At 53.1% G+C, this 123,649-nt stretch overlaps 1 protein-coding gene and 1 long non-coding RNA gene across 10 annotated transcripts; one reads left to right on the top strand and one right to left on the bottom strand.

Moving 5' to 3' along the window:
* Nucleotides 1-28,414: 28,414 nt before the first annotated feature.
* PFAS (phosphoribosylformylglycinamidine synthase) lies at nt 28,415-120,525 on the top strand. 9 transcript variants are annotated; one of them, XM_058828529.1, is made up of 32 exons: nt 33,506-33,564; nt 35,972-36,143; nt 39,301-39,442; nt 41,240-41,345; nt 48,181-48,367; nt 50,592-50,697; nt 51,999-52,139; nt 53,445-53,569; nt 55,945-56,073; nt 61,113-61,244; nt 64,526-64,654; nt 66,387-66,460; nt 73,966-74,076; nt 74,161-74,206; nt 75,481-75,542; nt 77,234-77,395; nt 81,672-81,785; nt 82,686-82,817; nt 85,184-85,414; nt 88,231-88,411; nt 88,983-89,066; nt 92,955-93,019; nt 95,501-95,591; nt 99,733-99,858; nt 102,433-102,578; nt 103,919-103,945; nt 104,335-104,518; nt 105,814-105,905; nt 109,750-109,864; nt 114,580-114,717; nt 116,392-116,499; nt 118,071-118,098. In XM_058828529.1, exons 2-31 carry the CDS (start codon nt 35,972-35,974, stop codon nt 116,490-116,492), a joined length of 3,651 nt encoding a protein of 1,216 aa, XP_058684512.1. In that variant the 5' UTR covers nt 33,506-33,564; the 3' UTR covers nt 116,493-116,499; nt 118,071-118,098. The 9 variants fall into 9 exon arrangements, with proteins under 9 accessions (XP_058684508.1, XP_058684510.1, XP_058684512.1 ...); XM_058828525.1 differs by lacking the exons at nt 33,506-33,564; nt 74,161-74,206 and adding an exon at nt 28,415-28,474 and having other exon boundaries at nt 73,966-74,122; XM_058828527.1 differs by lacking the exons at nt 33,506-33,564; nt 74,161-74,206 and adding an exon at nt 29,724-29,808 and having other exon boundaries at nt 73,966-74,122.
* On the bottom strand, nt 85,457-86,012 carry LOC131574137 (uncharacterized). Its single transcript, XR_009276386.1, has 3 exons — nt 85,859-86,012; nt 85,639-85,821; nt 85,457-85,602 (listed from the first exon to the last, which is right to left on the bottom strand). It is a non-coding gene; the product is annotated as an uncharacterized LOC131574137 (long non-coding RNA).
* Nucleotides 120,526-123,649: the final 3,124 nt, after the last annotated feature.

Raw genomic sequence — 123,649 nt, 5'->3', positions numbered from 1 at the left:
TTATTAACCGTTACTGGTCTGTACTGGGAGCTGTTACTGGTCTGTACTGGGAGCTGTTACTGGGATTTATTAACCGTTACTGGTCTGTACTGGGAGCTGTTACTGGTCTATACTGGGAGCTGTTACTGGGATTTATTAACCATTGCTGGTCTGTACTGGTCTGTACTGGGAGCTGTTACTGGTCTGTACTGGGAGCTGTTACTGGTCTTTACTGGGAGCTGTTACTGGGATTTATTAACCATTACTGGTCTGTACTGGGAGCCGTTACTGGTCTGTACTGGGAGCTGTTACTGGTCTGTACTGGGAGCTGTTACTGGTCTGTACTGGTCTGTACTGGGAGCTGTTACTGGTCTGTACTGGGAGCTGTTACTGGGATTTATTAACCGTTACTGGTCTGTACTGGGAGCTGTTACTGGTCTGTACTGGGAGCTGTTACTGGGATTTATTAACCGTTACTGGTCTGTACTGGGAGCTGTTACTGGTCTGTACTGGGAGCTGGTACTGGCCTGTACTGGTCTGTACTGGGAGCTGTTACTGGTCTGTACTGGGAGCTGTTACTGGGATTTATTAACCATTACTGGTCTGTACTGGGAGCTGTTACTGGTCTGTACTGGGAGCTGTTACTGGGATTTATTAACCGTTACTGGTCTGTACTGGGAGCTGTTACTGGTCTGTACTGGGAGCTGTTACTGGGATTTATTAACCATTACTGGTCTGTACTGGGAGCTGTTACTGGTCTGTACTGGGAGCTGTTACTGGTCTGTACTGGGAGCCGTTACTGGGATTTATTAACCATTACTGGTCTGTACTGGGAGCTGTTACTGGTCTGTACTGGGAGCTGTTACTGGGATTTATTAACCATTACTGGTCTGTACTGGTCTGTACTGGGAGCTGTTACTGGTCTGTACTGGGAGCTGTTACTGGGATTTATTAACCATTACTGGTCTGTACTGGGAGCTGTTACTGGTCTGTACTGGGAGCCGTTACTGGGATTTATTAACCATTACTGGTCTGTACTGGTCTGTACTGGGAGCTGTTACTGGTCTGTACTGGTCTATACTGGTGTCAATAAAGGTGTCAATGGAGCAGTGGCTGTGTGGGGGAAGGGGACTGGGACATACTGGTCATACTGGGACATACTGGGGCATACTGGGGCATACTGGGGCATACTGGGCGTACTGGGCTGAGGTGGGGCACTCCCAGTGAAGGAACTGGGATGAACTGGGATAGAGCCCAGCCCCAGTGGCCAAACTGGGATGAAACTGGGGCAGGGCCCAGACACGGTGGCGCAACTGGGATGAACTGGGATTAACTGGGAGGGAACTGGGGTTAACTGGGAGGGGACTGGAATGCAACTGGGGTTAACTGGGAGGGAACTGGGATGGACTGGAATGGAACTGGGACAAAGGCCAACCCCAGTGTCGGAACTGGGATGAACTGGGATGAACTGGGATGGACTGGGATGGAACTGGGGTTAACTGGGATGAACTGGGATAGAGCCCAGCCCCAGTGGGTGAACTGGGATGAAACTGGGATGAACTGGGATTAACTGGGATGGAACTGGGATGAACTGGGATAGAGCCCAGCCCCAGTGTCGGAACTGGGATGAAACTGGGGCAGGGCCCAGACACGGTGGCGCAACTGGGATGAACTGGGATTAACTGGGAGGGAACTGGAATGCAACTGGGGTTAACTGGGAGGGAACTGGGAGGGGACTGGAATGGAACTGGGACAAAGGCCAACCCCAGTGTTGGAACTGGGATGAAACTGGGGTTAACTGGGATGGAACTGGGATAGAACCCAGCCCCAGTGGCCAAACTGGGATAAACTGGGAAGGAACTGGGAGGGAACTGGAATGCAACTGGGATTAACTGGGAGGGGACTGGGAGGGAACTGGGGCAAAGGCCAACCCCAGTGTCGGAACTGGGATGAACTGGGATGAACTGGGATGGACTGGGATGGAACTGGGGTAGAGCCCACCCTCACTGGGTTAACTGGGATGAACTGGGATGAAACTGGGATGGAACTGGGGTTAACTGGGATGAACTGGGGTTAACTGGGATGACCTGGGACAGAGCCCAGCCTCAGTGGCCAAACTGGGGCGGAACTGGGGCGGAACTGGTGTAACTGGTGTGGGGGCGGCTGAGGCCGACAGGGCTGGAACTGGTCTGACTGGTCCCAGTCTGGGATGGAACTGGGAGGAACTGGGAGGGAACTGGGAGGGAACTGGGAGGAACTGGGATGGAACTAGGGCAGAACTGGGAGGGACTGGGAGGGAACTGGGAGGGACTGGGATGGAACTGGGAGGAACTGGGAGGGAACTGGGAGGGACTGGGATGGAACTGGGGCAGAAGTGGGAGGGAAGTGGGTGGAACTGGGCAGGACTGGGAGCACTGGGAGCACTGGGAGCACTGGGAGCACTGGGAGCACTGGGAGCACTGGGAGCGCCGCAGCAGCACCGAGAGACCCCCGAGGACCCCGCGGGACCCCCCAGGACTGGGAGAACCCCCGGGACCCCCCCAGGGACCCCCCCAGGGACCCCCAAGGACCCCCCTGGGACCCCCAAATCCCCCCAGGACCCCCCAAAAACCCCCGGGACCCCCCCGGGACCCCCAATAACCTCCCCGGGACCCCCAAACCCCCCAGGGACCCCCCCGGGACCCCCCGGACCCTCCCAAGGACCCCCCAAGAGACCCCAAGGCCACCAAAGCCCCCCTCGAACCCCTGCAAGACCCCAGGGACCCCTGAGTGACCCCTGAGTGACCTTTGACCCCTGAGTGACCCCTGAGTGACCCCTGAGTGACCCCTGAGTGACCCCTGGGTGACCTTTGACCCCTGAGTGACCCCTGAGTGACCCCTGAGTGACCCCTGGGTGACCCCTGAGTGACCCCTGGGTGACCCCTGGGTGACCCCTGAGTGACCCCTGGTTGACCTTTGACCCCTGGGTGACCCCTGGGTGACCCCTGGGTGACCCCTGAGTGGCCCCTGAGTGACCCCTGAGTGACCCCTGAGTGACCCCTGGGTGACCTTTGACCCCTGAGTGACCCCTGGGTGACCTTTGACCCCCAGCTGACCTCAGTGACCCCTGGTTGACCTTTGACCTCCGGGTGACCCCGTGATGCCGGTGGGGGGAGGGGCTCGGTACCTCCTGGGGGTCCGGACGGGGCCGCAGTGGGGGGGGGGCACCCTGGGCAGGGTCACCCTGAGCCTGGAGGGGACCGAGGGGACAGCGGGGACAGCGGTGACCCCTGACCTCTGCTCCGGACAGCGGCTGAAACCAGGCAATGTGAGCATTGAACTGGGAACACTGGGAGGGACTGGGAGCACTGGGATGGACTGGGATGGACTGGGATGGACTGGGATGGACTGGGAACTGGGAGCACTGGGTGTTACTGGGTGTTACTGGGTGTTACTGGGGACCGAGGGGACAGCGGGGACAGCGGTGACCCCTGACCTCTGCTCCGGACAGCGGCTGAAACCCGGCAGGGTGAGAACTGGGGGAACTGGGAACACTGGGATGGACTGGGAGGGACTGGCAACACTGGGATGGACTGGGTGTTACTGGGAGCACTGGGTGTTACTGGGTGTTACTGGGGACCGAGGGGACAGCGGGGACAGCGGTGACCCCTGACCTCTGCTCCGGACAGCGGCTGGGGCCCGGCAGGGTGAGAACTGGGGGAACTGGGATGGACTGGGATGGACTGGGATGGACTGGGATGGACTGGGATGGACTGGGATGGACTGGGAACACTGGGTGTTACTGGGTGTTACTGGGAGCACTGGGGACAGCGGTGACCCCTGACCTCTGCTCCGGACAGCGCCTGAGACCCGGCAGGGTGAGCACTGGGGGAACTGGGAACGCTGGGATGGACTGGGATGGACTGGGATGGACTGGGAGCACTGGGAACTGGGAGCACTGGGTGTTACTGGGAGCACTGGGTGTTACTGGGTGTTACTGGGTGTTACTGGGAGCACTGGGGACAGCGGTGACCCCTGACCTCTGCTCCGGACAGCGCCTCAGACCCGGCAGGGTGAGCACTGGGGGAACTGGGATGGACTGGGAGGGACTGGGAGGGACTGGGAGGGACTGGGAGGGACTGGGAACAGCACACAGGTGACACAGGTGACACTCAGGTGACACAGGTGTCCCTGTCTCAGACTCTGTGGCTGGAGGTGACACAGGTGACACAGGGAGGTGACACAGGGAGGTGACACACAGGTGACACAGGTGACACAGGTGACACAGGTGACACAGGTGACACTCGGGTGACACTCAGGTGACACTGCTGTCCCTGTCTCAGACTCTGTGGCTGGAGGTGACACAGGTGACACAGGTGACACAGGGAGGTGACACAGGTGACACTGCTGTCCCTGTCTCAGACTCTCTGGCTGGAGGTGACACAGGTGACACAGGTGACACAGGTGACACAGGGAGGTGACACGGGGAGGTGACACAGGTGTCCCTGTCTCAGACTCTGTGGCTGGAGGTGACGTCCCCCCGGCCCCTGGGGACGCTGCTGCGCCTGCGGCTGCGCACGGAGCCGCTGCTGTCCCTTGTCCCCGACCGATGGTTCTGCGCCGATGTCACCGTCACCGGGCCACACCCTGGGGACACCGTCACCGTCACCGGGCCACACCCAGGGGACACCGAGACACACCCTGGGGACACCGTCACCCGGACACAGTCTGACGTCACCGAGACACAGCCTGGGGACACCGGGACACACCCTGGGGACACCGAGACACAGCCTGGGGACACCGGCACCGGGACACAGTCTGACGTCACCGAGACACAGTCTGATGTCACCGTCACCGAGACACACCCTGACGTCACCGAGACCCAGTCTGATGTCACCGTCACCGGGACACACCCTGACGTCACCGGGCCACACCCCGATGTCACCCCAGGGGCCGTGCCCGTGGCCACCTTCCCGTGTCACCGCTGGCTGGACACTGGAGAGGTGCTGCTGCGGGAGGGGACAGGTACGGGGACACTGGGGACATCAGGGGGAACATTGGGGGGACATCGGGGACATCACTGGGGACACTGGGGACACTGGGGACATCAGTGGGGACATCACTGGGGACATTGGGGGGACATTGGGGACACTGGGGGGATTGGGGACATCGGGGACATTGGGGACATTGGGGACATTGAAGACATTGGGGACATTGGGGACATCACCGGGGACATTGGGGACGTCACTGGGGGGATTGGGGACATTTGGGACATTGGGGGATTGGGGACATTAAGGACATTTGGGGACATTGGGGACATTGAGAGGACACTGAGGGGACATTGGGGACATTGGGGACATCAGGGAGACATTGAAGGGACGTTGGGGACATTGGGGACATTGGGGACATTGGGGACATCAGGGACACGTTGGGGACATTGGGAGGGAACCAGAGGCACTCGGGGACTGTCCCCAATGTCCCCAATGTCCCCAATGTCCCCCCAATGTCCCCAATGTCCCCCCAATGTCCCCACTGTCCCCAATGTCCTCAATGTCCCCCCAATGTCCCCAATGTCCCCAGTGTCCCCAATGTCCCCCCTGATGTCCCCACTGTCCCCTGTCCCCAGCTCGTTCTCTCGCTGACGCCGCTCGGGAGCCGCAGTTGCTGCAGCAGCGCCAGGAGGAGCGGAGAGAGCGACGGGAGAGATTCCAGTATGGACTGGGATGGACTGGGATGGACTGGGAGGGACTGGGATGGACTGGGATGGGACTGGGATGGACTGGGGGGAACTGGGAGGGACTGGGATGGACTGGGATGGACTGGGAGGGACTGGGATGGACTGGGGTTAACTGGGATGGACTGGGATGGACTGGGAGGGACTGGGAGGGACTGGGATGGACTGGGGTTAACTGGGATGGACTGGGAGGGACTGGGAGGGGACTGGGAGGGACTGGGATGGACTGGGATGGACTGGGATGGACTGGGAGGGACTGGGAGGGACTGGGATGGACTGAGATAGACTGGGATGGACTGGGAGGGACTGGGATGGACTGGGGTTAACTGGGATGGACTGGGATGGACTGGGAGGGACTGGGATGGACTGGGATGGACTGGGATGGACTGGGATGGACTGGGAGGGACTGGGATGGACTGGGAGGGACTGGGATGTCAGCAGTGTGTCACTGGTGGTTACTGGTGTTACTGGGATGTCACTGGTGGTTACTGGGATGTTACTGGGATGTTACTGGGATGTAACCGGGATGTAACTGGGATGTAACTGGGATGTTGCTGGTGTTACTGGGATGTAACTGGGATGTAACTGGGATGTAACTGGGATGTAACTGGGATGTCACTGGGATGTCACTGGTGTCTAACTGGTCTCTAACTGGTCTCTAACTGGTCTCTAACTGGTGTTACTGGTGTGTCCCCTCCCCAGGTGGGCTCCCTACGCCCCGGGCTGGCCCTGGTGTAACTGGGATGTAACTGGGATGTAACTGGGATGTAACTGGGATGTAACTGGTGTAACTGGGATGTAACTGGGATGTAACTGGTGTAACTGGGATGTAACTGGTGTGTTACTGGTGTAACTGGGATGTAGCTGGGATGTAACTGGGATGTCACTGGGATGTAACTGGGATGTTACTGGGATGTTACTGGTGTGTCACTGGTGTGTCACTGGTCTCTAACTGGTCTCTAACTGGTATTTACTGGTGTGTCCCCTCCCCAGGTGGGCTCCCTACGCCCCGGGCTGGCCCTGGTGTAACTGGGATGTAACTGGGATGTAACTGGGATGTAACTGGGATGTAACTGGGATGTCACTGGGATGTAACTGGGATGTAACTGGTGTAACTGGGATGTAACTGGTGTGTTACTGGTGTAACTGGGATGTAGCTGGGATGTAACTGGGATGTCACTGGTCTCTAACTGGTGTGTTACTGGTCTCTAACTGGTGTCACTGGTGTGTCCTCTCCCCAGGTGGGCTCCCTACGCCCCGGGCTGGCCCTGGTGCCTCCGGGCCCTGCCCCCCACCCTGTGCCCGTGGCCACGCCCACCCGTGACGTCACTGACCGTGACGTCATCCCCGGCGACGTCACCGCCACCGTCCCCGGCCGTGACGTCACCGGAACCGATGACGTCAGAGGAGATGATGACGTCAGAGGGCTCGATGACGTCAGAGAAGATGATGACGTCAGAGGAGTCGATGACGTCACAGGCCCCGCCCCCCCGGCTGTCGCCCACCCTCAGCTTCCCCCTGGCCCATCGAGCCCAACTGGCCACACGAGCTGGAGCCGCGTCAGTGACACCTGGGGGGACATTGGGGACACCTGGGGGGACACCTGGGGGGACATGGGGACACCTGGGGGGACATTGGGGACACCTGGGGGGACACCTGGGGGGACATGGGGACACCTGGGGGGACATTGGGGACACCTGGGGGGACATGGGGGGACATGGGGACACCTGGGGGGACACCTGGGGGGACACTGGGGACACTCAGGGGTCATTGGGGTCACCCAGGGGTCCCGGCCACCCCCACCCATCTCTTTGTCCTTGGGTGTCCCCATGGCCCCTCCCTTCTTGTCCCCAAATTGTCCCCAAATCTCCCCAAATGTCCCCAAATGTCCTCAAAGTGTCCCCAAATGTCCCCAAATGTCCCCGATGTCCCCAATGTCCCCATTGATGTCCCCTCAATGTCCCCAGTGTCCCCATTGATGTCCCCAGTGTCCCCAATGTCCCCAATGTCCCCAATGTCCCCAATGTCCCCAATGTCCCCATTGATGTCCCCATTGATGTCCCCTCAATGTCCCCACTGTCCCCAGGCAGATCCGGCTGCGGCTCCGGGGGCTCCGTTCCCGGGGGTCCTGGAGCAGCCTCGGGGACGTTCGGGCGGCGCTGGGGGGGCCCGGGACCCCCATCAGTGGTGGGTGCCCCTCCCCTCCCCCAGCCGGGGCTCCGGGGGGGTCTCGGGGGGTCCTGAGGGGTCCTGGGGGGCCTTGGGGGGTCCTGGGGGGTCTTTGGGGCAGTCTGGGGGGTCCTGGGGGTCATTGGGGGGGTTCTGGGGAGTCCTGAGGGGTCCTGGGGGGTCCTGGGGGAGATTCTGGGGAGTTCTGAGGGGTCCTGGGGGGTCCTGGGGGGTCCCTGGGGGGTCCTGGGTGATTCTGGGGGTCTTTGGGGGAGTCTGGGGGGTCCTGGGGGGTCTGGGGGGAGTCCTGGGGGTTCCTGTGGGGTTCTGGGGGGTCTTTGGGAAGCTCCTGGGGGCGTCCTGGGGGTCCTTGGGTGGTTCTGGGAGGTCCTGGGGGGTCCGAGGGGGTTCTGGAGGGTCCCAGGGGGTCCCAAGGGGTCCCAAGGGGTCTTTTGGGGGGTTCTGGGGGGTTCTGGAGTGTCCCCAGCTGTCCCCAGGTGTCCCCAGGTGTCCCCATGTCCCCCCAGCTGTCCCCAGGTGTCCCCAGCTGTCCCCAGGTGTCCCCATGTCCCCCAGGTGTCCCCAGGTGTCCCCATGTCCCCCCAGGTGTCCCCAGGTGTCCCCAGGTGTGTCCGCAGGTCCCCCCATGTCCCCCCAGGTGTCCCCAGATGTCCCCATGTCCCCCCAGGTGTCCCCAGGTGTCCCCAATGTCCCCATGTCCCCCCATGCAGAGTACGTGCTGCAGCACTGGCAGGAGGACGCGTTTTTCGGGGAGCAGTTCCTGAGCGGGGTGAACCCCGTCCTGCTGCGCCGCTGCCCCCGCCTGCCCCCCAACTTCCCCGTCACCAACCCCATGGTGGCCCCCAGCCTGGGCCCCCACACCTGCCTGCAGCGAGAGATGGAGGTGAGGGACACCTGGAACACCCCAAAACACGAGAAAACACAAAAAAACAACACAAAACCACCCCAAAACCACACAAAAACACATAAAAACACCCCAGAAAGACACAAAAACACCTCAAACACACCCCAAAACCTCCAAAACACCCTCAAAACACCCCAAAGCTACAAAAACACCCCAAAACCACCCAAAACCACCCCAAAACACCCCAAAAACACCCCAAAAACCCCTCAAAACCACCCCAAAACCACCAAAAACACCCCCAAAACACCCTGAAATACCCCCAAACCCCGAAATACCCAAAACCATCCCCCAAAACCAACCAAAACATCCCCAAAATACTCCAAAACACCAAAATAACCCAAAACCACCCCAAAACCACCCCAAAAACACCCCAAAATACCCCAAAACCAACCAAAAATATCCCCAAATATCCCAAAACCAACCAAAACCAACCCAAAATTACCCCCAAGACACCCCAAAACTCCCCCAAACACCCAAAAACCACAAAAGCAACACAAAAACCTCAGAAAACATCCCAAAGACACCCCCAAAACCCCCCAAAAACACCTCAAAAACACCCAAAACCACCCAAAATATCCCCAAAAAACCCCCAAAACACCCAAAATGTCCCCAAAAAACCCCCAAAACCCCCAAAATATCCCCAAAAAACCCCCAAAAACACCCAAAATATCCCCAAAAAAACCCCAAAACCACCCAAAATATCCCCAAAAAACCCCAAAACCACCCAAAATATCCCCAAAAAACCCCAAACCACCCAAAATATCCCCAAAAAACCCCAAAAACACCCAAAATATCCCCAAAAAACCCCAAAATCTCCAAACCCAAAATGGAAGTTCCCAAATTTGGGGTCCCGGGGGGGGGGGTCCCGTTTTTGGGGGTGATCCCCAATTTTGGGGATGTTCCAAATTTCAGGGTTACGATTTTTGGGGTTCCCATTTCGGGGTTCCCATTTTCGGGGTTCCCATTTTCGGGGTTCCCATGTTTTGGGGGGATGTTCCCAGGTTTTGGGGCTGTTCCCAATTTGGGGTTCCCATTTTCGGGGTTCCCAGGTTTTGGGGGGATGTTCCCAGGTTTCGGGGTTCCCATTTTGTGGTTCCCATTTTCGGGGTTCCCGTTTTTGGGGTTCCCATTTTCGGGGCTGTTCCCATTTTTGTGGTTCCCAATTTCGGGGTTCCCATTTTCGGGGTTCCCGTGTTTTTGGGGGGATGTTCCCAGGTTTTGGGGCTGTTCCCAATTTCGGGGTTCCCATTTTCGGGGCTGTTCCCATTTCGGGGTTCCCGTTTTTGGGGTTCCCATTTTATGGTTCCCGTTTTTGGGGTTCCCATTTCGGGGTTCCCATTTTCGGGGTTCCCAATTTCGGGGTTCCCATTTTTGGGTTCCCAATTTCAGGGTTCCCATTTTCGGGGTTCCCATTTCCGGGGTTCCCATTTTGGGGTTCCCATTTTGTGGTTCCCACTTTGGGGTTCCCATTTTCGGGGTTCCCATGTTTTTGGGGATATTCCCAATTTCGGGGTTCCCATTTTTGGGGATGTTCCCAATTTGGGGTTCCTGTTTTTGGGATGTCCCCAATTTCGGGGTTCCCATTTTCAGAGTGATTCCCAATTTTGGGATTCCCGTTTTTGGGGCTGTTTCCGTTTTTGGGGTTCCCAATTTGGGGTTCCCATTTTGTGGTTCCCATTTCCGGGGTTCCCATTTTCGGGCTTCCCGTGTTTTGGGGGGATGTTCCCAGGTTTTGGGGCTGTTCCCATTTTCGGGGTTCCCATTTTGGGGTTCCCGTTTTTGGGGTTCCCAATTTCGGGGCTGTTCCCATTTCAGGGTTCCCAATTTGGGGTTCCCATTTCAGGGTTCCCAATTTGGGGTTCCCAATTTCGGGGTTCCTGTTTTTGGGGTTCCCATTTTTGTGGTTCCCATTTTTGGGGTTCCCAATTTCGGGGTTCCCGTGTTTTGGGGAAATGTTCCCAGGTTTTGGGGCTGTTCCCAATTTCGGGGTTCCCATTTTCGGGGCTGTTCCCAATTTGGGGTTCCCAATTTGTGGTTCCCAGTTCGGGGTTCCCATTTTCAGGGTTCCCAATTTCGGGGCTGTTCCCGTTTTTGGGGTTCCCATTTTGGGGTTCCCATTGTCGGGGTTCCCATTTTTGGGGGGTTCCCATTTTTGGGGTTCCCGTTTTTGGGGATGTTCCCAGGTTTTGGGGCTGTTCCCGTTTTTGGGGTTCCCATTTTTGGGGTTCCCATTTCGGGGTTCCCATTTTCGGGGTTCCCATTTTTGGGGCTGTTCCCAATTTGTGGTTCCCATTTTCGTGGTTCCCGTGTTTTGGGGGGATGTTCCCAGGTTTCGGGGCTGTTCCCATTTTGGGGGTTCCCGTTTTCGGGGTTCCCATTTTCGGGGTTCCCATTTTCGGGGTTCCCGTGTTTTTGGGGGGCTGTTCCCAGGTTTCGGGGCTGTTCCCATTTTTGGGGTTCCTTTTTCGGGGCTGTTCCCATTTTGTGGTTCCCGTTTTTGGGGTTCCCAATTTGTGGTTCTCGTTTTTGGGGTTCCCATTTTCGGGGTTCCCATTTTGGGGTTCCCATTTTCGGGGTTCTCATGTTTTGGGGGATGTTCCCAGGTTTTGGGGCTGTTCTCATTTTCGGGGTTCCAATTTTCGGGGTTCCCATTTTTGGGGTTCTCATTTTCGGGGCTGTTCCCATTTTTGTGGTTCCCAATTTCGGGGTTCCCATTTTCGGGGTTCCCGTGTTTTTGGGGGGATGTTCCCAGGTTTTGGGGCTGTTCCCAATTTCAGGGTTCCCATTTTCGGGGCTGTTCCCATTTCGGGGTTCCCGTTTTTGGGGTTCCCATTTTATGGTTCCCGTTTTTGGGGTTCCCATTTCGGGGTTCCCATTTTCGGGGTTCCCAATTTCGGGGTTCCCATTTTTGGGTTCCCAATTTCAGGGTTCCCATTTTCGGGGTTCCCATTTCGGGGTTCCCATTTTTGGGGTTCCCATTTTATGGTTCCCGTTTTTGGGGTTCCCATTTCGGGGTTCCCATTTTCGGGGTTCCCAATTTTGGGGTTCCCAATTTCAGGGTTCCCATTTTCAGGGTTCCCATTTCCGGGGTTCCCATTTTGGGGTTCCCACTTTGGGGTTCCTATTTTCGGGGTTCCCATGTTTTTGGGGATATTCCCAATTTCGGCGTTCCCATTTTTGGGGATGTTCCCAATTTGGGGTTCCTGTTTTTGGGATGTCCCCAATTTCGGGGTTCCCATTTTCAGAGTGATTCCCAATTTTGGGATTCCCGTTTTTGGGGCTGTTTCCGTTTTTGGGGTTCCCAATTTGGGGTTCCCATTTTGTGGTTCCCATTTCCGGGGTTCCCATTTTCGGGCTTCCCGTGTTTTTGGGGGGATGTTCCCAGGTTTTGGGGCTGTTCCCAATTTCGGGGTTCCCAATTTCGGGGTTCCCATTTTCGGGGCTGTTCCCATTTCGGGGTTCCCGTTTTTGGGGTTCCCATTTTATGGTTCCCGTTTTTGGGGTTCCCATTTCGGGGTTCCCATTTTCGGGGTTCCCAATTTCGGGGTTCCCATTTTTGGGTTCCCAATTTCAGGGTTCCCATTTTCGGGGTTCCCATTTTATGGTTCCCGTTTTTGGGGTTCCCATTTCGGGGTTCCCATTTTCGGGGTTCCCAATTTCAGGGTTCCCATTTTCGGGGTTCCCATTTTCGGGGTTCCCAATTTTGGGGTTCCCAATTTCAGGGTTCCCATTTTCGGGGTTCCCATTTCCGGGGTTCCCATTTTGGGGTTCCCATTTTGTGGTTCCCGTTTTGTGGTTCCCATTTTCGGGGTTCCCATGTTTTTGGGGATATTCCCAATTTCGGGGTTCCCATTTTTGGGGATGTTCCCAATTTGGGGTTCCTGTTTTTGGGATGTCCCCAATTTCGGGGTTCCCATTTTCAGAGTGATTCCCAATTTTGGGATTCCCATTTTTGGGGCTGCTCCCGTTTTTGGGGTTCCCATTTCGGGGTTCCCATTTTTGGGGTTCCCATTTTCAGGGTTCCCAATTTGTGGTTCCCATTTTTGTGGTTCCCATTTTTGGGGTTCCCATTTTTGGGGTTCCCGTTTTCGGGGCTGTTCCCATTTTGGGGTTCCCAATTTGGGGTTCCCGTTTTCGGGGTTCCCAATTTGTGGTTCCCGTTTTTGGGTTCCCATTTTCGGGGTTCCCGTTTTTGGGGATGTTCCCAGGTTTTGGGGCTGTTCCCAATTTGGGGTTCCAAATTTGGGGTTCCCATTTTTGGGGTTCCAAATTTCGGGGCTGTTCCCAATTTGGGGTTCCCATTTTTTGGGGTTCCCATTTTGTGGTTCCCATTTCCGGGGTTCCCATTTTCGGGCTTCCCGTGTTTTGGGGGGATGTTCCCAGGTTTTGGGGCTGTTCCCATTTTCGGGGTTCCCATTTTGGGGTTCCCGTTTTTGGGGTTCCCAATTTCGGGGCTGTTCCCATTTTGGGGTTCCCAATTTGGGGTTCCCATTTCAGGGTTCCCAATTTGGGGTTCCCAATTTCGGGGTTCCTGTTTTTGGGGTTCCCATTTTTGTGGTTCCCATTTTTGGGGTTCCCAATTTCGGGGTTCCCGTGTTTTGGGGAAATGTTCCCAGGTTTTGGGGCTGTTCCCAATTTCGGGGTTCCCATTTTCGGGGCTGTTCCCAATTTGGGGTTCCCAATTTGTGGTTCCCAGTTCGGGGTTCCCATTTTCAGGGTTCCCAATTTCGGGGCTGTTCCCGTTTTTGGGGTTCCCATTTTGGGGTTCCCATTGTCGGGGTTCCCATTTTTGGGGGGTTCCCATTTTTGGGGTTCCCGTTTTTGGGGATGTTCCCAGGTTTTGATTCCCGTTTTTGGGGTTCCCATTTTTGGGGTTCCCATTTCGGGGTTCCCATTTTCGGGGTTCCCATTTTTGGGGCTGTTCCCAATTTGTGGTTCCCATTTTCGTGGTTCCCGTGTTTTGGGGGGATGTTCCCAGGTTTCGGGGCTGTTCCCATTTTGGGGGTTCCTTTTTCGGGGCTGTTCCCATTTTGTGGTTCCCATTTTCGGGGTTCCCGTGTTTTTGGGGGGCTGTTCCCAGGTTTCGGGGCTGTTCCCATTTTTGGGGTTCCTTTTTCGGGGCTGTTCCCATTTTGTGGTTCCCGTTTTTGGGGTTCCCAATTTGTGGTTCTCGTTTTTGGGGTTCCCATTTTGGGGTTCCCATTTTTATGGTTCCCGTTTTTGGGGTCCCCAGGCCGGCCGTGTGTTCCTGGCTGATTTCGGGATCCTGGAGGGGCTCCCCACGGGGACCATCCGGGGTCACCCCCAGTTCGTGGCCGCCCCCCTCTGCCTGCTCTGGCTCAACCCCCAGGGGCGGCTCCTGCCCGTGGCCATCCAGGTACGGACACAGCTGGCACAGGTGTGTCACAGGTGTGTCCCCAAAGTGTCCCCAGGTGTGTCACAGGTGTGTCCCCAAAGTGTCCCCAGGTGTCCCCAGGTGTCCCCAGGTGTGTCCCAGGTGTGTCCCAGGTGTCCCCAGGTGTGTCCCAGGTGTCCCCAGGTGTCCCCAAAGTGTCCCCAGGTGTCCCCAATTGTCCCCAGGTGTGCCCAGGTGTGTCACAGGTGTCCCCAGGTGTCCCCAGGTGTGCCCAGGTGTGTCCCCAGTGTCCCCAGGTGTCCCAGGTGTGTCCAGGTGTGTCCCCAAAGTGTCCCCAGGTGTCCCCAGGTGTCCCCAGGCGTCCCCAAAGTGTCCCCAGGTGTCCCCAAAGTGTCCCCAGGTGTCCCCAGGTGTCCCCAGGTGTCCCCAAAGTGTCCCCAGGTGTCCCCAAAGTGTCCCCAAAGTGTCCCCAGGTGTCCCCAGGTGTGTCCAGCTGTCCCCAGGTGTCCCCAGGTGTCCCCAGGTGTCCCCTCAATGTCTCTCCACCTCCCCACCCCCTGCTGTCCCCTTTTGTGTCCCTCCTTGTCCCCCCATCCCCCACTGTCCCTGGCCCCTGCCCCCCATGACCTTTGACCCCTGTGATCTTTGACCCCCCCATGACCTTTGCCCCCTTTACCTTTGACCCCTGCCCCCTTGACCCCCATGACCTTCTACCCCATGACCTTTGACCTTTGACCCCTTTGACCTCCCCCCCAGCTCTCCCAGCACCCCAGGCTGGGGTCTTTGACCACATGACCTTTGACCCCCGTGACCTTTGGCCCCTGAGACCTTTGACCCCCGTGACCTTTGGCTTTTGACCTTTCCCCCGCAGCTCTCCCAGCGCCCCGGGTCGGGGTCTTTGACCCCTGTGACCTTTGACCTTTGACCTTTGCCCTTTCAGCTCTCCCAGCACCCCGGGCCGGGGTCTCTGACCTTTGACCTTTGACCTTTGACCTTTGACCTTTGACCTTTGACCTTTGACCTTTGACCTTTGCCCTTTCAGCTCTCCCAGCGCCCCGGGCCGGGGTCTCTGACCTTTGACCTTTGACCTTTGACCTTTGCCCCCTCAGCTGTCCCAGCGCCCCGGGCCGGGGTCTCTGACCCTTGACCTTTGACCTTTGCCCCCTCAGCTGTCCCAGCGCCCTGGGCCGGGGTCTCTGACCCCATGACCTTTGACCTTTGACCTTTGCCCTTTCAGCTCTCCCAGCGCCCCGGGCCGGGGTCTCTGACCCCATGACCTTTGACCTTTGACCTTTGACCTTTGCCCCCTCAGCTCTCCCAGCGCCCCGGGCCGGGGTCTCTGACCCCATGACCTTTGACCTTTGACCTTTGACCTTCCAGCTCTCCCAGCGCCCCGGGCCGGGGTCTCTGACCCCATGACCTTTGACCTTTGACCTTCCAGCTCTCCCAGCGCCCCGGGCCGGGGTCTTTGACCTTTGAACTTTGCCCTTTGACCTTTCAGCTCTCCCAGCGCCCCGGGCCGGGGTCTTTGACCTTTGACCTTTGACCTTTGACCTTCCAGCTCTCCCAGCGCCCCGGGCCGGGGTCTCTGATCCCATGACCTTTGACCTTTGACCTTTGCCCTTTGACCTTTCAGCTCTCCCAGCGCCCTGGGCCAGGGTCTCTGACCCCATGACCTTTGACCTTTGACCTTTGACCTTCCAGCTCTCCCAGCGCCCCGGGCCGGGGTCTCTGATCCCATGACCTTTGACCTTTGACCTTTGCCCTTTGCCCTTTCAGCTCTCCCAGTGCCCCGGGCCGGGGTCTCTGACCCCATGACCTTTGACCTTTGACCTTTGACCTTTGACCTTTCAGCTCTCCCAGTGCCCCGGGCCGGGGTCTCTGACCCCATGACCTTTGACCTTTGACCTTTGACCTTTGACCTTTCAGCTCTCCCAGCGCCCCGGGCCGGGGTCTCCGATCTTCGTTCCCGGGGGTGGGGGCTGGGCACTGGCCAAGCTGTGGGTGAGGGGCGCCCACTTCGTCCAGCACGAGATGGTCACTCACCTCCTGCACGGCCACTTCCTGGCCGAGGCCTTCGCCGTGGCCACCCACCGCCTGCCGGCCGTGCACCCCGTGCACCAGGTACACCCCAAAAAACAACCTGACACCCTGAAAAACAACCTGACACCCCGAAAAACAACCTGACAGCCCAAAAACACCCCAAAAACACCCTGAACCCCCCAAAACACCCAAAAACACCTCGAAAACAAACACCCTGAACCCCAAAAAACAAGCTGAACCCCCAAAAACACCCAAAAACACCCCCAAAAAACACCCTGAACCCCAAAAAACACCCTGAACCCCCAAAAACACCCCGAAAACACCCCAAAAACACCCTGACAGCCCAAAAACACCCCAAAAACACCCCGAAAACACCCTGACAGCCAAAAAACACCCCAAAAACAAACACCCTGAACCCCAAAAAACAACCTGAACCCCAAAAAACACCCTGAATCCCCAAAAACACCCTAAATCCCCCAAAACACCCCCAAAACCCCCCAAAAACACCCCAAAAACACCCCAAAACACCCCAAAAACCAACCTGAACCCCCCAAAACACCCCAAAAACACCCCAAAAACACACCAGAAACACCCTAAACCCCCAAAACCACCCTGATCTCAAAAATCCCCCCCCCCAAACCCCGATCCTGACCCCAAAAAATGCTGATCCTGGCCCCAAAAATCCTGATTTTTGCCCTAAAAATCCTGATCCCAGAAATCCTGATCACAAAAATCCTGACCCCAAAACAAATCCTGATCCTGACCCCAAAACTCCTGATCCTGATCCCAAAAATCCTGATCCCAAAAATCCTAATCCCAAAAATCCTGACCCGGAAAATCCTGACCCCGAAAATCCTGATCCCAAAAATCCTGATCCCAAAATCCCCAACCCAAAAATCCCGATCCTGACCCTAAAAATGCTGACCCTGACCCTGAAAATCCTGACCCCAAAAATCCTCATCCCCAAAAAAATCCCAATCCCAAAAAAAATCCTGATCCCAAAAATCCCGATCCTGACCCTAAAAATCCTCATCCCAAAAAATAATCCCGATCCCAAAAATTCCGATCCTGACCCCAAAAATCCGGATCCAAAAAAATCCTGAACCCCAAAAAATCCCGATCCCAAAATCCCAAACCTGAGTCCCAAAAACGGGACCCTGAAACCCAAAATCCCAACAGTGATCTGATGTCCCCAATGTCCCCAATGTCCCCAATCCCCCCCAATGTCCCCCAATGTCCCCAATGTCCCCAATGTCCCCAATGATGTCCCCAAATGTCCCCAATGTCCCCAATGTCCCCACTGTCCCCAATGTCCCCAATCCCCCCAATGTCCCCAATCCCCCCAATGTCCCCAATGTCCTCAATGTCCCCAATGTCCCCAATGTCCCCAATGTCCCCAATGTCCCCTCCCTGTCCCCAGCTCCTGCTCCCTCACCTGCGTTTCACCTTCCACATCAACATCCTGGCCCGGGAGACGCTGCTGAACCCCGGGGGCATCATCGACCAGGTGACACCTGGGGACACCTGGGGACAGCTGGGGACACCTGGGAACACACCTGGGGACAGCTGGGGACACACCTGGGGACACCTGGGGACACCTGGGGACACCTGGGGACACACCTGGGGACAGCTGGGGACACCTGGGGACACCTGGGGACACACCTGGGGGCAGCTGGGGACACCTGGGGACACCTGGGGAACAGCTGGGGACACCTGGGGACAGCTGGGGACACACCTGGGGACACCTGGGGACACCTGGGGACACCTGGGGACAGCTGGGGACAGCTGGGGACACCTGGGGACACTTTGGGGACACCTGGGGACACCTGGGGACACCTGGGGACACACCTGGGGACACCTGGGGACACACCTGGGGACACCTGGGGACACCTGGGGACAGCTGGGGACAGCTGGGGACACCTGGGGACACCTGGGGACAGCTGGGGACAGCTGGGGACAGCTGGGGACAGCTGGGGACACACCTGGGGGGACATGGGGACACACCTGGGGACAGCTGGGGACACACCTGGGGACACCTGGGGACACCTGGGGACAGCTGGGGACACACCTGGGGACACACCTGGGGACACACCTGGAGACACCTGGGGACACCTGGGGACACCTGGGGACACCTGGGGACACACCTGGGGAACACTGAGGTGACACTGATCTGTGTCCCCACCCCAGTCCACCTCGGTGGGTAGGGAGGGGACACAGGTGACACTGAGGTGACCCAGGTGACACAGGTGACACAGGTGACACAGGTGACCCAGGTGACACAGGTGACCCTGATCTGTGTCCCCAGGCCACCTCGGTGGGCCGTGAGGGGACACTGGTGCTGGTGGCCCGTGGCCTGGCCACCCTGACCTACGGCGAGCTCTGTGTCCCCAACACTGAGGGGACACTGAGGTGACACTGAGGTGACACAGGTGACACTGTGACACTGGTGACACTGATCTGTGTCCCCAGGCCACCTCGGTGGGCCGTGAGGGGACGCTGGTGCTGGTGGCCCGTGGCCTGGCCACCCTGACCTACGGCGAGCTCTGTGTCCCCGAGGACGTGGCCGAGCGCGGGGTCGGGGACATCCCCGGGTACCACTACAGGGACGACGCGCTGGACATCTGGGGGGCCATCCAGAGGTGACACTTGGGGACATTGGGGACATCTGGGGGGCCATCCAGAGGTGACATGGGGACACTGGGGACATCTGGGGACATCATTGGGGACATCTGGGGGGCCATCCAGAGGTGACATGGGGACATTGGGGACATTGGGGACAATGGGGACAATGGGGACATTGGGGACATTGGGGACAATGGGGACATTGGGGACAATGGGGACATTGGGGACATTGGGGACATTTGGGGACATCTGGGGACATTGGGGACATCTGGGGGGCCATCCAGAGGTGACATTGGGGACATTGGGGACATTGGGGACAATGGGGACATTGGGGACATTGGGGACAGGGGGGACATTGGGGGGATTGGGGACATTGGGGACATCTGGGGACATTGGGGACATTGGGGACATTGGGGACAATGGGGACATTGGGGACATTGGGGACATTGGGGACATCTGGGGACATTGGGGACATTGGGGACATTGGGGACATCTGGGGACAATGGGGACATTGGGGACATTGGGGACATTGGGGACAATGGCACAAGGCCAGCAGGGCCATGGGGACAATGCCGGTGGTGACCCAGGGGACACTGAGGGGACACTGAGGGGTGGCACCGTCCCCATGGATGGGACCCTGGGGATGGGGACACCGGGGATGGACACGAGCACCATGGGGAGGTGACACTGGGACCGTGGGGAGGTGACACTGGGATGGACACGAGGGACCACGGGGAGGTGACACTGGGGATGGACACGAGCACCACGAGGAGGTGACACCGGGACCGTGGGGAGGTGACACTGGGGATGGACACGAGCACCATGGGGAGGTGACACCAGGACCACGGGGAGGTGACACCGGCGATGGTGGCGGTGGCACTGGGATGGGGACTCTGGGGACAATGGGGAGGTGACACTGGGGATGGACACGAGGGACCACGGGGAGGTGACACCGGGACCACAGGGAGGTGACACTGGGGATGGACACGAGGGACCACGGGGAGGTGACAATGGGACCATGGGGGTGGTGACAATGGGATGGGGACTCTGGGGACAGTGGGGTGGTGACACCGGGGATGGTGGTGGTGACAATGGGAAGGTGACACCGGGGATGGACACGAGCACCACGGGGAGGTGACACCGGTGATGGCAGTGGTGACAATGGGATGGTGACACCAGGGATGGACATGAGGACCATGGGGTGGTGACACCGGGGATGGCAGTGGTGACAATGAGATGGTGACACCGGGGATGGACACGAGGGACCATGGGGAGGTGACAATGAGACCATGGTGACAATGGGAAGGTGACACCGGGGATGGAAAGGAGCACCATGGGGAGGTGACACCAGTGATGGCAGTGGTGACAACGGGGTGGTGACACCGGGGATGGCAGTGGTGACAATGGGATGGGGACTCTGGGGACAGTGGGATGGGGACACTGAGGATGGACACGAGGGACCCTGGGGTGGTGACAATGGGACCATGGGGAGGTGACACCGGGGATGGACACGAGCACCACAGGGTGGTGACACCAGTGATGGCAGTGGTGACAATGGGATGGGGACACCAGGGATGGACACGAGGGACCATGGGGAGGTGACACTGAGACCATGGTGACAATGGGAAGGTGACACCAGGGATGGACACGAGCACCATGGGGGTGATGACACCAGTGGTGGTGGCGGTGACAATGGGAAGGTGACACTGGGGATGGACACGAGCACCACGGGGGTGGTGACACCAGTGATGGCAGTGGTGACAATGGGATGGGGACTCTGGGGACAATGGGGTGGAGACACCAGTGGTGGTGGTGGTGGGGACACGCATGTCACCGGTGTCCCCATGGTGTCCCCAGCTACGTCCAGGGCATCGTGGAGCTCTTCTACCCCGGGGACAATGGGGAGGTGACAATGGGACCATGGGGATGGTGACACCAGGGATGGTGGCGATGGGGACACACGTGTCCCCATGGTGTCACCGGTGTCCCCGTGGTGTCCCCGTGGTGTCCCCGTGGTGTCCCCGTGGTGTCACTGGTGTCCCCACGGTGTCACCGGTGTCCCCATGGTGTCCCCGTGGTGTCCCCAGCTATGTCCAGGGCATCGTGGAGCTCTTCTACCCCGGGGACCGGGAGGTGGCCGAGGATGAGGAGCTGCAGGACTGGGTGGGGGAGATCTTCACCTACGGCGTCCTGGGCAACCGCGACAGCGGTACGGGGACACCGGGGACATTGGGGACATTGGGGACACCGGGGACACCGGGGACATCGGGGACAATGGGGACATTGGGGACATTGGGGACACCGGGGACACCAGGGACATCGGGGACATTGGGGACAATGGGGACATCATTGGGGACATCATTGGGGACATTGGGGACATTGGGGACAATGGGGACACCGGGGACATCATTGGGGACATTGGGGACATTGGGGACATTGGGGACACCGGGGACAATGGGGACAACGGGGACATCGGGGACACCGGGGACACCGGGGACACTGGGGACATCGGGGACAACGGGGACACCGGGGACATTGGGGACATTGGGGACAATGGGGACATCATTGGGGACATTGGGGATATCATTGGGGACATCATTGGGGACAACGGGGACACCGGGGACAATGGGGACATCATTGGGGACATGAGGGACATTGGGGACATCATTGGGGACATCGGGGACATCATTGGGGACATTGGGGACAACAGGGACAGTGGGGGGTTGGGGACATTGGGGACATTGGGGGATTGGGGACATTGGGGGACATTGGGGGGTGGGAACACTGCAGGGACGGGCGGTGACCGCAGCCAGGTGGAGATGTGGGATGGGGGAGGTGTCACCCCGATGTCCCCAATGTCCCCAGTGTCCCCACTGTCCCAAATGATATCCCCAATGTCCCCAATGTCCCCAATGTCCCCAATGTCCCCAATGTCCCCAATGTCCCCAGTGTCCCCAATGTCCCCAATGTCCCCAATGTCCCCAGTGTCCCCAATGTCCCCAATGTCCCCAATGTCCCCAGTGATGTCCCCAATGTCCCCAATGATGTCCCCAATGTCCCCGATGTCCCCCAGGTTTCCCGTCCAGGCTCTGTGCTCGCCCTGAGCTGGTGAAGTTCCTGACCATGATCATCTTCTGCTGCTCCGCCCGGCATGCGGCCGTCAACAGCGGCCAGGTGACACCTGGGGACACCTGGGGACACCTGGGGGGACATGGGGACACCTGGGGACACCTGAGACACCTGGGGACAGCTGGGGGGACATGGGGACACCCTGGGGACACCCTGGGGACACCTGGGGACACCTGGGGACACCTGAGACACCTGGGGGGACATGGGGACAGCTGGGGACACCTGGGGGGACATGGGAACACCTGGGGACACCTGGGGACACCTGAGACACCTGGGGACACGTGGGGGGACATGGGGGGACATGGGGACACCTGGGGACAGCTGGGGACAGCTGGGGACACCTGAGACACCTGGGGACACCAGGGGGAAATGGGGACAGCTGGGGACACCTGAGGACACACCCGAGTGTCCATCAGGCTCAGCCATGGCCAGGAGCTCCACCTTGCTGGCCACGGTGGACATTGGGGTGTGAGAAGCCCTGGGTGACCCCCGAGTGACCCCTGAGTGACCTCTGAGTGACCCCTGAGTGACCCCTGGGTGACCCTGAGTGACCCCTGAGTGACCCCTGAGTGACCTTTGACCCCTGAGTGACCCCTGAGTGACCCCTGGGTGACCCCTGGGTGACCCCTGAGTGACCCCTGAGTGACCCCTGAGTGACCCTGAGTGACCCTGAGTGACTCTTGAGTGGCCCCTGAGTGACCCTGAGTGACCCCTGAGTGACCTTTGACCCCTGGGTGACCCCTGGGTGACCCCTGAGTGACCCCTGGGTGACCCCTGAGTGACCCCTGGGTGACCCTGAGTGACCCCTGGGTGACCCCTGGCTGACCCCTGGGTGACCCCTGGGTGACCCCTGCCCCTCCCCCAGTACGATTACGGTGCCTGGATGCCGAACGCGCCGGGGACGCTGCAGCTGCCACCTCCGACCAGCGCGGCCACCGAGGAGCCGCTGGTGGCCACCGTGCCTGACCCCGAGGTGACCACCGAGGTGACCACCCAGCCTGACCCCGAGGTGACCACCGAGGTGACCACCCAGCCTGACCCCAAGGTGACCACCCTGCCCGACCCCGTGGCTACCAAGGAGCCGCTGGTGGCCACCCTGCCCGACCCTGTGGCCACCGAGGTGACCACCATTTCTGACCCCAAGGTGGCCACCCCACCTGACCCCGTGGCCACCAAGGTGACCACCCCGCCCTCCCCTGAGGCGACCACCCCGCCCGACCCCAAGGTGGCCACCGTGCCTGACCCTTTGGCCACCAAGGTGACCACCCCCCCCCGACCCCAAGGTGACCACCCCACCTGACCCCAAGGTGACCATCGTGTCCAACCCTGAGGTGGCCACCCCGCCTGACCCCGTGGCCACCAAGATGACCACCGTGTCCAACCCCAAGGTGGCCACCCCACCTGACCCCATGGCCACCCCGCCCAACCCCAAGGTGACCATCCCACCCAATCCCGAGGTGGCCACCCCACCTGACCCCGTGGCCACCAAGGTGACCACCCAGCCCGACCCTGCGGCCACTGAGGTGACCACTGTGTCTGACCCCAAGGTGGCCACCCCACCTGACCCCAAGGTGGCCACCCCGCCTGACCCCGTGGCCACCAAGGTGACCACCCCGCCCAACCCTGAGGTGACCACCCTACCCGACCCCAAGGTGACCACCGTGTCCGACCCCAAGGTGACCACCGTGCCTGACCCCGTGGCCACCAAGGTGACCACCGTGTCTGACCCCAAGGTGACCACCCTGCCTGACCCCAAGGTGACCACCGTGTCCGACCCCGTGGCCAGCGAGGAGCTGTTTGTGGCCACCCTGCCGGACCCTGAGGCCACCGCGGCGCTGCTGGGACTGTTCAGCGTGGTCAGCTACGAGAGCGGAGAGCCGGTGAGGGACAGAGGGGACAGGGGGACACTGAGGGGACACTGGGGACAGCGAGGGGGACATTGGGGGGACATTGGGGACATTGGGGGGATTGGGGACATTGGGGACATTGGGGACATTGGGGACATTGGGGACATTGGGGACATTGGGGGGACATTGGGGGGACATTGGGGGACATTTGGGGACATCGGGGGGACGTTGGGGACCGTGGGGATATCCGGGACATGGGGACATTTGAGGGGACATTTGGGGACATTGGGATGGGGACAGGGACACTGAGGGGCTGTGACCCCCATGGTGACCTTGGGTTTTGGGGTCACCCCAATGTCCCCAATGTCCCCTCAATGTCCCCAATGTCCCCAATCCCCCCAATCCCCCCAATCCCCCCATTGTCCCCATTGTCCCCTGATGTCCCCAATGTCCCCAGTGTCCCCATTGTCCCCAATGTCCCCCCCCGTGTCCCCTGCTGTCCCCTGCCATCCCCTGCTGTCCCCTGCTGTCCCCACTGTCCCTGGTGTCCCCGCTGATGTCCCCATGGTCCCCGGTGTCCCCAGCGTCCACTGCTGTCCCCTGCTGTCCCCAATGTTCCCCGATGTCCCCTGATGTCCCCCTGTGTCCCCCTGCTGTCCCCACTGTCCCCACTGATGTCCCCATTGTCCCCTGGTGTCCCCACTGATGTCCCCACTGTCCCCACTGATGTCCCCATTGTCCCCCACTGTCCCCACTGATGTCCCCACTGATGTCCCCACTGATGTCCCCACTGTCCCCACTGATGTCCCCATTGTCCCCTGGTGTCCCCACTGATGTCCCCTGCTGTCCCCACTGTCCCCCGTGTCCCCACTGTCCCCTCTGCTGTCCCCACTGATGTCCCCACTGTCCCCACTGTCCCCACTGTCCCCACTGATGTCCCCACTGTCCTCACTGTCCCCACTGATGTCCCCACTGTCCCCACTGTCCCCACTGTCCCCACTGATGTCCCCACTGTCCCCACTGTCCCCACTGATGTCCCCACTGTCCTCACTGTCCCCACTGATGTCCCCACTGATGTCCCCCGGTGTCCCCAGCGTCCCCTGGGTTCCCGTCACCAGGACCTGCTGACCGCTCCGGCCGCTGGCCGTGTCCTGGCCGCGTTCCGGACGCGCCTGGCCGGGATCTCCCGACGGATCCGGGCCCGGAACGCGCGGCTCCACCTGCCCTACCCTTACCTGGATCCAGAGTGTGTACAGGAGAGCATCTCCATCTGAGGTGACATTGTCACCTGTGTCACCTGTGTGTCACCTGTGTCACCTGTGTGTCACCTGTGTCACCTGTGTCACCTGACCCCGGCTGGAGCTGCCCTACCCTTACCTGGACCCCAGGTGTGTCCAGGAGAGCATCTCCATCTGACCTGAGTGTCACCTGTGTCACCTGAGTGTCACCTGTGTCACCTGAGTGTCACCTGATCTCACCTGACCCCGGCTGGAGCTGCCCTACCCTTACCTGGATCCAGAGTGTGTACAGGAGAGCATCTCCATCTGACCTGAGTGTCACCTGTGTCACCTGTGTGTCACCTGTGTGTCACCTCACCTCACCTGACCTCACCTGACCCCGGCTGGAGCTGCCCTACCCTTACCTGGACCCGGAGTGTGTACAGGAGAGCATCTCCATCTGAGGTGACACCTGTCCTGTGTGTCACCTGTGTCACCTGAGTGTCACCTGAGTGTCACCTGAGTGTCACCTGTGTCACCTGTGTCACCTGTGTCACCTGTGTCACCTGAGTGTCACCTGAGTGTCATCTGTGTCACCTGACCTCACCTGACCCCGGCTGGAGCTGCCCTACCCTTACCTGGACCCCAGGTGTGTCCAGGAGAGCATCTCCATCTGACCTGAGTGTCACCTGTGTCACCTGTGTCACCTGAGTGTCACCTGAGTGTCACCTGTGTGTCACCTGTGTCACCTGTGTCACCTGTGTGTCACCTGTGTCACCTGTGTCACCTGTGTGTCACCTGTGTCACCTGAGTGTCACCTGAGTGTCACCTGAGTGTCACCAGTGTCCCCAAATGTTACCTGAGTGTCACCTGAGTGTCACCTGTGTCACCTGTGTCACCTGTGTCACCTGAGTGTCACCTGAGTGTCACCTGTGTCCCCAAATGTTACCTGAGTGTCACCTGAGTGTCACCAAATGTCACCTGAGTGTCACCAGTGTCACCTGAGTGTCACCTGACCTCACCTGACCCCATGTGTGTCCAGGAGAGCGTCTCCATCCGACCTGGCATTGTCCCCACCTGTCCCCACCTGTCCCCAGCTGTCCCCACCTGTCCCCACCTGTCCCCACCTGTCCCCAGCTGTCCCCACCTGTCCCCAGCTGTCCCCACCTGTCCCCACCTGTCCCCAGCTGTCCCCAGCTGTCCCCAGCTGTCACCAGGGTGTCCCCGATGGCCCCTGGGGTGTCCCCAGCCCCTCCAGGGTGTCCCCAACCCCCTTGGACTGACCCCAGAATGTCCCTGACCCCCCCAAGATGTCCCCAAGGTGTCCCCAAGCCCCCTGAGATGTCCCCAAACCCCCCAGGATGTCCCCAGAGATGTCCCCAAACCCCCCCAAGATGTCCCCAAGGTGTCCCCAACCCCCCCAAGGTGTCCCCAAGATGTCCCCAAGCCCCCTGAGATGTCCTCAAACCCCCCAGGATGTCCATGAGATGTCCCCAACCCCCCTCGAGATGCCCCCAAAGTGTCCCCAAGGTGTCCCCAAGATGTCCCCAAGGTGTCCCCAAGGTGTCCCCAAGATGTCCCCAACCCCCCCAGAATGTCCCCAAACCCCCCAGGATGTCCCCAACCCCCTGAGATGTCCCCAACCCCCCCAAGATGTCCCCAACTCCCCCAGGATGTCCCCAAGATGTCCCCAAGGTGTCCCCAAACCCCCCAAGGTGTCCCCAAGGTGTCCCCAAGGTGTCCCCAAGATGTCCCCAAGGTGTCCCCAAACCCTCCCAAGATGTCCCCAAGGTGTCCCCAACCCCCTGAGATGTCCCCGAGATGTCCCCAAGGTGTCCACAACCCCCTGACATGTCCCCAAGCTCCCTAAGATGTCCCCAACCACCCTGAGATGTCCCCAAGGTGTCCCCAACCCCCTGAGATGTCCCCAAGCTCCCTGAGATGTCCCTAAGATGTCCCCAAACCCCCCTCCAAATTGTCCCCAAACCCCCTCGAGATGTCCCCAAGATGTCCCTAAACCCCCTTGAGGTGTCCCTGAGATGTCCCAACCCCCCCAAGATGTCCCCAAACCCCCCAAGGTGTCCCCAACTCCCGTGAGATGTCCCCAAGGTGTCCCCAACTCCCCCTGAATGTCCCCAAGGTGTCCCCAAACCCCCCAGGATGTCCCCAACCCTCTTGAGATGTCCCCAAGATGTCGCCAAAGCCCCTGAGATGTCCCCAAGGTGTCCCCAGGATGTCCCCAGGATGTCCCCAAACCCCCCAAGGTGTCCCCAAGGTGTCCCCAAGGTGTCCCCAAGGTGTCCCCAAGGTGTCCCCAAGGTGTCCCCAAGGTCCCATCTTGGACCCCCCTCCCCAAACCGAGGAGAAATCCCCAAAAAAATCCCCAAAAATCCCAAAATTCTGGGGCAGTTCCTGACCGGGGAGTTAATTAATGCTAATTAATGCTAATTAACGCTAATTAATGGTAATTAACCAGAACAGGAAAGGAAAAACCATCACAATTAAGGAAATATTAATGATATATTAAATATTAATAAAATATTAACCAATAAAATCAATTTTTTGGCTCCAAATCCCAATTTTCCTGTTCCTGATCCCAAATTTTTTCCGTTTCCAACCCCAAATTTTGGCTTTAATTGAAATTTTCCATTTCCCAACCCCAAATTTTCAATCCCAGATCCCAAAATTCCCATTTTGTTTTTGCTTTAATCCCAATTTTCCCTTTCCCAACCCCAAATTCCCATTCCCAGATCCCAAAATTCCCATTTTTATTGGTTTCAATCCCGATTTTCCCTTTCCCAGATCCCAAAATTTTCCTTTTTTTTTGTTTTAATCCCAGTTTTCCCTTTTCCAACCCCAAATTTCCAATCCCAGATCCCAAAATTCCCATTTTTTTGGGTTTTAATCCCAGTTTTCCCTTTTCCAACCCCAAATTTCCATTCCCAAATCCCAAAATTCCCATTTTTTTTTGTTTTAATCCCGATTTTCCCTTTTCCAACCCCAAATTTTGGATTTCCCATCCCAATTTTCCCTTTTCTAACCTCAAATTTCCATTCCCAGATCCAAAAATTTGGGTTTTTTTTTGTTTTAATCCCAATTTTCCATTTTCCAACCCCAAATTTTGGTTTCAATCCCGATTTTCCATTTCCCAACCCCAAAATTCCCATTTTTTTGGGTTTTAATCCCAATTTTCCCTTTTCCAGATCCCAAAATTCCCATTTTTTTTTGGTTTCAATCCCGATTTTCCCTTTTCCAACCCCAAATTCTCATTCCCAGACCCCAAAATTCCCATTTTTATTGGTTTTAATCCCGATTTTCCCTTTCCCAGATCCCAAAATTTGGATTTTTTTTTGTTTCAATCCCGATTTTCCACCCCCCAGGGGTCACCGGGGTCATCCAAACATTCCCGGCCGGACTTTGGAATTCCGGGAATTTCCGGGAATTCGGGAATTCCGGGAGCCCAAATTCCTCCAGGTGACTCCGAGGGGGGAAAATTCCCAATTTCGGGACATTTTGGGGACATTTGGGGACATTTTGGGGACATTTGGGGACATTTTGGGACATTTGGGGACATTTTGGGGACATTTGGGGACATTTAGTGGAATTTTAGGCACATTTTGGGACAATCTGGGGCCATTTCGGGACATTTTAGGGACATTTGGGGACGTTTGGGGACATTTGGGGACAATTGGGAACATCTGGGGACATTTGGGGACGATTTGGGGACACTTGGGGACATTTTAGGAACATTTGTGGGACATTTTGGGGATATCTGGGGACATTTGGGGACATTTTGGGACATTTGGGGACATTTCGGGTCATTTTAGGGACATTGTGGGATAATTTTGGGGTCCTCTGGGACATTTAGAGCCAATTTGGGGACATCTGGGGACATTTTGGGGACATTTTGGGGACATTTGAGGACATTTGGGGACATTTTGGGACATTTTGGGGCCATTTGGGGCCATTTGGGGCCATTTGGGGCCATTTGGGGCCATTTGGGGCCATTTGGGGACATTGGGGGGATTTTGGGGACATCTGGGGACATTTTGGGGACACTTGGGGATATTTTGGGGACGTTTGGGGACATTTGGGGACATTTGGGGCTATTTCGGGCCATTTCGGGCAACTTCGGGACATTTTGGGGACATTTTGGGGCAATTTCGGGATATTTTGGGTCCCATTTGGGTCCATTTCGGGTCATTTCGGACCATTTCAGGACCATTTCGGGCCATTTCGTGACATTTTGAGGCCATTTCGGGACAATTTCGGGCCATTTCGGGATATTTTGGGCCATTTCGGGTTATTTTGGGCCATTTCGGGACATTTCGGGACATCTTGGGTCCATTTCGGAACATTTTGGGGCCATTTCGGAACATTTCGGGTCATTTCGGGACATTTCGGAACATTTCGGGACCATTTCGGGACATTTCGGGACATTTTGGGGCCATTTCTGGACATTTTGGGGACATTTCGGGCCATTTCGGGTCCATTTTGGGTCCATTTTGGGGCATTTCGGGACATTTCGGGTCCATTTTGGGCCCCATTTCGGGACATTTCGGGTCCATTTCGAGGCCATTCCGCCACCGTCCACACTGCGCATGCGCGGTGCCGGCGGGCTCCGCCAGGGGGCGCTGTCACCCCGGGGCTCATTTGCATAACCCCGCCCACCGGGGCGCTGTGTCCTCGGGGCTCATTTGCATAACCCCGCCCACCAGGGGCGTTGTGACCACGGGGCTCATTTGCATAACCCCGCCCACCAGGGGGCGGGGCCAAACCCAACGCGCGGGAACTGCCGGAACCCCCAGGTGGGGGAGGGGCGGGATCTGGGGGTCCCTGAGGGGATTTTGGGGGTCCCGGGGTGGATTTGGGGGTCCCGGGTGGATTTTGGGGGTCCCTGAGGGGATTTTGGGGGTCCCTGAGAGATTTTGGGGGTCCCGGGTGGATTTTGGGGGTTCCTGAGGGGATTTTGGGGATCCCGGGGGGGATTTGGGGGTCCCGGGTGGATTTTGGGGGGTCCTGGGGGGATTTTGGGGGTCCCTGAGGGGATTTTGGGGGTCCCGGGGGAATTTTGGGGGTCCCGGGAGGATTTGGGGGTCCCGGGGTGGATTTTGGGGGTCCCGAGTGGATTTGGGGGTCCCGGGGTGGATTTTGGGGGTCCCGGATCCCCCCGAGGGGTCTTTGGGAAGATCCGGGGGGTCCCTGAGGGGATTTGGGGGTCCCTGAGGAATTTTGGGGGTCCCGGGCTGGATTTTGGGGTCCCTAAGTGGATTTTGGGGTCCCGGGTGGATTTTGGGGGTCCCGGGGGGGATTTTGGGGGGTCCCTGAGGGGATTTGGGGGTCCCTGAGGAATTTTGGGGGTCCCTGAGGGATTTTGGGGGTCTCGGGAGGGTTTTGGGGGTCCCTGAGGGATTTTGGGGGTCCCTGAGTGGATTTTGGGGTCCCGGGGTGGATTTTGGGGGTCCCGGGTGGATTTTGGGGGTCCCGGGAGGGATTTTGGGGGTCCCTGAGTGGATTTGGGGGTCCCGGGAGGATTTTGGGGGTCCCTCAGTGGATTTTGGGGGTCCCTCAGTGGATTTTGGGGGTCCCGGGGGAGAATTTGGGGGGGGAGGGGTCCCAAGGCCACTCGGGGATGGCGACATCGATGACGTCACCCCCAGTGACGTCACCCGCGACCTTCCCGCCCCTCCCCCGCCCCCCCCGGGGTCACGTGGGCGGGTTCGGCCTTGGAGGGGGGGAGGGGCGGGGGGAGGGGCGGGGGGAGGAGCGCCCCTCCCCCATCCCCACCCCCTCCCCCACCCCGGGACCCCCCGAAATTCCCCAAAAATCCCAAAATTCCCCCAAATTTTCCCAAAAATCCCCAAAATTCCCCCAAATTTGGGGCCTTTGACCCCCCGGGACCCCCAAAACCCGCAAAATTCTCCCAAATTTTCCCAAAAACCCCGAAATTCCCCCAAATTTGGGGTCTTTGACCCCCGAAATTCCCCAAAATCCCCCAAATTCCCCCAAATTTTCCCTAAAAAACCCAAAACCCCCCCAAAAAACCCCAAATTTGGGGTCTCTGACCCCCGGGACCCCCAAAATTCCCCCAAATTTGGGGTCTGGGACCCCCGGGACCCCCCCAAATCCCCAAATTTCTCCCAAATTTTCTCTAAAAACCCCAAAATCCTCGCAAAAAAACCCCAAATTTGGGGTCTTAGACCCTCAGGGCCCCCCAAAAGTCCCCAAATTCCCCCAAATTTTTCCGAAAAACCCCAAAATTCCCCCAAAATTTCCCCAAGTTTGGGGTCTTTGACCCTCAGGACCCCCCAAAACCCCAAAATTCCCCCAAATTTTTCCTAAAAATCCCCAAAAATCCCCCAAATTCCCCCAAATTTTCCTTAAAAACCCCAAAATCCCCCCCAAAAAACACCAAATTTGGGGTCTTTGACCCCCGGGACCCCCCAAAAACCCCAAAATTCCCCCAAATTTTCCCAAAAAACCCAAAAATCGCCACCAAAAAAACCCAAATTTGGGGTCTCTGACCCCCGGGACCCCCAAAATCCCCCAATTTCCCCCAAATTTTCCATAAAAAGCCCCAAAATCCCAAAAATTGCCCCAAATTTGGGGTATTTGACCCCCGGGAGCCCCAAAATCCCCCAAATTTTCCCTAAAAACCCCCAAAATCCCCAAAATTCCCCCAAATTTGGGGTTTGTGACCCCCAGGACCCCCCCAAAAGTCCCCAAATTCCCCAAATTTTTCCGAAAAACCCAAAAATCCCCAAAATTCCCTCAAATTGTCCCTAAAAACCCCCAAGATCCTCCCCAGAAAACCCAAATTTGGGGTCTGGGACCCCCAAAATCCCCAAAATTGCCCCAAATTTGGGGTCTCTGACTCCCGGGACCCCCAAAATTGCCCCGAATTTTCCCTAAAATCCCCAAAATTCCCCCAAATTTGGGGTCTCTGACTCCCGGGACCCCCCAAAAACTCCAAAATTCCCCCAAATTTTCCCTAAAATCCCCAAAATTCCCCCAAATTTGGGGTCTCCTATGCCCGGGACCCCCCAAAATCCCCCAAATTCCCCCAAATTTTCCCTAAAAACCCCAAATTTGGGGTCTGGGACCCCCAGGACCCCTCCCCAATTTTTTTCTGGGGAATTTTGGGGGTCCCAGGGGCAAAACCCCCAAATTTTGGGTGAATTTGGGACATTTTGGGTGAATTTGGGACATTTTGGGTGAATTTGGGGCATTTTGGGACCCCAAGGGTCACAAAAATCCCAATTTTGGGAGAATTTTGGGTGATTTTGGGGCTTTTTGGGGGGTCCCAGGGTCACAAAAATCCCAATTTTGGTTGAACTTGGGGCATTTTGGGTGAATTTTGGCTTTTTTTGCGTATCCCAGAGTCACAAAAATTTCAATTTTGGGTGAATTTGGGGCAAATTTGGGACATTTTTGGTGAATTTTGGTTGAATTTTGGGTGAATTTGGGGCATTTTTAGTGAATTTTGGCTTTTGGGGGGTCCCAGGGTCACAAAAATCCCAATTTTGGGTGAATTTGGGACATTTTGGGTAAATTTCAGTTGAATTGGGGACATTTTGGGTGAATTTGGGGCATTTTGGGTGAATTTTGGGTGAATTTTGTTTGAATTTGGGCCATTTGGGGTGAATTTTGGGTGAATTTGGGGCATTTTAGGTGAATTTTGGGTGAATTTGGGGCATTTTGGGTGAATTTTGGGTGAATTTGGGGCATTTTAGGTGAATTTTGGGTGAATTTGGGGCATTTTGGGTGAATTTTGGCCATTTTGGGTGAATTTTGGCCATTTTGGGTGAATTTTGGGTGAATTTTGGGTGAATTTGGGCCATTTTGGGTGAATTTTGGGCCAATTTTGGCCATTTTGGGTTTATTTGGGGTGAATTTTGGCCATTTTGGGTGGATTTTGGGTGAATTTGGGGCATTTTGGGTGAATTTTGGGTGAATTTTGGCCATTTTGGGTGAATTTTGGGTGATTTTTGGGTGAATTTGGGGCATTTTAGGTGAATTTTGTGTGAATTTGGTCCATTTTGGGTGAATTTTGGACGAATTTGGGACATTTTGGGTCAATTTTGGACATTTTGGGTGAATTTTGGGTGAATTTGGTCCATTTTGGGTGAATTTTGGGTGAATTTGGGGCGAATTTGGGCCATTTTGGGTGAATTTTGGGTGAATTTTGGGTGAATTTTGGCCATTTTGGGTGAATTTTGGGTGAATTTGGGACATTTTGGGTCAATTTTGGCCATTTTGGGTGAGTTTTGGGCGAATTTTGGCCATTTTGGGTGGATTTTGGGTGAATTTTGGCCATTTTGGGTGAATTTTGGGTGAATTTTGGACATTTTGGGTGAATTTGGGCCATTTTGGGTGAATTTTGGGCCAATTTTGGCCATTTTGGGGGGGTGTCCGGGGGTGGGGGAGGGGCGGGGTAAAGGGGGCGTGGCCTCGCGCTCCAGCCCCTCCCCCACCCCTCCCCCCGCCCCTCCCCCCGCCCCTCCCCCCCTTTTTGGGGCCCCCCCGGCCCCGTTTTGGGGCAGAATCGGCGAAACCCGCGGGAGGTACCGGGGTGGGGGAGGGGAGGGGGAGTTTTGGGGACCCCAAAAATTGGGGGGGGACCCCCCGGGAGGGGGAGGGGAGAGGGGGGAGGGGGGAGGGGCCGCGCGTGGGGCGCACGTGGCGGAATTTGGGGGTTTGGGGGTCACCGAGGGGTCGGGGGGTCCCAAATTTGGGGGAATTTGGGGAATTTTGGGAATTTTTTGGGATTTTTTTGGGATTATTTTGGGAATTTTTTGGGAATTTTGGGGGGTCCCGGGCATGGGAGACCCCAAATTTGGGGGAATTTTGGGTTTTTAGGGGAATTTCTGGGGGGTCCCGGGGAATTTTGGGGGGTCCTGAAGGTCGGAGACCCCAAGTTTGGGGAATTTGGGGGAATTTTGGGGGGTCTTGGTGCCTGGAGACCCCAAATTTGGGGGAATTTTGGGGGTCCTGAGGAATTTTGGGGGTCCCCAGTGTGGAAGACCCCAAATTTGGGGGGAATTTTGGCTTTTTAGGGGGTTTTGGGGGGTCCTGGTGGCCGGAGACCCCAAATTTGGGGGAATTTTGGGTTTTTAGGTGAATTTTTGGGGGGTCCCAGGGAATTTTGGGGGTCCCAGAGGTGGAAGACCCCAAATTTGGGGGGAATTTGGGGGAATTTGGGGGGGCCCTGGTGGTCAGAGATCCCAAATTTGGGGGAATTTGGAGTTTTTAGGGGAATTTTTGGTTTTTAGGGGAATTTTGGGGGTCCCAGAGGTAGAAGACCCCAAATTTGGGGTGAATTGAGGGAATTTGGGGAACTTTTGGGGGGTCCTGGTGGTCAGAGACCCCAAATTTGGGGGATTTTTGGGAATTTTGGGGGTCCCAGAGGTTGGAGACCCCAAATTTGGGGGGAATTTTGGCTTTTTAGGGGTTTTTTGAGGGGTCCTGGTGGCCGGAGACCCCAAATTTGGGGGAATTTTGGGTTTTTAGGTGAATTTTTGGGGGGTCCTGGGGAATTTTGAGGGTCCCAGAGGTGGAAGACCCCAAATTTGGGGGGAATTGAGGGAATTTGGGGGAATTTTGGGGGGCCCTGGTGGTCAGAGACCCCAAATTTGGGGGATTTTGGGGAATTTTGGGGGTCCCAGAGGTTGGAGACCCCAAATTTGGGGGGAATTGAGGGGATTTGGGGGAATTTTGGGGGGTCCTGGTGGCCGGAGACCCCAAAATTGGGGGAATTTGGGGTTTTTAGGGGAATTTTTGGTTTTTTAGTGGAATTTTGGGGGTCCCAGAGGTAGAAGACCCCAAATTTGGGGTGAATTGAGGGAATTTGGGGAACTTTTGGGGGGTCCTGATGGTCATAGACCCCAAATTTGGGGGATTTGGGGGAATTTTGGGGGTCCCAGAAGTGGGGGACCCCAAAATTGGGGGAATTTTGGGTTTTTTAGGGGGGTCCCGAGGAATTTTAGGGGTCCCAGAGGTTGGAGACCCCAAATTTGGGGGAAATTGAGGCAATTTGGGGGAATTTTGGGGGAATTTGGGGCAAAATTCCCCCAATTTTTGAGTTGATTCCCCCAAATTTTGGGATTTCCTTGGGAAAAATCCCCCAAATTTTGGGGAATTTTCTCTGGGATCTCCCGAATTTTGGGGTCACCCCAAATCTTTTTGGGGTCCCTTTGTTTTCTCCCCATTTTTGGGCTCACCTGGAGCAGAATCCCCCCAAATTTTGGGGCAATTCCCCCATTTTTTTTACCATTTCCCTTCCCAAACCCCCCCAAAATTCGGGATTTTTCCCCCAAATCCCAAAATTTCCCCCGGATTTCCCCCCCAGATTTTGGGGTCACCCCAAATCCCTTCAAACTCGTGGAGAATTTGGAGGAATTTTGGGGGAATTTGGGGCAAAATCCCCCCAATTTTTGGGGCAATTCCCCCATTTTTTTTACCATTTCCCTTCCCAAACCCCCCCAAAATTCGGGATTTTTCCCCCAAATTTTGGGAATTTCCCCCAAATTTCCCCCCCAAATTTTGGGGTCACCCCAAATCCCCTCAAACTCGGGGAGAATTTGGAGGAATTTTGAGGAATTTGGGGAATTTTGGGCAGAATTTCTCCAAATTTTGAGTTAATTCCCCCAAATTTTGGGATTTTCGTGGGAAAAATCCCCCAAATTTTAGGAATTTTCTCTGGGATCTCCCAAATTTTGGGGTCACCCCAAATCTTTTTGGTTTCTCCCCATTTTTGGGCTCACCTGGAGCAGAATCCCCCCAAATTTTGGGGCAATTCCCCCATTTTTTACCATTTCCCTTCCCAAACCCCCCCAAAATTCAGGATTTTTCCCCCAAAATTCAGGATTTTTCCCCCAAATTTTGGGAATTTCCCCCAAATTTCCCCCCCAGATTTTGGGGTCCCTCTGGGGGGGGTTTTTGGGGTTCCCCTGACTCCCCTCCCCCCCTCAGATGCAGCTGCTCCGGTTCTTCGTCCTCCCCCAGAGCCTGGGGGGGTCCCAGGGGGGCGACCCCGACCTCGGGGTCCCCTCGGGTTTGGGGTCCCCCCTGAAGGCGGCTCAGGGGGTGGAGCCGGCGGTGACGGCCGTGACCTGCGAGCTCTGCTACTACCTGGGCTGGGAAGGTGAGTTTGGGGTGAAATCCGGGGATTTTGGGACATTTCGGGATTTTTTGGGGATATTTTTTTTTTTTTTTTTTTTTATTTTTTTGGGATATTTTTTGGATTTTTTTGGGATTTTTTAATACAATTTTTGGGGTTTTTTTGGGGATTTTGGGGTCACCTGTGAGCTCTGCTCTTGCCTGGGCTGGGCAGGTGAGATTTGGGGTGAATTCCGGGCATTTTGGGACAATTCAGGATTTTTGGGGATTTTTTGGGATTTTTTGGGAATTTTTTTGGATTTTTTTTTTATTTTTTTGGATTTTTTTTGGATTTTTTAATGCAATTTTTGGGGTTTTTTGGGGGTTTTTGGGGTCACCTGTGAGCTCTGCTGCTCTCTGGTTTGGGCAGGTGAGATTTGGGGTGAAATCCGGGGATTTTGGGGCAATTCAGGATTTTTTTTGGATTTTTTCGATTTTTTTTTTAAATTTTGATTTTTAATGCAATTTTTGGGGTTTTTTGGGGTTTTTTTGGGATTTTGGGGTCACCTGCGAGCTCTGCTCCTACCTGGGCTGGGAAGGTGAGATTTGGGGTGAAATCCGGGGATTTTGGGACTTTTTGGGATTTTTTGGGATTTCTTGGGATTTTTTGGGATTTGTTTTTTTTTTTTTCCATTTTTTAATGCGATTTTTGGGTTGTTTTGGGGGGATTTTGGGGTCACCTGTGAGCTCTGTGACTCCCTGGGCTGGGAAGGTGAGTTTGGGGTGAAATCCGGGGATTTTGGGACTTTTTGGGATTTTCGGGGATTTTTTGGGATTTTTTGGGATTGTTTTTGGATTTTTTTTGCATTTTTTTTAGGGGTTTTTTGGGGAATTTTTGGGGTTTTTTTGGGGGTTTTTGGGGTCACCTGTGAGCTCTGTGATTCCCTGGGATGGGCAGATGAGGGTTTGGGGTGAATTCCGGGGATTTTGGGACTTTTTGGGATTTTTGGGGATTTTTTGGGATTTTTTTTTGGATTTTTGGGGGATTTTTTTTTAATTTTTTTTTTATTTTTTAACGCGATTTTTGGGTTTTTTTGGGGATTTTGGGGTCACCTGTGAGCTCTGTGACTCCCTGGGGTGGGCAGATGAGTGTTTGGGGCAAATTCCTGGGATTTTGGGACAATTTGGGATTTTTTTTGATTTTTTGGGATTTTTTTGGGAATTTTTTTTTATTTTTTAATACAATTTTTGGGTTTTTTTGGGGTTTTTGGGGTCACCTGTGAGCTCTGTTACTCCCTGGGCTGGGCAGGTGAGTTTGGGATGAATTCCAGGGATTTTGGGACAATTCGGGATTTTTGGGGATTTTTTTCGATTTTCTTTGGATTTTTTTTGGATTTTTTTTTTATTTTTTAATGTGAATTTTTGGGGTTTTTTGGAGTTTTTTTGGGGTTTTTTTGGGGTTTTTTTGGGATTTCTTTGGGGTTTTTGGGATTTTTTTGGGGTTTTTTGTTATTTTTATGGTTTTTGGGGTTATTTTGGGTATTTTGGGGTGAATTTAATGATTCTCATGGGGGTTTTGGGTTTTTTTGTGGTTTTTTGGGGGGTTTTTTGGGGGTGTTTTTGGGGTTTTTTTGAGGGTTTTTTTGGGGTTTTTTTTAGGGTTTTTTAGGTTTTTTTGGGTTTTTTGGAGAGTTTTTTGGGGTTTTTTGGGGTTTTTTTGGGTGTTTTTTGAGTTTTTTGGAGGTTTTGGTTTTTTTTTATTTTTGGGGTGTTTTTTTTGGTTTTTTGGGGTTTTTTTTGGGTTTTTTGGGGGAGTTTTTTGCGTTTTTTGAGTTTTTGGGGGTTTTTTTGTGTTTTTTTTGAGTTTTTGAATTTTTTGGGGGAGTTTTTTTAGGTTGTTTTGGTTTTTTGGGTTTTTTTTTGGAGTTTTTGGGGGTTTCTTTCAGTTTTTGGGTTTTTTTGGGTTTTTTTGGGATGTCTTTGGGTGTTTTGGGATTTTTTGGGGTTTTTTTGTTCTTTTTGGGGATTTTGGGGTTATTTTGGGTATTTTTGGGTGAATTTTATGATTCCTGTGTTTATTTTGGTTTATTTTTGGTTTATTTTTGTGTTCCCAGGCTCTGCCCCCCTGAGCCAGGAGGAGTTTGGGGTCCTGGGCTGGATTTTGGGATTCCCATGGAATTTGGGGACTTTTTAATGTTTTTGGGGATTTTTTAATGGGGTTTTTTGGGGTTTTTTTGGTGATTTTTTGGGGTTTTTTTGATGATTTTTTGGGGTTTTTTGGGGGGTTTTTTGATTTTTTTTTTGGTTTTTTTTAGATTTTTTTTTTAGGTTTTTTTAGATTTTTTGGGGTTTTTTGGGGTTCATTTGGAGTTTTTGGGTGTTCATTTGGAGTTTTTTTGGGGTGTTTGGGTTTTTTGAGTTTTTGGGTTTTTTGGGTTTTTTTTTTGGGTTTTTTTTTGTTTTTTGGGGGGGTTTTTTGAGTTTTTGGGGCTTTTTTGGTTTTTTCGGTTTTTGGGGGGTTTTATTGTGGTTTTTTGGAGTTTTTGGGTTTTTTGAGGGAGTTTTTTTAGGTTTTTTTGGGTGAATTTTATAATTCTCATGTTTATTTTTGCTTTCCCAGGCTCTGCCCCCCTGAGCCAGGAGGAGTTTGGGGTCCTGGGCTGGATTTTGGGATTCCCACGTTTTTTTTGGGATTTTTTAATGTTTTTGGGGATTTTTAAATGGTTTTTGGGGTTTTTTTTTGGGTTGTTTTGGGGGTTTTTGGGGGTTTTTTTTGAGTTTTTTTGGGGGGGTTTTTTGAGGTTTTTTTTTTGGTTTTTTGGGGTTTTTTTTTTTGGAGTTTTTGGTGGTTTCTTTCAGTTTTTGGGTTTTTTTGGTTTTTTGGGATTTCTTTGGGTTTTTGGGATTTTTTAATGTTTTTGGGGATTTTTAAATGGTTTTTGGGGTTTTTTTTGAGTTTTTTTGGGGGGGTTTTTTGAGGATTTTTTGAGGTTTTTTTTGGTTTTTTGGGGTTTTTTTTTTTGGAGTTTTTGGTGGTTTCTTTCAGTTTTTGGGTTTTTTTGGGTTTTTTGGGATTTCTTTGGGTTTTTGGGATTTTTTTGGGGTTTTTTGTTATTTTTGTGGTTTTTGGGGTTATTTTGGGTATTTTTGGGTGAATTTAATGATTCTCATGGGGTTTTTTTGGGGTTTTTTTGTGTTTCCAGGCTCTGCCCCCCCAAGCCAGGAGGAGTTTGGGGTCCTGCGCTGGATTTTGGGGTCCCCCCTGGCCGAGGGGGGGGACGTGGCCCCCCAGAGCTTCCTGAGCCCCCCAAAGGGACCCCACGTCCTGCTGGAGATCGGGCCCAGGTGCGGATTCGGGGAATTTCTGGGATTTCTTGGGATTGGGGGATTTTGGGGGGATTTGGGGGATTTTTTGGGATTTTTTGGGGATTTTTTGGGATTTTTTGGGATTTTTTGGGGGATTTTTTTGGGACTTTTTGGGATTTTTTGGGGATTTTTTGGGGATTTTTTGGGGATTTTTTGGGTTTTTTTGAGGATTATTTGGGGATTTTTTTGAGATTTTTTTGGGATTTTTTTGGGATTTTTTGGGATTTTTTGGGGAATTTTTTGGGATTTTTTTGGGATTTTTTGGGGATTTTTTTGGGGATTTTTTGGGATTTTTTGGGGATTTTTGGGGGGATTTTTGGGGATTTTTTTGGGATTTTTTGAGATTTTTGGGGATTTTTTGGGGATTTTTTGGGGATTTTTTGGGGATTTTTTGGGATTTTTTGGGGGATTTTTTGGGATTTTTTGGGGGATTTTTTTTTTATTTTTTGGGATTTTTTTGGGGATCTTTTGGGATTTTTGGGGGATTTTTTGGGGATTTTTTTGGGATTTTTTTGAATTTTTTTGGATTTTTTTGGAATTTTTTTGGCTTTTTTTTTTATATTTTGGGGATTTTTTGGGATCTTTTTGGGATTTTGGGGGAATTTAGGGGCATTTTCGGGGGGATTTGGGGAGATTTTGGGGATTTTGGGGATTTTGAGGATTTGGGGGGTTTTGGGATTTTTTGGGATTTTTTTTATTTTTTTGGGGATTTTTTGGGGATTTTTTTGGGGATTTTTTTTGGGATTTTGGGGGAATTTAGGGGCATTTTTGGGGGGATTTGGGGGGATTTTTTTGGGATTTGGGGATTTTTTGGGGATTATTTTGAATTTTGGGGAGGTTTGGAGAGGATTTGGGGGAATTTGGGGATTTGGGGGATTTTTTTGGGATTTTTTTTTATTTTTTGGGGATTTTTGGGGATTTTTTTTTTTTGGGACTTTTTGGGGGATTTTTTGGGGGGTTTTTGGGATTTTTTTGGGATTTTTTTTGATTTTTTGGGATTTTGGGGGAATTCAGGGGCATTTTCGGGGGGATTTGGGGAATTTTGGGGATTTTTGGGATTTCTTGGGGATTTTGGGGTTTTTTTTGGAATTTCTGGGCAGATTCCGGGGGGATCTGGGGGGGTTAGTGAAGGATTTGAGGGGGATTTTTTATGGGAATTCTGGAAATTCCAGGAATTCTGGGAATTTTGGGAATTTTGGGATAATTTGGGATAATTTGGGATCTCCCCAGGTTCCCTCCCACCCCTCCCCCACCTCTCTGTCCCCCCTGGGGTCAAATTTGGGGCAAAATTTGGGTTTTTTTAAAGCTTTTTTTCCCATTTCCGTGGGGATTTTTTTGGGAATTCTGGGATTTTTGGGAATTTTGGGAATTCTGGGATAATTTGGGATCTCCCCAGGTGCCTTCACACCCCTCCCCCATCTCTGCATCACTTCAGGGGTTGAATTTGGGGCAGAATTTGGGTTTTTTATTGATTTTTTTTCCCATTTCCGCTGGGATTTTTTTGGGAATTCCGGGATTTTGGGATGTTTTTGGGGAATTCCGGGATTTTGGGATAATTTGGGATAATTTGGGATAATTTGGGATCTCCCCAGGTGCTCTCCCACCCCTCCCCCCCCTGCATCACTTCAGGGGTTGAATTTGGGGCAAAATTCGGTTTTTTAAGTTATTTTAATGCTTTTTTTTCCCATTTCCGCGGGGATTTTTTTGGGAATTCCGGGATTTTTGGGAATTCTGGGAATTTTGGGATAAATCTGGGATCATTTGGGGTCTCCCCAGGCTGGGGGTGTGCACCCCCCTGTCCACCAACGCCGTGTCCCTGTGCCACGCTGCCGGGCTGAGCCGAGTGCGGCGCCTCGAGAGATCCCGGCGCCTCCTCCTGCAGGTGGGGACAGCGGGGACAGCTGGGGACATCTGGGGACATCTCGAGGGGGTTTGGGGACATCTTGGGGACACGTTGGGGACATCTGGGGGACACCTTGGGGACACCTGGGGACACCTGGGGACAGCTGGGGACACCTGGGGACACCTGGGGACAGCTGGGGACAGCGGGGACAGCGGGGGGGAGCTGGGGACACCTGGGGACACCTGGGGGACATTTGGGGACAGCTGGGGACACCTGGGGACACCTGGGGGGATCTGGGGACATTGGGGACACCTGGGGACAGTGGGGACAGCTGGGGGAATTTGGGGACAGCTGGGGACAGCTGGGGGGATTTGGGGACATTTGGGGACATTTTGGGGACAATTTGGGGACATTTGGGGAGGATTTGGGGACATTTGGGACAATTTTGGGACAGCTGGGGGGATTTGGGGACATTTGGGGACAGCTGGGGACATTTGGGGAGGATTTGGGGATATTTGGGGACATCTGGGGACATTTGTGGACAATTTGGGACATTTAGAGAAATCTAGGGACACCTGGGGGGATTTGGAGACACCTGGGGACAATTTGGGGACAATTTGGGGACATTTGGGGACAATTTGGGGACATTTGGGGACATTATTTGGGATTTTGGGGACATTTTGGGGACAATTTGGGGACATTTGGGGACAGCTGGGGGGATTTGGGGACATTCCGGGGGATTTGGGGACATTTGGAGACATTTGGAGGGATTTAGGGACAATTTGGGGACATTTTAGGGGCATTTGGGGACATTATTTGGGATTTTGGGGACATTTGGGGACATTTGGGGACAGCTGGGGACAATTTGGGGACATTTGGGGACATTTGGGGACAATTTGGGGACAGCTGGGGACAATTTGGGGACAATTGGGGACAATTTGGGGACATTTGGGGACAATTTGGGGACATTTTAGGGACATTTGGGGACATTATTTGGGATTTTGGGGACATTTGGGGACAATTTGGGGACATTTGGGGACATTTGGGGACATTTGGGGACATTTGGAGGGATTTAGGGACAATTTGGGGACATTTTAGGGACATTTGGGGACATTTGGGGACATTATTTGGGATTTTGGGGACATTTGGGGACATCTGGAGACAATTTGGGGACAATTTGGGGACATTTGGGGACATTTTGGGACAATTTGGGGACAGCTGGGGACAATTTGGGGACATTTCGGGGACAATGTGGGGACATCTGGGGACATTTGGGGACAGCGGGGACAGCGGGGGGGATCTGGGGGGATTTGGGGACAGCTGAGGACATTTTGGGGACATTTGGGGGGATTTGGGGACATTTGGGGACAGCTGGGGACACCTGGGGAGATTTGGGGACAGCTGGGGACAGCTGGGGGCATCTGGGACAATTTGGGGACAGCTGGGGACATTTGGGGGGATTTGGGGACAGCTGGGGACAGCTGGGGACAGCTGGGGGGATCTGGGGACATTTGGGACAATTTGGGGACATTTGGGGACATTATTTGGGATTTTGGGGACATTTGGAGACATTTTGGGGACATTTTGGGGACATCTGGAGACAATTTGGGGACAATTTGGGGACATTCGGGGGGATTTGGGGACAATTTGGGGACATTGAGGGGACATTTGGGGACATTTTCAGACAATTTGGGGGGATTTGGGGACAATTTGGGGACATTTGGGGACAATTTGGGGACATTTGGGGACATTATTTGGGATTTTGGGGACAATTTGGGGACATTTGGGGACAGCTGGGGGGATTTGGGGACATTCCGGGGGATTTGGGGACATTTGGGGACATTTGGAAACATTTGGAGGGATTTAGGGACAATTTGGGGATATTTTAGGGACATTTGGGGACATTATTTGGGATTTTGGGGACATTTGGGGACATCTGGAGACAATTTGGGGACAATTTGGGGACATTTGGGGACAATTTGAGGACAGCTGGGGACATTTGGAGGGATTTGGGGACAATTTGGGACTTTGGGGACATTTTGGGACATTTGGGGAGGATTTGGGGACACCCGGGGGGGTCTGGGGACATTTGGGGACATCTGGGGACATGTGGGGGACATTTGGGGACATTTTCAGACAATTTGGGGACATTTGGGGACAGTTTGGGGCCATTATTTGGGATTTTGGGGACATTTGGGAACATCTGTGGACAATTTGGGACATTTAGAGACATCTGGGGACACCTGGGGAGATTTGGGGACATCTGGGGACAATTTGGGGACAGTTTGGGGACAATTTGGGACAGTTTGGGGACAGCTGGGGACATTTGGGGACATTTTGGGACTTTTTGGGGACATTTTGGGACTTTTTGGGGACATTTGGGGTGAAACTTGGGACATTTGGGGACATTGGGGACATTTGGGGACACTTGGGGACATTTGGGGACATTGAGAGGAAATTTGGAGACAATTTGGGACATTTGGGGACAATTTGGGGACATCTGGGATGCAATTTGGGGCATTTTGGGGACACCTGGGGACATTTGGGGACAACTTGGGGGGGATTTGGGGACATTCTGAGACATTTGGGGTGAAATTTGGGGACATTTTGGGGGATTTGGGGACATTTGGGGACATTTGGGGATGTTGAGAGGAAATTTGGGGACAATTGGGGGGATTTGGGGGGATTTGGGGACAATTTGGGGGTGTCTGGGGACACCTGGGGTGAAATTTGGGGACATTTCAGACATTTGGGGACATTTGGAGGGATTTGGGGACATTTTGGGACATTTTGGGGATGTTTGGGGGGGCATTGGGGGGGGGGGTTCAACACCGTCCCGGTGTCCCCAGCGCTGTCCCCGTGTCCGTGTGTCCATCCCAGTGTCCGTGTGTCCGTGTGTGTGTCCGTGTGTCTGTCCCTGTGTCCGTGTGTCTGTCCCTGTGTCCGTGTGTCTGTACCCGTGTGTGTGTCCGTGTGTCTGTACCCGTGTGTGTGTGTGTCCGTGTGTCTGTACCCGTGTGTGTGTCCGTGTGTCTGTACCCGTGTGTGTGTCCGTGTGTCTGTACCCGTGTGTGTGTCCGTGTGTCTGTACCCGTGTGTGTGTCCGTGTGTCTGTCCCTGTGTGTGTCCGTGTGTCTGTCCCTGTGTGTGTCCGTGTGTCTGTACCCGTGTGTGTGTCCGTGTGTCTGTACCCGTGTGTGTGTCCGTGTGTCTGTACCCGTGTGTGTGTCCGTGTGTCTGTACCCGTGTGTGTGTCCGTGTGTCTGTACCCGTGTGTGTGTGTGTCCGTGTGTCTGTACCCGTGTGTGTGTCCGTGTGTCTGTACCCGTGTGTGTGTCCGTGTGTCTGTACCCATGGTGTGTGTGTCCGTGTGTCTGTACCCGTGTGTGTGTCCGTGTGTCTGTCCCTGTGTGTGTGTGTGTCCGTGTGTCTGTACCCGTGTGTGTGTCCGTGTGTCTGTACCCGTGTGTGTGTCCGTGTGTCTGTACCCGTGTGTGTGTGTGTCCGTGTGTCTGTACCCGTGTGTGTGTCCGTGTGTCTGTACCCGTGTGTGTGTCCGTGTGTCTGTACCCGTGTGTGTGTCCGTGTGTCTGTCCCCGTGTGTGTGTCCGTGTGTCTGTCCCTGTGTGTGTGTCTGTCTGTCTGTACCCGTGTGTGTGTCCGTGTGTCTGTACCCGTGTGTGTGTCCGTGTGTCTGTACCCGTGTGTGTGTCCGTGTGTCTGTCCCCGTGTGTGTGTCCGTGTGTCTGTACCCGTGTGTGTGTCCGTGTGTCTGTACCCGTGTGTGTGTGTCCGTGTGTCTGTCCCGGTGTGTGTGTCCGTGTGTCTGTACCCGTGTGTGTGTCCGTGTGTCTGTCCCTGTGTGTGTGTGTCCGTGTGTCTGTACCCGTGTGTGTGTCCGTGTGTCTGTACCCGTGTGTGTGTCCGTGTGTCTGTCCCCGTGTGTGTGTGTCCGTGTGTCTGTACCCGTGTGTGTGTCCGTGTGTCTGTACCCATGGTGTGTGTCCGTGTGTCTGTCCCCGTGTGTGTGTCCGTGTGTCCATGCCCATGGTGTGTGTCTGTCTGTCTGTCCCCAGCTGTCGGTGCCGGTGTCTCCGGCTGTTCGGGAGCGGTTGTTGGGGGCTCTCAGGGACCCCGTGACGGAGCAGCTGTACCCGTGTGTGTGTCCGTGTGTCTGTACCTGTGTCCGTGTGTCTGTCCCCGTGTGTGTGTCCGTGTGTCTGTACCCGTGTGTGTGTGTCCGTGTGTCTGTACCTGTGTGTGTGTCCGTGTGTCTGTACCCATGGTGTGTGTGTCCGTGTGTCTGTCCCCGTGTGTGTGTCCGTGTGTCTGTCCCCGTGTGTGTGTGTCCGTGTGTCTGTACCCGTGTGTGTGTGTCCGTGTGTCTGTCCCTGTGTCCGTGTGTCTGTCCCTGTGTGTGTGTGTCCGTGTGTCTGTCCCCGTGTGTGTGTCCGTGTGTCTGTCCCCGTGTGTGTGTCCGTGTGTCTGTACCCATGGTGTGTGTGTCCGTGTGTCTGTCCCTGTGTGTGTGTCCGTGTGTCTGTCCCTGTGTGTGTGTCCGTGTGTCTGTACCCGTGTGTGTGTGTCCGTGTGTCTGTACCCGTGTGTGTGTGTCCGTGTGTCTGTACCCATGGTGTGTGTGTCCGTGTGTCTGTCCCCGTGTGTGTGTCCGTGTGTCTGTCCCCGTGTGTGTGTCCGTGTGTCTGTACCCGTGTGTGTGTGTCCGTGTGTCTGTACCCATGGTGTGTGTGTCCGTGTGTCTGTACCCGTGTGTGTGTGTCCGTGTGTCTGTACCCGTGTGTGTGTGTCCGTGTGTCTGTACCCGTGTGTGTGTGTCCGTGTGTCTGTCCCTGTGTGTGTGTCCGTGTGTCTGTACCCGTGTGTGTGTCCGTGTGTCCATCCCGTGTGTGTGTCCGTGTGTCTGTACCCGTGTGTGTGTGTCCGTGTGTCTGTCCCTGTGTGTGTGTCCGTGTGTCTGTACCCGTGTGTGTGTGTCCGTGTGTCTGTACCCGTGTGTGTGTCCGTGTGTCTGTACCCGTGTGTGTGTGTCCGTGTGTCTGTCCCCGTGTGTGTGTCCGTGTGTCTGTACCCGTGTGTGTGTCCGTGTGTCTGTCCCTGTGTGTGTGTCCGTGTGTCTGTCCCTGTGTGTGTGTCCGTGTGTCTGTCCCTGTGTGTGTGTCCGTGTGTCTGTACCCGTGTGTGTGTGTCCGTGTGTCTGTACCCGTGTGTGTGTCCGTGTGTCTGTCCCTGTGTGTGTGTGTCCGTGTGTCTGTACCCGTGTGTGTGTCCGTGTGTCTGTCCCCGTGTGTGTGTGTCCGTGTGTCTGTACCCATGGTGTGTGTGTCCGTGTGTCTGTACCCGTGTGTGTGTCCGTGTGTCTGTCCCCGTGTGTGTGTCCGTGTGTCTGTCCCTGTGTGTGTGTCTGTCTGTCTGTACCCGTGTGTGTGTCCGTGTGTCTGTACCCATGGTGTGTGTGTCCGTGTGTCTGTACCCGTGTGTGTGTGTCCGTGTGTCTGTACCCGTGTGTGTGTGTGTCCGTGTGTCTGTCCCTGTGTGTGTGTCCGTGTGTCTGTCCCCGTGTGTGTGTCCGTGTGTCTGTACCCGTGTGTGTGTCCGTGTGTCTGTCCCTGTGTGTGTGTCCGTGTGTCTGTACCCGTGTGTGTGTCCGTGTGTCTGTCCCTGTGTGTGTGTCCGTGTGTCTGTCCCCGTGTGTGTGTCCGTGTGTCTGTACCCATGGTGTGTGTGTCCGTGTGTCTGTACCCGTGTGTGTGTCCGTGTGTCTGTACCCGTGTGTGTGTCCGTGTGTCTGTACCCGTGTGTGTGTCCGTGTGTCTGTCCCCGTGTGTGTGTCCGTGTGTCTGTCCCTGTGTGTGTGTGTGTCCGTGTGTCTGTACCCGTGTGTGTGTCCGTGTGTCTGTACCCGTGTGTGTGTCCGTGTGTCTGTCCCCGTGTGTGTGTCCGTGTGTCTGTCCCTGTGTGTGTGTCTGTCTGTCTGTACCCGTGTGTGTGTCCGTGTGTCTGTCCCTGTGTGTGTCCGTGTGTCTGTACCCGTGTGTGTGTCCGTGTGTCTGTACCCGTGTGTGTGTCCGTGTGTCTGTCCCCGTGTGTGTGTCCGTGTGTCTGTCCCCGTGTGTGTGTCCGTGTGTCTGTCCCTGTGTGTGTGTCCGTGTGTCTGTCCCTGTGTGTGTGTCCGTGTGTCTGTACCCGTGTGTGTGTCCGTGTGTCTGTCCCCGTGTGTGTGTCCGTGTGTCTGTACCCGTGTGTGTGTGTCCGTGTGTCTGTACCTGTGTGTGTGTCCGTGTGTCTGTACCCGTGTGTGTGTCCGTGTGTCTGTCCCCGTGTGTGTGTCCGTGTGTCTGTACCCGTGTGTGTGTCCGTGTGTCTGTACCCGTGTGTGTGTGTCCGTGTGTCTGTACCTGTGTGTGTGTCCGTGTGTCTGTACCCGTGTGTGTGTCCGTGTGTCTGTACCCATGGTGTGTGTGTCCGTGTGTCTGTACCCGTGTGTGTGTCCGTGTGTCTGTACCCGTGTGTGTGTCCGTGTGTCTGTCCCTGTGTGTGTGTGTCTGTGTGTCTGTCCCCGTGTGTGTGTGTCCGTGTGTCTGTACCCGTGTGTGTGTCCGTGTGTCTGTACCCGTGTGTGTGTGTCCGTGTGTCTGTACCCGTGTGTGTGTCCGTGTGTCTGTACCCGTGTGTGTGTGTCCGTGTGTCTGTACCCATGGTGTGTGTGTCCGTGTGTCTGTACCCGTGTGTGTGTGTCCGTGTGTCTGTACCCGTGTGTGTGTCCGTGTGTCTGTACCCGTGTGTGTGTCCGTGTGTCTGTCCCGGTGTCCGTGTGTCTGTCCCGGTGTTCCCATGTCTGTCTGTCTGTCCCCAGCTGTCGGTGCCGGTGTCTCCGGCTGTTCGGGAGCGGTTGTTGGGGGCTCTCAGGGACCCCGTGACGGAGCAGCTGTACCCGGAGCCCCTCAGCTCCTTCCAGGTCCCCTCCAGCCCCGGCCCCGTCACCGCCATCGACGTCCTGGGCCGGGGACGGGCGGCGCTGCAGGAGGCGGACGCGGAGCTGGGTGAGACGGACAGACGGACACGGGACAGACAGACGGACACAGGGACAGACAGGGGACAGACAGACACGGGGACAGACAGGGGACAGACGGACACGGGGACAGACAGACGGACACGGGACAGACAGGACAGACGGACACGGGGACAGACAGACGGACACGGGGACAGACAGACGGACACGGGGACAGACAGACGGACACGGGACAGACAGGGGACAGGGGACAGACAGGAGACAGACGGACAGGGGACAGACGGGACAGACAGGGGGGTGGGTGAGGGACGGACAGACGGGACAGACGGACAGACGGGGGTGGGTGAGGGACAGACGGACACGGGGACAGATGGACAGGGGGATGGACACGGGGGTGGGTGAGGGACGGACAGACGGACGGACACAGGGGTGGGTGAGGGATGGACGGACGGACAGGGGACAGACGGACAGGGGGACGGACACAGAGCTGGATGAGGGACGGACAGACGGGACAGACGGACACGGGGCTGGGTGAGGGACAGACGGGACAGACGGACAGGGGGACGGACACGGGGCTGGGTGGGGGACAGACGGACACACGGACAGACAGACGGGAGACAGACAGACGGACAGGACAGACAGACGGACAGGACGGACAGACGGACATTGGGGGTGTTGGGGACACGGAGAATGGGAAATTTTGGGGGGGGGGTTCGGGGCCATTCTGGGGGCATCGAGGATTTGGGGGAATTTTGGGGAATTTTGGGAAAAATTCGGGAGAATTTTGAGGAATTTTGGGGGATTTTGGGAGAATTTTGAGGAATTTTGGGAAAATTTTAGGGAATTTTTTTGAATTTTGGGGGAATTTTGGGAAATTTTTGGAGAATTTTGGAGATTTTTTGGGAATCTTTGGGAATCTTTGGGAAATTTTGGGGAATTTTTGGAGAATTTGGGGGAATTTTTTGAATTTGGGGGGAATTTTGGAGAATTTTGGAGAATTTTGGGGAATTTTTGGAGAATTTTGGAGATTTTTTGGGAATCTTTGGGAGATTTTGGGGAATTTTTGGAGAATTTTGGGGAATTTTTTTGAATTTGGGGGGAATTTTGGAGAATTTTGGGGAATTTTTGGAGAATTTTGGAGATTTTTTGGGAATCTTTGGGAATTTTCGGGAATATTTTGGGAATATTTTGGGGATTTTTGAGGGGTATTTTGGGAATTTTTTGGGAATTTTTTGGGAATATTTTGGGAAAGTTTTGGGGATATTTTGGGAATATTTTGGGGATATTTCAGGAATATTTCAGGAATATTTTGGGAGTATTTCAGGGATTTTTGGGGATATTTTGGGAATATTTTGGGGATATTTTGGGATAATTTTGGGAATATTTCAGGAATATTTCGGGAATATTTCGGGAATATGGGAATATTTTGGGAATATTTTGGGGATATTTTGGGAATTTTTTGGGAATTTTTTTGGGGAATTTTTGGGGAATATTTTGGGAAAATTTTGGGAATATTTTGGGAATATTTCAGGAATATTTTGGGGATATTTTGGGAATTTTTGGGGAATTTTTTTGGAATATTTTGGGGATATTTTGGGAATATTTTGGGGATATTTCAGGAATATTTCAGGAATAGTTTGGGAGTATTTCGGGGATTTTTGGGGATATTTTGGGAATATTTTGGGGATATTTTGGGATAATTTTGGGAATATTTTGGGAATATTTCGGGAATATTTCGGGAATATTTTGGGAATATTTTGGGGATATTTTGGGAATTTTTTGGGAATTTTTTTGGGGAATTTTTGGGGATATTTTGGGAATATTTCGGGAATATTTCAGGAATATTTTGGGGATATTTTGGGAATATTTTGGGGATATTTTGGGAATATTTTGGGGATATTTTGGGAATATTTTGGGGATATTTCAGGAATATTTCAGGAATATTTTGGGAGTATTTCGGGGATATTTTGGGAATTTTTGGGAATTTTTTGGGAATATTTTGGGAATATTTTGGGGATATTTTGGGGATATTTCAGGAAAATTTTGGGGATATTTTGGGATAATTTTGGGAATATTTTGGGATAATTTTTGGAATATTTTGGGAATATTTTGGGAATATTTCAGGGAATTTGGGGCAATTTTGAGGCGTTTTGGAGCCTTTTTTTTGGGGGTTTTGAGCTGATTTTTTTGGGATGGTTTTGGGAATTTCTGGGATTTTTTTTGGGAATGTTTTTTGGGAATTTTGCCGTTCCCAGGCCTGGCCTTTGATTCCTGGGACCTGGAATTCTACACGAGATTGTTCCAGAAGGCCGGGAGGAACCCGACCTCGGTGGAGCTCTTCGACCTGGCCCAGAGCAACAGGTGACCCCAAAAACCTCACAAAACACCCCAAAATGCCCCAAAATCCCACAAAAACCTCACAAAATACCCCAAAATGCCCCCAAATCCCACAAAAACCTCACAAAACACCCCAAAATCCCACAAAATCCCACAAAAACCTCACAAAACACCCCAAAATGCCCCAAAATCCCACAAAAACCTGACAAAACACCCCAAAATGCCCCAAAATCCCACAAAAACCTCACAAAACACCCCAAAATCCCACAAAATACCCCAAAATCCCCCCAAAAAATCACAAAATCTCACAAAATCCCACAAAATCCCCCAAAATCCCACAAAATACCCCAAAAACCTCACAAAATACCCCAAAATCCCACAAAATCCCCCAAAATCCCACAAAATACCCCCAAAATCCCACAAAATACCCCAAAAACCTGACAAAATACCCCCAAATCCCACAAAAACCTCACAAAAACCTCACAAAATACCCCAAAATCCCCCCAAAAAACATAAAAACCCCAAATCACCCAAAATCCCACAAAAACCACACAAAATCCCCCCAAATCCCACAAAAAACCATAAAAACCCCCAAAATCCCACAAAAAACCATAAAAACCCCCAAATTCTGCAAAATCCCACCAAAAATAATCATCAAAAACCCCAAATCTTCCCAAATCCCACAAATTTGACGGTCGCGCTGTGCCGGGGTCACTGTCACACACCTGTGACACACCTGTCACTGTCACTGTCACACCTGTCAGTGTCACACACCTGTCAGTGTCACACCTGTCACTGTCACACCTGTCACACCTGTCAGTGTCACTGTCACACCTGTCAGTGTCACACACCTGTCAGTGTCACACACCTGTCACTGTCACACACCTGTCACACACCTGTCACTGTCACACACCTGTCAGTGTCACACCTGTCAGTGTCACACACCTGTCAGTGTCACACACCTGTCAGTGTCACACCTGTCAGTGTCACACACCTGTCAGTGTCACTGTCACACCTGTCAGTATCACACACCTGTCACTGTCACACACCTGTCAGTGTCACACACCTGTCACTGTCACACACCTGTCAGTGTCACACACCTGTAACACACCTGTCACACACCTGTCACCTGTCACCTGTCCAGCGAGCACAGCCGTCACTGGTTCTTCAAGGGCCGCCTGTCCCTCGATGGTCGCGCTGTGCCGGGGTCACTGTGACACACCTGTGACACACCTGACACTGTCACACACCTGTCACTGTCACACACCTGTCACTGTCACACACCTGTCACACACCTGTCACACACCTGTATCTCACCTGTCCAGCGAGCACAGCCGTCACTGGTTCTTCAAGGGCCGCCTGTCCCTCGATGGTCGCGCTGTGCCGGGGTCGCTCTTCGGGCGCCTGATGGACACCCAGAGCTCCTCCCACCCCAACAACGTCATCAAATTCTGTGACAACAGCAGGTGAGTGACACACCTGGGACACCTGGGGACACCTGGGGGGACATGGGGACACCTGGGGGGACATGGGGACACCTGGGGACACCTGGGGACACCTGGGGACACACCTGGGGACACCTGGGGACAGCTGGGGACACCTGGGGACACCTGGGGACACCTGGGGACAGCTGGGGACACCTGGGGACACCTGGGGACAGCTGGGGACACCTGGGGGGACATGGGGACACCTGGGGGTACCTGGGGACACCTGGGGATGCTTTTGGGGACATTTGGGGGATTTTGAGGCTCCCTGGGTGGGATTTTTGGTGATTTTGGGATCCTGGGTTGAATTTTGGGGTGAATTTTGATGATTTTGGGGTGAATTTTGGTGATTTTGGGGTGAATTTTGGTGATTTTGGGGTGGATTTTGGTGATTTTGGGGTGAATTTTGGTGATTTTGGGGTGAATTTTGATGATTTTGGGGTCCCTCTCCCCCCAGCGCCATCCGGGGGGTCCCGGTGTGGGATTTTGGGGTGAATTTTGGGGTGAATTTTGGTGATTTTGGTGATTTTGGGGTGAATTTTGGGGATTTTGGGGTGGATTTTGATGATTTTGGGGTCTCTGTCCCCTCAGCGCCATCCAGGGGGTCCCGGTGTGGGGTTTTGGGGTGAATTTTGGTGATTTTGGGATCCCTGATTGGATTTTGCGGTGAATTTTGGGGATTTTGGGGTGGATTTTGATGATTTTGGGGTGAATTTTTGTGATTTTGGGGTGAATTTTTGGGATTTTGGGGTGAATTTCGGTGATTTTGGGGTGAATTTTGATGATTTTGGTGTCTCTGACCCCTCAGTGCCATCTGGGGGGTCCCGGTGTGGGATTTTGGTGATTTTGGGGTGAATTTTGGTGATTTTGGGGTGAATTTTGGTGATTTTGGTGATTTTGGGGTGAATTTTGATGATTTTGGGGTGGATTTTGATGATTTTGGGGTGAATTTTGGTGATTTTGGTGTCTCTGACCCCCCAGTGCCATCCGGGGGGTCCCGGTGTGGGATTTTGGGGTGAATTTTGATGATTTTGGGGTGAATTTTGGTGATTTTGGTGTCTCTGACCCCCCAGTGCCATCCGGGGGGTCCCGGTGTGGGATTTTGGGGTGAATTTTGGTGATTTTGGTGATTTTGGGGTGAATTTTGATGATTTTGGTGTCTCTGTCCCCTCAGTGCCATCCGGGGGGTCCCGGTGTGGAATTTTGGGGTGAATTTTGATGATTTTGGGGTGAATTTTGGTGATTTTGGGGTGAATTTTGATGATTTTGGTGTCTCTGACCCCTCAGTGCCATCCGGGGGGTCCCGGTGGCCGCGCTGTGGCCGCAGGACCCGGCCGGGCCCAGCCCCTTCGAGAAGAGGACGAGCGTCCGGCACGTGACCTTCACCGCCGAGACACACAACTTCCCCACCGGTCAGCGGGGTCACCGCGGGGTCACCGAGGGGTCACTGAGGGGTCACAGGGTCACAGTGGGGTCATGGAGTCACAGCAGGGTCATGGGGTCACCGTGGGGTCATCGTGGGGTCACCGAGGGGTCATGGCGGGGTCACCGCGGGGTCACGGGGTCACCGTGGGGTCACCGCGGGGTCACGGGGTCACAGTGGGGTCACCGAGGGGTCACGGGGTCACCGTGGGGTCACCGCGGGGTCACGGGGTCACAGTGGGGTCACCGAGGGGTCACGGGGTCACCGTGGGGTCACCGAGGGGTCACGGGGTCACCGTGGGGTCACCGAGGGGTCATAGAGTCACCACGGGGTCACAGTGGGGTCACCGTGGGGTCATGGGGTCACCGTGGGGTCACGGGGTCACTGTGGGGTCACCGAGGGGTCACGGGGTCACCGCGGGGTCACAGTGGGGTCACCGTGGGGTCACGGGGTCACGGTGGGGTCACCGCGGGGTCACGGAGTCTCCGTGGGGTCATGGAGTCACAGCGGGGTCACAGTGGGGTCACGGGGTCACCGCAGGATCACGGGGTCACAGTGGGGTCAGTGGGGTCAGTGGGGTCAGTGGGGTCAGGGGTCTGGGGTCAGGGGTCAGGGGTCAGTGGGGTCAGTGGGGTCAGGGGTCAGTGGGGTCAGTGGGGTCAGGGGTCACAGGTCAGGGGTCACAGGTCAGGGGTCAGTGGGGTCAGGGGTCAGTGGGGTCAGTGGGGTCACAGGTCAGGGGTCAGTGGGGTCAGGGGTCACAGGTCAGGGGTCAGTGGGGTCAGTGGGGTCACAGGTCAGGGGTCAGTGGGGTCAGTGGGGTCACAGGTCAGGGGTCAGTGGGGTCAGGGGTCACAGGTCAGGGGTCAGTGGGGTCAGTGGGGTCAGGGGTCACAGGTCAGGGGTCAGTGGGGTCAGTGGGGTCAGGGGTCACAGGTCAGGGGTCAGTGGGGTCAGTGGGGTCAGGGGTCACAGGTCAGGGGTCAGTGGGGTCAGTGGGGTCAGGGGTCACAGGTCAGGGGTCAGTGGGGTCAGTGGGGTCAGGGGTCACAGGTCAGGGGTCAGTGGGGTCAGTGGGGTCAGGGGTCACAGGTCAGGGGTCAGTGGGGTCAGAGGTCACAGGTCAGAGGTCAGGGGTCAGTGGGGTCAGGGGTCACTGGGGTCAGGGGTCAGTGGGGTCAGGGGTCACAGGTCAGGGGTCACTGGGAGGGGTCCGAGCTCAGTTGAGGTTCAGGGCTGAGGTTCCCGCTGGGATTTTGGGGTGAATTTGGGGGATTTTGGGATTTTGGGGTCTCTGGGGCCGTCTCCAATGATGTCCCCACTGATGTCCGTCTGTCCCCGCTGTCCGTCTGTCCGTCCATCCCCACTGTCCCCACTGATGTCCGTCTGTCCCCACTGTCCGTCTGTCCGTCCATCCCCACTGTCCCCACTGTCCATCTGTCCGTCCATCCCCACTGTCCGTCCGTCTGTCCATCCCCACTGATGTCCCCACTGTCCGTCCGTCTGTCCATCCCCACTGATGTCCCCACTGTCCGTCTGTCCCCCCAATGTCCGTCTGTCCCCACTGTCCCCACTGTCCATCTGTCCGTCCATCCCTACTGTCTGTCCGTCTGTCCATCCCCACTGATGTCCCCACTGTCTGTCCGTCTGTCCATCCCCACTGTCCCCACTGTCCATCTGTCCATCCATCCCCACTGTCCGTCCGTCTGTCCATCCCCACTGATGTCCCCACTGTCCCCACTGTCCATCTGTCTGTCCATCCCCACTGTCCGTCCGTCCGTCCATCCCCTCTGATGTCCGTCCATCCCCACTGATGTCCCCACTGTCCGTCTGTCCCCCCAATGTCCGTCTGTCCCCACTGTCCCCACTGTCCATCTGTCCGTCCATCCCTACTGTCTGTCCGTCTGTCCATCCCCACTGTCCCCACTGTCCATCTGTCCATCCATCCCCACTGTCCGTCCGTCCGTCCATCCCCTCTGATGTCCGTCCATCCCCTCTGATGTCCCCCTGTCCGTCTGTCCGTCCATCCATCCATCCCCTCTGATGTCCATCCATCCCCTCTGATGTCCCCTGTCCGTCTGTCCGTCCGTCCATCCCCTCTGATGTCCGTCCATCCTTCCCCACTGTCTGTCCGTCCCCTCTGATGTCCCCCTGTCCGTCTGTCCCTCCGTCCATCCCCTCTGATGTCCGTCCATCCCCTCTGATGTCCCCCGTCCATCTGTCCCTCCATCCATCCCCTCTGATGTCCCGCTGTCCGTCTGTCCGTCCATCCATCCCCTCTGATGTCCATCTGTCCATCTGTCCATCCATCCATCCTCTCTGATGTCCCCCTGTCCGTCTGTCCGTCCGTCCGTCCGTCCTCAGCCGTGGCCCCGTTCAGCGGCGCCACCACGGGCACGGGGGGCCGGATCCGGGACGTGCAGTGCACGGGGCGGGGGGCGCACGTCATCGCGGGCACGGCCGGCTACTGCTTCGGGAACCTGCTGATCCCGGGTAAGGGACCCAAAAACACCCGAAATTCACCCAAAATCAGATCCAGGAGCCCCAAAAACCCCAAAATCCCACCCCAAAAACCCCCAAATCCCACCCCAAAAACCCCCAAATCCCACCCAGAAACCATCACAAACCCCGGCTACTGCTTCGGGAACCTGCTGATCCCCGGTGAGGAACCCCAAAAACACCTGAAATTCACCCAAAATCAGATCCAGGATCCCCAAAAACCCCAAAATCCCACCCCAAAAACCCCCAAATCCCACCCCAAAAACCCCAAAATCCCAACCAGAAACCATCACAAACCCCGGCTACTGCTTCGGGAACCTGCTGATCCCTGGTGAGGAACCCCAAAAACACCCGAAATTCACCCAAAATCAGATCCAGGACCCCCAAAAACCCCAAAATCACACCCAAAATACCCCAAAATCCCACCCCAAAAACCCCCAAAACCCCCAAAATCCACCCTGAAACCATCACAAACCCCGGCTACTGCTTCGGGAACCTGCTGATCCCCGGTGAGGAACCCCAAAAACACCTGAAATTCACCCAAAATCAGATCCAGGACCCCCAAAAACCCCAAATCCCACCCAAAATACCCCAAAATCCCACCCAAAATACCCCAAAATCCCACCCTGAAACCATCACAAACCCCGGCTACTGCTTCGGGAACCTGCTGATCCCCGGTGAGACACCCAAAAATAACCCAAAAACACCCAAAAACACCCAAAATAACCCCAAATTCACACCCGGGAACCCCAAAAACCCCAAAATCCCACCCAAAATACCCCAAAATCCCACCCAAAATACCCCAAAATAACACCCTGAAAACCCCAAATCCCACTCAAAATACCCAAAATTCACCCAGAATTCACCCAAAATTCACCCAAAATTCACTCAAAACCACCCAAAATACCCCAAAAACACCCAAAATACCCCAAAAATACCCAAAATACCACAAAACCACCCAAAATACCCCAAAATTCACCCAAAATATCACAAAATTCACCCAAAATACCCAAAATTCACCCAAAATACACCAAAATTCACCCAAAATACCCCAAAACCACCCAAAATACCCCAAAATTCACATTCGGGACCCTCGGAAACCCCAAAATTCCTCAAAATTCCCCAAAATTCCCCAAAAAATCCCCCCCAAATTGCCCAAAATTTCCCCCCCAAAATTCCCAAAAATTCCCAAAATTCCCAAAAATTCTTAAAAATTAAAAAAATTCCACCAAATTCCCAAAAAATTCCCAAAAAATTCCCAAAAAATTCCCCAAATTCCCCCCAAAAATTTCCAAAAATTCCCAAAATTCCCTCCAAATTCCCCCCAAAATCCAAAAAAATTCCCCCAAAATTCCCAAAATTCCCCAAAAATTCCCCAAAAATCCCCAAATTCCCAAAAATTAAAAAAAAATTCCCAAAAATTCCCCCAAATTCCCCCAAATTCCCCCAAATTCCCAAAATTCCCCCCAAAAATTCAAAAAAATTCTTAAAAATTCAAAAATAATTCCAAAAAATTTCCCTCAAAATTCCTAAAAATTTCCCAAAAAATTCCCAGAATTCCCCAAAATGCCCAAAAAATGCCAAAAAAAATCCCAGAAATTCCCAAAAATTCCCAAAAATTCCCCCAAAATTCTCCAAAATTCCCAAAAAATTAAAAAAAAATCCAAAAAACTCCCAAAAAATTCCCAAAAATTCCCCCCAAAATCCCCCCAAAAATTCCCCCAAATTCCCCAACATTCAAAAAAAACTCCCAAAAATTCCCAGAATTTCCCCCAAATTCCCTCAAAATTCCCCCAAAAATTCTCAAAAATCCTTAAAAAATTCAAAAATAATTCCAAAAATTTTCTCCAAAAATTCCCCAAAATTTTCAAAATTCCCAGAAATTTCCTCAAAAATTTCCCTCCAAATTCCCCAAAATTCCAAAAAAATTCTCCAAAAAATTCCCTAAAAATTCCCAAAAAATGCCAAAAATTCCTCAAAATTCCAAAAAATTCCCCCCAAAAATCCAGAAAAAAATTCCCCCAAAATTCCCCCGAATTCCCCAAAATTCCAAAAAAAAATTTCCCAAAATTCCTCCAAATTTCCCAAAATTCCGAAAAAATTCCCCAAAATTCCCCAAAAAATTTCCAAAAAATTCCCAAAATTTCCAAAATTCCTGAAATTCCCAAAAAAATTTCCCAAAAAATTCCCAAAATTTCCAAAATCCCCAAAATTTCCCGAATTCCCAAAAATCCCAAAAACTTCAATAATTTCCCTCAAAATTCTCCCAAAATTCCCCAAAAATTCCCCAAAATTCAAAAAAAATCCCAAAAATTCCCAAAATTCCACCAAAAAATTCTTAAAAATTAAAAAAAATCCCCCAAAAATTCCCAAAATTCCCAAAAATTCCCAAAATTCCCAAAAATCCGGCCCAAATTCCCCGAAATTCCCCAAAAATTCCCAAAACCGTCCCCAAAATTCCCCCAAAAATTCCCCAAAAAATTCCCAAAAATATCCCCAAAATCCCCCAAAATTCCCCCTAAAATTCCCAAAAATTCCCAAAATCCTCCAAAAATTCTCAAAATTTCCTAAAATTCCCCAAAAATTCCCAAAATTTCCCCAAAATTCTCAAAATTTCCCAGAATTCCCCCCAAAAAATTCCCCAAGGATTCCTCAAAATTCCCAAAAAAATTCCCAAAAAATTCCCCCCAAATTCCCAAAAATTAAAAAAAAAATTCCTCAAAATCCCCAAAATTTCCCCCAAATTCCCAAAAATTCTTAAAAATTAAAAAAAATTCCCAAAAAAATTCCCCCGAAATTCCCAAAATTCCCCCCCAAATTCCCCAAAATTCTTAAAAATTCAAAAAACTTCCCCAAAAACTCCAAAAAAATTCCACAAAATTCTTCAAAATTCCCCAAAAATTCCCTAAAATTAAAAAAAAAATCCAAAAAATTCCCAAAAATTCCCCAAAATCCCCCAAAAATTCCCAAAAATCCCCCAAAAACTCCCAAAATTTACCCCAAAATTCCCCAGAAATTTCAAAAAATTCCCAAAAATTCCCCCAAAATTCCCCCCAAAATCCCCCCAAAATTCTCCCAAAGTTCTCAAAAAAATTCCCCCAAAAATTCCCAAAAATTTCCCCAAAAATTCCTAAAAATTCAAAAAAAATTACCCCAAAATCCCCCCAAAATTCCCCAAAATCCCCCAAAAATTCCCACCAAATTCTCCAAAAATTCCCCCAAAAATTCTCAAAAATTCCAAAAAATTCCTAAAAATTCCCAAAAAATCCCCCCAAAATGCCCCAAAAATTCCCAAAAATCCCCCAAAAATTCCCCCAAAATTTCCCAAAAATTCCCAAAAAATTCCCAAAAATTCCCCAAAAATTCCCCCTAAAATCCCCCAAAATTCCCCCAAAATTCCCAAAAATTCCCCCAAAAATTCCCAAAAAATTCCCCCAAAATTCCCCCAAAATCCCCCAAAAATTCCCAAATATTGCCCCCAAACTTCCCAAAAATTTCCAAAAAATTCCCCCCAAAATCCCCCCAAAATTCCCCCAAAAATTCCCAAAAATTCCCAAAAATTCCTCAAAAATTCCCCCCAAAATCCCCCCAAAATCCCCCAAAACTTCCTCCAAAAATTCCCGAAAAATTCCCAAAAATTCCCCCAAAAATTCCCCCAAAATTCCCCCAAACTTCCCAAAAATTTCCAAAAAATTCCCCCCAAAATCCCCCAAAAATCCCCAAAAAATTCTCCCAAAAATTCCCAAAAATTCCCAAAAATTCCCCAAAAATTCCCCCCAAAATCCCCCCAAAATTCCCCAAAATCCCCCAAAAACTCCCAAAATTTACCCAAAAATTCCCCAAAAATTCCCCAAAAATTCCCCCAAAATTCCCCCAAAAATTCCCAAAAATTCCCAAAAATTTCCAAAAAATTCCCCCCAAAATCCCCCCAAAATCCCCCAAAACTTCCTCCAAAAATTCCCAAAAATTCCCAAAATTTACCCCAAAATTCCCCAAAAATTCCCAAAAATTCCCAAAAAATTCCCAAAAAATTCTCCAAAAATTCCCAAAAAATTCCCCCCAAAATTTCCCCAAAATTCCCCAAAATTCCCCCAAAAATTCCAAAAAAAATTCCCAAAAAATTCCCCCAAAAATTCCCAAAAATTCCCAAAAATTCCAAAAAAAATTCCCAAAAATTCCCAAAAATTCCCAAAAATTCCCAAAAAATTCCCAAAAATTCCCAAAAAATTCCCCCAAATTCCCCCAAAATTCCCCAAAAATTCCCAAAAATTCCCAAAAATTCCCAAAAAATTCCCCAAAAATTCTCCAAAAATTCCCAAAAAATTCCCAAAAATTCCCCATTTCTGCCCCCCAGCCCCATTTCTGACCCCCAGCCCCATTTCTGACCCCCAGCCCCATTTCCAGCCCCATTTCCAGCCCCATTTCCAGCCCCATTTCTGACCCCCAGCCCCATTTCCAGCCCCATTTCTGCCCCATTTCCAGCCCCATTTCCAGCCCCATTTCCAGCCCCATTTCTGCCCCATTTCCAGCCCCATTTCCAGCCCCATTTCTCACCCCCAGCCCCATTTCTGCCCCATTTCCAGCCCCATTTCCAGCCCCATTTCTGCCCCATTTCTGCCCCATTTCTGCCCCATTTCTGCCCCATTTCCAGCCCCATTTCCAGCCCCATTTCTGCCCCATTTCCAGCCCCATTTCCAGCCCCATTTCCAGCCCCATTTCTGCCCCATTTCCAGCCCCATTTCTGCCCCATTTCTGCCCCATTTCCAGCCCCATTTCTGCCCCCCAGCCCCATTTCCAGCCCCATTTCCAGCCCCATTTCTGCCCCCCCAGCCCCATTTCCAGCCCCATTTCCAGCCCCATTTCTGCCCCATTTCCAGCCCCATTTCTGCCCCATTTCCAGCCCCATTTCCAGCCCCATTTCCAGCCCCATTTCTGCCCCATTTCTGCCCCATTTCCAGCCCCATTTCCAGCCCCATTTCTGCCCCATTTCTGCCCCATTTCTGCCCCATTTCCAGCCCCATTTCCCCCTGCAGGGTTCCAGCAGCCCTGGGAGGACGCGCTGGCCCCGTACCCTGCGGCGTTTGCCCGGCCCCTCGAGGTGGCCATCGGGGCCAGCGACGGCGCCAGCGACTACGGGAACAAATTCGGGGAACCCCTGCTGGCAGGTGAGGGGACACCTGGGGGACATGGGGACAGCTGGGGGGACATGGGGGGACACCTGGGGACACACCTGGGGACAGCTGGGGACACTGGGGACACCTGGGGGGACATTGGGGACACCTGGGGACACCTGGGGACACCTGGGGACACCTGGGGATACCTGAGGGACATTGGGGACACCTGGGGGGACATGGGGGGACATGGGGGGACACCTGGGGACACCTGAGACACACCTGGGGACACCTGGGGGGACATGGGGGGACATGGGGGACATACCTGGGGACACCTGGGGACACCTGGGGACACCTGGGGACACCTGGGGGGACATGGGGACACCTGGGGGGACCCCTGGGGACACCTGGGGGGACATTGGGGACACCTGGGGACACCTGGGGGGACATGGGGGGACACTGGGGACACCTGGGGACATCTGGGGGACATTGGGGACACCTGGGGGGACATGGGGACACCTGGGGACACCTGGGGACACCTGGGGACACCTGGGGACACCTGGGGACACCTGGGGACAGCTCTGGGGACACCTGGGGACATTTGGGGATGATTTTGGGACGTTTTGGGGACATTTGGGGACTCTTGGGGACATTTTGGGGACATTTGGGGACAATCTGGAGACATCTGGGGATAATTTTGGGGATAATTTGGGGACATTTGGGGATATCTGGGGACACCTGGGGACGTTTGGGGGGGTCTGGGGACAGCTGGGGACAATTTGGGGACGTTTTGGGGACATTTGGGGACATTTAGGGATAATTTTGGGGATAATTTGGGGACATTTGGGGACGATTTGGGGACAATTGGGGTCATTTGTGGACTCTTGGGGACAGTTTGGGATAATTTTGGGACATTTGGGGACATTTGGGGACATTTGGGGACATTTTGGGACATTTTGGGAACATTTGGGGACAATTTGGGGACATCTGGGGACATTTGGGGACATTTTTGGGGATTTCGGGACATTTGGGGATGTTTTGGGGACACCTGGGAACAATTGGAGACAATTTGGGGACTCTTGGGGACATTTGGAGATCATTTGGGGACTTTTGGGGATAATTTGGGGACATTTGGGGACATTTTGGGGACGTTTGGGGACATTTGGGGACATTTTGGGGACGTTTGGGGACATTTGGGGACATTTTGGGGACGTTTGGGCTGCTTTTGGGGCTGATTTTGGGGTCATTTTGGGTGATTTTGGGGTGATTTGGGATGATTTTGAGTGATTTTGGGATGTTTGGGATGATTTTGGGTGATTTTGGGTGATTTTGGGTGGATTTTGGTATTTCCAGCCTTTTCCCGGGGGGTCTGGGCTGAGCTTGGGGTCGATTTTTGACCTTTTTTTCCCATTTTTGATTTCCCCCGATTTTGGCCGATTTTGGCAGGGATTTCTGGGTGGATTTGGGTGAATTTGGGCGGATTTTGGGATTCCCAGGCTTTGTTCAGGGATTCTGGGCTGAGCTTGGGGCTGATTTTTGACTTTTTGGGCTGAGCTTGGGGTCGATTTTTGAGCTTTTTTTGCCGTTTTTGATTTCCTCCAATTTCCTCCAATTTTCCCCCAATTTTGGCCGATTTTGGTGGGGATTTTTGTGCAGATTTGGGTGAATTTGGGTGGATCTTGGTGTCCCCAGGCTTTGTCCAGGGATTCTGGGCTGGTTTTGGGGCTGATTTTGGGATGATTTTGGGTGAATTTGGGTGAATTTGGGCAGATTTTGGTATCCCCAGGCTTTGCCTGGGGGGTCTGGGCTGAGCTTGGGGCTGATTTTGGGGGATTTTGGGGGTCATTTTGGGTGACTTTGGGGTGATTTTGGGATGATTTTGGGACAATTTTGGGTGATTTTGGATGAATTTGGGTGGATTTTGGTATCCCCAGGCTTTTCCTGGGGGGTCTGGGCTGGTTTTGGGGCCGATTTTTGACCTTTTTTTGCTGTTTTTGATTTCCCCCGATTTTGGCTGATTTTGGCCGATTTTGGCCGATTCTGGTGGGGATTTTTGTGCGGATTTGGGTGAATTTGGGTGGATTTTGGGATTCCCAGGCTTTGTTCAGGGATTCTGGGCTGAGCTTGGGGCTGATTTTGGGATGATTTTGGGTCATTTTGGGTGATTTTGGGATCATTTTGGGTGATTTTGGGGTCATTTTAAGTGATTTTGGGGTGTTTGGGATGATTTCGGGTGATTTTGGGTCGTTTTGGGTGATTTTGGGGTCATTTTGGGTCACTTTGGGATGATTTTTAGTGATTTTGGGGTGTTTGGAATGATTTTGGGGTGATTTTGGGATGATTTTGGGATGATTTTGGGTGACTTGAGATGATTTTTAGTGATTTTGGGTGATTTTGAGACGGTTTGGGGAGATTTTGGGATGATTTTAGGTGATTTTAGGGTGATTTTGGAGTCATTTGGGGTGACTTGAGGTAACTTTTAGTGTTTTGGGATGATTTTGGGGTGATTTTGGGGTGATTTTGGGATGGTTTGGAGTGATTTTGGCCGATTTTGGGTGATTTCAGCTGGAATTTTTTGATGGATTTGGGTGATTTTGGGGTGATTTTTGATGATTTTAGGTGATTTTGGGGGATTTTGGGGTGGTTTTGGGTGACTTGAGATTTTTTTTGAGCGATTTTGGGTGATTTTGCGTTGATTCGGGGTGATTTGGGGTGATTTTGAGTGAATTCAGCCGATCTTGGGTGATTTCAGCTGGAATTTTTCACGGATTTGGGTGAATTTGGGTGAATTTGGGCAGATTTTGGTATCCCCAGGCTTTTCCTGGGTGGTCTGGGCTGAGCTTGGGGCTGATTTTGGGGTATTTTGGGGTATTTTGGGGTCTTTTGGGTGATTTGGGATGATTTTGAGTGATTTTGGGATGTTTGGGATGATTTTGGGTGACTTTGGGATGTTTGGGATGATTTTGGGTGATTTTGGGTGAATTTTGGCAGATTTTGGTATCCCCAGGCTTTTCCTGGGGGGTCTGGGCTGAGCTTGGGGTCGATTTTTGACCTTTTTTTGCTGTTTTTGATTTCCTCCGATTTTGGCTGATTTTGGTGGGGATTTTTGTGCAGATTTGGGTGAATTTGGGCGGATTTTGGGATTCCCAGGCTTTGTCCAGGGATTCTGGGCTGGTTTTGGGGCTGATTTTTGACTTTTTGGGCTGAGCTTGGGGTCGATTTTTGACCATTTTTTCCCGTTTTTGATTTCCCCCGATTTTGGGTGATTTTGGGTGATTCTGGTGGGGATTTTTGTGCGGATTTGGGTGAATTTGGGTGGATTTTGGTGTCCCCAGGCTTCGCCCGCTCCTTTGGGCAGGTCCTGCCCGGGGGGCAGCGCCGGGAGTGGATCAAGCCCATCATGTTCAGCGGCGGCATCGGAGCCCTGGAGGACGAGCACGTCCGGAAAGAGGCCCCGGAGCCGGGTAAGGGCCCAAAAACACCCCAAAAACACCCCAAAATACCCCAAAAACACCCGAAAATACCCCAAAAATACCCCCAAAACACCCCAAAATCCCCCCAAAACACCCCAAAACCACCCCAAAACACCCCAAAATACCCCAAAACACCCCAAAACACCCCAAAATACCCCGAAAATACCCCAAAAACACCCCAAAACACCCCGAAAACACCCCAAAATACCCCAAAAATACCCCAAAAACACCCCAAAACACCCCGAAAACACCCCAAAATACCCCGAAAATACCCCAAAAACACCCCAAAACACCCCGAAAACACCCCAAAATACCCCAAAATACCCCAAAACCACCGCAAAACACCCCAAAATACCCCAAAAATACCCCAAAAATACTAAAAAACACCCCAGAAATACCCCAAAATACCCCAAAAACACCCCAAAAACACCCCAAAATACCCCCAAAACACCCCAAAATACCCCAAAATACCCCAAAACCACCGCAAAACACCCCAAAATACCCCAAAAATACCCCAAAAATACTAAAAAACACCCCAGAAACACCCCAAAATACCCCAAAAACACCCCAAAAACACCCCAAAATACCCCCAAAACACCCCAAAAACACCCCAAAAATACCCCAAAAATACCCCAAAATTCCCCAAAACCACCCCAAAATACCCCAAAAACACCCCCAAAACACCCCAAAATACCCCAAAACACCCCAAAACACCCAAAAACACCCCAAAAACACCCCAAAATACCTCAAAATTCCCCAAAAACACCCCAAAAACGCCCCAAAACCACCGCAAAACACCCCAAAATACCCCAAAAACACCCCAAAATACCCCAAAATACCCCAAAAACACCCCAAAACACCCCAAAACACCCCAAATCCCCCAAAATCCCCCCAAATTTCCCCAAATTCTCCCCAAAATTCCCCAAATCCCCCCAAAATCCCCAAAAATCCCCCAAATCCCCCCAAAATCCTTCCAAAAAGCCAAAAATCCCCCAAAATCCCCCAAATCCCCCAAATCCTCCCCAAAATCCCCAAATCCCCCCCAAATCCCCCAAAATCCTCCCCCAAATCCCCCCCAAAACTGCCCAAAATTCCCCAAATTCCATCCCAAACCACCCAAAATCCTCCTGAATTCCCGAAAATCCCCCCAAATCCTCCCCCAAATCCCCCAAAATCCCCCCAAATGCGCCCCAAATCCCCCAAATCTGCCCCAAATTCCCCAAATTCCATCCCAAACCACCCCAAAATCCTCCTGAATTCCCAAAAATCCCCAAAATTCACTGAATCCCCCCCAAATCCCCCCAAATCTCCCCAAATCCCCCCAAAATCCCCCCAAATTCCACCTAAAATCCCCTCCAATCCCCCCAAAATTCCCTAAATTCCATCCCAAAATCCTCCAGAATTCCCAAAAATCCCCCAAAATTCCCCCAAAAATCCCCAAAAATCCCCAAAAATCCCCAAAAATTCCCCCAAATCCCCCCAAAATTCCCCCAAATGTCCCAAAATCCTCCAGAATTCCCAAAAATCCCCCAAAATCCCCCCAAAAATCCCCTCAAATCCCCCCAAAAATCCCCCAAAATCCCCAAAAATCCCCAAAAATTCCCCTTAAATCCCCCCCAAAATTCCCCAAATTCCATCCCAAAATCCTCCAGAATTCCCAAAAATCCCCAAAATTCCCCAAATCCCCCCAAAATCCCCTCCTGAGCCGCCCCTCCCCCCCCAGGGATGTTGGTGGTGAAGTTGGGGGGTCCCGTCTATCGCATCGGAGTGGGGGGAGGGGCCGCCTCCTCCATCCAGGTTTGGCCTTTTCCCGGGAATTTGGGGAATTTGGGAAAATTTGGGAATTTTTGGGAATTTTTCGGAATTTTTGGGAATTTTTTTGGGATTTTTTGGGGATTTTTTGGGGATTTTTTGGGTGGAATTTGGGGAATTTTGAGGATTTTTTTGGGATTTTTTGGGGGGGATTTTGGGGGGATTTTCAGGAATTTGGGGAATTTTGGGAATTTTGGGAATTCAGGGGGAATTCTGGATGGTTTGGGATGGAATTTGGGGAATTTGGGAATTTTGGGGAATTTTTGGGATTTTTTTGGGGGGGTTTTGGGTGGAATTTGGGGAATTTTGGGGATTTTCGGGTGGATTTTGGAGATTTTGGGGGGATTTTTGGGGATTTTGGGGGGATTTTGGGGAATTTTGGGAATTTGGGGAATTCAGGAGGAATTCTGGATGGTTTGGGATGGAATTTGGGGAATTTGGGAATTTTTGGGATTTTTTGGGGATTTTTGGGGGGATTTTTTGGGATTTTTGGGGGATTTTTTGGGATTTTTTGGGGGGATTTTGGGGGGATTTTCAGGATTTTGGGGGGAATTTTTGGGGAATTTTTGGAATTTTGGGAATTCAGGGGGAATTCTGGATGGTTTGGGGTGGAATTTGGGGAATTTGGGAATTTTGGGGATTTTTTGGGGATTTTTGGGGATTTTTGGGGGGGATTTGGGGGTCCCGTCTATCGCATCGGAGTGGGGGGAGGGGCCGCCTCCTCCATCCAGGTTTGGCCTTTTCCCGGGAATTTGGGAAAATTTGGGAATTTTGGGGGATTTTTGGGATTTTTGGGAATTTTTGGGAATTTTTTGGGGATTTTTTGTGGATTTTTTGGGGATTTTTTGGGTGGAATTTGGGAAATTTTGGGGATTTTTGGGGGGATTTTTGGGGGATTTTTGGGGGGGATTTTTGGGGGATTTTCAGGAATTTTGGGGGGAATTTGGGGGATTTTTGGGAATTTTGGGAATTCAGGGGGAATTCTGGATGGTTTGGGATGGAATTTTGGGAATTTGGGGAATTTGGGAATTTTTGGGATTTTTTGGGGATTTTTGGGGGGGTTTTGGGTGGAATTTGGGAATTTTTGGGGATTTTTGGGGGGATTTTTTGGGGGATTTTTGGGGAGATTTTGGGGGGATTTTAGGGGGATTTTCATGAATTTGGGGGGATTTTTGGGAATTTTGGGAATTCAGGGGGAATTCTGGATGGTTTGGGATGGAATTTGGGGAATTTGGGGAATTTTGGGGGAATTTTGGGGAATTTTGGGGGATTTTGGGGGATTTTTGGGGGATTTTGGGGGTCCCGTCTATCGCATCGGAGTGGGGGGAGGGGCCGCCTCCTCCATCCAGGTCTGGCCTTTTCCCGGGAATTTGGGAAAATTTGGGAATTTTGGGGGATTTTTGGGATTTTTGGGAATTTTTGGGAATTTTTTTGGGATTTTTTGGGGATTTTTTGGGGATTTTTTGGGTGGAATTTGGGGAATTTTGGGGATTTTTGGGGGGATTGTTTGGGATTTTTGGGGGGATTTTGGGGGGATTTTCAGGATTTTGGGGGGATTTTGGGAATTCAGGGGGAATTCTGGATGGTTTGGGATGGAATTTGGGGAATTTGGGGAATTTGGGAAAATTTGGGAATTTTTGGGGATTTTTGGGAATTTTTGGGGATTTTTTGGGGATTTTTTGGGTGGAATTTGGGGAATTTTGGGGATTTTTGGGGGGATTTTTGGGGAATTTTTGAAGGAATTTTGGGGGGATTTTCAGGATTTTGGGGGGATTTTGGGAATTTTGGGAATTCAGGGGGAATTCTGGATGGTTTGGGATGGAATTTGGGGAATTTGTGATTTTTTGGGAATTTTTGGGAATTTTTGGGATTTTTTGGGGATTTTTGGGGATTTTTTGGGTGGAATTTGGGGAATTTTGGGGACTTTTTTGGGGGGATTTGAGGGGATTTTTGGGGGATTTTTTGGGGGGATTTTTGGGGGGATTTTCAGGAATTTGGGGGATTTTGGGGGATTTTTGGGAATTTTGGGAATTCAGGGGGAATTCTGGATGGTTTGGGATGGAATTTGGGGAATTTGGGAATTTTTGAGATTTTTTGGGGGATTTTTTGGGGATTTTTTGGGTGGAATTTGGGAAATTTTGGGGATTTTTGGGGGGATTTTTGGGGATTTTTGGGGGGATTTTGGGGGGATTTTCAGGATTTTGGAGGAATTTTGGGAATTTTGGGAATTCAGGGGGAATTCTGGATGGTTTGGGATGGAATTTGGGAATTTTTGGGAATTTTTGGGGAATTTTGGGGGGATTTTGGGTGGAATTTGGGGAATTTTGGGGATTTTGGGGGGTTTTTTGGGGGGATTTTGGGGTGGATTTTGGGGATTTTGGGGGATTTTTGGGAATTTTGGGGGGATTTGGGGGAATTTTGGGAAATTTTGGGGAATTTGAGGTGGTTTGGGATGGAATTTTGGGAATTTGGGGAATTTGGGGATTTTGGGGGATTTTTGGGGATTTTGGGGGGATTTTGGGGGAATTTTGGGAATTCAGGGGGAATTCTGGATGGTTTGGGATGGAATTTGGGGAATTTGGGGAATTTGGGAATTTTTGGGATTTTTTGGGGATTTTTGGGGATTTTTTGGGTGGAATTTGGGGAATTTTGGGGATTTTTTGGGGATTTTTTGGGGGGGTTTTGGGTGGAATTTGGGGAATTTTGGGGATTTTTGGGGGGATTTTTTGGGGATTTTCAGGAATTTTGGGGGATTTTGGGGAATTTTGGGAATTTTGGGAATTCAGGGGGAATTCTGGATGGTTTGGGATGGAATTTGGGGAATTTGGGATTTTTTGGGATTTTTTGGGGATTTTTCGGGGGGTTTTGGGTGGAATTTGGGGAATTTTGGGGATTTCTGGGGGTTTTTTGGGGGGATTTTTGGGGGATTTTTGGGTGGATTTTGGGGATTTTGGGGGATTTTCAGGAATTTGGGGGATTTTTGGGAATTTTGGGAATTCAGGGGGAATTCTGGATGGTTTGGGATGGAATTTGGGGAATTTGGGAAAATTTGGGAATTTTTGGGAATTTTTGGGAATTTTTTGGGGATTTTTTTGGGATTTTTTGGGTGGAATTTGGGGATTTTTGGGGATTTTTTGGGGATTTTTTGGGGGGATTTTGGGGTGGATTTTGGGGATTTTGGGGATTTTGGGGGGAATTTGGGGGATTTTTGGGAATTTTGGGAATTCAGGGGGAATTCTGGATGGTTTGGGATGGAATTTGGGGAATTTTGGGAATTTGGGGCAATTTTGGGGGATTTTTGGGGATTTTGGGGGTTTTGGGGGTTTTGGGGGGTCCCGTCTATCGCATCGGAGTGGGGGGAGGGGCCGCCTCCTCCATCCAGGTTTGGCCTTTTCCCAGGAATTTGGGGAATTTGGGAATTTTGGGGGATTTTTGGGATTTTTTGGGAATTTTTGGGAATTTTTTGGGGATTTTTTGGGAATTTTTGGGGATTTTTTGGGTGGAATTTGGGGAATTTTGGGGATTTTTTGGGGGGATTTTTTGGGATTTTTGGGGGATTTTTTGGGAATTTTTGGGGGAATTTTTGGGGATTTTCAGGATTTTGGGGGGATTTTGGGGAATTTTGGGAAATTTTGGGGAATTTGAGGTGGTTTGGGATGGAATTTTGGAAATTTGGGGCAATTTTGGGGGATTTTGGGGGATTTTTGGGGATTTTGGGGGGATTTTGGGGGAATTTTGGGAATTCAGGGGGAATTCTGGATGGTTTGGGATGGAATTTGGGGAATTTGGGAATTTTTGGGATTTTTTGTGGATTTTTTGTGGATTTTTTGGGGATTTTTTGGGTGGAATTTGGGAAATTTTGGGGATTTTTGGGGGGATTTTTGGGGGATTTTTTGGGGGGATTTTTGGGGGATTTTCAGGATTTTGGGGGCATTTTGGAGGATTTTGGGGATTTTTGGGAATTCAGGGGGAATTCTGGATGGTTTGGGATGGAATTTGGGGAATTTGGGAATTTTTGAGATTTTTTGGGGATTTTTTTGGGGAGGTTTGGGGGGTTTTCGGTGGAATTTTGGGAATTTTGGGGATTTTTGGGTGGATTTTTTTGGATTTTTGGGGGGATTTTTGGGTGGATTTTGGGGATTTTGGGGGATTTTCAGGAATTTGGGGGGGATTTTGGGGGATTTTTGGGAATTTTGGGAATTCAGGGGGAATTCTGGATGGTTTGGGATGGAATTTGGGGAATTTGGGGAATTTGAGGAATTTTGGGGGATTTTTGGGGATTTTTGGGGGATTTTGGGGGTCCTGTCTATCGCATCGGAGTGGGGGGAGGGGCCGCCTCCTCCATCCAGGTTTGGCCTTTTCCCGGGAATTTGGGGAATTTGGGAATTTTGGGGAATTTTGGGGCTTTTTTGGGAATTTTTGGGGAATTTTTGGGAATTTTTTTGGGATTTTTTAGGGATTTTTGGGGATTTTTTTGGGGATTTTTTGGGTGGAATTTGGGGAATTTTGGGGAATTTTGGGAATTTTGGGGGGATTTTTTGGGATTTTTGGGGGGATTTTGGGGGGATTTTCAGGATTTTGGGGGGATTTTGGGAATTCAGGGGGAATTCTGGATGGTTTGGGATGGAATTTGGGGAATTTGGGAATTTTTGGGATTTTTTGGGGATTTTTGGGGGGATTTTTTGGGGGGATTTGAGGGAATTTTGGGGGGATTTTAGGTGGAATTTTGGGGGGATTTTCAGGATTTTGGGGGGAATTTGGGGAATTTTGGGAATTCAGGGGGAATTCTGGATGGTTTGGGATGGAATTTGGGGAATTTTGGGGGAATTTGGGAATTTTGGGGATTTTGGGGATTTTTGGGGGGGTTTTGGGGGATTTTTTGAGGGGATTTTGGGGGGATTTTCAGGAATTTGGGGGGATTTTGGGGGGAGTTTTGGGAATTTTGGGAATTCAGGGGGATTTTGGATGGTTTGGGATGGAATTTGGGGAATTTTGAGGGGATTTTGGGGGATTTTTGGGGATTTTTTGGGAATTTTTGGGGATTTTTTGGGTGGAATTTGGGAATTTTGGGGGATTTGAGGGGATTTTGGGCAGATTTGGGGGGATTTTTGGGGAATTTGGGATGGAATTTTTGGGAATTTGGGGGGGATTTGAGGGAATTTGGGAATTTTGGGGAATTTTGGGGAATTTTGGGGGGATTTTTGGGGATTTTTGGGGGGATTTGAGGGGATTTGAGGTGGAATTTGGGGGATTTTTGGGGGGATTTTTGGGAATTTAAGGGGAAATTTGGGGGATTTTCAGGAATTTGGGGGGAATTTTGGGAATTTTGGGAATTCAGGGAGAATTCTGGATGGTTTGGGTGGAATTTGGGGAATTTTTAGGGGATTTGAGGGGATTTTGGGCAGATTTGGGGGAATTTTTGGGAATTTGGGATGGAATTTTTGGGAATTTGGGGGGGATTTGAGGGAATTTGGGAATTTTGGGGAATTTTGGGAATTCAGGAGGATTTTGGGGTGGTTTGGGTGGAATTTGGGGAATTTTGGGGCAGATTTGGGGGGATTTAGGAAATTTTTGGGGATTTTTTGGGGGGTTCCTGCCTGAATTTTTTGGGGTTTTTTTGGTGGTTTTGGTGTTCCCGGATTTTTTTGGATTTTTTGGGGTTCCTGGTTGGATTTTTGGGATTTTTTTTGGTTTTTTGGGGTTCCTGGATTAATTTTTGGGGTTTTTTTGGTGTTCTGGGATGAATTTTTGGGACTTTTTTGGGTTTTTGGGGTTCCTGGATGAATTTTTGGGGTTTCCTGCGGCATTTTTGGGATTTTTGGATGGATTTTTTTTCTTTTTTTTTGGGTTTTCCAGTCAGGATTTTTTGGGTTTTTTGGGATTTTTTGGGATTTGGGATTTTTTGGGGTTCCTGGATGGATTTTTTGGGATTTTTGGGGTTCCTGGATGGATTTTTTGGGATTTTTGGGGTTCCTGGATGGATTTTTTGGGATTTTTTGGGATTTTTGGGGTTCCTGGATGGAGTTTTTGGGGTTTTTGGGGTTCCTGGATGGATTTTTTGGGATTTTTTAGGGTTCCTGGATGGATTTTTTGGGGTTTTTTGGGATTTTTTGGGGTTTTTGGGGGGTTTCTTTTGGTTTTTTTTTTTGTTTTTCCAGTTGGGATTTCGGGATCTTTTTGGATTTTGGGATTTTTTGGGATTTTTTGGGATTTCATTCTCCCCAGGTCCAAGGGGACAACGAGGCCAAGCGGGATTTGGGATTTGGGATTTGGGGTTTTTAGGGGTTCTTGGATGGATTTTTTGGGGTTTTTTTCGTTTTTTGGGGTTTTTCTGGTCAGAATTTTTCAGGATTTTTTGGGATTTTGGGATTTTTGGGATTCTGTTCTCCCCAGGTCCAAGGAGACAACGAGGCCCAGCGGGATTTGGGATTTTTGGGGTTCTTGGATGAATTTTTGGTGTTTCTGGATCAATTTTTTTGGGGATTTTTTGGGATTTTGGGTTTTTCTGGTCAGAATTTTTGGGGATTTTTTGGGATTTTGGGATTTTTGGGATTCTCTTCTCCCCAGGTCCAAGGGGACAACGAGGCCCAGCGGGATTTGGGATTTGGGGTTTGGGATTTGGGGTTTGGGATTTGGGATTTGGGGTTTGGGGTTTGGGATTTGGGATAAATTTGGGATTTGGGGTTTGGGATTTGGGGTTTGGGATTTGGGGTTTGGGATTTGGGATAAATTTGGGATTTGGGGTTTGGGATTTGGGGTTTGGGATTTGGGATAAATTTGGGATTTGGGATTTGGGATTTGGGATTTGGGATTTGGGGTTTGGGATTTGGGATTTGGAGTTTGGGATTTGGGATTTGGGGTTTGGGATTTGGGGTTTGGGGTTTGGGATTTGGGATTTGGGATTTGGGATTTGGGGTTTGGGATTTGGGATTTGGGGTTTGGGATTTGGGGTTTGGGGTTTGGGATTTGGGGTTTGGGATTTGGGGTTTTTTGGTGTTCCTGGATGGATTTCTTTGGGGTTTTTTTCGTTTTTTGGGGTTTTTCTGGTCAGAATTTTTGGGGATTTTTTGGGATTTTGGGATTTTTGGGATTCTCTTCTCCCCAGGTCCAAGGGGACAACGAGGCCCAGCGGGATTTGGGGTTTGGGATTTGGGGTTTGGGATTTGGGATTTGGGGTTTTTAGGGGTTCTTGGATGAATTTTTGGTGTTTCTGGATCAATTTTTTTGGGGTTTTTTTGGGATTTTGGGTTTTTCTGGTCAGAATTTTTCAGGATTTTTTGGGATTTTGGGATTTTTGGGATTCTCTTCTCCCCAGGTCCAGGGTGACAACGAGGCCCAGCGGGATTTGGGATTTTTAGGGTTCTTGGATGAATTTTTGGTGTTTCTGGATGGATTCTTTGGGGGTTTTTTTAGTTTTTTGGGGTTTTTCTGGTCAGAATTTTTGGGGATTTTTTGGGATTTTGGGATTTTTGGGATTCTCTTCTCCCCAGGTCCAGGGTGACAACGAGGCCCAGCGGGATCTGGGGGCGGTGCAGCGCGGGGACCCCGAGATGGAGCAGAAACTGAACCGGGTCCTGCGGGGCTGCGCCGAGAGCGGCGCCAGGAACCCCATCAGCTCCATCCATGACCAGGGGGCCGGGGGAAACGGTGACAATTGGGGACATTTGGGGACATTTGGGGACATTGGGAACCCCATCAGCTCCATCCACGACCAGGGGGCCGGGGGAAACGGTGACAATTGGGGACATCTGGGGACATTGGGGACATTTGGGGACATTTGGGGACATTTGGGGACATCTGGGGACATCTGGGGACATTTGGGGACATCTGGGGACATTTGGGGACATCTGGGGACATTGGGAACCCCATCAGCTCCATCCATGACCAGGGGGCCGGGGGAAACGGTGACAATTGGGGACATTTGGGGACATTTGGGGACATTTGGGGACATTGGGAACCCCATCAGCTCCATCCACGACCAGGGGGCTGGTGGCAATGGTGACAATTGGGGACATTTGGGGACATTTGGGGACATCTGGGGACATCTGGGGACAATTGGGGACATCTGGGGACATTTGGGGACATTTGGGGACAATTGGGGACATTGGGGGACATTTGGGGACATCTGGGGACATTTGGGGACATTTGGGGACACTGGGAACCCCATCAGCTCCATCCATGACCAGGGGGCCGGGGGAAACGGTGACAATTGGGGACATCTGGGGACAATTGGGGACATTTGGGGACATTTGGGGACATCTGGGGACATTGGGAACCCCATCAGCTCCATCCATGACCAGGGGGCCGGGGGAAACGGTGACATTTGGGGACATTTGGGGACATCTGGGGACATTGGGAACCCCATCAGCTCCATCCATGACCAGGGGGCCGGGGGAAACGGTGACAACTGGGGACAACTGGGGACATTTGGGGACATTTGGGGACATTTGGGGACATTTGGGGACAATTGGGGACATTTGGGGACACTTGGGGACATTTGGGGACATTCGGGGACATTTGGGGACATTTGGGGACATCTGGGGACATTGGGAACCCCATCAGCTCCATCCATGACCAGGGGGCTGGTGGCAATGGTGACATCTGGGGACATTTGGGGACAATTGGGGACATTTGGGGACATTTGGGGACATTGGGGACATTTGGGGACATTTGGGGACATTTGGGGACATTTGGGGACATCTGAGGGGGTTTGGGGACAGCTGGGGACATCTGGGGACATTTGGGGGGGTTTGGGGACATTTGGGGACATTTGGGGACGTTTGAGGATCGGGAATTTCGGGGGATTTGGGGTCCGGGGGGGATTTCTGGGGGGTGGTTCCGAGGGGGTTGGGGCTGTCCCCAATGTCCCCAACGTCCCCTCAATGTCCCCCTGATGTCCCCGACGTCCCCCTGATGTCCCCCTGATGTCCCCAATGTCCCCCCCAATGTCCCCTGATGTCCCCCCGGTGTCCCCAACGTCCCCTCAATGTCCCCGATGTCCCCAGGGAATGTCCTGAAGGAGATCTCGGAGCCGGCCGGGGCCGTCATCTACGCCAGCCGCTTCCAGGTCAGTGTCCCCAATGTCCCCAGTGTGTCCCCAATGTGTCCCCAGTGTGTCCCCAGTGTCCCCAATGTGTCCCCAATGTGTCCCCAATGTCCCCAATGTGTCCCCAATGTCCCCAGTGTGTCCCCAATGTCCCCAATGTCCCCAATGTCCCCAATGTCCCCCCCAATGTCCCCAATGTCCCCAATGTCCCCAGTGTCCCCAATGTCCCCAATGTCCCCAATGTCCCCCCCAATGTCCCCAGTGTCCCCAATGTCCCCAATGTCCCCAGTGTCCCCAATGTCCCCAATGTCCCCAATGTCCCCAGTGTCCCCCATCCCTTCACTCCCTTGTTACACCGGTGGCCCTGGTGACACTGGTGACACTGGTGACAGCTGGGTGACCCCACGCTGAGTGTCCTGGAGCTCTGGGGTGCCGAGTACCAGGAGTGTCCCCAATGTCCCCCATCCCTTCACTCTGTGATTACACCATGGTGACATTGGTGACACTGGTGACACTGTGGTGGCCCTGGTGACACTCTGGTGACATTGGTGACACCGATGACAGCTGGGTGACCCCACGCTGAGTGTCCTGGAGCTCTGGGGTGCCGAGTACCAGGAGTGTCCCCTGTCCCCAATGTCCCCAATGTCCCCAATGTCCCCAATGTCCCCCATCCCTTCACTCCCCTGTTACACTGGTGACACTGGTGACACTGGTTACACCATGGTGACACTGGTGACACTGGTGACACTCTGGTGACACTGTGGTGGCCCTGGTGACACTCTGGTGACACCGATGACAGCTGGGTGACCCCACGCTGAGTGTCCTGGAGCTCTGGGGTGCCGAGTACCAGGAGTGTCCCCTGTCCCCAATGTCCCCAATGTCCCCATCCCTTCACTCTGTGGTTACACCATGGTGACACTGGTGACCCTGGTGACACTCTGGTGACACTCTGGTGACACTCTGGTGACACTGGTGACACCGGTGACAGCTGGGTGACCCCACGCTGAGTGTCCTGGAGCTCTGGGGTGCCGAGTACCAGGAGTGTCCCCAATGTGTCCCCAATGTCCCCAATGTCCCCATCCCTTCACTCCCCTGTTACACTGGTTACACCATGGTGACACTGTGGTGGCCCTGGTGACACTGGTGACATTGGTGACACTCTGGTGACAGCTGGGTGACCCCACGCTGAGCGTCCTGGAGCTCTGGGGTGCCGAGTACCAGGAGTGTCCCCAATGTCCCCCATCCCTTCACTCTGTGGTTACACTGGTGACACTGCTGACACTGTGGTGACACTGGTGACACTGGTGACACTGGTGACACTCTGGTGACAGTTGGGTGACCCCACGCTGAGCGTCCTGGAGCTCTGGGGTGCCGAGTACCAGGAGTGTCCCCAATGTCCCCCATCCCTTCACTCCCCCGTTACACTGGTTACACCATGGTGACACTGGTGACACTGGTGACACTGGTGACACTGGTGACACTCTGGTGACACCGATGACACCGATGACAGCTGGGTGACCCCACGCTGAGTGTCCTGGAGCTCTGGGGTGCCGAGTACCAGGAGTGTCCCCAATGTCCCCAATGTCCCCAATGTCCCCAATGTCCCCATCCCTTCACTCCCCCGTTACACTGGTTACACCATGGTGACACTGGTGACACTGGTGACACTCTGGTGACACTCTGGTGACACTTTGGTGACATTTTGGTGACAGCTGGGTGACCCCACGCTGAGTGTCCTGGAGCTCTGGGGTGCCGAGTACCAGGAGTCCAACGCGCTGCTGGCCCGGCCGGGGGCGCTGGCGCTGCTGCAGCGCCTGGCCCAGCGCGAGAGGTGTCCCCTGAGCGTGGTGGGGACAATCACCGGGGACGGACGGGTGAGAGAGGGGACAGTGGGGACACTGAGGGGACATTGGGGACATTGGGGACATTGGGGACATTGGGGACAGTGGGGACACTGAGGGGACATTGGGGACATTGGGGACATTGGGGACAGTGGGGACACTGAGGGGACATTGGGGACATTGGGGACATTGGGGACAGTGGGGACACTGAGGGGACATTGGGGACAGTGGGGACAATCACCGGGGACGGACGGGTGAGACAGGGGACAGTGGGGACACTGAGGGGACATTGGGGACAGTGTGGGGACACTGGGGACACTGGGGACACTGGGGACAATCACCGGGGACGGACGGGTGAGAGAGGGGATAGTGAGGGGACACTGGGGACACTGGGGACATTGGGGACATTGGGGACATTGGGGACACTGGGGACATCACTGGGGACATTGGGGACATTGGGGACATTGGGGACACTGAGGGGACACTGGGGACAATGGGGACATCATTGGGGACATTGGGGACACTGGGGACAATGGGGACACTGGGGGGACACTGGGGACATCACTGGGGACAATGGGGACATTGGGGACATTGGGGACAATCACCGGGGACGGACGGGTGAGACATTGGGGACACTGGGGGGACATTGGGGGGATTTGGGGACATTTGAGGACATTTGGGGTCCTGGGGGTCATTTTTGGGGTTCCCTTGGGGTTTTTGGGGTTTTTGGGATTGATTTGGGGTTTTTGGGGTTTTTGGGGTTTTTGGGGTGGATTTGGGTTTCTGGGGTGGATTTGGGGTTTTTGGGATTGATTTGGGGTTTTTGGGGTGGATTTGGGGTTTTTGGGGTGGATTTGGGGTTTTTGGGGTGGATTTGGGGTTTCTGGGGTGGATTTGGGGTTTTTGGGGTGGATTTGGGGTTTTTGGGGTGGATTTGGGGTTTTTGGGATGGATTTGGGGTTTTGGGATTGATTTGGGGTTTTTGGGGTGGATTTGGGGTTTTTGGGGTGGATTTGGGGTTTTTGGGGTGGATTTGGGGTTTTTGGGATGGATTTGGGGTTTTGGGATTGATTTGGGGTTTTTGGGGTGGATTTGGGGTTTTTGGGGTGGATTTGGGGTTTTTGGGATTGATTTGGGGTTTTTGGGGTGGATTTGGGGTTTTTGGGGTGGATTTGGGGTTTTTGGGGTGGATTTGGGGTTTTTGGGATTGATTTGGGTTTTTGGGGTGGATTTGGGGTTTTTGGGGTGGATTTGGGGTTTTTGGGATGGATTTGGGGTTTTTGGGGTGGATTTGGGGTTTTTGGGGTGGATTTGGGTTTTTGGGGTGGATTTGGGGTTTTTGGGGTGGATTTGGGGTTTTTGGGGTGGATTTGGGGTTTTTGGGGTGGATTTGGGGTTTTTGGGGTGGATTTGGGTTTTTGGGGTTTTTGGGGTTTTTGGGGTGGATTTGGGTTTCTGGGGTGGATTTGGGGTTTTTGGGGTGGATTTGGGGTTTTTGGGGTGGATTTGGGGTTTTTGGGGTGGATTTGGGGTTTTTGGGATTGATTTGGGGTTTTTGGGGTGGATTTGGGGTTTTTGGGGTGGATTTGGGGTTTTTGGGGTGGATTTGGGGTTTTTGGGATTGATTTGGGGTTTTTGGGGTGGATTTGGGGTTTTTGGGGTGGATTTGGGGTTTTTGGGGTGGATTTGGGGTTTTGGGATTGATTTGGGGTTTTTGGGGTGGATTTGGGGTTTTTGGGATTGATTTGGGGTTTTTGGGGTGGATTTGGGGTTTTTGGGGTGGATTTGGGGTTTTTGGGGTGGATTTGGGGTTTTTGGGATTGATTTGGGGTTTTTGGGGTGGATTTGGGGTTTTTGGGGTGGATTTGGGGTTTTGGGATTGATTTGGGGTTTTTGGGGTGGATTTGGGGTTTTTGGGATTGATTTGGGGTTTTTGGGGTGGATTTGGGGTTTTTGGGGTGGATTTGGGGTTTTTGGGATTGATTTGGGGTTTTTGGGGTGGATTTGGGGTTTTTGGGGTGGATTTGGGGTTTTTGGGGTGGATTTGGGGTTTTGGGATTGATTTGGGGTTTTTGGGGTGGATTTGGGGTTTTTGGGGTGGATTTGGGTTTTTGGGGTGGATTTGGGGTTTTGGGGTGGATTTGGGGTTTTTGGGGTGGATTTGGGGTTTTGGGATTGATTTGGGGTTTTTGGGATTGATTTGGGGTTTTTGGGGTGGATTTGGGTTTTTGGGGTGGATTTGGGGTTTTTGGGGTGGATTTGGATTTTTGGGGTGGATTTGGGGTTTTTGGGGCTGGATTTGGGTTTTTGGGGTGGATTTGGGGTTTTTGGGGTGGATTTGGGGTTTTTGGGGTGGATTTGGGGTTCTGGGGTGGATTTGGGGTTTTGGGGTGGATTTGGGGTTTTTGGGGTGGATTTGGATTTTTGGGGTGGATTTGGGGTTTTTGGGGCTGGATTTGGGGTTTTTGGGGTGGATTTGGGGTTTTTGGGGTGGATTTGGGGTTTTGGGGTGGATTTGGGGTTTTTGGGGTGGATTTGGATTTTTGGGGTGGATTTGGGGTTTTTGGGGTGGATTTGGATTTTTTGGGGTGGATTTGGGGTTTTTGGGGCTGGATTTGGGTTTTTGGGGTGGATTTGGGGTTTTTGGGGTGGATTTGGGGTTTTTGGGGTGGATTTGGGGTTTTTGGGGCTGATTTTTGAGGTGTTTTGGGGCCGGCTTTTGGGGGGAATTTTTGCAGGTTTTTTTGGGATTTTTGGGGCTGGTTTTGGGGTGATTTGGGGTGATTTTGGGGATGATTTTTGGGGATTTCTGGGGCTGTTTTTGGGGCAATTTCAGGTGATTTTGGGGAAAGTTTTTGGATATTTTGGAGCGGTTTTGGGGTTGATTGTTTGGACATTTTTGGGTTGATTTTTGAGGTTTCTGGGGCTGTTTTTGGGGATTTCTGGGGTGGATTTTTGTGGGTGTATCTGGGGATTTTTGGGGCAGTTTCTGGGGATTTCTGGGGCTGTTTTTGTGGCTGTTTTTGGGGGTTTCTGGGGCTGATTTTGGGGTGATTTCAGGTGATTTTGGGGTTGATTTTTGGGGATTTTTGTGGGGGTTTTAGGGGATTTCTGGGGCTGTTTTTGGGGCGATTTGGGGTGATTTTGGGGATGGTTTTTGGATATTTTGGAGCGGTTTTGGGGTTGATTTTTTGGATGTTTTTGGGGATGATTTTTGGGTGTTTTTGGGGCTGTTTTTGGGGCGATTTCGGGTGATTTTGGGGGTGATTTTTGACAATTTCTGGGGCTGTTTTTGTGGGATTTTTGGGGGTGTTTTAGGGAATTTCTGGGGCTGGTTTTGGGGTGATTTGGGGTGATTTTGGGGATGATTTTTGGGGGTTTCTGGGGCTGTTTTTGTGGCTGCTTTTGGGGATTTCTGGGGCTGTTTTTGTGGCAATTTCAGGTGATTTTGGGGATGGTTTTTTTGGGATTTCTGGGGCTGTTTTTGTGGCTGTTTTTGGGGATTTCTGGGGCTGTTTTTGGGGCGATTTGGGGTGATTTTGGGGATGGTTTTTGGAGGTTTCTGGGGCTGTTTTTGGGGTGATTTGGGGTGATTTTGGGGATGGTTTTTGGGGGTTTCTGGGGCTGTTTTTGTGGGATTTTTGTGGCTGTTTTTGGGGATTTCTGGGGCTGTTTTTGGGGCGATTTGGGGTGATTTTGGGGATGGTTTTTGGAGGTTTCTGGGGCTGTTTTTGTGGGATTTTTGGGGCTGTTTTTGGGGATTTCTGGGGCTGTTTTTGGGGTGATTTGGGGTGATTTTGGGGATGGTTTTTGGAGGTTTCTGGGGCTGTTTTTGGGGTGATTTGGGGTGATTTTGGGGATGATTTTTGGGGATTTCTGGGGCTGTTTTTGGGGCGGTTTGGGGTGATTTTGGGGATGTTTTTTGGAGGTTTCTGGGGCTGTTTTTGGGGCGATTTGGGGTGATTTTGGGGTGGTTTTGGGGATTTCTGGGGCTGTTTCTGTGGCTGTTTTTGGAGGTTTCTGGGGCTGTTTTTGGGGTGATTTCGGGTGATTTTGGGGATGTTTTTTGGAGGTTTCTGGGGCTGTTTTTGGGGCGATTTGGGGTGATTTTGGGGTGGTTTTGGGGATTTCTGGGGCTGTTTCTGGGGCTGTTTTTGGGGTGATTTCGGGTGATTTTGGGGATGGTTTTTGGAGGTTTCTGGGGCTGTTTTTGGGGCGATTTGGGGTGATTTTGGGGATGATTTTTGACTATTTCTGGGGCTGTTTTTGGGGCGATTTGGGGTGATTTTGGGGTGTCCCCCCTCCCCAGATCGTGCTGGTCGATGACCTGGCGGCGCCGGTGCCCGAGGGGGGGTCCCACGAGGGGCTCCCCACCCCCGTCAACCTGGAGCTGGAGTGGGTGCTGGGCAAGATGCCCCAAAAGGTGAGGGGGGACCCCAAAAACCGACCCCAAAATTCCCAAAAATAACCCCAAAACTGGGGGGGGGGGGAGGGGAAACTGAAAAAAAAAAAGCATCTCGGATTTGGGGGGGACACCCCAAAAAAAATGGGGTCCCAAAAGGTGAGTGGGGACCCCCCAAAAAACGGGGCTCAGAATTTGGGGGAGGGGGTACCCAAAAATGAGATCCCGAATTTGGGGGGGGTCACGAGAAATGAACCCCAAAATTGGGGGGGAGAGACCCCAAAAAAGGAGCCCAAAACTGAGGGGGACACCCCAAAATGGACCCCAAAAAAAGACCCCAAAAAGGGACCCCAAATTTAAGGGGGACACCCAAAAAAAGACCCCAAAAAAGGACCCCAAAAGTGATTGGGGGAACCCCAAAAAAGGGGAGGGGGAGCCCCAAAAAGGGACCCTTGGGGGTCAGAGGGTGACCCCAAAAAAGACCCCAAAATGGGAGGGGGGAACCCCAAAAAGGGCCCAGAAAGGGGTGGGGAGACCACAAAAAATCATCCCAAAAAAAAAGGGGCAGGAACCGAAAAGTGACCCCAAAAAGGGACCCCAAAATCTGAGGGGGGGAACCCAAAAACAGATCCCAAAATCGAGGGGAAAAACCCCAGAAAGGGACGGGAGGCCCCCAAAAAGGGACCCCAAAAAAGGGACCCCAAATTTGAGTTTTTCACCCCAAAAAAGGACCCCAAATTTGAGGGGGACCCCCCAAAAAGGGATCCGAAAAGGGGACCCCAAACCAGATCCCAAAACCCCGGCAAGGGAAGGGAGACCCCCAAAAATGACCCCAAAAGGGGGAGGGGAGCTGAGATTTTTTTGGGGGACCCCAAAATTTGAGTTTTTGCCCCCAAATTTCGGGGTCCCCCCCCGATTCAGGAGTTCCAGCTGTCGCTGTCGCCCCTCCCCCGGCGCCCCCTGAGCCTCCCCCCGGGGCTCTCGGTCGGGGCCGCCCTGGAGAGAGTGCTGAGGCTGCCGGCCGTGGGCAGCAAGAGGTACCTGACAAACAAGGTATTGTCACCTGAGTGTCACCTGTGTCACCTGTCACACCTGTGTGTCACCCCTGTGTCACCTGTGTCACCTGTGTGTCACCTGTGTCACCTGTGTGTGTCACCTGTCACCCCACTGTCACCCCTGTGTGACCCCAAACCCCCGGCCGTGGGCAGCAAGAGGTACCTGACAAACAAGGTATTGTCACCTGAGTGTCACCTCTGTGTGTCACCTGTGTCACCTGTGTCACCTCCTGTGTCACCTGTGTCACCCCTGTCACACCTGTCACACCTGTGTCACCTGTGTTACCTGTGTTATCTGTGTGTCACCCCTGTGTCACCTGTGTGACCCCAAACCCCCGGCCGTGGGCAGCAAGAGGTACCTGACAAACAAGGTATTGTCACCTGTGTCACCTGTGTCACCTGTGTGTCACCTGTGTCACCTGTGTGTCACCTGTGTGTCACCTGTGTGTCACCTGTGTGTCACCCCTGTGTCACCTGTGTCACCTGTGTCACCTGTGTGAGCCCAAACCCCCGGCTGTGGGCAGCAAGAGGTACCTGACCAACAAGGTACGGTCACCTGTGTCACCTGAGTGTCACCTGAGTGTCACCCCTGTCACACGTGTGTTACCTGTGTGTCACCTGTGTGACCCCTGTGTCACCTCAGCGTCACCTCCTGTGTCACCTGTGTCACCTGTGTGTCACCTGTGTCACCTGTGTCACCTGTGTCACCTGTGTCACCTGTGTCACCTCCTGTGTCACCTGTGTGTGTCACCTGTGTCACCCTTCTGTCACCTGTGTGTCACCTGTGTCACCTGAGTGTCACCTGTGTTACCTGTGTGTCACCCTTCTGTCACCTGTGTCACCCCTGTCACACCTGTGTCACCCCTGTGTCACCTGTGTCACCTCTGTGTCACCTTTGTCACCTGAGTGTCACCTGTGTCACCTGTCACACCTGTGTCACCTGTGTGTGTCACCTGTCACCCCACTGTCACCCCTGTGTGACCCCAAACCCCCGGCCGTGGGCAGCAAGAGGTACCTGACAAACAAGGTATTGTCACCTGAGTGTCACCTGTGTCACCTGTGTCACCTGTGTGTCACCTCCTGTGTCACCTGTCATCCCTGTGTTACCCCTGTGTCACCTGTGTGACCCCAAACCCCCGGCCGTGGGCAGCAAGAGGTACCTGACAAACAAGGTATTGTCACCTGTGTCACCTGTGTGTCATTTGTGTCACCTGTGTCACCTGTGTGTCACCTGTGTGTCACCTGAGTGTCACCTGAGTGTCACCTGTGTGTCACCTGTGTCACCTGTGTCACCTGTGTCACCTGTGTGTCACCTGTGTCACCTCCTGTGTCACCTGTGTGTCACCTGTGTGTCACCTGAGTGTCACCTGAGTGTCACCTGTGTGTCACCTGTGTCACCTGTGTCACCTGTGTCACCTGTGTGTCACCTGTGTCACCTCCTGTGTCACCTGTGTGTCACCTGTGTGTCACCTGTGTGTCACCTGTGTCACCCCTGTGTCACCTGTGTGTCACCTGTGTGTCACCTGTGTGTCACCTGTGTCACCCCTGTGTCACCTGTGTCACCTGTGTCACCCCTGTGTCACCTGTGTGTCACCTGTGTGTCACCTGTGTGTCACCTGTGTCACCCCTGTGTCACCTGTGTCACCTGTGTCACCCCTGTGTCACCTGTGTGTCACCTGTGTGTCACCTGTGTCACCCCTGTGTCATCTGTGTCACCTCAGCGTCACCTCCTGTGTCACCTGTGCCACCCCCACCTGTGGCCCCTTTCATGTCCCCCCCGATGTCCCCAATGTCCCCAAATCCCCCAGATATTCCCAATGTCCCCAATGTCCCCCCCGATGTCCCCACTGTCCCTGATGTCCCCAATGTCCCCACCATCCCCCGATGTCCCCTCATATTCCCTGATGTCCCAAATGTCCCCAATGTCCCCGCTGATGTCCCCGCTGTCCCCTCTGTCCCCTCTGTCCCCACCATCCCCCGCTGTCCCCTGATGTCCCCGTGTCCCCTGCTGTCCCCTGCTGTCCCCTGCTGTCCCCTCTGTTCCCTGATGTCCCCACTGTCCCCACTGTCCCCTCTGTCCCCCGCTGTCCCCGCTGTCCCCTGATGTCCCCACTGTCCCCACTGTCCCCACCATCCCTCGCTGTCCCTGATGTCCCCTGATGTCCCCCGCTGTCCCCTGATGTCCCCTGATGTCCCCCGCTGTCCCCTGATGTCCCCTGATGTCCCTGATGTCCCCACCATCCCCCGCTGTCCCTGATGTCCCCACTGTCCCCTCTGTCCCCACCATCCCCGCTGTCCCCTCTGTCCCCTCTGTCCCCTCTGTCCCCTCTGTCCCCGCTGTCCCTGATGTCCCCGTGTCCCCAGGTGGACCGCTCGGTGACAGGCCTGGTGGCCCAGCAGCAGTGCGTGGGTCCCCTGCACACGCCGCTGGCCGACGTGGCCGTGGTGGCCCTGTCCCACTTTGGGGACACCGGCGCGGCCACCGCCATCGGCGAGCAGCCAATCAAGGGGCTGCTGGACCCCGCGGCCGGAGCGCGGTTGGCGCTGGCCGAGGCCATCACCAACCTGGTGTTCGCACGGGTGACACACCTCAAGGTGACACTGGGGACATCTGGGGACATTGGGGACACTGGGGACACTGGGGACACTGGGGACACTGGGGACACTGGGGACATTGGGGACATTGGGGACATTGGGGACATTGGGCGCTGGCCGAGGCCATCACCAACCTGGTGTTCGCACGGGTGACACACCTCAAGGTGACACTGGGGACACTGGGGACACTGGGGACATCTGGGGACACTGGGGGGATTGGGGACATTGGGGACATTGGGGACATTGGGGACATTGGGGACATTGGGGACACTGGGGACATTGGGGACATTGGGGACACTGGGGACATTGGGGACACTGGGGACATTGGGCGCTGGCCGAGGCCATCACCAACCTGGTGTTCGCCAGGGTGACACACCTCAAGGTGACACTGGGGACACTGGGGACATCTGGGGGGATTGGGGACATTGGGGACATTGGGGGGACATTGGGGACACTGGGGACACTGGGGACATTGGGGTCATTGGGGACATTGGGGACATTGGGGACATTGGGCGCTGGCCGAGGCCATCACCAACCTGGTGTTCACACGGGTGACACACCTCAAGGTGACACTGGGGACATTTGGGGACATTGGGGACATTGGGGAGATTCAGGGCATTGGGGACATTGGGGACATTGGGGACATTGGGGACATCTGGGGACATTGGGGACATTGGGGACATTGGGGACATCTGGGGACATTGGGGACATTGGGGACATTGGGGGGACATTGGGGGGACATTGGGGACAGTGGGGGGACATTGGGGACATTGGGGACGTTGGGGACACTGGGGACATTGGGGACATTGGGCGCTGGCCGAGGCCATCACCAACCTGGTGTTCACACGGGTGACACACCTCAAGGTGACACTGGGGACATTGGGGACATTGGGGACATCTGGGGGGATTGGGGACATTGGGGACATTGGGGACATTGGGGGGGACACTGGGGACATTGGGCACTGGCTGAGGCCATCACCAACCTGGTGTTCGCACGGGTGACACACCTCAAGGTGACACTGGGGACACTGGGGACACTGGGGACACTGGGGACACTGGGGACATTGGGGACATTGGGGACATTGGGGACATTGGGGACATCGGGGACATTGGGGACATTGGGCGCTGGCCGAGGCCATCACCAACCTGGTGTTCGCCCGGGTGACACACCTCAAGGTGACACTGGGGACACTGGGGACATTGGGGACATCTGGGGACATTGGGGACATTGGGGACCCTGGGGACATTGGGGGGATTGGGGACATTGGGGACACTGGGGACACTGGGGACATCTGGGGGGATTGGGGACATTGGGGGGATTGGGGACATTGGGGACATTGGGGGGACGGGGGGACACTGGGGACATTGGGGGGATTGGGGACACTGGGGACACTGGGGACATTGGGGACATTGGGGGGACATTGGGGGGACAGGGGGGACATTGGGGACATTGGGGGGATTCAGGACATTGGGGACACTGGGGACATTGGGGACATTGGGGACATTGGGGGGGTTTGGGGACACAGGGGGGTGGGAGGGTTTGGGACATTGGGGACATTGGTTGGGGACACTGTGGGGGTTGGGGACACTGTGGGGGCTGGGGACATCGGGGGGCTGGGGGTGGCAGCAGGGGGAGGTGACAGGTGGTGGCACTGACCTGTCCCCTCCCCCGTGTCTCTGTCTCTGTGTCCCCTTCGGTTGTGGCACCTCCGTGTCCCCCCTGTCCCCCTGTCCCTGTCACATCTGCCTTGTCCTTGTCCCCATCCCAATGTCCCCATCCCATCTCCCCAATGTCCCCAATGTCCCCACACTGTCCCCACTGTCCCAAATGTCCCCACTGTCCCCAATGTCCCCAATCCCCCTGTCCCCTGTCCCTGTGTCCCCCCTGATGTCCCCCGGTGTCCCTGATGTCCCCAATGTCCCCCCGATGTCCCCCCGATGTCCCCAATGTCCCTGGTGTCCCCCCAATGTCCCTGGTGTCCCCTGGTGTCCCTCCCTCTGTCCCCCCCGATGTCCCCGGTGTCCCCTCGGTGTCCCCTCTCTGTCCCCCATGTCCCCGGTGTCCCCTGGTGTCCCCTGGTGTTCCCCGGTGTCCCCTGATGTCCCCTCTGTCCCCTCTGTCCCCTGGTGTCCCCCTGGTGTCCCCTCGGTGTCCCCTCTGTCCCCCGGTGTCCCTGGTGTCCCCTCTGTCCCCTTGGTGTCCCCTCTGTCCCCTCTGTCCCCTCTGTCCCCCGCTGTCCCCTCTGTCCCCTCTGTCCCCTGGTGTCCCCTCTGTCCCCGGTGTCCCTGATGTCCCCTGGTGTCCCCTGGTGTCCCCTCTGTCCCCTCTGTCCCCGATGTCCCCTCTCTGTCCCCCGGTGTCCCCTCGGTGTCCCCTGGTGTCCCCTTGGTGTCCCCTTGGTGTCCCCTCTCTGTCCCCTCTGTCCCCTCTGTCCCCCGGTGTCCCCTCGGTGTCCCCCGGTGTCCCTGGTGTCCCCACTGTCCCCAATGTCCCAAATGTCCCCAATGTCCCCGATGTCCCCGATGTCCCTGATGTCCCCTGGTGTCCCCAATGTCCCCTCTGTCCCTGATGTCCCCTGGTGTCCCCTCGGTGTCCCCTCTCTGTCCCCCATGTCCCCGGTGTCCCCCGGTGTCCCTGATGTCCCCTGGTGTCCCTCCTGGTGTCCACCCCTGTCCCCCCTGGTGTTCCCCCAATGTCCCCAATGTCCTCGGTGTCCCCGGTGTCCCCTCGTGTCCCCTGGTGTCCCCCGGTGTCCCCTCTGTCCCCTCTGTCCCCGGTGTCCCCTCTGTCCCCTCGGTGTCCCCAATGTCCCCAGGACGTGAAGTGCTCCGGGAATTGGATGTGGGGCTCCAAGTGGGGCTCGGAGGGGGGGGCGCTGGTGGCCGCGTGTGACGCTCTGGTGGCCACCATGCGGCGCCTGGGGGTGGCCATCGATGGCGGCAAGGACTCGCTCAGCATGGCGGCACGCGTGGGGACAGACACCGTGATGGCACCTGGTGACAATGGGGACATCGGGGGGATCGGGGACATTGGGGGGATTGGGGACATTGGGGACACTGGGGACAATGGGGACATTGGGGACATTGGGGGGATTGGGGACATTGGGGACAGTGGGGACATTGGGGACTCGCTCAGCATGGCGGCACGCGTGGGGACGGACACCGTGATGGCACCTGGTGACATTGGGGACATCGAGGGGACACTGGGGACATTGGGGACATTGGGGACATTGGGGACATTGGGGGGATTGGGGACATTGGGGACATTTGGGGACACTGGGGACATTGGGGACATCATTGGGGACATTGAGGACATCGGGGGGATTGGGGACATTGTGGGGACATTGGGGGGATTTGAACGCTGGTGGCACCTGGTGACCCCGAGGTGACACTGGTGACACCCAGGTGACCCTGAGGTGACATTGGTGACCCTGAGGTGACACTGGTGACACCCAGGTGACCCTGAGGTGCCATTGGTGACCCCAAGGTGACACTGGTGACACCCAGGTGACCCTGAGGTGCCATTGGTGACCCCAAGGTGACACTGGTGACGCCGCTGTCCCCACAGGTGCCCTGGTGATCTCAGCCTACGCCGTGTGCCCCGATGTCACCGCCACCGTCACCCCCGACCTCAAGTGTCCCAACGAGCGCGGTGAGGGGACACTGGGGACACCTGGGGGGACATGGGGACACCTGGGGACACCTGGGGACACCCTGGGGACACCTGGGGACACCTGGGGACACACCTGGGGACACACCTGGGGACACCTGGGGACACCTGGGGACACCCTGGGGACACCTGGGGACACCCTGGGGACATCTGGGGACACACCTGGGGACACCTGGGGGGACATGGGGACAGCTGGGGACACCTGGGAACATTTTTGGGTCGATTTCCCCATTTTTTACTCAATTTTCCCCATTTTGGGGTCAATTTTCCCCATTTTTGGTCAAATTTCCCCATTTTTGGTCAAATTTCCCCATTTTTAGGTGGAATTTCCCAGTTTTGGGTCAATTTTCCCCATTTTGGGGTCAATTTCCCAATTTCTGGGTCAATTTTCCCTATTTTTGGGTCGATTTCCCCATTTTTGGCTCTATTTTCCCCATTTTGGGGTCAATTTTCCCCATTTTTGGGTGAAATTTCCCCATTTTTGGCTCAGTTTTCCCCAGTTTTGGGTCAATTTTCCAATTTTTGGGTCGATTTCCCCATTTTTGGCTCAATTTTCCCCATTTTTGGATCGATTTCCCCATTTTTCAATCAATTTCCCCCATTTTTGGGTGGAATTTCCCCATTTTTTCACCAATTTTTCCGTTTTTGGATCAATTTTCCCATTTTTGGGTCGATTTCCCCATTTTTGGGTCGATTTCCCCATTTTTGAGTCGATTTCCCCATTTTTGAGTTGATTTTCTCTATTTTTGGATTGATTTCCCCATGTTTGGGTGGAATTTCCTCATTTTTGGGTCAATTTTTCCCATTTTTAGGTCGATTTTCTCCATTTTTGGGTGGAATTTCCCCATTTTTGGGGTCAATTTTCCCATTTTTGGGTGGAATTTTCCCATTTCTGGGTGGAATTTCCCCATTTTTGGGTCAATTTCCCCATTTTTGGATCAATTTTCCCCATTTTGGGTCGATTTGACCATTTTTGGTGGATTTTCCCCATTTTTTCGTCAATTTTCCCGTTTTTTCGTCAATTTTCCCATTTTTGGGTCGATTTCCCCATTTTTGGGTCGATTTCCCCATTTTTGGGTCGATTTCCCCATTTTTGGGTCAATTTTCCCCAGTTTTGAGTCAATTTCCCCATTTTTGAGTTGATTTTCCCTATTTTTTGATTGATTTCCCCATGTTTGGGTGGAATTTCCTCATTTTAGGGTAAATTTTCCCCATTTTTGGATCAATTTTCCCATTTTTGGGTCAATTTTCCCCATTCTTCGGTCGATTTTCCCCATTTTTGGGTTGATTTTCCCCATTTTTGGGTGGAATTTCCCCATTTTTGGGTCAATTTTCCCCATTTTGGGGTCAATTTTCCCCATTTTTGGGTCAATTTTCCTATTTTTGGTCAAATTTCCCCATTTTTGGGTGGAATTTCCCAGTTTTGGGTCAATTTTCCCATTTTTGGGTCGATTTTCCCCATTTTGGGTGGATTTTCCCCATTTTTGGGTCAATTTTCCCATTTCTGGTGGATTTTCCCATTTTTGGGTCAATTTCCCCATTTTTGGATCAATTTTCCCCATTTTGGGTCGATTTGACCATTTTTGGTGGATTTTCCCCATTTTTTCATCAATTTTCCCGTTTTTGACTCAATTTTCCCATTTTTGGGTGGAACTTCCCCATTTTTGGGTCAATTTTTCCCATTTTTGGGTCGATTTTCCCCATTTTTGGGTCGATTTTCCCCATTTTTGGGTGGAATTTCCCCATTTTTGGGTCAATTTTCCCAATTTTTGGTCAATTTTCCCCATTTTGTGTGGAATTTCCCCATTTTTGGATCAATTTTCCCATTTTTGGGTCAATTTCCCCATTTTTGGGTCGATTTCCCCATTTCTGGGTGGATTTTCCCCATTTTTGGGTGGAATTTCCCCATTTTTGGATCAATTTTCCCATTTTTGGGTCAATTTCCCCATTTTTGGGTCGATTTCCCCATTTCTGGGTCGATTTTCCCCATTTTTGGGTGGAATTTCCCCATTTTTGGATCAATTTTCCCATTTTTGGGTCGATTTCCCCATTTTTGGGTCAATTTTCCCCATTTTTGGGACATTTCGGTGCCGATTTTGGGGTCCCAGGTGGGATTTGGGGTCCCCAGGTGTGTCCGGGGTCGCTTTTGGCTCCGATTTGGGGCCGATTTTCCCCATTTTTGGGTGGAATTTCTCCATTTTTGGGTCAATTTTCACCATTTTTGGGTCAAATTTCACCATTTCTGGATGGATTTTGGTGCTGATTTTGGTGTTTTTGGGGTTTTTAGGGTCCCTGCTGTGGGTTCAGGAGCTCAGCCCTGGCCCAGGTGTTTTTCCCCAGGTGTTTTTGGGTGGAATTTCCCCATTTTTGGGTGGATTTTCACCGTCTCTGGATGGATTTTGGTGCTGATTTGGGGGATTTTGGGGTTTTTTGGGCTGATTTTGGTGTTTTTGGTGTTTTTAGGGTCCCTGCTGTGGGTTCAGGGGCTGAGCCCTGGCCCAGGTGTTTTTCCCCAGGTGTTTTTGGGTGGAATTTCCCCATTTTTGGGTCGATTTTGGTGCTGATTTTGGGGTTTTTGGGGGTTTTAGGGTTGATTTTTGGGCTGATTTTGGTGTTTTTGGTGTTTTTAGGGTCCCTGCTGTGGGTTCAGGGGCTCAGCCCTGGCCCAGGTGTTTCCCCAGGTGTTTTTGGGTGGATTTTGGTGCTGATTTTGGTGTTTTTGGGTGGAATTTGGTGCTGATTTTGGGGATTTTGGGTGGATTTTGGTGCTGATTTTGGGGATTTTGGGTGGAATTTGGTGCTGATTTTGGGGATTTTGGGTGGATTTTGGTGCTGATTTTGGGGATTTTGGTGTTTTTTGGGCTGATTTTGTTGTTTTTGGGGTTTTTAGGGTCGCTGCTGTGGGTTCAGGGGCTCGGCCCTGGCCCAGGTGTTTTTCCCCAGGTGTTTTTGGGTGGAATTTCCCCATTTTTGGGTGGAATTTCCCCATTTCTGGATGGATTTTGGTGCTGATTTTGGTGTTTCTGGGTGGATTTTGGTGCTGATTTTGGTGATTTTGGTGTTTTTTGGGCTGATTTTGGTGTTTTTGGGGTTTTTAGGGTCGCTGCTGTGGGTTCAGGGGCTCGGCGCTGGCCCAGGTGTTTGCCCAGGTGTTTTTGGGTGGAATTTCCCCATTTTTGGGTCCGTTTTCCCCATTTTTGGGTGGATTTTGGTGCAGATTTTGGGGATTTTGGTGTTTTTTGGGCTGATTTTGGTGTTTTTTGGGCTGATTTTGGTGTTTTTGGGGTTTTTAGGGTCCCTGCTGTGGGTTCAGGGGCTCGGCCCTGGCCCAGGTGTTTCCCCAGGTGTTTTTGGGTGGAATTTCCCCATTTTTGGGTGGAATTTCCCCATTTCTGGATGGATTTTGGTGCTGATTTTGGGGTTTCTGGATGGATTTTGGCCTGATTTTGGGGATTTTGGTGTTTTTTGGGCTGATTTTGGTGTTTTTGGGGTTTTTAGGGTCGCTGCTGTGGGTCCAGCTGTCCCCGGGCTGAGCCCTGGCCCAGGTGTTTCCCCGGGTGTTTCTGGATGGATTTTGGTGCTGATTTTGGGGATTTTGGTGTTTTTTGGGCTGATTTTGGTGTTTTTGGTGTTTTTTGGGCTGATTTTGGTGTTTTTAGGGTCCCTGCTGTGGGTGCAGCTGTCCCCAGGCCGGCACCGTCTCAGGGGCTCGGCGCTGGCCCAGGTGTTTGCCCAGGTGTTTTTGGGTGGATTTTGGTGCTGATTTTGGTGGTTTTGGGCTGATTTTGGTGCTGATTTTGGGGATTTTGGTGTTTTTTGGGCTGATTTTGGTGTTTTTTGGGCTGATTTTGGTGTTTTTGGTGTTTTTAGGGTCCCTGCTGTGGGTCCAGCTGTCCCCAGGCCGGCACCGTCTCGGGGGCTCGGCGCTGGCCCAGGTGTTTTTGGGTGGAATTTCTCCATTTTTGGATGGATTTTGGTGCTGGTTTTGGTGTTTCTGGATGGATTTTGGTGCTGATTTTGGGGATTTTGGGGTTTTTTGGGGCTGATTTTGGTGTTTTTGGGGTTTTTAGGGTCCCTGCTGTGGGTTCAGCTGTCCCTGGGCTGAGCCCTGGCCCAGGTGTTTTTGGGTGGAATTTCCCCATTTTTGGGTTGATTTTGGTGCTGATTTTGAGGTTTCTGGATGGATTTTGGTGCAGATTTTGGGGATTTTGGGCTGATTTTGGTGCTGATTTTGGGGATTTTGGTGTTTTTTGGGCTGATTTTGGGGTTTTTAGGGTCCCTGCTGTGGGTCCAGCTGTCCCCGGGCTCGGCGCTGGCCCAGGTGTTTCCCCAGGTGTTTTTGGGTGGATTTTGGTGCTGATTTTGGTGTTTTTGGATGGATTTTGGGGATTTTGGTGTTTTTTGGGGCTGGTTTTGGTGTTTTTGGGGTTTTTAGGGTCCCTGCTGTGGGTTCAGGTGCTCGGCCCTGGCCCAGGTGTTTTTCCCCAGGTGGTTTTGGGTGGAATTTCCCCATTTTTGGGTGGATTTTCACCGTTTCTGGGTGGATTTTGGTGCTGATTTTGATGATTTTGGTGTTTTTTGGTGCTGATTTTGGTGTTTTTGGGGTTTTTAGGGTCCCTGCTGTGGGTTCAGGGGCTCGGCGCTGGCCCAGGTGTTTGCCCAGGTGTTTTTGGGTGGATTTTGGTGCTGATTTTGGTGTTTCTGGATGGATTTTGGTGCTGATTTTGGGGATTTTGGTGTTTTTTGGGCTGATTTTGGTGTTTTTGGGGTTTTTGGGTCCCTGCTGTGGGTTCAGGGGCTCAGCCCTGGCCCAGGTGTTTTTCCTCAGGTGTTTTTGGGTGGAATTTCCCCATTTCTGGATGGATTTTGGTGCTGATTTGGGGGATTTTGGGCTGATTTTGGTGCTGATTTTGGTGATTTTGGTGTTTTTTGGGCTGATTTTGGTGTTTTTGGGGTTTTTAGGGTCGCTGCTGTGGGTTCAGGAGCTCAGCCCTGGCCCAGGTGTTTTTCCCCAGGTGTTTTTGGGTGGAATTTCCCCATTTTTGGGTGGAATTTCCCCATTTCTGGATGGATTTTGGTGCTGATTTTGGGGATTTTGTTGTTTTTTGGGCTGATTTTGGTGTTTTTGGGGTTTTTAGGGTCCCTGCTGTGGGTTCAGGGGCTCAGCCCAGGCCCAGGTGTTTTTGGATGGATTTTGGTGCTGATTTTGGGGTTTCTGGATGGATTTTGGTGCTGATTTTGGGGATTTTGGGGTTTTTTGGGCTGATTTTGGTGTTTTTGGGGTTTTTAGGGTCGCTGCTGTGGGTTCAGGGGCTCGGCCCTGGCCCAGGTGTTTCCCCAGGTGTTTTTGGGTGGAATTTCCCCATTTTTGGGTGGAATTTCCCCATTTTTGGATGGATTTTGGTGCTGATTTTGATGATTTTGGGCTGATTTTGGTGCTGATTTTGGGGATTTTGGTGGTTTTTGGGCTGATTTTGGTGTTTTTGGGGTTTTTAGGGTCCCTGCTGTGGGTTCAGGGGCTCGGCGCTGGCCCAGGTGTTTCCCCAGGTGTTTTTGGGTGGAATTTCCCCATTTCTGGATGGATTTTGGTGCTGATTTTGTTGCGGATTTTGGTGTTTTTGGTGTTTTTTGGGCTGATTTTGGTGTTTTTAGGGTCCCTGCTGTGGGTGCAGCTGTCCCCAGGCCGGCACCGTCTCGGGGGCTCGGCGCTGGCCCAGGTGTTTCCCCAGGTGTTTTTGGGTGGAATTTCCCCATTTTTGGGTGGAATTTCCCCATTTCTGGATGGATTTTGGTGCTGATTTTGGTTTTTTTGGTGTTTTTAGGGTCCCTGCTGTGGGTGCAGCTGTCCCCGGGCCGGCACCGTCTCGGGGGCTCGGCGCTGGCCCAGGTGTTTCCCCAGGTGTTTTTGGGTGAAATTTCCCCATTTTTGGGTGGATTTTCACCGTTTCTGGGTGGATTTTGGGTGTAATTTTGGGTTTTTTGGTGTTTTTAGGGTCGCTGCTGTGGGTCCAGCTGTCCCCAGGCCGGCACCGTCTCGGGGGCTCGGCCCTGGCCCAGGTGTTTCCCCAGGTGTTTTTGGGTGGATTTTGGTGCTGATTTTGGTGTTTTTGGGTGGATTTTGGTGCTGATTTTGGGGATTTTGGTGTTTTTTGGGCTGATTTTGGTGTTTTTGGTGTTTTTAGGGTGGCTGCTGTGGGTGCAGCTGTCCCCGGGCCGGCACCGTCTCGGGGGCTCGGCGCTGGCCCAGGTGTTTGCCCGGGTGTTTTTGGGTGGAATTTCCCATTTCTGGATGGATTTTGGTGCTGATTTTGGTGATTTTGGTGTTTTTTGGGCTGATTTTGGTGTTTTTAGGGTCGCTGCTGTGGGTGCAGCTGTCCCCGGGCCGGCACCGTCTCGGGGGCTCGGCGCTGGCCCAGGTCTTTGCCCAGTTGGGCGATTCCTGCCCCGACCTGGACGAGCCCGGGAGCCTCGAGAGCGCCTTCAACGTCACCCAGGAGCTGCTCAAAGGTTTGGGGTGAAAACCCGCGATTTTGGGGCTTGAGGGGCAAAAAACGGCGATTTTGGGGCTGGGGGGGCGAAAAACGGTGATTTTGGGGCTTGAGGGGCGAAAAATGGTAATTTTGGGGTGAGAAATGGGGATTTTGGGATGAGAAATGGGGATTTTGGGGTGAAAAATGGGGATTTTGGGGCAAAAAATGGTGATTTTGGGGCTTTGGGGTGGAGGAAAAATGGGGATTTCGGGGTTTGGTGGGCGAAAAATGGGGATTTTGGGGTGAGAAATGGGGATTTTGGGATGAGAAATGGGGATTTTGGGGTGAAAAATGGGGATTTTGGGAGCAAAAAACGGCAATTTTGGGGCTTGGGGGGGAAATGGGGATTTTGGGGTGAGAAATGGGGATTTTGGGGGTGGAAAATGGGGATTTTGGGAGTAAAATTGATGATTTTGGGTGTAAAAACGGCGATTTTGGGGCTTTGGGGGGGAAAAATGGGGATTTTGGGGTGAGAAATGGGGATTTTGGGGCAAAAAACGGTGATTTTGGGGCTTTGGGGTGGAGGAAAAATGGGGATTTTGGGGTGAAAAATGGCGATTTTGGGGCAAGAAATGGGGATTTTGGGATGAGAAATGGGGATTTTGGGATGAGAAATGGGGATTTTGGGAGCAAAAAACGGTGATTTTGGGGCTTGGGGGGGGGAAATGGGGATTTTGGGGTGAGAAATGGGGATTTTGGGGGTGGAAAATGGGGATTTTGGGAGTAAAATTGATGATTTTGGGTGTAAAAATGGCGATTTTGGGGCTTTGGGGGGGAAAAATGGGGATTTTGGGGCAAAAAATGGCGATTTTGGGGTGAGAAATGGGGATTTCGGGGTGAAAAATGGGGATTTTTGGGTGAGAAATGGGGATTTTTGGGGGGGAAAATGGCGATTTTGGGGCAAAAAACGGTGATTTGGGGGCTTTGGGAGGGGCAAATGGGGATTTTGGGATGGAAAATGGGGATTTTGGGGGCTTTGGGGGGAAAATGGGGATTTTGGGAGCAAAAAATGGCGATTTTGGGGTTTTGGAGTGAAAAATGTCAATTTTGTGGTGAGAAATGGGGATTTTGGGGTGAGAAATGGGGATTTTGGGGTGAAAAATGGGGATTTTGGGGATTTTGGGGTGAGAAATGGTGATTTTGGGGTGAGAAATGGGGATTTTGGGGTGAAAAATGGGGATTTTGGGGATTTTGGGGTGAGAAATGGGGATTTTGGGGTGAAAAATGGGGATTTTGGGGATTTTGGGGTGAGAAATGGGGATTTTGGGATGAGAAATGGGGATTTTGGGATGAGAAATGGGGATTTTGGGGTGAAAAATGGGGATTTTGGGGATTTTGGGGTGAAAAATGGGGATTTTGGGGATTTTGGGGTGAGAAATGGGGATTTTGGGGTGAAAAACGGGGATTTTGGGGATTTTGGGGTGAGAAATGGGGATTTTGGGGGGAGAAATGGGGATTTTGGAGATTTTGGGGTGAGAAATGGGGATTTTGGGGTGAGAAATGGGGATTTTGGGGTGAAAAATGGGGATTTTGGGGCTTTGGGTGTGAAAAATGATGATTTTGGGGTGAGAAATGGGGATTTTGGGGTGAAAAATGGGGATTTTGGGGATTTTGGGGTGAAAAATGGGGATTTTGGGTGAAAAATGGGGATTTTGGGGTGAAAAATGGGGATTTTGGAGATTTTGGGGTGAAAAATGGGGATTTTGGGATGAAAAATGGGGATTTTGGGGATTTTGGGGTGAGAAATGGGGGTTTTGGGGCTTTGGGGGCAAAAAATGGTGACAATGGGTGACCCTGGGGGGTGGCACTGGGTGACCCTGGGGTGACCCCAAGGGGACATTTGACAACCCTGAGGTGACTTTGGGTGACCCTGGGTGACCTTGAGGTGACCCCAAAGTGACCCTGGGTGACATCTGGAGACCTGAGGTGGCCCTGAGGTGGCCCTGAGGTGTCCCCAGATGTCCCTGAGGTGTCCCCAGGTGTCCCTGAGTGACTCTGGGTGACATTGGGTGACCCTGGGTGACATTTGGGTGACCCCGGGTGACATTTGGGTGACATTGGGTGACATCTGGGGACCCTGGGTGGCCCCGAGGTGTCCCTGAGTGCCTCTGGGTGACATTTGGGTGACATTTGGGTGACATTGGGTGACATTGGGTGACATTGGGTGACATTGGGTGACATCTGGAGACCCCAGGTGGCCCTGAGGTGTCCCCAGGTGTCCCTGAGTGACTTTGGGTGACATTGGGTGACATTTGGAGACCCCAGCTGTGTCCCCACATGTGTCCCCAGGTGTCCCCAGTGTCCCCAGCTGTCCCTGAGTGACTCTGGGTGACTCTGGGTGACATTGGGTGACATTGGGTGACATCTGGAGACCAGAGGTGGCCCTGAGGTGACCTTGGGTGGCCCTGAGGTGTCCCCAGGTGTCCCTGAGGTGACCCTGAGATGTCCCTGAGGTGACTCTGGGTGACATTGGGTGACATTTGGGTGACATCTGGAGACCCCAAGTGTGTCCCCAAGGTGTCCCCAGTGTCCCCAAGGGTGTCCCTGAGTGACATTGGGTGACCTTTGGGTGACACGGGGTGACATTTGGAGACCCTGGGTGACCTTGAGGTGACCCCAAAGTGACTCTGGGTGACATTTGGGTGACATTGGGTGACATTGGGTGACATTTGGAGTGCTGAGGTGGCCCTGAGGTGTCCCCAGGTGTGTCCCCAGGTGTCCCTGGGTGACTCTGGGTGACATTTGGGTGACATTGGGAGCCCAGAAGTGGCCCCGAGCTGTCCCCAGGTGTCCCCAGGTGTGTCCCCGAGATGTCCCTGAGTGACTCTGAGTGACTCTGGGTGACATTGGGTGACATTGGGTGACATCTGGAGACCCCAGGTGTCCCTGAGGTGTCCCTGAGTGACTCTGGGTGACCCTGAGTGACATTTGGAGACCAGAGGTGGCCCCGAGGTGGCCCTGAGGTGGCCCCAAGATGTCCCTGAGTGACCCTGGGTGACGTTTGGGTGACATTGGGTGACCCTGGGTGACATCTGGAGCCCAGAGGTGGCCCTGAGGTGTCCCCAGCTGTCCCTGAGGTGGCCCCAAGATGTCCCTGAGTGACTCTGGGTGACATTGGGTGACATTGGGTGACATTGGGTGACATTGGGTGACATTTGGAGACCCTGGGTGGCCCTGAGGTGTCCCTGAGTGACTCTGGGTGACATTGGGTGACATTTGGGTGACACTGGGTGACATCTGGAGACCCCAGGTGGCCCTGAGGTGTCCCCAAGGTGTCCCTGAGTGACTTTGGGTGACATTTGGGTGACATTGGGTGACATCTGGAGACCCCAGGTGGCCCTGAGGTGACCTTGGGTGGCCCTGAGGTGTCCCCAGGTGTCCCCAAGGTGTCCCTGAGTGACTCTGGGTGACTCTGGGTGACATTTAGGTGACATTGGGTGACACTGGATGACACCTGGAGACCCCAGGTGTGTCCCCAAGGTGTCCCCCAGGTGTCCCCAGGTGTCCCCAGATGTCCCCAAGATGTCCCTGAGTGACTCTGGGTGACTCTGGGTGACGTTTGGGTGACATTGGGTGACATTGGGAGACCCCAGGTGTGTCCCCAGTGTCCCCAGCTGTCCCTGCTGTCCCCAGAGCATGTCCCCAGGTGTGTCCCCAGTGTCCCCCAGGTGTGTCCCCAGTGTCCCCAGTGTCCCCAAGGTGTCCCCCAGTGTCCCCAGGTGTCCCCAGCTGTCCCCTGCTGTCCCCAAGGTGTCCCCAGTGTCCCCAGGTGTGTCCCAGGTGTCCCCAGTGTCCCCAGTGTCCCCAGGTGTCCCCAGGTGTCCCCAGGTGTCCCTGCTGTCCCCAGGTGTCCCCAGGTGTCCACAGTGTCCCCAGGTGTCCCCAGGTGTCCCCAGTGTCCCCAAGGTGTCCCCAGTGTCCCCAAGGTGTCCCCAGGTGTCCCCAGTGTCCCCAAGGTGTCCCCAGGTGTCCCCAGTGTCCCCAAGGTGTCCCCAGTGTCCCCAGCTGTCCCCAGCTGTCCCTGCTGTCCCCAGAGCATGTCCCCAGCTGTCCCCAGTGTCCCCAGTGTCCCCCAGGTGTCCCCAGGTGTGTCCCCAGCTGTCCCCTGCTGTCCCCAGAGCGTGTCCTCACCGCTGGCCATGACATCAGTGACGGTGGCTTCCTGGGCTGTGTCCTGGAGATGGCCTTCGCTGGCAACTGCGGTGTCACCGTCAGCGTCCCCGCGCCACCGCCCGGCGTCACCCGTCAGTGTCACCGTGTCCCCAGTGTCCCCAAATGTCCTGAGTGTCCTGAGTGTCCCCTGAGTGTCCCCTGAGTGTCCCCTGAGTGTCCTTCAGTGTCCTGAGTGTCCCCTGAGTGTCCCTGAGTGTCCTTCAGTGTCCCCTGAGTGTCCCCGAGTGTCCTGAGTGTCCCCTGAGTGTCCCTGAGTGTCCCCTGAGTGTCCCCTGAGTGTCCTGAGTGTCCCCTGAGTGTCCTGAGTGTCCTGAGTGTCCCCTGAGTGTCCCTGAGTGTCCTTCAGTGTCCCCTGAGTGTCCCCTGAGTGTCCCTGAGTGTCCCTGAGTGTCCCCTGAGTGTCCTGAGTGTCCCCTGAGTGTCCCCTGAGTGTCCCCTGAGTGTCCCCTGAGTGTCCCTGAGTGTCCTGAGTGTCCCTGAATGTCCCCTGAGTGTCCCCTGAGTGTCCCCTGAGTGTCCCTGAGTGTCCCCTGAGTGTCCCCTGAGTGTCCCCTGAGTGTCCCTGAGTGTCCCCTGAGTGTCCCCAAATGTCCCTGAGTGTCCCCTGAGTGTCCTGAGTGTCCCCTGAGTGTCCCCAAATGTCCCCGAGTGTCCCCTGAGTGTCCTGAGTGTCCCCTGAGTGTCCCTGAGTGTCCCTGAGTGTCCCCTGAGTGTCCCTGAGTGTCCCCTGAGTGTCCCCTGAGTGTCCCCAATGTCCCCTGAGTGTCCCCAAATGTCCCTGAGTGTCCCCTGAGTGTCCTGAGTGTCCCCTGAGTGTCCCCAAATGTCCCTGAGTGTCCCCTGAGTGTCCTGAGTGTCCCCTGAGTGTCCCCAAATGTCCCTGAGTGTCCCTGAGTGTCCTGAGTGTCCCCTGAGTGTCCTGAGTGTCCCCAATGTCCCCTGAGTGTCCCCTGAGTGTCCCCAAATGTCCCCGAGTGTCCCCTGAGTGTCCTGAGTGTCCCCAATGTCCCCTGAGTGTCCCCTGAGTGTCCCCAAATGTCCCTGAGTGTCCTGAGTGTCCCCTGAGTGTCCTGAGTGTCCCCTGAGTGTCCCCTGAGTGTCCTGAGTGTCCCCTGAGTGTCCCTGAGTGTCCCCTGAGTGTCCCCTGAGTGTCCCTGAGTGTCCCCTGAGTGTCCCTGAGTGTCCCCTGAGTGTCCCCTGAGTGTCCCCTGAGTGTCCCTGAGTGTCCCCGAGTGTCCCCTGAGTGTCCCCTGAGTGTCCCCTGAGTGTCCCTGAGTGTCCCCTGAGTGTCCCTGAGTGTCCCCGAGTGTCCCCTGAGTGTCCCCTGAGTGTCCCTGAGTGTCCCCTGAGTGTCCCCTGAGTGTCCCCTGAGTGTCCCCTGAGTGTCCCTGAGTGTCCCCTGAGTGTCCCCTGAGTGTCCCCTGAGTGTCCTGAGTGTCCCCTGAGTGTCCCCTGAGTGTCCCCAAGTGTCCCTGAGTGTCCCCTGAGTGTCCTGAGTGTCCTCGAGTGTCCTGAGTGTCCCCTGAGTGTCCTGAGTGTCCCCTGAGTGTCCCCAAGTGTCCTTCAGTGTCCCCAAGTGTCCCTGAGTGTCCTGAGTGTCCCCAATGTCCCCTGAGTGTCCTCGAGTGTCCCCGAGTGTCCCCAATGTCCCCTGAGTGTCCCCAAATGTCCCTGAGTGTCCCCTGAGTGTCCCCTGAGTGTCCTGAGTGTCCCCTGAGTGTCCCTGAGTGTCCCTGAGTGTCCCCTGAGTGTCCCCTGAGTGTCCCCTGAGTGTCCCCTGAGTGTCCTGAGTGTCCCCTGAGTGTCACTGAGTGTCCCCGAGTGTCCCCTGAGTGTCCCTGAGTGTCCCCTGAGTGTCCCCTGAGTGTCCCTGAGTGTCCCCTGAGTGTCCCTGAGTGTCCCCTGAGTGTCCCCTGAGTGTCACTGAGTGTCCCCGAGTGTCCTGAGTGTCCCCTGAATGTCCCCTGAGTGTCCCTGAGTGTCCCCTGAGTGTCCCCTGAGTGTCCCTGAGTGTCCCCTGAATGTCCCCTGAGTGTCCCCGAGTGTCCCCTGAGTGTCCTGAGTGTCCCCAACACCCCCAATCCCCCCAATGTGTCCCCAATGTCCCCAATCCCCCCCAATGTCCCCAATGTCCCCCCAATGTCCCCAATGTCCCCAATGATGTCCCCAATGATGTCCCCCCTGTCCCCAATGATGTCCCCAATGATGTCCCCAATGTCCCCAATCCCCCCAATGTCCCCAATCCCCCCAATGTCCCCAATCCCCCCAATGTCCCCAGTGTCCCCAATGTCCCCAATGTCCCCAATGATGTCCCCAATGTCCCCAATGTCCCCACTGTCCCCAATCCCCCCACTGTCCCCAATCCCCCCACTGTCCCCAATCCCCCCACTGTCCCCAATGTCCCCAATGTCCCCTGTCCCCCCTGTCCCCAGCTGTCCCCAATGCTGTCCCCTGTCCCCAGTGCTGGCGCTGCTGTTCTCGAAGGAGCCGGGGTTGGTGCTGGAGGTCCCCGAGGTGGCCGCTGTCCCCACAATGTCCCCAATCCCCCCAATGTCCCCAATGTCCCCAATGTCCCCAATGCTGTCCCCTGTCCCCAATGTCCCCAATGTCCCCACAATGTCCCCAATGCTGTCCCCTGTCCCCAGTGCTGGCGCTGCTGTTCTCGGAGGAGCCGGGGTTGGTGCTGGAGGTCCCCGAGGTGGCCGCTGTCCCCGTGTGCCGTCGCTACCAGGACACCGGTGTCACCTGTGTCCCCATCGGCCACAGCGGCCCCTACGGCCCCCGCGCCACGGTGAGGGGACATTGGGGACATTGGGGGGATTGGGGACATTGGGGGGGTTGGGGACATTGGGGACATTGGGGACATTGGGGACATTGGGGACATTGGGGGGATTGGGGACATTGGGGACACTGGGGGGTTGGGGACATTGGGGACATTGGGGGAACATTGGGGACATTGAGGGGTTGGACATTATGGGGTTGGGGACATTGGGGACGTTGGGACATTTGGGGACATTGGGGACATTGGGGACATTGGGGACATTGGGGGGGTTGGGGACATTGGGGACACTGGGGACATTGGGGACATTGGGGACACTGGGGGACATTGGGGACATTGGGGACATTGGGGACACTGGGGACATTGGGGACATTGGGGGACATTGGGGACATTGGGGACAGTGGGGACAGTGGAGGGTTGGGGACATTGGGGACGTTCGGGGGTTGGGGACATTGGGGACATTGGGGGTACATTGGGGGGACATCACTGGGGACATTGGGGGGACATTTGGGGACATTGGGGACATTGGAGGGGGGACAGGAGGTGGCTCTGTGTCTCTGTGGTGTTTTTGTCCCCATTGTCCCTCGTCATCCTCGTTGTCCCTCTGTCCCTGACTGTCCCTGTGTCCCCTGTCCCTGTGTCCCTCAGTGTCCCTCAGTGTCCCTCAGTGTCCCCTCAGTGTCCCCTGTCCCCCTGTCCCTCAGTGTCCCTCAGTGTCCTTCAGTGTCCCCATGTCCCTGCGTCCCCTGTCCCTGTGTCCTTCAGTGTCCCTCAGTGTCCCTCAGTGTCCTCCTGTCCCTGTGTCCCCTGTCCCTGTGTCCCCTGTCCCTGTGTCCCTCAGTGTCCCCTGTCCCTGTGTCCCTCAATGTCCCATGTCCCTGTGTCCCTCAGTGTCCCCTGTCCCTGTCCTTGTGTCCCTCGCTGTCCCCATGTCCCTGTCACCCTCTCCCTGTACCTGAGGGTCCCCAAAGTGTCCCTGAGTGTCCCCAAGCCTGGTGCCACCATCCCAACACCCCACATCTGAGTGTCCCTGAGTGTCCCCAGATGTCCCCAAGCCCCAGGTGTCACTGTCCCTGTCCCCAGGTGTCCCCAGGTGTCCCCAGGTGTCCCCAGGTGTCACTGTGATGTCCCCAGGTGTCACTGTGCTGTCCCCAGGTGTCCCCAGGTGTCACAGGTGTCACTGTGCTGTCCCCAGGTGTGACTGTGCTGTCCCCACAGGTGACAGTGACAGTGGGTGACCAGGAGGTGCTGTCCCAGCCGGTTGGGGACATCAGGGGACTTTGGGAGCAGGGCAGTCCCTGTCCCCAGGTGTCACTGTGCTGTCCCCAGGTGTCACTGTGCTGTCCCCACAGGTGACAGTGACAGTGGGTGACCAGGAGGTGCTGTCCCAGCCCGTTGGGGACATCAGGGGACTTTGGGAGCAGGGCAGTCCCTGTCCCCAGGTGTCCCCAGGTGTCACTGTGCTGTCCCCACAGGTGACAGTGTCCGTGGGTGACCAGGAGGTGCTGTCCCAGCCGGTTGGGGACATCAGGGGACTTTGGGAGCAGGGCAGTCCCTGTCCCCAGGTGTCCCCAGGTGTCACTGTGCTGTCCCCACAGGTGACAGTGTCCGTGGGTGACCAGGAGGTGCTGTCCCAGCCCCTTGGGGACATCAGGGGACTTTGGGAGCAGGGCAGTCCCTGTCCCCAGGTGTGACTGTGCTGTCCCCAGGTGTCACAGGTGTGACTGTGCTGTCCCCACAGGTGACAGTGTCCATAGGTGACCAGGAGGTGCTGTCCCAGCCCCTTGGGGACATCAGGGGACTTTGGGAGCAGGGCAGTTTCCGGCTGGAGCGGCTCCAGGCCAGCCCGGCCTGTGTGGAGCAGGAGGAGGCCGAGCTGGGGACGCGCTGGGGACCCCAACTCCAGCTGACCTTTGACCCGGACTACGTGGCACCCGTGGTGGCACAGATAGGTGAGGGGACATTGGGGACATGGGGGGGACATTGGGGACATTGGGGACATTGGGGACACTGGGGACATTGGGGGATTGGGGACATTGGGGGGACATTAGGGACACTGAGGGGACATTGGGGACATTGGGGACATTGGGGACACTGGGGGGACAGTGGGGACATTGGGGACATTGGGGGATTGGGGACATTGGGGACATTGGGGGGACATTGGGGACATTTGGGGGGATCTGGGGACATTGGGGACATCGAGGGGATTGGGAGACCTTGGGGACGTTGGGGGGACATTGGGGACATTTGGGCATTGGGGACATTTTGGAAATTGGGGGACATTGGGGACATTGGGGACATTGGGGGACATTGGGGACATTGGGGGATTGGGGACATTGGGGACACTGGGGACACTGGGGACATTTGGGACAGTGGGGACATTGGGGACACTGGGGACACTGGGGACATTGGGGACATTGGGGACATTGGGGACACTGGGGACATTGGGGACATTTGGGACACTGGGGACAGCGGGGGGACATTGGGGACATCGGGGACACTGGGGCTCTGTGGGGAATTTTGGGGTTATTTTTGGTGTTTTTGGGGGGGTTCTGAGGCAGTTTTGGGGGGATTTGGGGAGATTTTGGGGGCCTTTCTGGGATTTTCGGGAGATTTTGGGGAGATTTTCGGGGTTTGGGGGAATTTCATGGGAATTTTTTTGACTTTTCTGGGATCTCTGTGGGATTTTTCTGGGATTTTGGGGTCATTTTGTGGGGATTTTTGGGTTTTTTTGGGGATTTGGGAGGATTTTGGGGATTTTTTTGAGGCTTTTGTGGGATTTTTTGAGGCTTTTGTGAGATCTCTGGGATTTTCTCGAATTTTTGGGGCGTTTGTGGGGAATTTTGGGGTTTTTTTTGGGATTTGGGAGGATTCTGTGGGATTTTTTGGGGTTTTTGTGGGATCTTTGTGGGTTTTTCTGGGATTTTTGGAGTCTGGGGCATTTTATGGGAATTTTTTTGATTTTTCTGGGATCTCTGTGGGATTTTCTGGGATTTTGGGATCATTTTGTGGGGGTTTTGGGGGTTTTTTTGGGGATTTGGGAGGATTTTGTGGGATTTTTTGAGGGTTTTGTGGGATATTATGGAATTCTTGTGTAATTTTTATGGAATTCTGTAGGATTTGGGGCTTTTGTGGGATTTTTGAGGGATTTTGGGGTCATTTGGGGTTTTTTTTTATGGTCTGTTTGATTTTGGGGCGGTTTTTGGGGTTTTTGGGGGTGCTGATGTCGATTTTTGGGGTCCCCCAGAGCTGCCGGGGCCGCGGGTGGCCGTGCTGAGGGAGGAGGGGAGCAACGGTGACCGGGAGATGGCGGCTGCCTTTGCCATGGCGGGCTTCCAGGTGAGACCCCAAAACACCCCAAAAACAACCCAAAAACACCCCAAAATCACCACAGAAACACCCCAAAAACAACCCAAAAATTACCCCAAAAACACCCCAAAAATGACCCCAAAAACACCCCAAAAACAACCCAAAAATCACCACAGAAACACCCCAAAATTACCCCCAAAACATCCCCAAAACACCCCAAAAACACCCCAAAAACCACCCCAGAAACAGCCCAACACCCCAAAAAACACCCCAAAAACACCCCAAAAAACACCCCAGAAACAGCCCAAAAACACCCAAAAAAACACCCCAAAAACACATGAAAACCACCCCAAAACCAGCCCAAAAATCACCCCAAAAACCCCCAAAAAACACCCCCAAAACACCCACAGAACACACCAAAAATCACCCTAAATTACCCCAAAAATACCCCAAAAACACCCCAAAAATGACCCCAAAACCACCCCAAAACACCCCAAAAATCAGCCAAAATCACCCTAAAGTGATCCCCAAAATTACCCCAAAAATCACCCCAAAAATACCCCAAAACACACCCAAAATCACCCCAAAAACACCCCAAAACACCAAAAATCACCCTAAAATGATAACCAAAAACTCACCAAAACCACACCAAAATCACCCCAAAAACACCCCAAAACCACCCCAAAAATCACCCCAAAAAACACCCAAATTAACCTAAAAACACCCCAAAACCACCCCAAACAAACCCCAAAAACATCTCAAAAATACCCCAAATCCGCCCCAAAAATACCCCAAAAGCACCCCAAAATGACCCCAAAAACACCCCAAAAACACCCCAGAAACAGCCCAAGAACACCCCAAAAAACACCCCAAAAACACCCCAAAAACACATGAAAAACACCCCAAAAACACCCCAAAAACACCCCAAAATTACCCCAAAAACACCCCAAAAATCACCCCAAAAACACCCCAAAAACACCCCAAAACCACCCCAAAAATCAACTCAAAAACACCCCAGAAACACCCCAGAAACAGCCCAAGAACACCCCAAAAACACCCCAGAACACCCCAAAAACACCCCAAAAACACCCCAAAATGACCCCAAAATCACCCCAAAAACACCCCAAAAACACATGAAAACCACACCAAAACCACCCCAAAACCAGCCCAAAAATGACCCCAAAACACCCCAAAAATCACCCCAAAACCACCCCAAAAAACACCCCAGAAACACCCCAGAAACACCCCAAAAACACCCCAGAAATCACCCCAAAAACACCCCAAAAACACCCCAAAACACCAAAAATCACCCTAAAATGATAACCAAAAACTCACCAAAACCACACCAAAATCACCCCAAAAACACCCCAAAACCACCCCAAAAATCACCCCAAAAACACCCAAATTAACCTAAAAAAACCCCAAAACCACCCCAAACAAACCCCAAAAACATCTCAAAAATACCCCAAAACCACCCCAAAATGACCCCAAAACCACCCCAAAGTGACCCCCAAACCCACCCCAAAACCACCCCAAAAATCACCCCAAAAAAACCCCAGAAACAGCCCAACACCACCCCAAAAACACCCCAAAACACCAAAAATCACCCTAAAATCACCCCAAAAATGCCCCCAAAAACATCCCAAAAATCACCCCAAAACCACACCAAGAACACCCCAAAATTACCGCAAAAACACCCCAAAATGACCCCAAAAATACCCCAAAAATCACCCCAAAAATAACCCCAAAAACACCCTAAAAAACACCCCCAAAACCACCCCAAAAATCAACTCAAGAACACCCCCAAACCACCCCAAAACCACCCCAAACAAACCCCAGAAACAGCTCAAAAACACCCCAGAAACAGCACAAGAACACCCCAAAAACACCCCAAAAACACATGAAAACCACACCAAAACCACCCCAAAAATCACCCGAAAATGGCCCCAAAAACACCCCAAAAATCACCCCAAAACCACCCCAAAAATCACCCCAAAAAACACTCCAAAAACACCCCAGAAACAGCCCAAGAACACCCCAAAAAAACCACCAAAACCACACCAATACCACCCCAAAATGACCACAAAAGCACCCCAAAAACACCCTAAAATGACCCCAAAAACAGCCCAAAAAACATTCCAAAATCACCCCAAAACCACCCCAATAATCAACTCAAAAACACCCCAAAACCACCCCAAAACCACCCCAAAAATCACCTTAAAAATACCCCAAAACCACCCCAAAAATCACCCCAAAAGCACCCCAAAAACACCCTAAAATGACCCCAAAAACATCCCAAAAAACATTCCAAAATCACCCCAAAACCACCCCAAAAATCAACTCAAAAACACCCCAAAAATCAACTCAAAAACACCCCAAAAACACCCCAAAAAACACCCCAAAAATCACCTTAAAAATACCCCAAAACCACCCCAAAAAACAGCTCTGGGTTGTTTTTGGGGTGTTTTTGGCAGATTTTTGGGGTGGTTTTGGGGTCATTTTTGGGGTGATTTTTGAGGTCATTTAGGGTGATTTTTGGTGTGTTTTGTGGGTGTTTTTGGGGTGATTTTTGGTGGTTTTTGGTGTTTTGGAGTGTTTTTGGGGTGTTTTTGGGGTGATTTTTGGGGTGTTTTGGGGTGTTTCTGGGGTTTGTTTGGGGTGGTTTTGGGGTGATTTTGGAATGTTTTTTGGGGTGTTTTGGGGTGTTTCTGAGGTTTGTTTGGGGTGGTTTTGGGGTATTTTTGGGGTCATTTTTGGGGTATTTTTGGGGTCATTTTTGGGGTATTTTTGGGGTAATTTTTGGGGTAATTTAGGTGATTTTTGGTGTGTTTTGTGGGTGTTTTTGGGCTGTTTTTGGGGTGTTTTGTGGGTGTTTTTTGGGGTGTTTTTGGGCTGTTTTTGGGGTGTTTTTTGGGGTGTTTTTGGTGTGTTTTTTGGGGTGTTCTTGGGGTTGTTTTGGGGTTTTTTGGGGTTTTGGGCTTTTTGGTGTTGTTTAGGGTTTTTTTTGGGTTGTTCAGGGTTGTTTTGGGGTTTTTTGGTTTTTTTGGGGGTTGTTTGTGTTAATTTGGGTTTTTTTTGGGGTTGTTTGGGTTTTTTGGGGGTTTTTTGGGGTTGTTTGGGGTTTTTTTGGGGTTGTTTGGGTTTTTTGGGGTTGTTTGGGGTTTTTTGGGGTTGTTTGGGTTTTTTTGGGGTTGTTTGGGTTTTTTTTGGGGTTTTTTTGTTTCTTTTGGGGTTGGCTGGGGTTGTTTTGGGGTTGTTTTGGGTTTTTTGGGTTGTTTTGGGGTTATTTTTGTGGTTTTTAGCTTATTTTGGGTTTTTTTGGGGGAAAAACTCCCCTTTTGAGATTTTTGGGATGGGGATTTTTTTGGGGTTAACTTGGGGGTTTTTGGGGACAATTCTCCAACCCAGCTTTTGGGACTGGGATTTGTTTTTTTTAATTTTTATCTTGTTCTGGGATTTTTTTTGGGGATAATTCTAGTTTGGGGTTGTTTTGGGGTTTTTTGGGATTTTTTGGGGTTGTTTTAGGTTTTTGGGTTTTTTTTTGTTTGTTTGTTTTTTTGGTTTTTAGGGTTGTTTTGGGGTTTTTTGGGGCTGTTTTTTTTTTTTGGGGTAGTTTTGGGTTTTTTTGGGTTTTTTAGCTTATTTAGGTTTTTTTGGGGGGGAAATCTCCCCTTTTGGGATTTTTGGGGTGGGGATTTTTTGGGGGTTTTTGTGGGATTTTTTGGGGGTTTTTGGGGACAATTCTACCCAGGTTTTGAGACCGGGATTTTTTTATTTTTATTTTTATCCTGGGATTTTTTTTGGGATAACTCCAGTTTGGGGCTGTTTTGGGGGCGGTTTTTGGGTACAAACCGGGGGTTTTTGGGGTTTCCAGGTGTGGGATGTGACCACCCAGGACCTTTGCGCTGGCTCCGCCTCCCTGGACGGGTTCAGGGGTCTCGTTTTTGTGGGGGGCTTCAGCTACGCCGACGTCCTGGGCTCTGCTAAAGGTGAGGGTTTGGCCCCAAAAACGACCCCAAAAAAACCCCAAAATCCTAAAATCCCAAATTCCATAAAAATGGGGAGAAACTCCCCAAAATCCCATAAAAAACCCCAAAAAATTCCCTTTCGTGGGGAGTTTTGGGGTTCAGCCACTCTGATGTCCTGGGCTCTGCTAAAGGTGAGGGTTTGGCCCCAAAAACGACCCCCAAAAAACCCCAAATCTGAAAATCCTAAAATTCCATAAAAATGGGGAGAAAACCCCAAAAAATCCCATAAAAAACCCCAAAAATCCCGTAAAAAACCCAAAAAATTCCCTTTTTTGGGGAGTTTTGGGGGTTCAGCTACGCCGACGTCCTGGGATCTGCTAAAGGTGAGGGTTTGGCCCCAAAAACGACCCCCAAAAAAAACCCCAAATCTGAAAATCCTTAAATTCCATAAAAATGGGGAGAAACTCCCCAAAATCCCATAAAAAAAACCAAAAAATTCCCTTTTGTGGGGAGTTTTGGGCTTCAGCTGTGCCGACGTCCTGGGATCTGCTAAAGGTGAGGGTTTGGCCCCAAAAACGACCCCAAAAAACCCAAAATCCTAAAACCCCAAATTCCATAAAAATGGGGAGAAACTCCCCAAAATCCCATAAAAAACCCCAAAATCCTAAAATCCCAAATTCCATAAAAATGGGGAGAAAATCCAAAAAAACTCCACAAAAATCCCATAAAAACCCCCAAAAATTCCCTTTTTTGGGGAGTTTTGGGGGTTCAGCTGTGCCGACGTCCTGGGATCTGCTAAAGGTGAGGGTTTGGCCCCAAAAACGACCCCAAAAAAAACCCCAAAATCCAAAAATCCCAAATTCCATAAAAATGGGGGGAAAACCCAAAAAATCCCACAAAAATCCCATTAAAAACCCAAAAAAATTCCCTTTTTTGGGGAGTTTTGGGGTTCAGCTACGCCGACGTCCTGGGCTCTGCTAAAGGTGAGGGTTTGGCCCCAAAAACGACCCCCAAAAAACCCCAAAATCCTAAAATCCCAAATTCCATAAAAATGGGGAGAAAATCCCAAAAAATCCCATAAAAAACCCCCCAAAAATTCCCTTTTTTGGGGAGTTTTGGGGGTTCACCTGTGCCGACGTCCTGGGATCTGCTAAAGGTGAGGGTTTGGCCCCAAAAACGACCCCAAAAAACCCCCAAATCTGAAAATCCCAAATTCCATAAAAATGGGGGGAAAACCACAAAAAATCCCATAAAAAAAACCCCAAAAATTCCCTTTTTTGGGGAGTTTTGGGGTTCAGCTCCTCTGATGTCCTGGGATCTGCTAAAGGTGAGGGTTTGGCCCCAAAAACGACCCCCAAAAAAACCCCAAATCCAAAAATCCCAAATTCCATAAAAATGGGGAAAAAAACCCAAAAAATCCCACAAAAATCCCACAAAAATCCCATTAAAAAACCCCAAAAATTCCCTTTTGTGGGGAGTTTTGGGGTTCAGCTGTGGAGACATCCTGGGCTCTGCTAAAGGTGAGGGTTTGGCCCCAGAAACGACCCCAAAAAAACCCCAAAATCCAAAAATCCCAAATTCCATAAAAACAGGGGGAAAACCCCAAAAAATCCCATAAAAAAACCCCAAAAATTCCCTTTTGTGGGGAGTTTTGGGGGTTCAGCTACGCCGACGTCCTGGGATCTGCTAAAGGTGAGGGTTTGGCCCCAAAAACGACCCCCAAAAAAACCCCAGAATCCAAAAATCCCAAATTCCATAAAAATGAGGAAAAATCTCACAAAAATCCCATTAAAAACCCAAAAAATTCCCTTTTTTGGGGAGTTTTGGGGGTTCAGCTGTGCCGACGTCCTGGGATCTGCTAAAGGTGAGGGTTTGACCCCAAAAACGACCCCAAAAAAAAACCCCAAATCTGAAAATCCTAAAATTCCATAAAAATGGGGAGAAACTCCCCAAAATCCGATAAAAACCTCCCAAAAATTCCCTTTTTGTGGGGAGTTTTGGGGTTCAGCTACGCCGACGTCCTGGGATCTGCTAAAAGTGAGGGTTTGGCCCCAAAAACGACCCCAAAAAAACCCCAAAATCCAAAAATCCCAAATTCCATAAAAATGGGGGGAAAACCCCAAAAAATCCCACAAAAATCCCATAAAAAAACCCAAAAAAATTCCTTTTTGTGGGGAGTTTTGGGGGTTCAGCTACGTCGACGTCCTGGGCTCTGCTAAAGGTGAGGGTTTGGCCCCAAAAACGACCCCAAAAAACCCCAAAATCCTAAAATCCCAAATTCCATAAAAAAGGGGGGAAAACCCCAAAAAATCCCATAAAAAACCCCCCAAAATTTCCCTTTTTTGGGGAGTTTTGGGGTTCAGCTACTCTGATGTCCTGGGATCTGCTAAAGGTGAGGGTTTGGCCCCAAAAACGACCCCAAAAAAACCCCCAGAATCCAAAAATCCCAAATTCCATAAAAATGGGGAGAAAATCCCAAAAAATCCCACAAAAATCCCATTAAAAACCCAAAAAAATTCCCTTTTGTGGGGAGTTTTGGGGGTTCAGCTGTGGAGACATCCTGGGCTCTGCTAAAGGTGAGGGTTTGGCCCCAAAAACGACCCAAAAAAAACCCCAGAATCCAAAAATCCCAAATTCCATAAAAATGAGGAAAAATCCCACAAAAATTCCATAAAAAAACCCCAGAAAATTCCCTTTTTTTGGGGAGTTTTGGGGGTTCAGCTGTGCCAACGTCCTGGGATCTGCTAAAGGTGAGGGTTTGGCCCCAAAAACGACCCCAAAAAAACCCCAAAATCCAAAAATCCCAAATTCCATAAAAATGAGGAAAAAAACCCAAAAAATCCCACAAAAATCCCACAAAAATCCCATTAAAAAAACCCCAAATTTTCCCTTTCATGGGGAGTTTTGGGGTTCAGCTACTCTGATGTCCTGGGCTCTGCTAAAGGTGAGGGTTTGGCCCCAAAAACGACCCCAAAAAAAACCCCAAAATCCAAAAATCCCAAATTCCATAAAAATGGGGAGAAACTCCCCAAAATCCCATAAAAAACCCCAAAATCCTAAAATCCCAAATTCCATAAAAATGAGGAAAAAACCCCAAAAAATCCCACAAAAATCCCACAAAAATCCCATTAAAAAACCCCAAAAATTCCCTTTTTTGGGGAGTTTTGGGGTTCAGCTCCTCTGATGTCCTGGGATCTGCTAAAGGTGAGGGTTTGGCCCCAAAAACGACCCAAAAAAAACCCAAAATCCAAAAATCCCAAATTCCATAAAAATGGGGAGAAAATCCCCAAAAAATCCCACAAAAATCCCATAAAAAACCCCAAAAATTCCCTTTTATGGGGAGTTTTGGGTGTTCAGCTCTGGTTCTGCTAAAGGTGAGGATTTGGGGCTTTTCACCCCAAAAACGACCCCAAAAAAACCCCAAAAATCCTAAAATCGCAAAATCCATAAAAACAGGAAAAATCCCACAAAATTTTTCCCAGTTGTCCCCATTTTTGCGATTTTTCCCCATTTTCCCGATTTTCCCCCATTTTCCCCATTTTCCCCCATTCTTTCCCATTTTTCCCATTTTTTCCCTGTTTTTCCCTCATTCTTTTCCCCATTTTTCCCATTTTTCCCTGTTTTTCCCCATTTTCTCATTTTTCCCCCATTTTCCCATTTTTCCCTGTTTTTCCCCCATTTTCCCCATTTTCCCCATTTTTCCCCAATTCTTTCCCATTCTCCCATTTTTCCCATTTTTTCCTGTTTTTCCCCCATTCTTTCCCTATTATCTTGATTTTTCCAATTTTCCCATTTTTCCCCAATTTTCCACCATTCTTTCCCATTTTTCCTCCATTCTATTCCCCATTTTCCCCATTCTTTCCCCCATTTTTCCCATTTCCCCCGTTTTTCCCCCATTCTTTATCCCATTTTTCCCCATTTTTCCCCGTTTTTCCCCATTTTCCCCCATTTTTCCCGTTTTTCCCCATTTTTCCCTCATTCTTTTCCCCATTATCCCCATTTTTCCCAATTTTTCCCCTATTTCCCCCATTCCTTTCCTCATTATCCCATTTTTTTCCTCATTCTATTCCAAACTTTTTCCATTTTTCCCATTTTTCCCCCATTTCTCCCCATTTCTCCCCCATTCCTTCCCATTTTCCCATTTTTCTCGTTTTTCCCCCATTCTATTCCCCATTATCCCCATTTTTCCCATTTTTCCCATTTTTTCCCCATTTTCCCATTTTCTCCCCATTTTTCCCCGTTTTTTGCCATTTTTCCCCATTTTTCCCCATTTTTCCCATTCTTTCCCCCGTTTTTCCCCCATTTTCCCCATTTTTCCCCCATTCTTTTCCGTTTTTCCCCATTTTCCTCCATTCTTTTCCCCATTATCCCAATTTTTCCCATTTTTTCCCCATTTTCCCATTTTTCCCCGCTTTTCCAATTTTCCCCCCACTTTCCCCCCATTTTTCCCATTCTTTCCCCTTTCTTTCCCCATTTTTCCCATTTTCCCCCCATTTTCCCCCCATTTTTCCCCCATTTTCCCCCATTTTTCCCCCATTTTCCCCCATTTTTCCCATTCTTTTCCCATTTTCCCCCGTTTTTATTCCATTTTTCCCATTTCCCCCATTTTTTCCCCATTCTTTCCCATTTCCCCATTTTTCCCTGATTTTCCCCCATTATTTTCACCATTTTTCCCATTCTTTCCCCATTTTTTATCCCATTTTTCCCATTTTCCCCTGTTTTTGCCCCGTTTCCAGGCTGGGCCGCCTCCGTCCGTTTCAACCCGCGGGTCCGGGCGGAGCTGGAGCGGTTCCGGACACGGCCGGACACCTTCAGCCTCGGGGTGTGCAACGGCTGCCAGCTCATGGCCCTCCTGGGATGGGTGGGGAGCACAGGTGAGTGACACCTGACACACCTGTGACACACCTGACACACCTGGGGACACCTGGGGACACCTGGGGACACCTTCAGCCTCGGGGTGTGCAACGGCTGCCAGCTCATGGCACTCCTGGGATGGGTGGGACACACAGGTGAGTGACACCTGACACACCTGTGACACACCTGACACACCCTGACACACCTGGGGACACCTGGGGACACCTGTGACACACCCTGACACACCTGTGACACACCTGGGGACACCTGGGGACACCTGGGGACACCTGGGGACACCTGGGGACACCTTCAGCCTCGGGGTGTGCAACGGCTGCCAGCTCATGGCCCTCCTGGGATGGGTGGGGAGCACAGGTGAGTGACACCTGACACACCTGTGACACACCTGTGACACACCCTGACACACCTGTGACACACCTGTGACACACCTGACACACCCTGACACACCTGGGGACACCTTCAGCCTCGGGGTGTGCAACGGCTGCCAGCTGATGGCCCTCCTGGGATGGGTGGGGAGCACAGGTGAGTGACACCTGACACACCTGTGACACACCTGTGACACACCTGTGACACACCTGGGGACACCTTCAGCCTCGGGGTGTGCAACGGCTGCCAGCTGATGGCGCTGCTGGGATGGGTGGGGAGCACAGGTGAGTGACACCTGGGGACACCTGGGGACACCTGTGACACACCTGACACACCTGGGGACACCTGGGGACACCTGTGACACACCTGTGACACACCTGGGGACACCTGGGGACACCTGACACACCTGGGGACACCTGTGACACACCTGGGGACACCTGGGGACACACCCTGACACACCTGGGGACACCTTCAGCCTCGGGGTGTGCAACGGCTGCCAGCTCATGGCACTCCTGGGATGGGTGGGGAGCACAGGTGAGTGACACCTGACACACCTGTGACACACCTGACACACCTGACACACCTGGGGACACCTTCAGCCTCAGGGTGTGCAACGGCTGCCAGCTGATGGCGCTGCTGGGATGGGTGGGGAGCACAGGTGAGTGACACCTGACACACCTGGGGACACCTGACACACCTGGGGACACCTGTGACACACCTGTGACACACCTGGGGACACTGTGACACACACCTGACACACCCTGACACACCTGGGGACACACCTGACACACCTGTGACACACCTGGGGACACCTGGGGACACCTGGGGACACCTGGGGACAGCTGGGGACACCTGTGACACACCTGTGACACACTGTGACACACCTGGGGACACCTTCAGCCTCGGGGTGTGCAACGGCTGCCAGCTGATGGCCCTGCTGGGATGGGTGGGACACACAGGTGAGTGACACCTGACACACCTGGGGACACCTGGGGACACACCTGTGACACACCCTGACACACCTGGGGACACACCTGGGATACTCTGGTGACACTCTGGTGCCACCACAGTGCCACAGGTGACGTCCCCGCTGGCCAGGTGACGCTCAGTGACACTTGATGACATTCTGCTGTCCCCCTGTCACAGATTCTGTCCCCTCGGGCCCAGCCCCGGCGCTGGCGCTGCAGCCGAACCTCTCGGGCCGGTTCGAGTCGCGTTTCGTCACCGTCCGGGTGACACTCGGTGACAGTGACACTGGTGACAGTGACACTCTGGTGACACTCAGTGACACTGCTGTCCCCCTGTCCCAGGTTCTGTCCCGGCCCCGGCGCTGGCGCTGCAGCCGAACCTCTCGGGTCGGTTCGAGTCCCGTTTCATCACCGTCCAGGTGACACCCGGTGACACTCAGTGACACTCTGGTGACACTCTGGTGACACTCTGGTGACACTCAGTGACACTCTGGTGACACTCTGGTGACACTCTGGTGACACTCAGTGACACTCGGTGACACTCTGGTGACACTCTGGTGACACTCTGGTGACACCCTGGTGACACTCTGGTGACACTCTGGTGACACTCAGTGACACTCAGTGACACTCAGTGACACTCTGGTGACACTCTGGTGACACTCTGGTGACACTCAGTGACACTCAGTGACACTCTGGTGACACTCAGTGACACTCAGTGACACTCTGGTGACACTCAGTGACACTCTGGTGACACTCTGGTGACACTCAGTGACACTCTGGTGACACTCTGGTGACACTCGGTGACACTCGGTGACACTCTGGTGACACTCTGGTGACACTCTGGTGACACCCTGGTGACACCCTGGTGACACTCTGGTGACACTCAGTGACACTCGGTGACACTCTGGTGACACTCTGGTGACACTCTGGTGACACCCTGGTGACACTCTGGTGACACCCTGGTGACACCCTGGTGACACCCTGGTGACACTCTGGTGACACCCTGGTGACACTCAGTGACACTCAGTGACACTCTGGTGACACTCTGGTGACACTCTGGTGACACTCAGTGACACTCTGGTGACACTCTGGTGACACTCTGGTGACACTCAGTGACACTCGGTGACACTCTGGTGACACTCTGGTGACACTCTGGTGACACCCTGGTGACACTCTGGTGACACTCTGGTGACACTCAGTGACACTCAGTGACACTCAGTGACACTCTGGTGACACTCTGGTGACACTCTGGTGACACTCAGTGACACTCAGTGACACTCTGGTGACACTCAGTGACACTCAGTGACACTCTGGTGACACTCAGTGACACTCTGGTGACACTCTGGTGACACTCAGTGACACTCTGGTGACACTCTGGTGACACTCAGTGACACTCTGGTGACACTCTGGTGACACTCTGGTGACACTCAGTGACACTCAGTGACACTCTGGTGACACTCAGTGACACTCAGTGACACTCTGGTGACACTCAGTGACACTCTGGTGACACTCTGGTGACACTCAGTGACACTCTGGTGACACTCTGGTGACACTCGGTGACACTCGGTGACACTCTGGTGACACTCTGGTGACACTCTGGTGACACCCTGGTGACACCCTGGTGACACTCTGGTGACACTCAGTGACACTCAGTGACACTCTGGTGACACTCAGTGACACTCGGTGACACTCTGGTGACACTCTGGTGACACTCTGGTGACACCCTGGTGACACTCTGGTGACACCCTGGTGACACCCTGGTGACACCCTGGTGACACTCTGGTGACACCCTGGTGACACTCAGTGACACTCAGTGACACTCTGGTGACACCCTGGTGACACCCTGGTGACACCCTGGTGACACTCAGTGACACTCAGTGACACTCTGGTGACACTCAGTGACACTGCTGTCCCCATGTCCCAGGTTCTGTCCCAGCCCCGGCGCTGGCGCTGCAGCCGAACCTCTCGGGCCGGTTCGAGTCCCGTTTGTCACCGTCCGGGTGACACCCGGTGACACTCAGTGACATTCAGTGACACTCGGTGACACCCTGGTGACACTCAGTGACACTGCTGTCCCCTGTCCCAGGTTCTGTCCCAGCCCCGGCGCTGGCGCTGCAGCCGAACCTCTCGGGCCGTTTCAAGTCGCGTTTGTCACCGGTCGGGTGACACTCAGTGACAGTGACACTTGGTGACAGTGACACTCAGTGACACTCTGGTGACACTGTTGTCACTCCCATGTCACAGATTCTGTCCCCTCGGGCCCAGCCCCGGCGCTGGCGCTGCAGCCGAACCTCTCGGGCCGTTTCGAGTCCCGTTTCGTCACCGTCCGGGTGACACTCAGTGACACTCAGTGACACTCAGTGACACTCGGTGACACTCTGGTGACACTCTGGTGACATTCTGGTGTCCCCTGTCCCAGGTTCTGTCCCCTCGGGCCCAGCCCCAGCACTGGCGCTGCAGCCGAACCTCTCGGGCCGTTTCGAGTCGCGTTTGTCACCGTCCGGGTGACACCCGGTGACACTCAGTGACACTCAGTGACACTCTGGTGACACTCAGGGACACTCTGGTGACACTCAGTGACACTGGTGACAGTGACACTCAGTGACACTCTGGTGTCCCCCTGTCCCAGGTTCTGTCCCAGCCCCGGCGCTGGCGCTGCAGCCGAACCTCTCGGGCCGGTTCGAGTCGCGTTTCGTCACCGTCCGGGTGACACTCGGTGACAGTGACACTCTGGTGACACTCAGTGACACTGCTGTCCCCCTGTCCCAGGTTCTGTCCCGGCCCCGGCGCTGGCGCTGCAGCCGAACCTCTCGGGTCGGTTCGAGTCCCGTTTCGTCACCGTCCGGGTGACACCCGGTGACACTCAGTGACACTCTGGTGACACTCTGGTGACACTCTGGTGACACTCAGTGACACTCTGGTGACACTCTGGTGACACTCTGGTGACACTCAGTGACACTCGGTGACACTCTGGTGACACTCTGGTGACACTCTGGTGACACCCTGGTGACACTCTGGTGACACTCTGGTGACACTCAGTGACACTCAGTGACACTCAGTGACACTCTGGTGACACTCTGGTGACACTCTGGTGACACTCAGTGACACTCAGTGACACTCTGGTGACACTCAGTGACACTCAGTGACACTCTGGTGACACTCAGTGACACTCTGGTGACACTCTGGTGACACTCAGTGACACTCTGGTGACACTCTGGTGACACTCGGTGACACTCGGTGACACTCTGGTGACACTCTGGTGACACTCTGGTGACACCCTGGTGACACCCTGGTGACACTCTGGTGACACTCAGTGACACTCGGTGACACTCTGGTGACACTCTGGTGACACTCTGGTGACACCCTGGTGACACTCTGGTGACACCCTGGTGACACCCTGGTGACACCCTGGTGACACTCTGGTGACACCCTGGTGACACTCAGTGACACTCAGTGACACTCTGGTGACACTCTGGTGACACTCTGGTGACACTCAGTGACACTCTGGTGACACTCTGGTGACACTCTGGTGACACTCAGTGACACTCGGTGACACTCTGGTGACACTCTGGTGACACTCTGGTGACACCCTGGTGACACTCTGGTGACACTCTGGTGACACTCAGTGACACTCAGTGACACTCAGTGACACTCTGGTGACACTCTGGTGACACTCTGGTGACACTCAGTGACACTCAGTGACACTCTGGTGACACTCAGTGACACTCAGTGACACTCTGGTGACACTCAGTGACACTCTGGTGACACTCTGGTGACACTCAGTGACACTCTGGTGACACTCTGGTGACACTCAGTGACACTCTGGTGACACTCTGGTGACACTCTGGTGACACTCAGTGACACTCAGTGACACTCTGGTGACACTCAGTGACACTCAGTGACACTCTGGTGACACTCAGTGACACTCTGGTGACACTCTGGTGACACTCAGTGACACTCTGGTGACACTCTGGTGACACTCGGTGACACTCGGTGACACTCTGGTGACACTCTGGTGACACTCTGGTGACACCCTGGTGACACCCTGGTGACACTCTGGTGACACTCAGTGACACTCAGTGACACTCTGGTGACACTCAGTGACACTCGGTGACACTCTGGTGACACTCTGGTGACACTCTGGTGACACCCTGGTGACACTCTGGTGACACCCTGGTGACACCCTGGTGACACCCTGGTGACACTCTGGTGACACCCTGGTGACACTCAGTGACACTCAGTGACACTCTGGTGACACCCTGGTGACACCCTGGTGACACCCTGGTGACACTCAGTGACACTCAGTGACACTCTGGTGACACTCAGTGACACTGCTGTCCCCATGTCCCAGGTTCTGTCCCAGCCCCGGCGCTGGCGCTGCAGCCGAACCTCTCGGGCCGGTTCGAGTCCCGTTTGTCACCGTCCGGGTGACACCCGGTGACACTCAGTGACATTCAGTGACACTCGGTGACACCCTGGTGACACTCAGTGACACTGCTGTCCCCTGTCCCAGGTTCTGTCCCAGCCCCGGCGCTGGCGCTGCAGCCGAACCTCTCGGGCCGTTTCAAGTCGCGTTTGTCACCGGTCGGGTGACACTCAGTGACAGTGACACTTGGTGACAGTGACACTCAGTGACACTCTGGTGACACTGTTGTCACTCCCATGTCACAGATTCTGTCCCCTCGGGCCCAGCCCCGGCGCTGGCGCTGCAGCCGAACCTCTCGGGCCGTTTCGAGTCCCGTTTCGTCACCGTCCGGGTGACACTCAGTGACACTCAGTGACACTCAGTGACACTCGGTGACACTCTGGTGACACTCTGGTGACATTCTGGTGTCCCCTGTCCCAGGTTCTGTCCCCTCGGGCCCAGCCCCAGCACTGGCGCTGCAGCCGAACCTCTCGGGCCGTTTCGAGTCGCGTTTGTCACCGTCCGGGTGACACCCGGTGACACTCAGTGACACTCAGTGACACTCTGGTGACACTCAGGGACACTCTGGTGACACTCAGTGACACTGGTGACAGTGACACTCAGTGACACTCTGGTGTCCCCCTGTCCCAGGTTCTGTCCCAGCCCCGGCGCTGGCGCTGCAGCCGAACCTCTCGGGCCGGTTCGAGTCGCGTTTCGTCACCGTCCGGGTGACACTCGGTGACAGTGACACTCTGGTGACACTCAGTGACACTGCTGTCCCCCTGTCCCAGGTTCTGTCCCGGCCCCGGCGCTGGCGCTGCAGCCGAACCTCTCGGGTCGGTTCGAGTCCCGTTTCGTCACCGTCCGGGTGACACCCGGTGACACTCAGTGACACTCTGGTGACACTCTGGTGACACTCTGGTGACACTCAGTGACACTCTGGTGACACTCTGGTGACACTCTGGTGACACTCAGTGACACTCGGTGACACTCTGGTGACACTCTGGTGACACTCTGGTGACACCCTGGTGACACTCTGGTGACACTCTGGTGACACTCAGTGACACTCAGTGACACTCAGTGACACTCTGGTGACACTCTGGTGACACTCTGGTGACACTCAGTGACACTCAGTGACACTCTGGTGACACTCAGTGACACTCAGTGACACTCTGGTGACACTCAGTGACACTCTGGTGACACTCTGGTGACACTCAGTGACACTCTGGTGACACTCTGGTGACACTCGGTGACACTCGGTGACACTCTGGTGACACTCTGGTGACACTCTGGTGACACCCTGGTGACACCCTGGTGACACTCTGGTGACACTCAGTGACACTCGGTGACACTCTGGTGACACTCTGGTGACACTCTGGTGACACCCTGGTGACACTCTGGTGACACCCTGGTGACACCCTGGTGACACCCTGGTGACACTCTGGTGACACCCTGGTGACACTCAGTGACACTCAGTGACACTCTGGTGACACTCTGGTGACACTCAGTGACACTCGGTGACACTCTGGTGACACTCTGGTGACACCCTGGTGACACCCTGGTGACACCCTGGTGACACTCTGGTGACACCCTGGTGACACTCAGTGACACTCTGGTGACACTCTGGTGACACTCTGGTGACACTCAGTGACACTCGGTGACACTCTGGTGACACTCTGGTGACACTCTGGTGACACCCTGGTGACACTCTGGTGACACTCTGGTGACACTCAGTGACACTCAGTGACACTCAGTGACACTCTGGTGACACTCTGGTGACACTCTGGTGACACTCAGTGACACTCAGTGACACTCTGGTGACACTCAGTGACACTCAGTGACACTCTGGTGACACTCAGTGACACTCTGGTGACACTCTGGTGACACTCAGTGACACTCTGGTGACACTCTGGTGACACTCAGTGACACTCTGGTGACACTCTGGTGACACTCTGGTGACACTCAGTGACACTCAGTGACACTCTGGTGACACTCAGTGACACTCAGTGACACTCTGGTGACACCCTGGTGACACCCTGGTGACACCCTGGTGACACTCTGGTGACACTCTGGTGACACCCTGGTGACACTCAGTGACACTCAGTGACACTCTGGTGACACCCTGGTGACACCCTGGTGACACCCTGGTGACACTCTGGTGACACTCTGGTGACACTCAGTGACACTCAGTGACACTCTGGTGACACTCAGTGACACTCAGTGACACTCTGGTGACACTCAGTGACACTCAGTGACACTCTGGTGACACTCAGTGACACTGCTGTCCCCATGTCCCAGGTTCTGTCCCAGCCCCGGCGCTGGCGCTGCAGCCGAACCTCTCGGGCCGGTTCGAGTCCCGTTTGTCACCGTCCGGGTGACACCCGGTGACACTCAGTGACATTCAGTGACACTCGGTGACACCCTGGTGACACTCAGTGACACTGCTGTCCCCTGTCCCAGGTTCTGTCCCAGCCCCGGCGCTGGCGCTGCAGCCGAACCTCTCGGGCCGTTTCAAGTCGCGTTTGTCACCGGTCGGGTGACACTCAGTGACAGTGACACTTGGTGACAGTGACACTCAGTGACACTCTGGTGACACTGTTGTCACTCCCATGTCACAGATTCTGTCCCCTCGGGCCCAGCCCCGGCGCTGGCGCTGCAGCCGAACCTCTCGGGCCGTTTCGAGTCCCGTTTCGTCACCGTCCGGGTGACACTCAGTGACACTCAGTGACACTCAGTGACACTCTGGTGACACTCTGGTGACACTCTGGTGACATTCTGGTGTCCCCTGTCCCAGGTTCTGTCCCCTCGGGCCCAGCCCCAGCACTGGCGCTGCAGCCGAACCTCTCGGGCCGTTTCGAGTCGCGTTTGTCACCGTCCGGGTGACACCCAGTGACAGTGACACTCAGTGACACCCTGGTGACACTCTGGTGACACTGGTGACACTCTGGTGACACTGTTGTCACTCTCATGTCCCAGGTTCTGTCCCAGCCCCGGCGCTGGCGCTGCAGCCGAACCTCTCGGGCCGTTTCGAGTCGCGTTTCGTCACCGTCCGGGTGGAGCCGGGCCCGGCGCTGATGCTGCGGGGGATGGAGGGAGCCACCCTCGGGGTCTGGGTGGCCCACGGGGAAGGTACTGGGGGCAACTGGGAGGGACTGGGAGCAACTGGGAGGGACTGGGAATGAGGGATACTGGTGG

Source organism: Poecile atricapillus (assembly GCF_030490865.1).
Source record: "Poecile atricapillus isolate bPoeAtr1 chromosome 36 unlocalized genomic scaffold, bPoeAtr1.hap1 SUPER_36_unloc_5, whole genome shotgun sequence".
Lineage (NCBI taxonomy): Eukaryota > Metazoa > Chordata > Aves > Passeriformes > Paridae > Poecile > Poecile atricapillus.
Note: the sequence above shows the minus strand (reverse complement) of the source record. Positions and strands in the feature narration are given on the sequence as shown.

Bases quoted from the DNA above. Each gene is read 5' to 3' on its own strand.
- PFAS (XM_058828526.1), top strand. From the start codon at position 35,972: ATGCAGCTGCTCCGGTTCTTCGTCCTCCCCCAGAGCCTGGGGGGGTCC. The intron at 56,074-61,112 runs GTAAGGGACCCA...TTCCCCCTGCAG, and splicing joins CGGGAACCTGCTGATCCCGG to GGTTCCAGCAGCCCTGGGAG. The intron at 104,519-105,813 runs GTGAGGGGACAT...GGGGTCCCCCAG, and splicing joins ACCCGTGGTGGCACAGATAG to AGCTGCCGGGGCCGCGGGTG.